At 39.4% G+C, this 125,268-nt stretch overlaps 1 protein-coding gene across 2 annotated transcripts; it reads right to left on the reverse strand.

Moving 5' to 3' along the window:
* Positions 1–8,962: 8,962 nt before the first annotated feature.
* Positions 8,963–121,343, reverse strand: LOC149318677 (myoferlin-like). Of its 2 annotated transcripts, XM_089510259.1 has the most exons (54): positions 121,217–121,343; positions 110,471–110,526; positions 103,243–103,334; positions 82,530–82,638; positions 80,692–80,782; positions 75,500–75,660; positions 74,083–74,211; positions 72,991–73,053; positions 72,850–72,900; positions 69,865–69,895; positions 69,078–69,193; positions 66,745–66,871; positions 66,237–66,340; positions 63,619–63,687; positions 63,480–63,523; positions 62,652–62,734; positions 60,118–60,156; positions 57,897–58,021; positions 55,907–56,023; positions 52,728–52,905; positions 50,428–50,552; positions 49,902–50,008; positions 49,429–49,621; positions 47,672–47,827; positions 46,476–46,607; positions 45,355–45,518; positions 41,563–41,677; positions 40,180–40,285; positions 39,156–39,295; positions 38,841–39,014; positions 37,996–38,104; positions 35,799–35,876; positions 31,261–31,442; positions 31,002–31,160; positions 30,801–30,899; positions 29,082–29,243; positions 27,652–27,817; positions 26,339–26,415; positions 23,191–23,202; positions 22,684–22,782; positions 21,978–22,103; positions 21,353–21,508; positions 20,699–20,790; positions 19,215–19,385; positions 18,103–18,251; positions 17,476–17,615; positions 16,174–16,262; positions 15,831–15,926; positions 14,336–14,477; positions 12,436–12,535; positions 12,107–12,300; positions 11,511–11,620; positions 10,769–10,916; positions 8,963–9,780 (listed from the first exon to the last, which is right to left on the reverse strand). In XM_089510259.1, exons 1-54 carry the CDS (start codon positions 121,302–121,304, stop codon positions 9,736–9,738), a joined length of 6,186 nt encoding a protein of 2,061 aa, XP_089366385.1. In that variant the 5' UTR covers positions 121,305–121,343; the 3' UTR covers positions 8,963–9,735. The 2 variants fall into 2 exon arrangements, with proteins under 2 accessions (XP_089366385.1, XP_089366386.1); XM_089510260.1 differs by lacking the exon at positions 60,118–60,156.
* Positions 121,344–125,268: the final 3,925 nt, after the last annotated feature.

The raw sequence follows: 125,268 nt of genomic DNA on the forward strand, positions 1-125,268 counted from the left end.
GTGTTTGCACATGTGTCTCACTGTGCCATCTGGTGCAACCAAATCACTCTCTCTGAGGTCAGAATGAGGTGTTCAGCACCTATCATATGGTTGTGCGCCTCATTCTGACCTGAGAGCAAATGACTCACTGCAGTGGTAGTGGCTCCTTCAGGCAGCACAGTGGGACACATTACAACAGAGGGCTCCAAATGTTCTGTGAAGATCTGGAGCACATAGTGAGTTGGAAGTAAGGTATCCACTGGGGTTTGGTACCAGGACCCCCTCTGAATGCCAAAATCCGTGGATGCTCAAGTCCCCTTAAATACATTATTATTATTTTTAAAGCTTATTTATATAGTGCCATAAATTTACACTGCATTTAAATGATAACCAAAACACAGATAACTACCTGCCTATGGTGTACAATCTAAAAGTAAAAAGCAGGAAATAATAACATTCTTGGCATAGTAAAAAGATGTCTCTTATAGAAAATGGCAAAAGTCAAGGTTTGCTTATTGGAATTCATATATTTAAAAATATATATTCTCAAGCCATGGATAGTAGAATCTGTGGATAAAAATTCCATGAATACAGAGGGTTGACTGTACATATAACTAGGGGCCCTTTCACACTATACAATTGTAGCACTATATTCCATTTTAACTACCACGAGTGTATTCCATGAAATCATTGGGTTTATGGTTTGATGAGGTACTAGAAATTTCTGGCTATGAATTCTAAACACTCCTCCTTAAACTACAAATGCCAGAATTCAATATGAAACCATGACAGTTAAAGTGGAATCATAGTGTTACAAGTGTGTAATGTGAAAAAGCTCTAACCAAGCAGTCATTTCATGTTATCGCTTGAATCTATTTCTCATGCCATATTTCCCTTGTAAAGGCCAGAATCTAAAGCTCTACAGAACATCCTTTCCTGGTCACATCAGAAGCATTAGATTAGTTTGTTTATTTGTTTGAATATCATCCCCACAGTGTGTGGCAAACTGCTTGGGAAGCTGAGGGGTGTTTCAAAAGCTATTTGCATTATGGTAAAGAATGTCAGCAATTCAAAAGGGGGGGGGGGAGGAGGAGAGCAAACTGTGCCATTGAGTTAATACTAACTCCTTGCAGGAACCAAAGAGCTTTTTCAATCCTGGCACAGGTTCATAGATCATGCAGAAGGAAAGAGGAGGCCTGCTTGGTATTCTTGTTAAATATTTATAAACCGATAACATGAGTCAGGAGGCTTACATTGCATAAAAATAAAATGAAATAGAATACATTATTGGGGGTAAGGGTCCAATAGGCACCCAATCCTGTCTGATCTTGGAAGCTACGCAGTGTCAGCCCTGGTTAATACTTGGATGGAAGACAGCCAATGAATACCAGGTGTAGGCTGTATTTCAGAGGAAGGAACTGGCAAAACCACCTCTAAGTATTCCTTGCCTAAGAAAAATCTATGACATTCATGGGGTTGCTATTTTCAACAGGCAACTTGAAGGCACACACACACACACACTTTATTGGGAAGGGCAGGGGACACATTTCAGAAATGATGTATATACTATGGAATTTCTTCTGGAAAGTTATGGATCTTGACACATTTCAGATTGTTTTTATGGTGTGTATGAGAACTAATTTTAAAACTAATCTATATTCTCTAGCTTTTAGCTCAATTTAAAAAATTGTATTCACAGCAGTTGGACATTTGGAAATTATATTGTCAATATAATGTTATTCATGCATGTTGAACTGGATCGTTTTGGAACAGTAAATTGCCTTGGGAAGGCAATAATCTTTGAGGGCAGAGAAGAAACTGATTAAACAAAACAGCAATAACAAGATATGTAAAGAGATCTCTACATACTGATTCTACAGACTAACATGGCTATATCTTTGAATTCTAGCAATAATAAGGTGTATACATACACCCAGCCACCACAATAATTCTTCAAGCATTCCAAATGTACAGTGAGCACTTGGTATCCATTGGGGATAGAAAATCTGTAGATGCTCAAGTCTGACTATATACAATGGCATTGTATAATGGCATCCCTTGTATAAAATGGTAAAATGAACGTTTGCTCTTTGGATTTTTTGGAGGGGGTATTTTTAAGCCATGGATGGCTGAACCTGTAGATGCCGAATCCATGGATGGACTTTAGTTCTGTGTCTCGTTTTCTGGGATGATGCATCCTGTCTCAGAGGAAATAGCCTTAGACTTGAAATTGCTACTAAAGAAGCCAGATGTAAGGTGGGACATCCACTCCCACATTGCCACTGAGTCTTGAGGCAGCAGATTAAAGAGGTGTTTGTATGCATAAATCACAGATGCTTCTTATGTAGGATATTTTGAAAATCAGAGATTTCACAAACCAGGGTATGGTGAAAAAATTGTGTGCATTATCCACATGAAGATCAAACCCATTACTGAGTGTCCATCCATTCAGATTGCACCATTAAACCCAGCTTCTCAATATATACTCTACAGAACAGATTCTGATATTATGGATACTATTTATTTCATGCACACCAATTTGCTCCAGGGTTTTTGTTAGAGAAATACCTTTTTTTTTGTTTCCAAGATGTTTTTGTTGCAGAAGAAAAAAGTGTAAAGGATGAATGAAGTTGGCTTCCAAGTAAAAGGTTCTAGAGGGGCATCCCCCCAGGTATGTTGTATTACTCATCCCATAATCCCCATCCAGCATAGCCAGTTTGTAGTTAGAGAAAGTTGATCAAAATTGAGAAGATCAGTGGAAGCTGATTGATCAAATATTCTCCTGTAGCTTGCAAATCAAGCCAGAGCCCCTTCTTTCATATTATCCAGGAGCCATTTTTTCAGCCTTGGAGAAGATAAAGACTCCCACCTGGAGACAGTTGTTACTGTTTATGCCTTTTTGCTTTAGGGGCTTTTCTGAGCAACCTTGAAACATTCAGAAATACCTTTTTTAATGTTTGACTGCTCCCATGAATCTGGTTTTTAGTATGTTGCAGCAGGCAGGGCTTTTAATGGGAGGGGCAATATTTTTATTTTAAAGTCAGCTCTCTGTATCCATGAATCCATGGTTTGAAAAATATTCTTAAAAAAATAAATTCCAAAAAGCAAACCTTGATGTTGCCATTTTATACAAGGGAGGTCATTTTACTAGCCCACTGTATGTAATGGGACTTAAGCATCCATAGATTTTTATGTCCTTGCCGGGTTCTGGAGCCAGACCCCAATGGATACCAAAGGCCACTGTATTATGTTTTGACTGATCTGTGTTCATGAAGACTGTATCCTCTGCAATTCTAGCTCTCTTAATATAACATTTGAAGCTACAGGTTGGGATTCCCTTATCTGAAATGCTTAGGACCAGAAGTGTTTTGGATTTTGGAATATTTGCTTATACATAATGAGATATCTTGAAGATGGGACTGAAGTCTAAACATGAAATTCATTTATGTTTCGTATGCACCTACTAAACATATTATGAAGATAATTTTATACACAATATTTTTAAATAACGTTGTGCATGAAACAAAGTGCGTCTACACTGAACTATCAGAAAGCAAAGGTGTCAGTATTTCAACTACCTATGTGGAGTATTTAGCATTTTGGAATTCCAGATAAGGGACACTCAACCTACACCACTATATTACATCACAGATATTATGTAGTTCTCTTATTTCTGTAGATGTAAATACACTGAAGTTACTTCAGTGGAAATAGGACACATACACTGACATCTTGTGACTCATAGAAGAAATGCAAGCTCATATCAGGGATGGAATGTGCAAACTTCATGCTTGTGGGATCTTTTTTTGTTTTTAAAAACAAAAACAAACTAGAATGCCAAGATCCAGCCCAAGCCAGACACTATAGGCAGATGCATGTTACTGGTGTGCAGAAGTGGCAGTAAACATACATTTATTAGAGTCAGTGTGGTGTAGTGGTTAGAGTGCTGGGCCAGGGTCAAGTCCCCACTGAACCATGAAACTCATTGGGTCACCAGTCACAGTCTTCCAGCCTGACCTACTTGAGAGGGTGTCTGTCAGGATAAAGTAGAGAAAAGCATGCTCTCTAATTAAAACAGAAATATTGTAATGCTCCAGATGGTCTACAGTTTCTCTTATGCAAAGAAAGCAGTTAGGAGAATCGTATGGTAGGCTGCAATTCTAGTTTGGGACTGGAGCTGCATCAGCACTGCAGAATTAATGTAAATCTCTTTAACTGCCATGGTTCAATGCTATGGAATTCTGGGATTTGTAGTTTTGTGAGATATTTAGCTTTCTCTATGTGGGAGTTCTTGTGGCACAGCAAACTACAAATCCCAGAATTCCACAGGATGGAGCAATGGCAGTTAAAGCAATGCCAAACTGCATTAATACTGCAACCTGTGAGCCACACTAACAGCCCTTTCAAATTACACAGTTATAGTACAATGATGATTCCACATTATCTGCAAGAGCTGCAGCCTATGGTTTCTACAGGACTTTGCCAGTTAAAGTAGAATCATAGTGCTATAACTGTGTAGTATGCAAGAGATCTAGATGTAATGTGGGTCATCCATTCCATTTTGTTCTGCATTATTCTGAAGTTAAAACCAGCCGCAGTAATGGTCACAGTTTTGAGGGAAGAGCCATATCAACACTTTTTCACATGAAATTGCATAGTAGTTCCTTGGAGGAGTGTCACTAGATTGGAAAAATGGGGCAAAGAGGATCTAACCTGTCTAACACTGTAGTTAGCATAAAAACCAACTGGACACAAGAGATTGTCTTAATGGAGGGATTGTTACTTGAGCTAAATTTCAGATACAATTGCTAAGAAGGGGCCTGCTGAAACAGAACTTCTTTGGCAATTAGTGTTTCCTGTGTTTAAGAGCCTGCTTGCTTCCAATTACCTCCCTTCACCCAATATATATTTTTAGTAAGACAAATATTACAAACCACAAATAAAAGCACAATATATCTCCAGTGCTCTTGGTCATGCAAAATAAATTTCATGGGAAGGTTCTGTGGGGCAGGAGAAAAGGAATGAGGATCATATATAAAGCTGTAGTCCTAGGAGTAAATCCCATGATATTGAGCAAGCCCTACCCAGTAGACCTTTACTGGGCTATACAGTAAATGTTCCTTTGCTTTCTACAACTCCCAGAGTACCTCTGTAGAAAAGCATTTATTTTCAGCACTAGCCTTTTCTCTTCCTCTTGCCATTTTTCCATTATCTCTTCCTTCTTTTCTTTCCTCCTCTTCTTCCCCTCACTTGGTCACATTCTGTGCCTTTGTTCTCTTCAGTCAGCTGTCATTTCATTGCTTGAGATACAAACATTACACTATCCATAAAACACAGATTATAGGGTAGTTCCATATCCTTATCTCCAGCTTTAGGTGGTTAACAAAGCTGAGGCTGATTCAGCTTTTCATGATTATAGGAACGAGAGCTGCACTAGCTACACTTCTTTCTCCATCAAGGTATATGATTGAGGACATATGAAATCTATTTTAAAGAAATATTTATATTTATGAGCACAGTGCTATTAAAGTGTTTGAGCAAATACTACAGGGATTTTTTTGTTTTTTGTTTTTCACTGTGGTATTAAGAATATGATTCAAATTAAGACCTCCCCTGCTCCTCTTTCCATGTTTTATATTTCTTTTACCAAGGTTTGCAAAGCACTTAATTTATCTGTGGACGCTATCAGACAAGGGAAATTGGAAGTATAATCCAATGGCAATCCGAACGCAATCATGGGCTTTAACATTATTGTGTGATAGACTACCACACACAATTTTGGGCAATGGGAAGTCAATCCGAACACAATCATGGGGTTTCACATTATTGTGTGAGAGGTGATCACACGCAATTTCGGGCAATGGGAAGCTATTTTTGGGCAATGGGAAGTCAGTTCAAATGCAATTCGACTTCACGTAAATCCGCTGAACTAGCGAATTCATGTGAATGTGTTCTGGCCCCACTTTCTTTTCATTCGAAATTAAGAGAAATTCCTCCTGTGTGATAAACTCCTATGAAAACCTTTGCTCAGTGGAAATTTTATATTTGCTTCTACAGGCAGCATAAAACTCAAAAGAGCACAAAATTTATCACTTATCACATTCTTGGGCATGGGCAAACCTCAGGCTTTCAGAATCTACTGCTTTTGAAAAAAAATCCCATAATCAACCAAACAGCCAGGGCCAGGAGAAAAAGTCATATACTAGAATGAAAGAATAGGTTATATTCTGTGCCAGAATTGAGCCGAAGTCAGCATGGCCACGTCAAGACATTTTGCTGTTTGGGGCAGCGTATGAGATGATGTCTTCTCTGCATTGCACTTATAAAAGTTGGCTAGACTGGCAGTTCAATCTTACCTCAACAATGATAATTGTTGTCCCCCAATACAGATGAAGAGGCATCAAAACATCAGTATACAAAGCCCAAGATGAACTATATGGCAGAGAACAGCTGGGAAATGTAAGTATAAGCCAAGAGACTGCTGTTCCTCAGCATTTGCTGTCTGCAGTGATTGCCTCATTCTGCATAATGTTAGGATTATGATAGGACTCTGGCTCTCATAGTCCTTCCAAACAAAAATCCACTCCTGATTATGCCAAGCTTTCTTCATTTCACCAACCTAACTTTTTCCATTGAGGTGAAAAAAGTCATTTTGTGGTTGCTGCCGTTAAACAATTGGGAATTCAAAAGCCTTGCTGATCGACACTCCTTGTTTTCCTATGAACTGTGTTCTCCAAATATCTCTCTAAGGGCAAATATTTGTCTAATAAGAACATTTAAAAGTGACACCACCTTTTAGTTCTTGAAGGAATCCACTAATCTTTTCACTCTTCTATTTGTGCCATTGAAACATCTTAATCAAGAGTGATGAAACTTTCATTGACACAACAACTGGTTACTGCGCCAAAATGTTATGGCTTCAGTTAAGTGAAGTGACAACCCATCTGGATTGTGATTCATTCCAGCTCTGAGTTGTCACTCTTAGGTCATGTTGAAGTCAGTTTTTACTGCTCCCAAATAAAGGGCTATTATATCTTGACAGGATAACCATTTCATGCCAGCCCATAATGGTGTGCCACATTATGGAAATGATTCTGTGGAATTACACTCACTAGTTCACTCAGCAAATTGAGGTCATTATCATTTTACCCTGTTAAGGTGAAAAATGAGAACGGTATGCATCGCTTGCACAGATGCAAGGACTGACCCCCTCATGATGTAAAGTAATGGCAGAGAGCTCTATTTGTTGCCCAGCTGTCATTTATTATTGGTAGTGAAAGGACTAGAAGGGTTCCAACAAGAGATACAGCCAAACTGTGCAATCCAAAATTCTTGCACATAGCCATTTCTCACATGTACGTACGTGTTCTATAGACATGGGTCTCCAACCAAAGCATTATTTTATTTCATTAACAGCGTCTGGGGATGAATGGATTATTTTAAAAAGAGGGGATTTGGGTCTTTCTATGAGCTGATTCACATATGCCCATAACACCTCCAGTTACTCAATATTTGATTGTTGTCAATGGAATATGTGAACTAGATATGCATGTATTTGACCTTGGGGAATATAAAGGTTCTCAGTTTGGGGGCTCAGAGAAGAGGCAGGACAGACCTGATGTTTTTAAAGGTTCACTCCTATTGTGAAAGATCTGGGAACCATGCTCTGGAAAGACCTTTGGAATGTCTAGAAACCACTCCAAGGCTTAAGGAGCTGCATATGCTCAGCCTGAGGAAGACAAGGTTAAGAGTTGACTTGAGAGTCATGTTTAAATATTTGAAGGGATGTCATATTGAGGGTGGAATGAGCTTGTCTTCTGTTGCTCCAGAGACTAGGACGTGGAGCAATGGATTCACACTACAGAAAAAGAGATTCCACCTAAACTTTTAGAAGAACTTCCTGTCAATAAGAGTTGTTCAACAGTCTAATACACTGCTTCAGTGTCGTGCAGTCTCCTTCTTTAGAGGCTTTTTAACAGACTAGATGGCCATCTGTCCAGAGTACTTTCATAGTATCTTCCTGTACAGCAGAGGTTGGCAGTTGATGGCCCTTGTGGTCTCTCCCAAGTCTATGATTCTATATCCAGTGTCATACTATTGGAAAAATTAGAAGAGGTGGCATTCTATTGCTAGTTTAAGTTTATCTAACCTTCATAGGACTGAGCTGTGATTTTAACTTGTCAGCTAGCAAAAGTATCCAGATTTAACCAGGTTAGAAAATCCATTGACTCCCCCCAACCCCCGTGCTTTCTTCACTGATATGCGTTCTCCCCTCACTTATTCCTGTTTTCTCTGTCCCATGAATCTAAATGCTCGTTCTCTTCCCTTCCCTACTAATCTTTCTCTTTCTTTTTCTCTTTCACTCTCCTCCATAGCCTATTGTTTCTCTTTTTAACTGGTCTTTCCCTTTATATTCTCTCTCTCCCACCACTACATTCATTGGAAAGTAGAATCCCACCCCCATTTCAACTTTTTGAAAATTTCAGAACTCTGTCAAGAGAAGCATCAGATGTACTCAATATGTTTTTCCCCTGGCCATTCTTCTGGCTCTTCTGAAGCTGCCTAGAGGCCCTCTGGAGAAATGGTCACGTCAAGCCTGATTATAGCTTTCTCTCTACAAGTTAGAAAAGTCTACCAAACAGTGAATGAGAATGTCACTGCAGACCATAGGCCTAAATTATCTAAAATGATTTCATTTAAAACACTAAATAACCCTGAGCTGCTCAAACCTAGGATTCTCTTAGTATGCATGCCAAGTTAATCTAGGTGTTTAGATATCATGTTCTTAGCCCTATAGTGGAGATACATACACTTCTATGTTAATGTATTCATAAAACACCTTCATCAAAGGATACCATGAAGGCTGCATTTTTTCTGTCCTGAAGAAAATAATCACAATGCTAAATTATAATAAAGGTTTGCTTTGCTTTATTTAATTGTTTTGCTCATCAAGTTGAGCCATAATGATGTAAAACTTAGCACTATCACTGTGACCTTTTAAAACACAATGTTCACACTAGGGAACAGGTTTTTTTATTGCACTATGTCGTCTTTTGTAAAAATACAGTATAAGAAGCAGTTTGAGTTGAAGAGGCAGAGTTTCAAAGTGCTCAAACAAGAATACTTTAAGGCTGCAATCCTATACACTCTTTTCTGAGAATAAATCCTAGTGAATTTAATGAGACTTATTTCTGAGTAGACACGCATAGGATTTCTGGAAAAACAGGGTGGCATCTAAATAGTAAGGGGAAAGTGAAATACACTTTCTGAAATAATATTTTGAGAAAAATGTCTTTCCTAATCAAAGGTGACAGCCAGTTTTCTCATGCTATTAAAGCTATCAAAGTCAAAATACAGAAAAAGAACATAGAATCTTACCGCTGTCATTATCTAATATATTTTAGATAACAGTTACAATCTTAATAGTGGGTTTGAAACACAAGGGCCAGGGTCCAACAATGCCATTCTGCTGACGAAAGCAGTTTTCTCAGCAGAGCCAAGAAGGGGCAGTTCCTGCTCCCCTTCCAGCACTCTGTTCCACCCAAAAATCTGCTCTGGAAGGTTTCTTGGTCTTCTGGAGCACATCTCAATGCAATTTAGAAGATACAGGGGTGAGAGAAGAAGTCACTGGATCCTTCCCAAGCCATGAACAGGAAGACAGGCATAAGTGAGTTGCTTGTTTTGGTCATTAGATTTATTTGGTCCAGAGGTGAAGGTTTCACATCCTCATTGCAATACAAAGGAAGTTTGTTGCCCTTAATGAGCTGAAAATGGATTCACAATCTTCATTGACAGGTAGTTCTACAAAGATGAAAACAAATAAAAGTAGATAAAAAGACATGCTAGACATGTACTCATCAGGGTACTTTTAGTAAATTGTTTTAGTAAAAGCCAGAAGAGACATCTTAGGCAAGCTACTTTGTGCTCTGAGACTCAGCTTCCCATCAGTATCCATTTGACAGATCTGTCATGAAGATAAGGTGGAAAGTACTTTGAACTACTGATGTTCTAATTTATTATCAGTTTTACAAAGGATATAGTGACTACACCCTCTGCACCACTCCATATTAAGCAATCTCATGTGGGGGACCCACCAGTTTCTCCCCACTATTTGCCAAGGCCATTATCACATTTGTATCCCTTAGTTACAATTATTTTTTCTTGTTTCTTTCTTTTCTGGAAACTTGCCAGGGACAACCAGACTATGGCTCAGAGATCAGCCTTTGATCCATGGACCACCATACTGAGTAGCACTGCTCTTCACAGTCTCCTTCTTAAACAGAGGATGGATGACCATCTGTTGGGAGTGCTTTGATTGTATATTCCTGCATGGCAGAGGGTTGGCAGGGATGGCCCCTGTGGTTGCTTCCAACTCTATCATTCTGTTATTCTAACTGATAGACTATTATCTCTTTTTAAAACTAATGACTCAATAATAAACTCTGAACATCATCTAGTGCTGCTTCTTTGTGAGGTAATACATAAGCAGCCCTTCCATGAATACAGCTGTCTCTGTGCTGGAAGCTTGCCAATGGTGTTTCTTATTACTGTTATTTTCATTCCATTGGGTCTACAGTGGGTCTACTCTAAATATGGCTGAATTTAGAAACATTTCAAAACCTAGTGGGTACTTAACAAATACAGGCATTAAAATAATGCATGTTTCAATGCTGCAGGAAGTTTTGTCTGGTCAGACAGAAATATCCTGATCACAACCCTAAACACGTTCAGATCAGGAAGATGAAAGTTACAAGCAAAGACATAACAGTATACAGTCTAACATACATACCGGCAATGAATATAGAAGAATTGCTACAAATAAAAGCACAATGAGGAGAATGAGGATTCCAATGAAGACCCACTTAAATCTGCGCCACACAATGAATTTCATTGTCTTGCATGGATTTGTAAACCAAAGAAAAGATGTTTCTGGCCGGCTATAGTTGAAAAAAACAAAACACACACCAGAATAAACCACAGTAATACTAAGAAACAAGTCTATTTATCCTTGCAGACTACATTGTCCATCTCTATTTTGCCCTCTTTATCCTAAGCCACCAGAGGTGTTTTGAATTGGTACAAAAGACTGACAATTTGAGGGAAAAGAATGATAGGACCTTTAACATACAGACAGAGTCAGATCAAGGACCCTATCGCATGGGGTTAAAACCTCGGCTTACCTTTCCCGAATTCAGCCCAATTCAGGAGGCAGCCAGGTTTAACTCAAAGAGATCGCTGCCAAATCACTGCTTGGGTCTGTCCCGGATGCAGCTAGGGTCCTGTAAACTGCTTTGGTGGCCATTTTTAGAAGTCAGAAGCTTCCAACTTCTAAAAATGGCCACCAAAGCAGCTTACAGTACCCAGGCTGCATCTGGGATGGTCCCGGGCAGCAATTCCTTTACGATAACACCTGGCTGCCTCCCGAATTCTTTTCCAAATTCCTCAGCCACTTACAAGATGAAGAAAAAATCTATCCAATTGATCAATGTATATGGTTTTAGCATTAATTATCAGTCAAGAAAGTATCTTACTTTGGCATGTCTAACTTGGGATTCATATTTGGTTCATCTCTTCCTTTGCCAGCTGGTCGTTCTTCAATGTCTTTTTCACCAAGGACTTCCAGAGTCATCTCAACTTTACCCTTCAAATAAATCAATACATTATCAATACTTCATTAAGAATATTACAATGTTTAACCATAAGGGGGACACACACACATATGTTATTTCAATATTCCCCACAATTTTACTTCTGTATAATTTCAGTAACTGTAAGAAAATATGAGAGTCATGCTTCAAATACAGGCAAGTCACAAATCCATAAATAATTAAGTGAATTTAGATAATGATGTCCAAATTAAAGCTAGGCTTATCTGAAGTGGACCAAATCTTTATACCCCTGATGATTCATTATCAGTTTGGATGCAAATGGACACACAGACAGATCACAAGTCTACCAAACTGAGGTGTTTCTCCCAAGCTTACTCTTACACAGTATAATAGGAATAGCTTATGATTTTTTACAGGGAAAGACATGGGTGAGGAGAAGAGGGAGCAATGGAAGGAAGAGAAGCAAAAGTAAATGCAAGTGGCTAATGAAATACATATGGATATTAATACAGTCATACAGCCAAAACACGGGAGCCATCTTTTTCCACGTAGCATGGCCACCATCCCTTCATGGATTTCTGTTCGAAGAGTGAAGCGATCTTGGGGGCCTTCAGGGAGTTGGTTGGCTTGTATTCTGGAATCATGTCTAAAGTGCATTTTTCTGGAACCTTTGCTGGCACAACTGTATTGTGTAAATCAAGTTCGACAAAACCTAAAAAAAGGAGAGGGTAGGGGATGGGGAAGATAATGATCTCATGTATTTGGTTGGTTTCTCAAAAACATCTTGGCACAAATCTGTCTCTTTGGCAGGGCTTCCTGCAAATACATATTATTTTGAAATACATACCCAGATAGTCATCCAAGGAAAACTTATCATTGTCCCATATCTGAATAATCAACTTGGGTGGAATTCTGAATTCAGTACTGTCAAGACTCCAGAAGTGTTCCTAAGAGGAACAACAGTAAAAATAAATTATAACAGTCTGGTGGGTTGATCAAGTAGCCTGCTGCAGCCTTTCCCAAGCAACTCTTGCATATACAACACATTCTATTGTTATGCCACCAACTCCATCTCTCTGTCAGCATCCCTCTGGAGTGAGCAGTTGTTACTGTAGCAAGCTTGTTGTGTGCCTTCAAGTCATTTCTGACTTGTGGTGACCCTAAGTCAAACTTATCATGGGGTTTTCTCAGGAAGATTTCTTCAGAGGATGGTGGCCCTTACTTTCCTCTGAAGCTGAGAGAATGTGTCTTGTCCAAGGTCACCCAGTTGGATTCCATAGCGGAGCAAAAATTCGAACCCTAGTCTCCCAGTATCCTAGTCCGATACTTAAATGCTATGCTATACATACTTGTCTAGTAATGCTTTGGGTACTTTAAAACATGACATGATTTGATATGTGGTCTTGGTATGTATGGAGCTTGTCTGCACTAGGGATAAAAATCAAATTGGACTTCTGCCTCTCCTGCCCCTGCCTCTTATTCACAATTCCTTGTGAAATTGGCTGTGCAGTAGTGGGCAGATGGGACAAGTGATGCAAGGGATGTGAAGCAATGCCCCCTCAGATGAAGAGAGGGAGGGAAGGGTGGTGGCAGTAGGGAGGTGGAGGCAAGTTGTCACTGCTGTGGGTGGATGGTGTTGGGACAAACAGCATTGCCTCTTACCTCTGATAACAATAAAACTTGTATTGGTCCTCCTAGATATTACATGTACTGTTGTGTGCCTTCACATCATTTCTGACTTATGACTACTTTAAGGTGAACCTATCAGGGGATTTTCTTGGCAGGATTTGTTCAGCGTAGTGTGCTTTTGTCTTCCTCTGAGGCTGAGGAAGTGTGACTTGCTCAAGGTCACCCAGGGGGTTTCAATGGCCAAGTAGGGATTCAAACCCTGGCCTCCAGAGTCATAGCCCAGTGCTCAAACCACTACATCACACTGGCTCCCATTACATAGCATGTGTTTTATTGTTAGTTTGCTGCAAGTCAATGGAAAATTAGCAAGGGGAGTAGCTGGGTAATTCTTTTCCCTTCAGCTATTTCCAATTAAAATATCTGTCCCCATGACACTGTTTCTTTGCTCTTCCATACATAGAGTCACCCACCCACCCACCCAATAGTACCTGTGTCTTAACAATATCTGCATCTTACTTATAGCAATCTTTTAATAACCTTTGCTTCTACAGGGAAAAAAGCTACGGGCTAGGGGCAACAAATTTTAGTTAAAAATCATAGGAAGGGAAAGATTTGTTATCGTTGTTAACTGCTTTCGGGCTGATCCTGACATTTTGACCCTATGGATGAGACATCTCAAAGAGTCTCTATCTTCAACTGTTCTGCTTAGGTCCTGTAAATTCATACCTGTGAGATCCTTAATTTAGTCTATCCATCTGGTGTGTGGCCTTCCTCTCTTTCTGCTGCCCTCTACTTTTCCTAGCATCATTGTCTTTTCTAATGAGTCAAGACTTCTCATGATGTGGCCAAAGTATGGCAGCTTGAACTTGATCATCTGGGCTTACAGGGAGATTTCAGACTTGATCTATTCCAGGAATCATTTGTTTGTCTTTTTGTGATGCATGAGAGAAACACTCTTTCTCTCATCCACCATACATAAATTCCCCTCAGCAAATCATATTCTCTACAGCTATACTCAACAACAACAACACAACAATAACTCTGAAAACAAACTACACACAACTCAGTATCATGTCATTTTCACAATGTTAGTTATAGCTAATATGATTAAAAGTCACCTTTTTTGAAACTGTACAGAGCTGTTCAGCTGGAAAATACTCAAAAGGAAAAATAAATCTCCAGTTGAAGTTCCCATCCCCATCCAGGGACCTGTAATGCACATCTGTTTTCTGCTTATTTTCTTCATAACCAGGCATCCACCTAAAAGTCAGAGACAGGCAAATTTGGCTATGCACAATGAATGCCAATAATGGCTGCTTGTCAAGCAAGAACACTTTACAATGTTTATAGGATTGAAGATTAGCACTGAGATTGCTGAAAAGTGGCATTTGATTCTGTTCCAATATTGCCAGCTAGTCTCAATACAAAGTGGCTGATACTGACAGTTAGATATAAAGCCAGTAATTGGTTCCTGTTAAACTTTCTGTGTCCAAGATTAAATTAAACTTCCTTAGGTACATTAGAAGATCAAACTTAGGCTTATCTACTCCAGCATTCTGTCCCCATTGGGACCATTAAGTAATAAGGGCCTTCCTGGATCACACAGCATCCTGTCCCCATTGAGACCAATGAGATGGCTACAGGAAATCCAAAAGCGAAATATGAGGGCAAAAGCACTATCCCATCAGGCTACCCAATAACTGATATATAGAAGCACAGTGCCTCTGACACTGGAGGGAAAGGGGGACATATACCCCTCATGATTTGTAGACACTGGTTAGAAAAAAAAAGTGCTGATGTAATATCTAAGCAAAGCCTGGATATTTTAGTGGCTAAAGGGAAAGAAATCAAATGGCTTCTCTTTCTATTAGTTAGCATATAACAACTATAATCAGGGCCAATGCCAGGGCATTTTGTGCCCTAGGCAAGGCTAACTACCCTGGCCCCCATTGCTAGCTTCAATATTTAAAAAGAGATATCTTGTAGAAAAACTGAAAAGCACAAAAATTGAAACTACTAAATTTATTTTAAATTGGATTAATAAATAATACAGCAATCTTTGATTATCTTTCTCAAATATAAATGAAATATTTTGGCACACAAATGTTTTTGAATGCTTCCAACTTCAGTTCAGGAAGTATTTCCAGGTAAACCTTTCAGGCTTGTATCATCAAAGATCTATATTAAATCATCATAGATACTACTCTAAACAATACATATTTCCAATTAAGAAGTATAAGAGATTTTTTTAAAAGTCAGAAATGTCACATTTTAAAAATAAATTCAAAAACACATTAAAAAGGATAAATAAAATCATACTATCGAACTTTAAAATTAATTATATTCCTAGTACTGTTGGGTTATTTATCTTAAAATGAAAAATACAATTTGTGAGTTGCATTTTTTTTAAAAAAAACAAGGATTAAAAAACCCTAACCTGTTTAAAATGGTGCCCCCCCCCCCTCCCCAAAATCAGTACAGCATCCTGCTGAGGCTGAATAGTAAGACTGATGATAGCATTGGCCCTGATCACAATAATCAGCTCTTTAATGAACCTTGTGCTTTTATCTCACAGATTCATTGTTTACACGCTATAGGATGTAGTATGCTTACCCTTTAACATAGATATCACTCATTTCTTCCCCTGTGATGCTTTTCTCATCCAGGATAACATCCTTGGTGTTCCAAACAACCACTCGCAATTCATACCTGCAACAAAAGTTGTGAAGCAAATTAAGAGACTGAGCTTTCTGAGTCTGGGTTTTTAGCCAGCAGGATACAAATGAGATTAATGCCAAGCTTTACACCATCAATAAAGCTTGGCAGGAGATTGTGGGGCTATGAAGTTGCAAGTGAAAACATTTTGCTGAATTTCACCACTGAACATAGACAGTCAACCCATTTGAGAGAGCAGAAAAAGTAATAATGTTGATCTTCCTCTTAGCTTCATACTCACTTCTTAGCCTTACGAGGAGTGACGTTGAAAGGGGGACCAGGTGGGCCCATGCTTTTGGGGAACACATCCACCCACATTTGCAGCTTTCCCTGCATCAGTAAGACAATCTTTGTCAGGCTTTGGAAAAAACAACAAATCTGATTTATCACAATCAGTATTCCAGTCTAATACCCAGTACTTCATTCTGCATGTCACTACTATACATGCCACTATAGCAAAACATAAATTCAAACAGAGCTTGTGAAATATTACATAATTTAGTCTATAATTCCCAAAATTCTCCAACCAGAATAGCCAATGCCCCTGTTGATTGTGGAATTCTGGGAGCTGTAGCATAAAGGAGTAACTTTTCCAAGTTTTGAAAAATAATGCAGAGTCTGGCCACTGACCATGCTGGCTGGGGGTTGCTGGGAATTGTGATCCATAAAAGAGAATTTGCCAAGCTCTGGTTGAAACCAAGGGGAGGCAACTTTCCAAAGCAACTTTTGATTTTGGCACTGGGTGCAGGAGCTCTGCTACTTTAAAGAGAAGAAATGAAAAATTCCACTTGAACTGCCCATGTTCTTGGCATGCCCGAACCAATTCTAGATCCTGGCCTATAAATATGCATAGAAATCACACAATGGGATTACTATGAAGTTACAGATTTTTGCCAGACATCTAGAACAGATTAGTGATGCCAGAATCAGCCTATGCACACTGCTTTATATAATAAAAGACACCTGTGAATTATTATGTGAATAATAGATAGTCTCTTCTATATCCAGTTATGTTAATGGGATAGTTTAGCATGTGTTCTCATTGAAACCATGGGGTCAGAATTCCTTATCTTTTGCTGGACTGTGTTGAGAGTACCTATCACTTTTTGCAATCACTTAGATCCCTGGAGCACAACCTCTGCTTTAGACAAAACTAGATGTGATTGGAAGGTCAAGGTGCTTGGGGGTGGCAGTGATAACATTAAATAGAAAAATGTCAGCCTAGGAGGTCCCTCAAGGCAGAATTCTCAATTTTTGGCTGAATATTTGGGGAGGAGGGCAAAGGGGCCCTCTAAACGGTCTTTGTGAGTTTCATGCAGCCCATGGGTACGCAATACTCCCACCCCTGTCACAGAGCAATCAGATGTAATTTTCTTCATGGAATGTGAAGCTGTGTATAGAGACTGCATTTAGATGTGTAAGTGGGAATCATACCATATTGCTCCTCTGTCTATATCCCCCAACTATAGCATAGGCATTCATATGAATGTGCCAAAAATTTGGATTTTTGATATAGAATGATTTAAAAAAAAAGAAATAGTACTTGTGAAATGTTTGGCTGGAAAGTACTGTACAGTGTTCTTGTCTCCACATGCTCAGGCACCAAGCCCTGGGTTCTCAGTATGTAAAGGGCAAGTCTTTCTTCAGTAGGCCCAAGGTGTTCATGCAATTTTTTGTTTGCCTCTGACATAGAAAAGAAACAAAGTCAATCAAGAGGAATTCACAGTCATGTAATACAGTTAGTAAGTGTCCAAATTTGCACATTTGTACTACATATTCCTTAATACATTTTATTTATTTTATATCTCAGGTTTTTAGAATATGGAAGCTAGCAATACAATAGGAATAGGAAACAATATAGTATGGAATACTAGCAATAAAACAGAAAGAACTCAGTTGTGCAGGGTGAGCTTCCGCTGTAGACCCATTGACTACAAAGGTAAATGCAATACAAAGCCTTACCTTCTTATAAATAGAAAAGTTCAGTGAATACTGAATAGGGACTGGAGCCTAAATCCAATTTACTGCCAGGTAAAGTCTATGCAATAAAGCAATGACACTTAAATAAGTTCTCATTGATCTAATGGGTTGGCTCTAGTTGCTGCTAACTTTGGCTTTAGCCCATTATAAACACTAATTAGTAAAATCAATGAACTGAGAGGGAACTCACCAAATTCTTCCAAAGTGTAGTCTCTTCCTCCATAACTAATCCTCTTTCCATTGTCAGAGAGAACTGGAGGACGACTACCTTTTATCCTGGCTAAATTTTGCAGCAGTTGAGTTGGCTTCAGTTGGTCTCTCCAGGTATTGATGCCTGAACTTTTTAAAGGAAATATAGTACAGAATAAAAAAATTGTTTCTTCACACATGATTTATTTATTGTGTTAATTTGTGTATTATATATAATTTATGTTTTCTTATAATAATTTGAAATTTTTGGACATAGGCAATATGCACAGATTTACAGAAAAGGAAAGAAGAAAGGAATGAAAGAATGACACAAGCAAGCATCTGAACATTGAAGTAGATTGTTCTGCAGAAAAATATACACATACACTAATAAAAAAATATCTGTTTGAGGCAAGAAAAATGTAGCGTCCCCAATAGATGCATCACATTAAAACAGATGGCTTTCATCACTGAAATATGCTTTCTTTTCTTCTCTTTCTCTCTCTCTCCTTTCTTTTAAGAAGCAGATTTCTTGCAGGTATTCAGCTTCTGAAATGTATATGAGCTGCTCACAAAAGTTTCCCCATTTATTTCAATGGAAGGGTTCCAAATATGTATTCTTTTCGTATATGAATCTGCCACATGGAAAGGCCAACATCTACAGGAGCACCATAGGCACATTGAGAAGGATTCTATTTTAATCTGGATAACGGTTTAAAAAGAAAATGATAGCACATCCTTTTAGTTAATACAGGGCTGGCCATTTTTCTGCTTCAGGTAGATTAGCAAATGATACCAAGTGTCCATCACTAAGTCAAACTGAGATACATAGTACTGAAAGATAGAAAGATTATCTTTGCACATGGGGCAAAAAATTCTTCAAACACCTCTCTCTATCTCTAGTAATAAAAGTAGATGGGTAAAAATAGATAAACAAGCTGCTTTTATGACACTCAAAGCCTGCAGCCTTGGGTGGCTTCCTCCTCCTGCCTAATGGCAGGGACAGCCCTGAATCAATGAAAATGTGGCTACCATGACAAAACAAGCATTATATTATTATTATTATATAGCGCTGTAAGTTCTATGATTTCTACAGGTAGAGCACAGACTTACACACAGTACTGCTGAGGTATTCCACAGTGAGATCCAAAGCGGGAGAGGAATCTGTTTTCCAGATCTATGATGGTTTCCCCAACTTTTTCATCTCGAGTCAGCAAGTCGTAATCATAGACAGAAATTTTCAAATCTTTCTCTTGAGGCAAGAAGCAACTCAGTTCATACATTCTAAATGCAGAAGTACATAGCATATTTGAATTCCAGCAAAACTGATTACAATCAACACCACTCACAAAAAGCATCACTGAAACTGCATATGGACTAGTATGTTGTTGCAATAGGAATTCCTATCTTAAAGGGACTTTCATCTCATCTATCACATTATGAAGACATGGCTTACCTGTAACTAGAACAGAGGTCTAACAAAAGCATAATGATTAAAATTTCCACCTTCTTCCAAAATCCCCTTTCCTTTTTGGAAACTTACAAATTATATGTCATTAATCTTTGTTTTTGTAGTTCAGAAGATATTTGAAACATTATGAAAAAGAGTATTTTCTCCTTTCATAAACTGGAACAATCATTTAATTTTTCCTCCTTCTACTGTTTATTTCTTATTTATTTATTTCATTTCTGTGCTACCAGAAAGGGACCCAAGGTGGCTCATAGATAAAATCATTTTAATTTTTTTAACATTTTTAAAAAATTAAAACCATCTGGCTAAAAACAGTATAAAATGATATTAAACATACAAAGGTTAAAACAAAATTCCAGCACATACACACCTCCTATGAAAGCCTCCCTGACATGATTACATATTAAAAGCCTGCTTGAATAAAAGTGTCATTGCCTGCCAGTGAAAGGAAACCTGGGAGGCGGCCAGCATAGCCTCCCATGGAAGAGTGTTCCAGAGAGTGGGAACAGCCACTGAGAAGGTTCTCTCTCATGTCCTCACCAAGTGAACCTGTGATGGTGATGGGACTGAAAGAAAGCCTTCTCCTGTATATTTTAGGACCCTTGAAGGTTCATATGGGGAGATATGGTTTATCATATTCTGAACCTAAGCCATGTAGGCCAAAGGCGTGTACTGTTTCCATGCAGTCAAGGATCCTCTCTTGAGAAAAATCATAAGAAATAATAGAAAGCAATAGAAAAGCATGGAGCATGCCTTATCCACTCTCATGTTCCTCTCCAAGCAAAAATAAGCTCAATTAATGATTTTTTTTCAAGATTTTAAGCTATGATGACATAATGTTGCACTATAATGGAAACGGGGGGTAGGTTCTAATCTTAAACATTAAGGAGTGAACATGGTGTAGTGGTTTGAGTTTTGGACCAGGACACCAGGAGACCAGGCTTCGAATCCTCACAGAAACCTAGGTGACCTTGGACAAGTCGTATTCAGACAAAGGCCATAGAAAGCCCCCTCTAGAGAAAATCCCATGATATGTTTGCCTTAGGGTTGCTATAAGTTGGAAATGACATGAAGGCATACAACAACAAATATTTAATATTAACAAATATTTAAAATAAAACGTTACCTGCCAAAAATTGGATTCACTGTGTTGGGAATATAATTATCTCTGTCTTCAACAACCTTTTTGCCCAAGGTGATTTTAATGTAAGGGTCACACTGTTTAGGTACAAGGATATCATTAATTAACATGCATTGTAAGACTGTTCAGTGATGCATAGCACCTTTTCTATACATGACCATCAGGAGATCAACATGTAATGTGATGAGCTCCTCCTACTTTTGGATAGCTATTAATTCAATGAAAGGGCCAGCTTCACCTCTGCCTCCTTTTTTTTTTTGGCTTGGAGCACAACATGGAGCTCTGTTTATGCTGCAGTTGGTGGCTACATCAATACATTATTAAGTTGAGTGTGTTACAGTCCTTGCTGCAGCTGTTCCTACTGCACCTCTATGAGGGGAATAATAATTACAGATCTTGATGAAAGTAGCTTACTTTGGAGCACATGGTGAATCCATGTGCCCTAAAATAACATGCTGTTATTGAACATTTAACAATGATTTCAAAAAACATTTTAGTATTCCTAGCTTCTATATATACCCTTTCCTTTAGAATATGTCTTTATTATTATTTTCCTCAGTGTTCACAAGAGAATCCTGGTCAAATGTTGTACTCTACTGTGCTCCAATCTTAGCTATCTTTTTTTACACATCAGCTCACCAAACCATTGTTGTCCTGAGGCTGGAGGTCTAAGGCTCGAGCAATATAAATCCGTATAAGACACTCCTGAGGTCCACTGTCTGGCAGCTCACGGAACTGCCGAGGAGGAACTGGTACAGTAGGATCATCTGGCAATGCATAGATTCTGAAGGAGCACTGGGTAGAAATAAAAGGAAAATCATTATATGATCCAAAACAAGTCCTTCTATTTGGTTATTATGCATTTTTTCTCCTTAGGAATGCCGTACTATGTAGAACACTACCAGTACCGAGTCTCAATTATGTTTTCACTTCTAAATAAGCACAGGGAGGCCCAATGTGGATCAGGAGTATCATGACCCATTAGGCAAGGTTTACACATTTTCCTAAAATTCACCCCTTAAAATTCGGAGAGGAGGAGGAGAAGAAAGGGGGAAACAACTTTTCTATTGATATCAATTGATAGTTTTTTGTGGGGGGTTTGGGTTATATTTTTATCCACAATTTCAAGCATCCACATCTTGAAAATATTCAAAAAAAGTATAAATGCCAAATAGCAAACCTTGATTTTCCATTTTATTTTCCTACCTAATAAGGTAATTTAATGTATGGGTATGTGTATGGTTGCATGTATTTGTGTTTTTACCTTAAGTTCTCCTGCAACTGTAGGGTCATCATTTTCTTCAGATTTGCCCCGATAAAGCTTGAATGTATCACAGAAATCTGTTAAACCCTTAAAGTCGGGTACATTCTCCAGTTCACAGTTGTATACCTTTAAACAAGATTGAAGTGAAATTGCAGTTTAAAATGTTAAGCACAAATCAGTTACACAATTTGTTAAATAAAACTTTGAAAAACATTCCTGTATACTTCATTGTACCTGTGAAAGTATTTTGACATTTGGTTAAAAAAAAATTAGATCATCTAGGATGATAAAGCAGTAAGCTGTAATATTATAGCTTGATATCTGGTTATTTCATCTTGTTATTTTCATGTATAGCACTCATGTAAAAAGTGCAAATTATCAAGTCAGACAAAATGGTCCATCAGAGTACGTTTGAAGTTTTCCAGATAGGATCTATTTCAAAGGTACTCTATATTAAACTAAATTATAGTGCCCCAGTTACAGCTCAATGGGTTTTTTTTAAACAATTGAGGAGATTGAATTGATAACAAAAATGGGGAAAGGGGGTTGAAAGAAAGAAGGAAGGAAGGAAGGAAGGAAGGAAAGAATATTCAGATTTATCCCACTGATACAAAAAGTCCAGCTATCTTTTTCAAGTTGGTGAGATTTCAAAAATATAATCAACCCAATATCAGACACGTCCCTATAATTCACTCAGCATAAATACCTTTATTGTATCATATCCCTTCTGAAGGTACTGACCACATTTTTCAGTATCCCCTATTGAAGCATAAAACTTGCTCCACCAATCCACAATTTCTTCTTCCTATAGGGGAAAAAAGTTTATGTAGAAGCAACAACAGTTCTTGGACATATATAACCTGCAGATAGCATGCATATCCCCAGGCCATTCTGCCCCCACTTCTGCAGAACTTGAAAAGAACACCCCTAAAATACTTGAATTTTGGTGGCTATGAGAAAAAGAAAAGAAAAGAAAAGATTTACTTGCTTTGAATGGCTTGTAATGGTTTCCTATTTAAACTTTGGTAGCACATATAAAAGAGCTATTTCAGGCAAGCCGGTTGTCTAAAATTCGCAAGTGTTTTGCACACCAAAATTGGGATGAGTAGAAAAGCCTTTGCATCAGAGGAGCCTAGTGACACACCACATGCTCTTATGCACACAAGAAATCACAAGATAAGTAAACAAAATTGCATACTGTGGATTAAATTACCTTTTCCGTGAGCTGCTCAGGAATACACATTCAAAGGGAGAGGAGGAGGTAAAAGTGAAGCAGAATGGTTAAAATCCAAATAAGTATTTTTAATTGAATACAAATTACAGATAGAAATATGGTGGCTTTTAATGAATATATTACATTTCATGTTATGATGTACTGATTTGATGCTCTTTAATAAAACAGATGAACAGAAAGGGGTAAAAAGAAAACAGCAATGCAAACTCATTGGCTGCTTGCTCATGTCCATATCATACCCTCACATTGTTATTAAATATATTATGTATTATCTTAAATTACTTCCTATAGAAAACTATAAATACGATAGTCATGGATGCAATTGATGACAGAACCCATAAACAATTATTGTGCACCAAAAACCACTCATTAATTTGTCATGTTGTGGGTAGTTTGAGATTCTGGAGAAAATGTTTTATGAAAAAGATCAGTTTCAAATTCCTTTAAATATCTATAATATCTATGTAAATTCCCATTTTTGTGTATATGCACTCTTGTTAGACATATGGCAAATAAAAAGATTTTATCTTTTCAGTTAGCATTCATATCCATATCCTACATGAATTAACAGTGCTTGAATGGAGCATCATGAATATGATTTCCCTGCTCTCAATTGAGATTTCATTCTGTAAATCCCTCCCTTTGTTTCAGTGAAAATTTCGATCCTACATCATCATTATATTTTATATTGATTTTTCTTTTTCTCCAAAATCTCCCAGGTATCCAAAAGGGAAGTAAAAGTTTAGTGACCCAAGTACCTAAGGTCCCAGGTGAATGGTGCTCATGCATTTCCCCCCATACATACATGCACTGTTGTTGGAGAAGCCATTTTGCTGAGTGCTGTTGACATACTGCTTAAGCACTAGAAATTGGAATGTAGTTTATGAAAGTTCTATATATATTACTCTAATCCAGTTACCTGTACATCATTATTTTATCATTTGTTTTACATATGTATTAATGTACCAATTTTAGATGCTATATCTATCTTGGAATGAAATAATATATGCAATTTGACAGAAGAACTTGGACATTCATTAAATTTAAAACTCTTTTAAAAACTAAATTCCAAAAGTTGATTACTGGCATTTAAAAGGCCTATTAGCTGTTCACTCATGAATTCACATTTAGTTCATGACTTATTACTAACTACAGTATTTCTCATTAAACGATAATAATAATTGATTATAGCTATCTGCAGTTATGGGTATGGCTGGACTTATATCAGGTGCTGATATGAAGTACCAAAATGTACATGCATTTATTATGCAACATAGTTGGTGCAGTCTTATACAACGTGTAACTTACAAAGCAGAATGTAGCAGTATATGATGGCCTTTGTTGATAAAACTACATTTTCCCTCTGTCTACTGCGATGGAAATAAAATACACATCCTGCCACATTTTAACATTCTCATCAAGAAAATGTCAAAGTGTATTCATAAAGTGCCCATTTTCCTTTAAAATATCTAAATTATTGAAAGAAATATTTTACTGAGAAAAAATAAATCTATTCTGGAGATAATGCTACTATCTCTACATAATAATCTGACATTACCCCATTTCTTTCAGCCACAATTTCTAGTAATGCAGCCCTTGAGTAAAATCTGATGTCAGGTACAATATTAGAAGCTATAAACATTATAAAAGAATAGTTCTTAATTCCCCCAATAGTTCTTGGTAATATCAGTAGAGAGTGATTACTAATTAGTTATTGACTGGAAGGTTGTATGAGAACAATGAGCATCTATTATTAGTTGCAAGGACATGAACCTCAGTACTTTTATTCCATGTATTTATAGTAACACAACATTTACTCATCTAATTGGCTCTTTCCATATGGTACAATTAAAAGGCAGCTGTACTACATCAAAGACTAAACATGATGGCAGTTAGACAAAGTGAGAAAGGGGTTCTCAAAGACAAATAGTTTTTAAACAACCAACAGTTGTTCAAAGCTGCAAAGAGATAACTCATCATTTTGAAATGTTCAAGGTTCCATATTACATGATGAACCTTAAATAATTTCAGCAAGTACTTTCCAAATACATTAGTATTTAGCCTCATATTTGCCTTTGATGAACAATCTTGCAAATTAATTGACTGGCAGGAGTCGTCATAGCAATGTCCAATTTGCTACAAAAACAGCCAGTGTACTGGCTGGACTACAATTCTGGAGACTAGGATTCAATTCCCCATTCGACCATGAAACCCACTGGGTGATCTTGGACAAGTCACATCCTCTGAGACTCAGGGGATGGCAATGACAAACTTCCTCTGAACAAATCTTGCCAAGAAAACTCTCATAATAGGTTCACCACAGGGTTGTCATAATTTGGAAATGACTTGAAGACAAACACCAACAGCCACAGTTTGTGGGAAATTACTCTTAATCTCCTAAATGCACATTTCCAGGTTAATTTTCCACTATGTACATCTTAGTCAAAGGATGCATTTCATCTTTTAACTGAAGATATACTATTGGCATTCTTTTCACAACAACGCCTGCATGGGGGCACAGTTTGCACTTTGTAAGTTTAATAGAACTGAATAAATATTATTGAACCTCAGGAACTGCCAGTGAACAAAATATAGCTCAAACATTATTCATTAATTTATTCAGTGAATAATTTTGAACAAAGCAAATATGTTATAAAGCAGCAAGCAGACAATTTGAGAAGACCATAAACATAGGCAAGAAAGAGGTGAACATTCACACACAGACACAAAACTGTAAGGTTTGAAGAATGATGATGACACTCCCCCCCCCCCCCCCCGCCACACATACCGGCTGCATAGGTGGAATATATTAAGGTCAAATGTATTGCTGAAAATCTTAATTGAACATTATGCTACTTGACAGTCAGTCTGATATGCCCATCCCACAACCCCACTTTGCTCCAGAGGGTTTTCCAACCCTTTGGGCAGGTTTTGTCCATATGGGGGCAGAGAGGATGCTATCAGAAGGTTAGATAATCCCCTCCCAAGTCTATGGCTAGAAGCATTTTCATCAGTGGAATCAGCCTGATCAGAGCTTCTAGCAAATTTATAGATTCTTTCTCTGGTTACGTTTGCTCAGTAAGAAACCAATTACCCATAAAAAATAGAAAAAGTAAAACCAAGATACCTGTGCTGTTAGTAAGGGCTGAGTGTCTTCCACTTCAATTATCACATCCCGCCGTGGTGCAGCTGATAGAAGACTAACTGGAAATCAAATATGCCAAGAAGGAGAAAAATGTCTGAGCAATCATAATTTTAGCTTTCACCCCCCCTTTTTTTTGTTCTTTAGACCATTCTTTAGACCATGAAAAAGACTAAAACCTGAACCTGGGACCAATTTCCCACCACCCATGCCCAAAGGCATTCCTAATGATTTTGTCTCTTTGTATGAATTTTGTCTGTACACTGCTTTGAGATGCAATGGCTAAATTCAATTGTAAGTCCCAATGAGAATAGAGCCACTGAATCAATGAGAACTTGATATAAATTCTATTGATGCAATAGGTTTACTCTAGTTAGGACTAAATAGCATTTATGCCAAAGATCAAATGTTTATTTTCTAACAGATTACCAAAGAATGTGTACCATATTTCTTATATCTGAATCTGAGTGCAGTTGCTTATGTAGCCAAGCTAGAACCACTCATGTACAACAGGGAAATATTAACAGGTTTGGAGAAACTATCAAAAGCAACATAGAGAAACTCTGGAACAGCCCAATCAGGCTGAGCTTATTCAGTTGCCAAGAAATGCTGACAGGGGTGGGATCATCAGCAAAAAATGAAAATATAGAGGGAAAGGGTGCAATGCTTAAAAGCAAAACACTACATGTACTGCTACATTTTGTTGCCACACCTGTTTTTAATGACACATATCAATGAAGTGGAATTAAAATGGCTGGACTAAGCCTAAATACCTTAAAGGCACCAGATCCTGTCTGATCATGGAAGCTAACCAGGGTCACCCCTGGTTAGTACTTGGATGGAGACTGCCAACCAATACCAGGTGCTGTAGAATACATTTCATTGGAAGGAACTGGCAAAACCATCTCTGAGTATCCCTTGCCTAAGAAAACCTTATGAAGTTGATGGGATCATCTTAAGGTGACAGGCAACTTGAAGGTGCATACATACAGACACCCCAGCACATGTAGTAATTCTTTTCACACATTGCAAAGTCTTATGTTTTTAATGTTTTTGCTGTGAGCTTTCTGTCTTTTCCCTAGGGATAAAATACTGGGTTTTTTTCCAAACTGGTGCTGCCAATCAGTAAAAGTTCACAGCTTCATAGGCTGAACACGTCTACATTTCACAAAATTATGGGTGTGCACAAAACTTCAGTTGTGTTCTTTTATTCCAAGGGGACTGATGATGGGAATGATTAAAGGTAGCAAGGTCTACGTCTGATAGGAAAGACAGCTTCACTTTTATGAGAGCTCTACCTTTCATCTGTGGGGCAACATCTTCTTTGGCAGTGTATGGATCACAGCGGAAACGTTCCAGTACATCAATGGTGCATTGCCCCACGACAGGTTTACGGCCAAATTGCCTATGGTCTATCACTTTAAGAACTAGTGATGGAGTATACAATTCCTCTTTGGGCAATAGCTAGTTTAAAAAACAGAAGAAGACAAGACAAAAACATAATTACTTAAATTCAAAACCATAGTTCCAAAGGATCCTTTACTTTCATTTGAACTGCAGAAATACTCTTATTTGTTTTGCAGTTTTTGAATGTAGGGGTCCTTTCATACTACACAGCACTGAGTCCACTTGAATGGAGATGATCCCATCCTACAAAATCCTAGAATTTACAGTTTAGGGATGGGGTTTTAGAATTCATAGCCAGAATGCTCTAGTGTTGCACCATACTATAAATTAGACTACAGGATGCAGCTGTGACAGTTAGTGGAATCATATGTAGCAGTCACAGACAGTGGAATTCTAAAAATCAATGGGGTACATTCACAATTTATTTTCAGGAATTTGTTCCAGTCTCCCTTTCTTTTTTAGCTAGTCCAGGAGTGGAAATCACATGCCTCTCCAGACCTACCCCTCTGTGCATATATTTGGTTGCTGCATTGATAAAAGCAAATATAGCACCCAATGTAGATGGGAGATCTACTGGGCTGTATATACAGCACTAAACACTTTGCACATCTATCTACATGCCAGTATTGTCTAAGTTATGTGTGTTTGGCATGTTAACACACATACCTTACCATCTCCATCCTGATGAGGATGCAAATGCATATCCACAACTGATATGTGAGCCTTTGTATATATGATTCTATAAGTAAATATTAGGTGTACACAATGCATTGAGACACAGAAATCTCTGGAAATCTCTAAAAATTAGCCCTGTGGGTAATTTCCAGGCTTAATTCATTTAGGCTGAATACTTCACCTAACATTAGCATATATATATTTATCCTGGCCTTTCCCTTACTACAATATCTAAAATATACTATGGCGGGTTACAGACTGCCACTAACGATGCACTCCGTGTGTGCTAGGGTTAGGAAGGGGCGTGTTAGGGTTAGGAAGAGTCGCCCCTTCCTAACCCGCCCCGGCCCCAACACGTGTGGAGCGCGTCGTAAATGGCGGCGCCTATCCACATGGGCGCCGCCATTTTGACGTCTTGGACACTGTGTGTCCAGACATGTCGCGGCAGAAGTGATGCCGCGAGGGTGCACTTCGCCCCTCGTGGCACCACTTCCGCGTTTCGAAAAGGAGTGCCATTTCGGCGCTCCTTTTTCGCTGCGCCGGGAAGCCTCACGGTCTGGCCGCTGGGGCTTCCCTCCACAGCGAATGGCGGCGGCGGGACGTCTGTAACCCGCCTATAAATCTTCATTATAAGAGCATTTCATACCACTTTCATGAAAAGAACAGATCCAGGAAAATTTGGTGTCTTTTTCAGGTTTTTGATCACTACAGATTCCACCATTTCACCTCCACACTCCACAATGAGACTTGGGGATGTAACAGAAGCCATTTGATAATTTTTCATGTTGCGCAAGCCCCAGGCAAGGATCTGTGAGGAAAAAGTAACAGTCCCCAACCATAGTTAACAATATTAAAGGAAAACACAAAATCAACTCCTGAAACTACAAATGAATATTTACCGTATATACTCGTCTATAAGTCTAAAATTTTATCCCCAAAAATTGACCCCAAAATCTCAGGTTGACTTATTTATGGGTCAGCAGCTCTTTCAGATTTCCCCATGCAGTTGGAATAGCAGTTTATTTCTCTCTTGAGCCAAGCAGAAAGTGTCCTGAGTGATTAATAGCTGTTAGACAAACAAATAGAGACCCTCTCCAACTGGTGCTGGCCATGAAGGCTGAAACCAAAGTTGAAACAAACGCTGAAGCAAAAAGCATCAGTTAGAGTTTCTCTTGCTGTATGCACACATACACACACTGAAGGAGCCTCCAAGTTTTACCCTCGCCTCGACTTATCCATGGATCATGGCAAAATCCCCAAACCTGTTTTCAACTTATACATGAGACTGACTTATAGTTGACTATATACATTATATCGCTGCAGGCGGAAAATATCAATAGACATCTTCTGAAAAATAAGTCAGCCACTGTATAACTAATTTTATCTAATTGGCCCAAAGATTCCAATTATTTTAGTTACTCCAGTGTAAAACAGTATAATGTCAATGAAACAAAAGTTCAAATTCAGAACAAATGGATTCTAAATTAATACATTAGTTTGGGAGATGCAGATCATATTAGTTCACTTCAAAATACAGACCAAACAAAATTCTTCAGTATCCCTATGGATGTATTTTAATATCAAGGAATTCTGAGTAAACAATTCATACACATTCAGAAATATACACTATACTACTACATTGTGTAATTGGTATATTTTAACTATATTATTCTAGACACTATTATAATACAGTAGATCCAGAATGAGTGGAAACTCCTTTTTTGACAACAACTCCCAGCATTCCCCAAACAACATGGCAAGCTATACTATAAAAAGGAAAAGAAAAACAACTTTTCAAAACCCTAAGTTGTCCCTCCCTTCTATCAATGCAGACAGAAACAGGAAACAGAAATGAGGTAAAGGATTTATAATGAATGGTTGAAATGGGAATGGTTTAGTGCAAGGAACCAGAGAAGCCTATAAAGGTAAGCCAATATTATCAATTCCAATATATTGAATACTACTTAAGATTTATACAATAGTTCTATAAGAGTTCAGAATTAGAAATGTAAAGAATACTAACAGATTTGTCACACTCAACAAAAAAGTGTGTCTTGACATATCAAGACATATAATCAAGAATATTATCAACTCCTGGGAGATTTTTCATTTGTGAGGTTTTGTTGGAAAAATAACCCTTGGCTTTTTATGCAACTTGCCCCTCCCCCCCACATTTTCCTCCCAAATAATATTCTTGGACTTGTGATCCAAAAAAACAAAAAAATACTCCAACATTTCCGAGTACTGAATAGCACTTGACTTTGTACACAGAGATGTGAACTGATGGGCATAAATCCTATTAAGAATTAATAAAATCTTTGGATTGCTTGCATTTTAAACATATACTATACAGTAGTCACAATACCTCAATAGCAGTCAGCTGAACCACAGGTCTGATCCCTTGTGGCACCATATAAAGATTTGGTGCTCTTTGTGAGGGAAGAATTGGAAGGTTGGTGCTGCCCTGTTTAGAGATACAGAGAATTCATATTAAGCCAAAAACATACACAGCTATCTTCCCATCAAGATACGCGTAAATCTGAAATATGTGCTTATTTGATGTTACCTTTTCAGTCAGTATCAGTTCAGCTGCTAAAAGGACATCTCCACAAGTCTTGCCCCCATTTATAACTGGATACCAGAGAAGCTTGGGACTGGTGTCATCATCTGGGTTGAGTTTCACCTTAGGAGAGCAAGAAGTTCTTCCAAGGAATTCATCTTTGCCCTGAACAAATGGATTAGTCCAAAATGATGTACAAAATGATAGCCAACCTGCTAACCTTAACCTAAATCAAGGGAGAATTGACATAAATGCTACCACCTACCACTTGATCACTGTCAAAGAGTTCAATAACCACATGAGGAGGGTTCATATATACTGTTTGGGGCTCTCCATAGATTTCAATCTCATCAAATATTACAGTTTGATCCCATGTTGGGTTCAGTGTTGAGTGAATGATCTCAGTTGTTTTGCTTCGATGGAGGAATGAAACATGAGCGTATGGATCTGAAAGAGCACAGAAGACGAATGTGACACACACTTATTTTACTGTTACTATTAAGCCTTCCAAAATATTTTTCTCAGTCTTCCTCTGTCTAGTATAATAAGCAGACTTACTTTTTGAGTGTTTTGTGGCTATGTTCTTTCTCACTTTTCAAGGCAGTGTTTTTGCTTTCCCCACCACCCTGAACTGTAGTATGAGAAAAATAATGTTGACTTATGTTGCAATAATTACTAGTACTTGTTCCAGAATTACTAAAGTGTATGTGGATTGTTTTGAGTGCTCAGAAGGAGCCCTTCATGAAGAGTAAAGATTTGTCAGATTCTACTAATAATAGGAGCCAGCATGGCATAGTGGTCTGACTGTTGGAACTGTGAAGACTAGGATTTGATTCCCTGCTTGGCCATGAAACCCACTGGGGGACCTTGGAAAAGTCACACGCTCTCAGACTCAGGGTCATCGTAAGTCAGAAACGACTTGAAGGCACACAACAACAACAAACTAATAATACTGATGGTGTTACTGACACCATGAACTGCTGTTCCTGTCAATAAGGATACAGAACAATACTAACACTAGTACAATGTCACAAGTTAAATCAATGAATATGGAAATGTAAAGGAATGTATGGGATGATGATAAAGAAGAAAAAGAAAATGCATAATTGTTAAATGGGAATGGTTGGGGATATAAATATAGCAGGATGGTCTTGTTCCACTATTCTCACACACTATAGAGACCTTCTACATTTTAATTTTGCTTACCTAAGTGGCCACACTGGATGGAGGGTTCTGGGTGCTGTAGTCTAAAAAAGGAACATTTCCAAGCTCTGAATGAGGTGGCGTGCAAGTGTTGACTTGCAAACTACAGAAGATGATACATGTCCCATAGAAAGTGACATGGCTTCTAAGTAAGGTTTCCTGAAATTAATTCAAGGTTCACTTGCCGAAGAGTAAGCAACCTTTTTTTCAAATGCCCCTTGCCTTCACATGCATTTTATTTAACATCCAGTTCTGCCTTCAGGCTACTAAATCACAGATATCACCTTTAGATCTGCAGTCTGGGTTGACAGTCTCTAAACTAATCTTTCCAAGCCATCAAGACTACCTTTCTTAACCTTTTTATGGTATGCAGTGTTCTGTTGTTGTTGTTGTTTTAAAAAAAAAACATGCCATGAAGTTGTCAGCAAAGAGACAAAGACAGTTTTGAGCATGCCAATGCACAGAGGCATTGAGCTTATTCTGTGCTGAGCAGGACAATGTCTGCAATGCAGTATTATGAATCTTATCTTATGGATGGGAACATTGAAACATAACATGCAGTTTTCAGTGTTTTGGAACAAGTACATTTAAAATTGCTTCTGTACATGGTAATAACCTATTCCTGAATATCTTGAATACCTGTGGAACAACACCTAGGAACTCATAAAGTGATTGTTTGAACTGCTTCAGTTTGCCTCTTAAATAGTCAGCCTCACAAAACCTAACACTTAAATTTGGCATGAGCTGAAATCGTATTTATGGCTCTCGCTTTCTTCTGAAGTAGAGGTGAATGATTAAAGAGTTCTAGGACTACTGTTAAAAAGACCTTTAAATCACAGGGGCCTCTGAAGAAGGTCTCTGATGATGGTTATTAGCGTTTCCTGTACAAATTGCCATTACCCAGTGATGCCCATGGGCTATTTGAAAGGTTATCTGGAGGTCATCTTCACCAGCACCCTAACCAGGGATGTAAAGGCGAGTGTAACATACTTTTATTCTCTCTCTCTCTCTCTGTGTAGGGGGACAAGCTAAAGGGCCTTGAAATTTACCAGCAGAAGTGCTGAAAGCTGTAGTCAAATAAGTAATTTGTCCAAGCACTGTTTGCACTGAATCATCTGGTATATGAACAACTATCCTAGGTTCACACTTACTTTGAAATGTAGTCCATGTCGCCAACTATGTATTATTTTGTCTTAATGATTTATTTCACTGTGTGGGAATTTGTGTGCAATCGTATGTAACAATTACTATGAATAACTGACACACACACACACACACACACAGAAAATAAAAATAAAAAAGAAGATGGAGTGAGCACAGATTTTAAAGACTGATGAAAATGCTCACAGCATTGTTCATCACAATTTAAGCAGCATACGTTCTACATTAACATTTTACATATCCTCCATTACAGCCACTACAATATCTTGTACATTAAATCAAAAACTTAGCATCTCCAAAAGCAATAGAAAATTGCAATCTCAGCATTAACTATCAAAATAATACTGCTGGCTACAACTTAATTCCCCATAATACTGTTGGTGTTGGTGGTGTGTGCCTTCAGGTCAAGTTATGGTAACCCTAAGATGAACCTATAACGGGTTTCTTGGCAAGATTTGTGCAGAGGGAGTTTGCTTTTGCCTTCCTTTGAGGCTGAGAGAGTATGACTTGCCCAGGGTTACCTAGTAGGTTTCCATGGCTGAGAAACAATTTGAACCCTAGTGTCCTGAGTCCAATGCCCAAACCACTATACCATGCTGGCTCTCCTAATTTTGTTATAATGTAGGTATTTAATGTGGCCCTTTCTGATGCCAGATGTAGCCCTAAATAAGCTCTTAACAAAGATTGCCTCTGTTGTCTATCAATTATAGGTTATAAGCTAAGCAATCAGGACGGCTTCTTGATGGCACTGGCTAAGTCAATACCAGGGAATCTCTGGGCTATTGAAACCCCACTCCATGCCATAGTCAGGATTGCCACATTGAAATGATGGTGCCTGAATGCTTTCCTAATTTCGAACATTTGGGTGAGCCTTACTGGTTTTGCAACAGGACAGAGCATACTGTAGGTCATAGGAAACTAAGGCAGGTTACAGACCGCCCATTTGGGGCGGGCTGCACCCGCCCCTTTCCCCAGAGTATCGGGGCTTCAGCAGCTACACCGGCAGCCGCTGAGGCCCCGATCCACCACTTTTCAAGCTGTGGGGAAGCGGCAAAAGGCCCCTTCCCCGCAGCCTGAAAAGGGGTGTCCTTGGGGCTTCAAGCCCCAAGGATACCCCGCGGCGGCGGGAAGGAGGAGAAAGGGGCCATTTGGCCCCTTTCTCCTTTGGTCCGCTGGGCGCAGCCGTCTGAAGGCTGCGCCCAGCGGACCAAACCAGGAAGGAGCTCTGTTTCGGAGCTCCTTCCTGCTCCGTGCTCAGGGCGCACTATGCGCCCTGGCGCGGAGCGAGGACATCACGTCCGTGCCGTCCCGTATAGAGGCGGAGCGGCCGTGACGTCCTCATGGCGACCCCCATGTAGATGGGGCACCGCCATTTTGTACGGACTCAGTCCGTACTAGGGTTAGGAGGGTGCGGAAGCACCTCACCTTCCTAACCCTAGTACAGACTGACTCCGTACTTTAGTGCCCGTCTGTAACAGGCCAATGAATAAATAGAAGCCAGGGGTCCAAGAAAAGCAGGATGGAAGACTGAATGATGAAAAAGAAATAGGTGAAGCAAATTAGGGATAGGGTAGAGCCTGAGAATGAAACTTAAGAAGCTTATCGCACACACATTTTCAGCCCAATCTGGATACGGGATGGGATCGGGCTGGAACGGGGGAAAACTGGGTTTTATCACACACAAAATTGTTGCTGTGCTGCCGCCTGATAATCACCTGTTGCCCAGATGCACTTCTGCCAGCGATTTTGGTAGAATAGAAGCTTTTCTATACTACCAAAATCGGCTGGCAGAGGGCAGCTCGGGGACGGGTGGTGGTCGGGTGGCAGTGCAGCAGCAATTTTGTTTGTGTTAAATCCTATTTCCCCCTGTTCTGTCCCGATCCCATCCCATGCCTGGATTGAGCTGAAAAGTTAATGCAATAAGCTCCTAAAAAAGAACAGAAAGAAGAAGGGCATTTGACAACATACTGCAGAATTGAATCATACTGATATTTTTATACAGTGGTGCCCCGGGTTACGAAATTAATTCGTTCCGCTGTCAATTTCGTAACCCGAAAGGCTTTCGCAAGCCGAATTCCCATAGGCGCTAATGGGGAAAAGCCGCGATTCCGTGTGAAATCGCGCCGAAAAGCACCAAAAGTTTTTTCGTAACCCGAAAAAACTTTCGTAACCCGGAACAATGTTTTCCAATGGGATTTTTTCGTATCCCGAAAATTTCGTAACCTGGGTATTTCGTATCCCGAGGTACCACTGTACTAATTTAAAATCATCAGCTAAATCATTGGCTTTAGGTCTCTTCACTATAAAAATAGCTGAAGAAAATCGCTTAACTACCACAGTCATTAAGGTATCAGTTGCTATAGTAAAAGAACAGACTTGCTTTTCATATGTGCATGGGTCTTCTGAATTTAGTGAATTGCCATCTCCTCCCACTGTTACCTGAAAAGCTGTCTTTGTCCAAAGCTAAAAGATTTCTTGCTTGATAGACGTAACATCGAAGGTGGTAAGTGTAGACTCCTAAGTAAATGAGACAGGCATAAATGAATTAGCAACTTCATATTGGCTACTCCTCCATGTCACTTACTTCTATTCTTTCTGTTCAGCGTGTGCCTAAATCCCCCACTGCTGTTTTGTCTTATCTCTTTGCGATAGATTCTCACCTGCTTTCTGTGTATGGATTTTACCATTGATAATTTCAGTACACTGTCTAGCATACACTTGGCATTACAGGGGGCCCTTGCTACCTGCTGGGGTTTGGTCCAAAATCCACAGATGGTCAAGTCCCATTAAATATAATGGCATAGTAAAATGGTGTCCCTTATATACAGTGGCAAAATCAAAGTTTGCTGTTTGGAATTTATACTTTTTTTGAATATTTTTAAGCCATGGATGGTTGAATCTGTAGGTATAGAGGGCCAACTGTATTTAATTATTATTGTTATTGTGTGCCTTCAAGTCAGTTCTGATTTATAGTGACTCTAAGGCAAACCTATCACAGGAATTTCTTCGCAGAATATGTTCAGAGGGGGTATGCTCTTGCCTTCCTCTGAGGCTGAGACAGTGTGACTTGCCCAAGAGCACCTAGTTGGTTTCCATGACCGAGCGGTATGCATCAATTTAGAAATCATACTTTTTTGTTTGTTTATTTGATTAGGCTGGGGTTCTGATTGGAAACCCAATGTAGGAGGATTATGACTGCTGCTTCTGCATCATTATCATCAGTTCTCAATCTATTCCAGTAACATTTAAATATGGTAGGTCACATGCTATCCTTCATATCATTGCTACCATCCTAAATACACCCAAACATGTTTGAGCTGAGAAGCTAAGCAAGGTCTTACTTGGTTAGTACTTGGATAGGAAACCATAAGAGAATACCAGCTAACTCTAGGAAGAGCTAGGAAACAATCCTGCCTAGGCAGCTTCTCCAGTCAGAGCTGTCAATACTGGACTAGATTGGATCAATGATCTGATTAAGGATTAGATGGTTTCCTATTTTCCTATGTTCCCTCACCCAAGGGCAGGAAATATTATTAAAGTAATCATATTTCTCACCTCTTCCACACAATCTTCTGTATTCTGCTTTTATCAAAGAATTGTAAATATGGTTTTGTTTGTTTTGTGGCAAATTGGCCATTAACTGAACCTTTTGAACAACATTCCTTAAACCAGTTGGAGATATCCATGTGATGGAACAACAACTTGGGCTATCATTTCCAGCTACCATGGCCAATGACTATGAAATACAGGTTTGTTTACTTTATGGAAAATTTCACCATTAACTGAACTTGGCCTCAAACTAAAGCAGCCTGCTGACCTCGTTTCTGTGGCCAATGGCCATGTTGGCTGACAATAATGAGTGCTGTGATGAAGAAATCTCTTGGTACTGCTGATCAGAAACATAATTTTGTTCCTGGAGCAATAGAAAGAGATTCCACCTAAACATTAGGAAGTACGTACTTCCTGATGGTAAGAGCTGTTTGACAGTGGAACACACTGCCTATGAGAGTGGTGCTGGAGTTGCCTTCTTTGGAGGTTTTTAAACAGAGGCTGGATGGCCATCTGTCTGATGTGCTTCTTGCATGGCAGGGGGTTGGACTGGATAGCTCTTGAGGTCTCTTCCAACTCTAGGATTCTATGATTGTAAGGAAAATGTAAAGGAAATTTAACTCCAAACCTTGTATGATATTTCAGACTTAGGATGGCAGAAGCAAATGAACACAGAAATGGAAAGTACAGTAATATCCAAAATCCACAAAACAGCAATATTTTTATTAGTCCAATCAAAATGCATAGAATACATGATGCGTGCTTTTGAAGCATGGCTGGCTTTGTGAATTTTAGTTATCCCAATAAAGGTATCACTGTTTTATGGAGTTTTGATGTTATTGTATTTTTCTGTATTGCAAGCATGGCTAGCCCTGGATAGGATTAGAGAAACAGAAGAACACATTTGTTAAACAGAATCAAAAAGACAATTTCTGATACTTTTTACTCTGATCGTATCTAAAACGAATGTTGGGTAACAAAACGAATAGGGGAATTTTTTTGCAAGCATAGTTAGGTAGCAAGAACAAAAAGTCCTGTGTAACTTTAAGAGGAATCTTGCCTAATAATGAATTTTGTATGAACTTACTGTCAAAGTAGCAAGAAACTATTGGAGTGTTTGCACCAAATACATGTGTTGCTGAATCTTTGCCCTTCTCAGAGGTCTTGTCTCCATCATCGATGCTTGTATCTGCTCCCTAAGATTATATGTGAATATAATTTATTGTTTATTAAACATCTAAAATTGCACATAGATTACACACAAAACAATCCCTATTGTTTTGCAATCAGGCTTACAGTCTAAAAATGACATATTACAGAAGAGGGAAAGGGGGGGGGGAGAAGAAAAGGGGTGCTATACCATGTGTTTAACGTCACATGTAGTTTGGCCCTTGGGTGGTTGTAAATTAGAGTTAAAAAACATTTGGCCAGCCAAATGTTCCCAGCATGGGCAGTTGTATGAAAAAACTGGAGTTTTAGGCCTTACTATATGGAAGGTCAGAATTTTGCACCCCTGTTGTAAATGTTTATGCTTTGATACTGAAATACAGAAAATTAAAATTCTAAAATCTAGAGACTCTGCCTTGCTTAAGAGTCTACATTCTCATGTGTTTGATGCTATGATATGAAAGCCTCAGTTGTTTTAACTGCCACCACACAAATAGAATAAACATAATCCCACACTTCACAGCCTCATTGACATACTAGCTTTCAATTATTTTGTAAGGATTGGTGGAAAACTTCAATCTGTATCACCAGCAGTTTTCATAACAGAAGTCAGGCCCATGTACATGTTTAACATTTTGTTGACACTTTCACACAACGTGCTAAGTGATCAATAAATTTCACTTCAAACCTTTTCAAGCACCACTTGTTTATTACAACTTAACTCTGAGATCATAATACAACCTAAGGCTAGCTGTTTGTACTTACAAGAGCCCCTTCAAGCTTAAAGATGGCTGCTGCACCATGTGTGTCAGCAGGAGCCATTTTTCTCCTCCAGCGCCTACGGCGGAAAGTATCAGAACTGCGTTGCTTCCAGTGAAACTTCCACCCAATTAAAGATGCAAATTCCCATCCTTCTTGATCTTCATAGGATGTGGCTCCCTAAGAAATAATCACAGAAACACAACCCACATCCGTCAAATTGAAGATATAATCAACTTATTTTTTTATTTTTCAGCTTTACATTATTTTCCACCCCCACTCCATTATTTTGAAACAAATGTTGAAGTTTGGTTGTCTTACCCTTGATGAAATTGTTTGGTTTGGATCTTTTCTCCGTTTTCGAATAAGTCTCCTTCTTCTATGTGTATGATACATTTTCTCTGCTGCACCCCATGACTTTGGCTTATTGTCTGGAGGAATGGTAATTCCGTATTCCCAGCCTAAAGCAACACAGGTGAAATATACATTACCTAACATAAGTGGACTCTGCCTCAATGACAAACATAGTGGCTGTTTATCCTACCTCTAACTATCATAATTTCAGAGACACAAATAGTTGAATCTTTGCACAGTGTATTTCCTCACTAGACCCATTCTTTAAATAGGTACTAACATTCCTCTCAGTCTTATATGTTTATGCTCTCGACATTTCCTAGGCAACTCAGAGAAATAGTTCCTAAAATACTTTAATTAGGAACCATGCCATAATCATCATTCCCTGTTTGTTTGGTCTATGATGTTTAGGCTTCCCCAAACGGTACATCTGTCATCATTTCAGACAACAAGGCCAGACCTATCTGAAGGTTAGGCAAATACGATTCATAATTTGTGGACACATTTGCCTTATGTTACGAGCTTGCACAGCATCATGTTAAATCTTAACATAGGGATGGGAAACTGTGGAAAGGACTGCATTAGCCCGTCAAGAGATCTTAGAGGGCTGCACCCTGCCCATGTTTTTTGCCTTCAAACACCTACTAGGGAACATTGGCAGCATTTTCACCATGTTATTAAGTCATCTTTTTTAAACGATAGAAAGTGAGAAGAAGTCACTTCTTGTTTCAAAAAGGCTCCTCTTGACCAGTATGGGGGGCAAAATGTGGTGAAAATGCCCTCAACATTTTACATCCACTGAAAGTCATCTTAGAGCAAAAACATTTTTTAATTGCCATTTTTTTATCCTGAGGGATCAGGTGGCCTCCAAATGGAGTAGAAATACCCTTCACACCCTCAGAGAGCATTTGGTCACATTTTCTTAAGGGAGATTTTAAAAAAGTTTTGACCCTGTGGATCACACTTTGACAACCCTCATCTTAATTCTTACCCTTTTCATCCACTGCTCGATTGATGTCATACACCCAAGCATCATCATCCCAAATCCAGCCAGGGGGACAGGTTATTTCACTTGGTGGTGCTGCTTTTTCTCCATTCTTTGAAACAGAAGATATATACACAAAGATTGCACTTCTTCAAAAAAAAATACAAGAGCTGTATACATTGTAAAGCCTAATTCTAATCATAATTAATTCAAAATAAGATCAAAAATCATTGTGGTACCTTTCACTTGGCACTAGTAGTGTTATACAACAGAAGCTAACCAAAACTACAAAAAAGATGACACTACCAAAATTTAGTGGTGACTTGTGCAAGTGAAAATACACTTCAACAGAACAAGGAAACTCCTGTCAAACTGTCCCAAATTGTCAAATAGTTCCTGCAGCAGAGCTTGGAAAGTAACTTTTAAATAATAGTTATAGTCATAGTACCAAGATTCCAAACTCAAATTAATATTTTTAAAGTGAATCTTTGCTTTCCCATTGTTCAAAAGTATCGAAAAACTTAATATAAGTGGGGTACAGACCGCCAGAAAGAGGCGCCAGAAAGAGGCGCCTCTCTTTGCTGCGCAGGAGCACTGCAGCATACAAATTGTGCGGCGCTGCTGTGCAGCAGAAAAGGAGCTCCAAAAAGTGGCTCCTTTTTGTGGCACCGCAAAGCGCTAGAGACAGCACGTTTATGTTGTAGCTGCGCAGCACCGTTTGGAGGTGGTGCAGCTGCGACGTCATTGTTACGTGCGCCATCTGTATGGCGCTGTGTAACGGCGGTGCGTGCATGACATGCTAGGGTTGTGGGGCATGTCCATGCACCACCCCAAGGCAACCCTAGCACGTTGTGGACACACCGCAAAGGGCCCATCTGTACAGGGCCTTAGTTACTAAAAACAACAACAGCAACAGTGCTACAAGCTGCTGGGCTGTGGTACAAAACACACTCTCTTTTTGTCGAACTCACCAACCACAAAAGAGCATAAAGAAGCCAAGAATGGAGGTGTCTCAATTTATCCAGAGGGTATTGGTCCCGTCTCCCTGGCCCAATTCAGACGGGACCTAAAGACCTTTCTGTTCCGGACCGCATTCCCTGAATAAGGTCCTATAGGCCTCCTCCGCCGCACTGGCAATGGGACTGGCTAATCCTGGGGCCTTTTGTTTTTATGTTTTTTGTAACTGTGGTATGCTTTTAATTGTTTATTATTGTATTTTAACTGTTGTAAACCGCCCTGATCTGATGGAAGGGCGGTATATAAATAAATTTATTATTATTATTATTATTATTATTATTATTATTATTATTTATTGTACTGTGTTGCAGACATATCTAACAAAAAGTTGCAATAGTTTTAAGATCATTGATCCAGAAAAACAATTCTCACCACATCTGTATAACTCTCTTCAGCTGCTTTCCATTCTCCTCCAGGATAGCGGCTTTCATTTTGATACACTTCATCAGTAAACTCAGTATGTCCAGCATCTGCTTCCGTCAACAAACTATGAAACCAGAAAGAGATTTTTAGTGCTCAGTATTGTGCACTGACATATCACCAATTTAGTACCATCCCTTATAGTTACTTCCTTATTCAACAGAAAGGCATGCATAAAAGTTGACATATTATACATCTGGGAAATCTGAGCCCGAAGAATTGATGTTTTGAAATGAAAAAGCAACCAGCACTTCCATGCATTATATACTTTCCTACTGTTATGAAACCAACTCTATCGCAGTCAGTAATAACAGATGTGTGTGTGTGTGTGTATATATATGTATATGCATGCATGCCTTTGGAGTAAACATGATGTAGTGGTTTGAGCACTGGACTACAATTCTGGAGACCAGGTTTGAATCCCTGTTCAGCCATGGAAACCCACCGGGTGACCTTGGACAAGTCATTCCCTCTCAGCCTCAAACCATGTGATAGGTCACCTTAGGGTTGTCATAAGTTGGAAACAACTTGAAGGCACACAACAACAACAACAACAACAACAACAACAACAACAACCAAGTATGCCCCTTCAAGTTGTCTGTCAGTCTATGACAACACCATGACTTTCACTGTGTTTTGTAACTTAGGCAAAGAATACTCAGAGGTCATTTTGCCAGTTCCTTCTTCTGAAACTGTGCCTACAGCACCTGTGCTATAGTTACAGTGTGCTTTATAAATTTGACATAAATACACAAATGCTAAGAACAAGAAAACTCCAAATATGTTTCCCCTTTTCATATATGATCTTTTAAACAAAAAACAAAACCCTGAAAATATGTATTATTTCTGTTGTGTGCCTTCACGTGGTTTCTGATTTATGTATAAAATGATACTGAAAATGCTAAATTAGCTGATAGCTGGTACTGCTAAGAACATCTTTCTGTTTTATACTGCCACCTACTGGGAAAATTCCATTTTGTACATAATCTTCTGTTCAATGCAAAGTGATACATATCACCTCAGCAGTTGTTCTGTGAGTTTATTTGCCTTTGAAAAATAAACTTGACAGCCTTTTTAAAGGCAAATGAGCATTCTGGTCTATATACATTTTGGGTCTGCAATGCAAACCTGCAGACTTTAAACTCTATATGTGGAAAATGTCTTATAACTTATATAAATACACACAGGATTCTAAACTGTTGTTGAATTTGATTTGAAGCCAAAGCAATTTAAGCAGTTTGACTGCAAGATTACAGTCAATTATTCCTGTGACATTACTTCCTTCCTCACTCATGTTTATTCCCTGCTGTGGAAATTAGGAGAGACATATACAAACAAAGCTAAAGGTATCATAGTTGTTTGTACATGTGTGATATTTATCTCTGAATAATGGAGTACTGTACAACTCCCATATCCACAAGGAGTCAATTCTTGAACTTATTGTGGAGACACAAAACATGGAGATTAGCGAAATCTATTGAAATGAATGACATCCAGTGGAAGTAGATCATAGAAAAGGCTAGGGAGGTATTATTTCTAGGTATCTCTAGATTCAGCAGTGCCACTCTATGGTCAACGTCTTCTGGACGCCATTCATTTTGACAGTATTCAGTAATCTCCATGGTTTCATATTTCCATGGTAAGCCTGGGAGCTTAATCTTAAGACCTTCTTCTTTTCCCAAGCTTTCCCCCCATGACTGTTGATCATATGGTTTTTGCCCTCCACCTGGCACGACTCTTGTAATGTTTTTGGATTCCCCCACTCAGCTGGCTGAGTATTGTTCTTTTTAATCCTGTGTATTGGCTTTATGGATTGTAATGTATTTTATTGATATTCTGTATGCCGCTTTGATCACATTGGAAAAGTGGGGTAAAAATAAACTACTACTACTACTATTTTTATTATTATATATGGGAGCCATACTGTACTCAGGTCCTCCCATATCCCAGATTGTTTTCAGCCATCAAGTCATCTCTTAACCTGGCTGTTATTGGCATCTTGATCCTGACCAGGTGTGGCTAGGAAGGTATTTGAATCAGGCTGGGCCTTTCTTCAAGCAATAGTCATTCTTTAGCCATTTTTCCCAGATCAGTGTTTTGAACTGCACTTCCCAGCTTTCCTTGACAGGATTTATGGAAGTTGTAGTCTAATGCAAAGGTACCATTTGGGGGAAAGCTGGTTTTGACTTGGCCTGTTAAACTACTAAAATTAGGCTCTATGAAAGAGTTTCTCCTTTGCTGTGCTGTCTGTACGTTGCCCAACTCCTTGTTACATTTTCCTTTTGGCTCATGCCTGGGGACTTATTCTGCCTACTTTCCACAGTCCTGTCTATCCAGAGATGCATAACTCTCAGTTCCTCACATGCTTCTTAAATGTGTTTCTTCCACTACTTTTCTGTTTATGAGTTAGCATAATGTAATGGTAAGAGTGTTGGATTTGCAGAGCCCCATATTCAAATTCCTGCTCAACCACAGACCTTAATAGATGAGCACATTCTTTTTCATTCAGCCTAGCCATCTTACAAGGTTGTGAGTATGAAAGTATGATGTGTGATTGCTGCTCTAAACTGCTTGAAGGAAAGATATAATTGCTGCCCTAAATTCCTTGAAGGAAGGATAGAGGAAAAATTATAATACAGAAGGAAGGATGTTGCTTCAAGAGGTCCTTTTCATCAGCCACTCCCAGGCTCTGGAATGACCTGCCGGACGAGATCTGCCATATTACCACCTTGGACGCCTTTAAGAAGGCTATTAAAATGGATCTCTTCTGGCAGGCCTTTCCAGACTAGTGACTTGCCTCCCCCTTACCCTAAACCTTACCTTTATTCTTACCCCCAAACCATTGTCTGCGACACCGGAACTGGCACTGACTTGATTGTTCTCATTCTATCCCCCACCCCAGAAGATGATTCATTTCTCATCCGAATCGGCCGGAAATTTTTTATTGTATTGGTGTTGGAATGTTTTAAAGTTTTTACCTGTTTAATTTCTTTTTAGGGGTTGTTCTGATTTAATGACTGGGGTGTGTGTTGTGGGTTTAAGGGTTTTTAATTGTATTTTTATACTGTTCTTATTTTATATTCATGTTGCTATAATCCGCTTTGATTCCCTGAAAAAAAGTGGAATATACATAAATACTGTTGTTGTTATTATTATTATTCAAGCATTAATTAAAATTTTACTGGGATAGTTTAGTTGGAAAGGCATATGCTCTGGATACATTTTGCCCCTTCTATTTTCATCCACTTTTATAAGCATCCTGTATTAAAATTACTTCCAGCCTGATAGTAAAGCAATGGTATCAGAAAAAAAGGATGTGGTTTATATGACTGGTATATGAAATGTCCAGTTTAAGTAAAGAAGGGTGGGACACATCCAGGAACTGGGCAGGGAGAGAGCCAGGAAAAAACCTGTACAAAAGCCTCTAAAGATTCAGTTTTTGGTAAGATGGAACAATAAATATAGTGAGAAACTAGAAACTACCAAATATGTTTTATGTATTAATAAAATCCAGTGTCAATATAGCCTTAGAATGTCTTTCCTCTGTGAGTATACTAATGTTGGTCATATAAATGGGTTAACAGGAGTTTTAAATGGACCTGTTGTACAATAAAATGCAATGTTTAATGGCTTTCTTCTCTTTCTGCAGAAATATTGAAATTTTCTCAATGAGAAATTATATCAGCCACCCATGCCCCCTCCCTTTGTTATATGACAGAAGGATCAAAACAAAACAGAACAAACCTTCTTTCAGGATCAACAAACCACTCGCCTTCCCACTCCCAGCCTTTGGGGGGCAAAAAATACTCTCTTTTCAATTTAATTTTTCCTGTGACATCAGAAAACTTATGACGGCCAACGAGTCCTGAAGTCCCCCATTTCCCAAACATCAGTGCCTGATTTTCATACTGTCAAAAAGAAGAATGAAGTAACTTTAAAGAGTAAACAAAAGTTTTATACTTTCAACATTTCACTGACATCTGACTAAAAACTTATGTGAATTTGCCTTACATTCAATTGGGCCAATAACCTTACACAGACTGAATCTCCCTTATCTGAAATGCTTGTGGCCAGAAGTGTTTTGTAGTTCACATTTTTCTTTGTATTTTGGATTATTTGCATATACTTAATAAGGTATCTTGGAGAGGGGTCTCAAGTCTAAACACAAAATTCATTTATGTTTCATATACACATACTGATAGCCTAAAGGTAATTTTATGCATATTTTAAATAAGTCTGTGCATTAAACAAAGTTTGTGTACACACTGAACCATCAGAAAGCAATTGTGTCACTACCTCAGCTCCTTGTATGGACAATGTTTTGGATTTGGGAATATTTCATATTTTGAAATTTCAGATAGTGGGAGACATAAACTGTACTCATTTATACTCATTTTAACTCATTGTTGTGTTTAATATGTTTTTAGCTTATTTAAAATATGTGTTTAGTTTTCAACCATTTAACCAGTTGTTTTAATGCTGTGTGTACTTGATCTTTTTGATACAGGGCAGGATAAATTTTTAAAAAATAATAATGGAGTAAACAAAAAAGGTGACATGTACTTGATCTAGTGGATACATGAGCCAAAGTGACTTAAATTCACCCATTTTCCCCTTTTCACATGCAGTTTCACCTATTTTCTGCACTTGTATACACAATTTATGAACCCAGAACTATATTATAAAATTCAAGGAAGCATTTAGTCCTGGTGACATCTGACTTCTGATCCATATGTTAGTTTAGGAGACAATTTGCTTAAAAATGTAAATGTGTGTGTGTGTGTGTGTGTGTGTGTGTGGAGGGAAATCTCCAGCATTCCCAATTGCAAAATTCAGGTTATAAAAATAATCATCAGGACACCTACCATTTCAGCAAAAACACTGAAAGTCCCTTCTGCAAAGCTGTTAAACTTCTTTTCTACTGCGCTTAAGCCGAGCCAAAAGTTAATTCGCAACTGTACAGGTATTTTGGTCCCATTGTTTTTGTCCTGTGGGTACTAAAGCACATAAAAAAGGAAAAGGAAAGAACAGCTGACCTCTAATGTGACAAATACCAATAAAACATGTACAATAGAAATGTGCATGACTTCAGCCTCAAGTGACAGTTTATTGACATGTATGGGCCTACCTAGCATTTTTGTGCACTGGAAGCTAATTCAAAATAGTAGCCAAAAGCATTTCAAATTAAGCAGTGACCTAAAACAACTTCTGAACAAATTCTAACTAGAACATTGCCCTGGATTTGCCAACATCCAGGAAACAAACACAAGTAGATTGTTAATTCTTTTCCTGTTTTTCTGTTCCTAGCCCTTGCTCAACAATGTGTTCAACCCTGTCCAATTTTTAGAACTTGGAGAACTCATTCTTAATGTTTCCTTGTAGTAAGACTTGGATATCCACAGTATCGCTCCTAATACTAATAACACTTGTGTCACCCACCCAGTCTAATAAAAATTGGAAGCACACTTCAATCTTACCCTGAGAAATTTACATTATAGAGTAGAAGGTGAGGAATATGTGCTCTACAAATGTAGTCAGATTTGATGTCCAAGGTTAATGGGAACTGGAATCTGACAACATCAGGAAAGCCACACATTTAACAGTTTTGAATGAAAAGAATAAGAATGAAACATATTCTTACAGGGGTGAATATATATCAATTTTAAAAAGTGGTTCTAAGGAGATCATTTTTCTGAGGATGTGTCTCAGAGATTCCCTTCCTTTGATTTAAATCACATGCCTTTTACATTGCAAGTAGACTCAAAAAATGTAGTGAAGTTCCAAATCTGAGGAGATATCCATATAGGTAGGTATGCGTGTTCATGTATGTATGTGCCTTCAAGCCGCCTGTTGACTTATGGTAAACCCATGAATTCAATAGGGCTTTCTTAGGGAACTTAAGAGGTACTTTTGCCAGTTCCTTCTTCTGAAATAAAGCCTAGAGTACCTAGTATTTGTTGATGGTTTCCCATCTAAGTATTAACCAGGGCTGACCCTGCTTAGCTTCCAAGATCAGACAGGATTTGGTGCCTTTACAGTATTTAGGGCTATATTAGGTTACCTTTAAAAAGATAGTCTGTGTTTTTCCACAGTATTTTCCAGAGCCTCCAGGACAGGTGGTGGAATAGAAAACCTCATGTGCAGGAACACGTGCATAGGCAAGCCTCTTCTCTCCCCGGATCATCCAGATGATCACATCAGGCATGCTATTTTGTGGCTTTTGTTTTCCATCAGGGAAAGAACAAAGATTTTAGAAAAACAGTAACATTTTCTGTTAATAATCAGTATTATTCTCTAGTACCACAGAAGGCTACCACCACCAAAGCTCTACCTATAATTTGTTTCTTCTGCCTTATTTTATATACCAGGAACAGACCCATGAAATATCTCCTGAAGAGGTATGTGAATTCTTGAAGGGTATCACACTTCGGAGTTTATCACACAGGAGGAATTTTTCTTAATTTCGAATGAAAAGAAAGTGGGGCCAGAACGTATTCACGTGAATTTGCTAGTTTAGCAAAGTTACATGTACTCGAATTGCGTTCAAACTGACTTCCCATTGCCAGAAAATAGCTTGCCATTGCGCAAAATTGTGTGTGGTAGTCTATCACGCAATAACATGAAACCCCATGATCACGTTCAGATTGCCATTGGATTATACTTCCAATTTCCCTTGTCTAATAAACTCCTTCCTAAAGAGTACCACAAATGTGTTCACATATGCACACACCCTTATCCACATGCTGCCTTTTTCTAGTCTGATTCCCTCCTTCATCCTCTTTAATGATCTGGGTTCTTGCTTTCATTCTTGTTCCCTTACCTCAGGCAAACAACCACTTTAGCACAAGAGGGAGGCTTCACACCCTACCTTTTAGCAGTGCTTTACTGAGCCAGTGAGAAATTGACCATGAGAAGGAGGAGGAAGATTGCAGTAGCAGCCACAGTCCCTCACAGTCCCAGCTGCCAGAATAACTCTGGGTGGATGTAGTAAGAACTACTGTCTTATCAGTCAAACTCACCTATGGCTGGAGATCATCCCAAATTCAGCGGCCAGGCATAGCAGTACAAATGGGAAATGGCTGAGGCAGGGTAGGGGAAGACAGGCAAGGACAGAAAATTGCTGGTAATGGCAGGGAATCACAGGGGGCTGCCCCTGTCAGTCTGCTCCTTGTCACTACCAATTCCCATTTGTGGAAAACAGTCATCCCTCTGTATACACAGATTCTTTATGTATGGATTCAACCATATGCATCTTGAAAATATTCCAAAACTCCCACCCTCCCCACAAATATTTGGAAAAATGCATTAAAAACTCTCATAATCTTCCCACCATGAAGAAAATATTTGAATTAATTTATTCTTCTTTGCAAGAATATGACTGAAATACATCAAGATTTACCTCCTTCATTTACATGAATGAGCATATGTAGATAGATCCAACACTATAAATAAACCTTATTCAGGCATTAATTACTAAGTTGAAACCAATTTGCAAAGGAGAAGGCCCCATCCTCTTCTTCTGTTACTTTCCTCACATGCAAAGTGATAGGTAGGAAAAGAAGTTCCTGGTCACACAGAGACTTTCCATGCAAGCAAGGTCCCTTATTTTCCATTACCTTTGCTCATGTGGAGACCCTTCATGTGAACAGAAACCTCCTCTTCAGACTTATCACTTTCCACATGAAGAAAGGGATAATGGAGGAAACCCAAGTCTACTCCTTTTTCAATTGCTGACTCCATTTCAGTAAATAATGACTGAATGGCACTATAGATTTACATCCAGATACACACAGAAAGCAAGAGAGACAGAGAACAAACCTCTTCAGATAGTTGTATTATTTTTTCCAACCAATCTTCAATTTCTGTCAGGGTGGCCTTCACATCTGTGGCTTCATTCCTCATCTTTGCTGCTGCCTCTTGAATCTGGCTGAGTGATTTGAGCCGCAGTTTGCGGATCTGTGTGTCAAGGACTGTGACATTGTGCTTGCCTTCCAGGTGAGGCAATTCCTTACTGAAAGAAAAGACAAATTTCAGTATTATTTAGGAACATCATCCAATTGTTTGTGACAATTGATATGGTACCAGGCCTCAGTTTCCTAACAACATCCCAGGCACTAGCTAAAAGGCACGACATTGCTCAAACCAGGGGACTCTGGAAGTGGAGGTCGGGAAACCTGCTCTCCTGGCAAATGTGACATTTCACAAGAAAAAGAAAAGGCTGGTTTAGTCTTTGTGAGTGACAGTACTGCACTTTTGGCAGTTGAAAAGAGATATACTCAGGGAAAACCTACCTCAGGTCCTCCATGAGTTCATCAATTAGCTTCAGCCATATCTCAATCAACTGGTTTTCTGCAATCTTTTCCTGTATTCCTGATTTTAAAGTGGCTATGTTTGTTTGCTGTGGATTCAAAAAAAATGGATCTGCCATAGTACCATGTTATTTGGATTCATTTTTCATTATTATTTGCTTATAGAAAAATTATTTATAAAGGATTACCATGCACACATATAAGAAGACATCATAATCTTTCCAATATAATGAACAATTCCCCATAGTCACATATATTATGGATCTGCAAGTGGGACTACAGTTCAGATGACAAACCATGCATTATTTCATAAATTTCTTCAGAGTTCCCCAGCTGGTAAAGGAATGAAAAGTGATCTCACTGAGCTTGTGCTTTATTAAGATTTGAAAACAAACATTAGTGGTTTTATTTTAATTCCTGTTATGATTGTTACTTTTAGTTCTTTGTTCATAAGTCTGGACATCTTTGGAAAATCAGAATTAAATAGTAAAAGTTATGTATGACTTACCAATTTTTCTACCATGGCAAGAATAAGGTTTAAAGGATCCAGTCTATGACTTATATCCTCCCAATATGAAGTCAGTGTCACCACTGGCTTTGTGTTTGCCCAAGGCAGGTAGTAATAGTAATTTCCTGACATGAAACACAAATGTGTTAAATGTTATTTTTTACAAAGGAACATGTATCATCTTGACATTCAAATGTCTTATTTAAACTCCTTTCTTGCAGATTTTGTTGGCAATGGAATTTGTTTCCTGAGGTAGAAAATGGAAAGAAATGCCCTGATAATAAATAAGCAAACAACCAAATAAATAACTTGTTGCCACTCAGTGGCATTGATAGATGTATCCACACTGCAAAAATAAAGCAGCTCAACATGACTTTAACTGTCATGACTCCATCCTATGGGATTTTTAGTTTGGTGAAGCACGAGAGCAATCTGACCAGGCTGAATAACTCACCAAACTGCAAATCTCAGAATTCTACAGGATGGAGCCATGACAGTTAAAATGACGTCAAACTGCTTTATTTCTGCAGTGGGGAAGGCCAGCATATCTATTTTACTCCATCTAATGGTAAATTCAGTCCAAATTTTATGCAGTATTTTGTGCAAGTGAACAGGTTTTAAATCATGGTGCACCTGCTAGTTTTGGGGACGAAATCATTATGGCCAAATATTGCTGTGTGAACATTAGGAGAAAATTTTTCCCCCAGCACAGCAAGCAGCCTTATTGCAGGGTGGTCAACATGTCTTCATTGCAGGGTGGTCAATATGTTGGCTACCAAATAGTTTTGGATGGCAATTCCCATAAACCTTAATATAGGCCAGGGTGAGGGATCAAGTGTGCTGTAGTTCAACACTTGAACAGCCAATGATTTACTACTTCTCTTTTACTTGATTACTTAACAAGATTTTAGAAAAATAAGTGTTACCGTTTGACCCTATGAATACAATTGTGACTCATCATTATTACTAATTTATTTATGGTGCATCTACACTGTAGAAATAATGCAGCTTGACACCACTGTAAGTGCCATGGTTCCATCCTATGGAATCGTGGGATTTGTAGTTTTGTGAGGCATCAGCAGGTTTTGGCAAACAAGGCTAAAGACCTCAAAGAACTACAAATCCAATGATTCCATAGGATGGAGCTACAGCACTTAAAGTGGTATCAAACTGTATGATTCCTCCAGTGTAGATGCACACCAGGTCTCCCAGCAAGGGAGATCTTGGATTTCAGTAGTCCTATTCATCCTCTGCGGATGGAGCTTTCCCAATTAAGAACTAAGCACTGTATTTCTCTTTAATGAATCCTTTGCAATTATTATGCCTATCCTGTTTTTTGTTTTGCTTTTTAATGTATTGAAAGGCACGAAGGGTTACTTTCTTGATTTAATTGAAAAGTTTCAAGTCAAGATCACCATAAACTGAAAATGCACATACATTTATTTTTAATCAGAATTCCATGCATATAAGCATTGGTAGATTTAAAAGCAGGGTTAGCCCTCCCATTAGGCAGAGTGAGAAAATCACTTTGGGAAATGGGTTGCAAAGGATGAGTGTATGCATACATGTGCACACAAATACCTCACTGACAGAGCCTCTACCACTGCCCTAGAGAGACTCTCCACTTGAGGTTCTCCACAGCTCTCCAATTATGGCAAAATCCTCAGCCAGGGAAAAGTCAGGCAGGCCCTCTAGCACAGGGAAATCATAGACTTTGGAGAGTTGTTTCAGCCACTTTCCTTCAGCAGCAATGCTGCAGCAAAGAAACATCCAGTGCACAAGCCTCAAGAGCCTGCTTTATTTGGGAGGAGGTTCAGTTTGGATGGGTTGGTTGCAGACATGGCCTGAGGCCACCTCATCTACACTGGCCACCCAGGTCCATGCCACCTGCAATGCTGCCACAGTACCACACTTTGAAGGAGGATCAACAGGAACTGGGAGGACAGATCTGTGCCAGAATTTAATATGAACTTTAAAGGAGCTGTCCAAAATTCTGAATCCAAAAATATGATGTGACTCTGAATAGTGCTTTAAAGTTTGAAGTAAAACCTAAAATGGACTTACTACCCAACAGACATGGAAGCCACTAGCTTCTGCTAGGAAAGACTCTTCAGAATAAAATTTTGGACAAAAATAAATGTCGGTGGCAAAAAACAGATGGTTAGAATAGCAGAAGGGAGCAGAGGTGGCACGGAGCAGCACATGTTCTTCAGGACGATGTGTACCATGCCGTTTTACAAGTAATGATTTCTCCCACTCCTAATGTCTTTATTTTTGTTTTCTGTAAATGAAATACACACCATCAAAGACAGCACGACTGTACTGAGTTGTTGATGCCAGTGGTTTACAGGTGGTATCAAATTTGTTGCCATAATTTCCAATGCTAACTTCAAACTGGATAGCCTCTCCAATATCTTGCAACATGGTGGCAGAATGAAACACAGCACAGAGACTGTATTGCCTTCTGCGCTGATATTTCTGTAAATTCAAGCAGATACAGCAACTAAATTAATCAAGGTACTTGTAAAGCGGTGCCTCACCTAAAAACGCACACACATTTGCCTCTATGAAGGAAATCAGACAGATGGTGAATCAAATGAATCAATACTTTTAAAATCTATAATGAAAGTTTCAGAAATAAATGCAAAATCAATTGTTAAACCTAGGAAGGTTATCATATTTTCTCTTCCCCAATTATATCAAGGAATGAATAGAAAGACACCCCCACCCAATCATTTCTTAAGCTTTGTTCTGTACCATTTGATATACAGTAAGGGCACAGAAATTCTCATGGCTCACAGTTTTCAAGGATAAAGTATAACTGCTGCAATATCTGATCATTACAGAAATCATCTAATATTGAATGGATTTTTGTCCCATTAAAACTGGGAGAGATCAATGGCTCTTTCATTCCACTCTGATGATCTAATGGCCCAAATGGAACCATACTTTTCTAGAAGTAACCACCAGTGACTGAGATAGTGAGTGTTTTTAGGATATCAAGGAATATAATATGATATGTTCTATGTCAGTCCTGTCCCAGAATTCAAAGGTATAGCTATGTTAGTCTGTGGAATAAGTATGTAGAGAAATCTTGTAGCACCTTTGAGACCAACTGAAAGAAAGAAGTTGGCAGCCCGAGCTTTCATAGACTTAAGTCTACTACCTCAGATGTTCATTCCACCAAATGCATCCGAGGAAACAGACTTAAGTCTACAAAAGCTCATGCTGCCGACTTCTTTCTTTCAGTTAGTCTCAAAGGTGCTACAAGAGCTCTCTACATACTGTCTCAGAACTGTCTCTTAAGTATATCTTTGAAAAAAAGGGGGAAATTCCATTACACTAAAACCACAAGAAATAATCAAGTTCAGTATTCAACAAAGAGTTAACATAATCAGTCCATCACAGTACAGCCTTCAGTAAACTGGTACCTTCCAGATATTTGAGATTACAACTCCCATAGTGTCTGACAACTGACTATGACAGCTAGAGCCAGGATGTTGCAACAGTAGGGAGTGGGGTGGTTATGGCTTTCTTTCTCTTAATAAGAATTCTGTATTTTCCAAATTAACTATTCCTTCAATTCCCCAAATTTCTAGCATTGCAGTAACTTAATATTTCACTTGAGCATTTAGAAATATAGTTTAGATGTCCATAGTATGAGGCAGGCAAAGTGATGAAGAGATCTTGTGGCACCTTTGAGACTAAATGAGGTTGCATTTGAACTGCAGAAATAATGCAGTTTGACACTGTATGGCTCAATGTTATGGAATTGTGGAATTTGTAGACTTGTAAGATATTTAGCCTGCTCTGTCAGAGAGCTCTGGTGCCACAACAAACTACAAATCCCAAGATTCCATAAGATGGAGTCATGGCAGTTAAAGCAGTGTCGTACTGCATTATTTCTGCAGAACAAATGCAGCCTGAAAGACGTTGGTACACAAACTTTTGTAAACATAGGTACAAAACACACTGCAGAAATAATCCACTTTGAGACCATTTTAAATGCCCTGACTCAGTGTTGGAAACCCTGGGAATTATAGTTTATTATAGCACCTGAGCTTTCTGACAGAGAAGGCTAAATGTCTCCCAAAACTACAGTTCCCAAAATTCTCTAGCATTGAGCCAAGGCAGTTAAAGCTGTCTCAGACTGGATTATTTTGGACTCTGTGGGCAGTTAGGGTTCAGCGTCTGCACGCTGGGTGCCCTAACCCTGCCCCCAGGGCACCATTTTGGTATGTGCCGGTCCACACGGCATGTGCCATCATCACAACCCTGCGGTGCTTTATCCACATGATGCAGCACTGATGGGGCATCATAAAGCTGCATTGTCACGGCTATGGCGCCCCTTGGAGAGCACAAAAAGGAGCTGCCTTTTGCAGTTCCTTCTTGCACTCTCCAGAAGCTGGATCAGGACCATGGTGTGAGGTTGCCACAGCCCTGATCCAGCCAGTAAAGGAGCGGCTGCAGACTGCCCCTCAATTAGTTTCAAAGGTGCTACAATATCCTTTAGCAGGGGTAGGCAACCTGCGGCCCGCGGGCCGGATGCGGCCCGGCAAGGCCTTGGGACCGGCCCCCGCCCGGTCCTGCCGCAGATTGCCGCCGGAGCCTTTGGCCTCTCGCGTGAGGGCGTGGGGCCTTTGGCCTATCAGGAGGAGGCGGGCAAGGGGGGCAAGTGGCAGGCAAGGCGGGGCAAGCGGTGGAATTGTCTATAGAAGCTTCCGAAACATGCATTTATATTAACATTCTTTTAAAAATCAGGAATTTTTTTTGCATGTCCATTTTGTAAAATAAAAGTGTCCTCCATTTGAAATTTTTGTCCTACATTTGTCCCGGTTTATTTATTTATTTAATATTTTTTTAAAAAAATATTTATTTATTTCATTTTTGGCTTCAGCCCCCCAGTTGTCTGAGGGACAGCAACCCAGCCCCCAGCTCAAAAAGGTTGCCTACCCCTGTCCTTTAGCATACTGATATTCCAGACTGGCAGCTTTGTTTTTGAATTCTATACAAGAGATCTAAGTGTGAAAATTTTTAGTGTCACCCTCTGCAAAGCTAGAAATTTAGAGACTGAAGGAAAACTTCATTTGGTAGGATGCAATTTTTGTTGAGGGGGACAATACCCTCACCCCTCACTCCTACCCCCTGTAGCTACAAACCTGCCTAAATATCCAAAATATCAGGTTGGAGAAGGCTGATGTGTATGTGTCTGTCATTTCAGGATAACACCTCATGTATCTGATGAAGTGGACCCTAGTTCACAAGAGATTTATTCTGTAACAAATTTGTTAGGTCTTCAAAGCGCTTTGTTTTTATTTCAATAGATAATTATGACTAGATGTTATTCTGATAATCAGTCACTTGGAAAAAGAGGGTGATGTTTACACCAGTTAATTGGGATATAAGCCTTCATGCCATCTTGTTTCTAATGGTAACAAGGTTAAATATTTTCTATTATATATTCACTATCAGCACTTACCTCAACAACTAGAATGTCATCACTGGGTATCATTTCTATTTTCTTAGTTAGGGGCTTGCTGTCAAGTAGTGTAGCTAGTTCAACTAGAATTCTGCCTCTGTAAGCTACTCCTTCTCCCTATAATATAAACAGAACACCGTACTTCAATATATACCTGGCTGATACTGCATCAGATTTCATACTGTGGATATTATCGGCACTCTTTCATCTCCATATCTGATCACATATGCAAAAAGATGGACATTCCCCCTTTTACTAACATTATGAATGAAGAAATATTTAAGGCACCTCATTCTTGTTTTACTACTAAAACTTATCAAACGTGTTTCAGTATGTATTTGAAGACAAAATCTAAGCCTTTTATCATATTGCTCCTAGATTCTCATCAAATTAACTGTTTGGCAGGGAAGAAGCAGCGGGAGGAATCAATTCAATTCATTGTCATGCCTCTGCGAACAGCTTATTGTTGCCGATTCCAGCTTCATTTACAGAGCTAGACACGCACAGGGTCCTGGCTGCTGAATTGGACTAGGGGCCAACTTTGTGTGAGTGTCTGTCAGCTAAGGATATGCAGGTGGAAGCCTGATTCTGCATACCTATGTTCCCTAGATGGATTAGACATTATGTGTTCTGTATATTGTAAATAGACACAAGTATTGTTGGTTCTAGAGAAAGAACAATATTTGATTTTTAACACTGGTGCAATTTGTGAAAGATCACAATGCCTTGTCTCAAGATCTGATTCTACTGTTACGTGAAAAACACATCTAGAATCAAAGCGCTTAGAAAGTTACATATTCTTTTGTAAAAGGGCAGCTGGCAAAAGAGCCAATATGCTATGTTGTGAATGCGTAACTCCCTGTCACCATTCCTTCTCGTGCCATTAGCATTTTGTTGTGCTGAAGCAAGACATCAGAGCCTCCATGGGAAAAAATGCAGGCATGCCATCAGAACTGGTTGCTTTTCTGTATATCCACTCTTATTAATTTGCATGTGAAAGAACCATTAATTTAAGGCTGAAATCTTTTTTAAATATAATTTGGCTTGGTGTAGAAGCAATAGTCAACAAATTATACCATACAATGAAGTCATGAATCCGTGAAACACAGCTATTTTCTCCAAACAAGTTGTAGACCGTATTCACACGGAACAACAAGCCAGAATTCTGCAGAAGTTTGGCTTGTCGGGAATGAGCCAGGGTGAGGTAGCGTGCCGGTACCTGCTGCCCCATCATTCTCAGCAGATACAGCTGAACAAACCATGGATCTTCTATCCATGGTTTATTTACCATGATGTCCCAGTATGACAATTTGGCAAATCTCTCCCCTGAATAGTCTAGAATAATAATCCCTAGAATAATAATCTACAGCTGTCCTATGCAACATGGAGCAAGCAGATCACACATACCACCCTTTGTTTTTGTGGGCCACAATACATCTCAATTACTACCACCAATTTGTTCCTGTATCACTGAATTCTGATGCTTCAGCAACAAAACTATCAGGATTTCCTCTGAAAATAAAGAACATAGGGAGCATGTGTCTCCTTTTGGTCTCAATTAATAAACAAATTGACATCCTAAGGGCTGTGTTTTCTTCATACCACCTACAATCCATTATCCTAAGGTAGTATATATTCACAGAATTTGAAGAAATTTATTATACTCTTATATATATTTTTTTCTTTTTTCTTTTCAAAATTTTTCTTTTTGAATTAAATTTGATGGAATGAATTTATTCCATATGATGCTTGGAACAGTTAAACAGAGAAATATAAGAAATAAAAGTCTGAAGCACTAATTTCAATATAGATGAATAAATTATTTTGGATTTAATTTAATTTATGTTAAAATAACATTATTTTAAAATTATTTTTATTTTAAAAAGGCAATATGGAATATACTACTAAATTTTAAAAAGATATCCTGTTTGAAACAGAACTGCAAAAAGCAGACGAGATACTTGAAATATATTTAAAAACAAGAACTAACCTTTCCAGAATTCAGTTCATCATAAGGATCTGGGAATCCAGTGTATTCTCTTGGACTTCCATAAAGGTTTAGGTAACAGGGCCCAAATGTTGGTAAGAAGCCCACTTCTGTCTCTCCAGTATTTACTAACAGGCAAACATCACGATTAGAAAATACTCTAGCTAATGGTATGCCAAGATTGTGAATATAAAATTTAGCTGCAGCAAACTAAAATGTTAAGTGTTAGTTGTTAATAAAATGAAAGAACATTTTCTTCTATGGGTATAAACAGAGTTGAAACTGTGCACAACTGACTACAATATATCCATCTAAATATTCCCTGTGATCAATCAACTCCTCCTGCATGGGCAACCTATAGCGGCAGTGAGACTGCTAAAGGTGGGGCACTGCTAAATGTAGCCCACTACAAAAGAACTGTAGGTAAACAGGGCCTAGACCTATGGGACAAAGCATCACTGATCAAGAATATACACAGAGTATTCATGTGCATCAGAGAGCTTGTCTATTTCATTTCAATAAAAGCAGCAGTGTGTACATTACAGTACGCGAAGAGATATGGATCAGAAAGGTCATGCAGAAGCTTCAGTTTTATGGAAAAATAACCCATAGAATAAATGGTCTTAGTACTACATTAATGCCAACAGTAAGAATTTCATTCATGTGAAAAGGAACAGGGCTGAAAAACATAATGCTGTGCATTAATATCTTTGTCCACGATCCAAAGAAAAGAACTGCATGTGCAACCAAAGCTTTTCTGGCTGTCATTGTAGAAGGTCTCCTGCTGCTAAACTGAAAAGCCTGTTTTTAAAATGTAAGAACAGTTCATCTACTAGAAAGGACTGTCATATATGGAGCTAGAAAAGCTCTGGCTATACTTATAGTCCTTTGATTGGATTGTGATCACAACTGTTAAGACAGACTATTTAAATGTTAATGAAATGGTGGAAGTCAATGACTTTCACATAGTAGCACATATTTTAGCTAAACTACTACGGGAACACCATAAGTAGACGAGTGACTTGAAGGCACATACACCCACAAACGCACACACTTTTATAGCTGAAGATACCACAAGTGAATGGTTAGTATTCAGCAGTAGCGCATTACTGTGATAATTAAAAGCCTTTTTTGCACCAGCTTTTATAGCAGAGCATAGTGTTGCCAGATTAAAAACAAAACAAAGTTCTTGTATCTTTCATAGTTGTGGTGCAGAAGGAGTTCAAGCTTGTTTGACAAATGACACATGCCCCAATTCCCTTTTCTGTCCAACCATTGAAAGTGCAGGAACTTTGTCCTTATTTGCACCTGATCAACCCAAGAACAAATTTATTGGCATCTGACCACTTGATTCAAATGCATAATTTGATGTCAAATAGTGGAGAAAAATATTCAGAGAAAATCATGGCTTCTTAAAAACAAAGCAGCAACTGCTCCTCAAAATACAGAGTGCAAGAAATCATATTTAAACATCTTTATTAGTGAATCATACACATTGGTGTCCCCATTTTCTTTGTAATATGGAACACCTTTCCCAAGAAAATGTTCTGAGAATCAAGACCAGCATAGTTTATTTTGTTTAGGTTTATCCATAGTTTCATAGTTGATTTTTAAGTGCAATTAAACATAGAAATAAGGGAATATTTTGGCTGTTATTAAATTTCTTCCATGCTACTTGGTGATCTGTGCCATGTTTTCAATACAGGCTGATAAACCAAAACAATTATAAGGATAAATTAGTACTTTTCAGAGGCAGTTCTTTTCTATTGCATTTGTTTCTATGAAACTGGTGTTAAAATACTTATTTGAAAACCTGGAACAGAACTTGATGGGAAGTCTTTTCAAAGATACATTGGGTCAGTTTTCAAAAATAAAATCTTTTTGTAAACCCTCATTAAACTAAAGGAGCTATTAAGATCTCCACACTCAACCAACCACAGCTCTATTACCACACTATGTCTTAGCCTTTATAATAAAATAGCAGGTTAGCCTATATAATAAAAAATTGCATTCTAAAAACTCTGAAATAAAACCATGCAGAAGCTAAATACAATTACTTATAATCATGTTCCACCACCCAAGCAATACAGAATTATTTTTGCAAATGTCAAAGGATGACTGCAGCTGTTCACATAAATATGGTTTAAATGGATGAATTGAAAGGAAATATTAGTTTGGTCAAAGAACAGAGAGTCATGCTATATTCCAAAATATGATTATGAACCTTCATATGGTGAAGCCCCAGCGCCCGAAGATGAAAGCTCTATATAGTGTAAAAAGACAAGAGATTATTTGACAGCTAAATGGTACATGTAAACAGAGAAAATATTCTGATTGAATGAGGATTAAATGTGATGAGAATTTGTGCTTTAAAAAATAAGATGTGACCTGGTCCCATGACTATCCATAAACACAGAAATGTTTAGGATAAGCTATGGCAATAGTTTTGCCAGAATGTTACCATACAATAAATAACACATTATTGCCACAATTGTAGGGATGTTATATGAGAGTGCCACCAAATGTTATGACAAAAGCAACTTTAAAAGTTCAAGAACGCTCACTTTATGCATTCTCTTAGAAGAAGTTACTCTTGTAGATGAAAGTGACTTCTGAAGAAGATACAGCACTCCAGATTGGTAATTTATCTTTTCAAGTAGGGAGTTCTGGGGGAAGTTCACAGGAAAATAAATGCAAGGGGGAATTTTTTTTTTCCTGGAGGTAAAGGAAAGGCAACAATACCATATTTTTCTACCATTGTACAGCATAGGTTACAGCCTCCTCCAAACTGTGTACCTCCATATGTGTTAGAATTATGACAATGGGAGTTGCAGTCCAAAGTATCTGGAAGGCACCACACGGGGGAAGTCTGCTATATTGAATCAGTCCATTAGGGCATGTTGAAGAAATATTACATATTCTTCCCAAGTGTGAAAGCTTCCCAGAAAATGGCAATATACTTTCATCACACCAACCACACTTTGGATCACAGGGGCCATACCATTTCTGAAATGTTTCCTGTTAATGTGCAGAATAAATGGATAATCTAGGCTAGTAATCCATGCAGACTCTGCAAATCACATGGCATGAAATGAGTGATTGATTAATATAAATTTCAAATGAAATGGAGGCATCACATAACCTTATTGTTAATTTCATACCAAATTTCCAAAAAAGTAGAATAAATAAAGACATACACTGATTGGGTTGTGGGCAATAAGAATCATTCAGTGAGACAAAATCAGATTTAAAACAAAACCCAAATGATTTTGTGATTGGGTACAATTATTTCCCCAAATATTTCTCCATAATTAATGTCTTAATATGGCTAAGAATGATGTAGAAATACCAAAAATAACAATATTGATAACAAAACAGTTATAAAAAACATAAACAGATAAACCAGGTACAGCACAGTGCCATTCTGAAAATCTAGCCCTTGAAGTGCCTTTGAATAATTCTAATGCTATGTCAGCATGCTTCTTTGAAGAAGAAGTACCCTAACACAAGTACAGAGAAAGCATTTAATGTTCTCACTTCTAACTTCCTGTGCAAAGCATTTCAAGACATTTGAAAGGGCTATTTGTCATTTGGAATTTGCACCTTTTGCTCATGTTGACTTCTTACAGAAGGGGTGACCAGATGCATGTTCCAGCCTATCTACCCATAGCCCCTCTATGGTTGCCATGGTGGCTCTCCTCACTACTGCAAATGTAGGTGTTTCATTATTATATCAAGGGCCTCAAAAAGTAGCACCGAATAACACTTCATGCTATGTTACGAAAGCGACTGACAGGATCAGGTTAGATCAGTGGTTCTCAACCTGTGTTGCTCAAGGTGTCTTAGACTTCAGTTCCCTGAGACCCCACCCAGACAGCCAATAATCAAGGATTCTGGGAGTTCAAATCAACAAACATCTGAAGGACAAAAGGTTGAGAGATACTTAGATTGTGCTTCTTTTTTGGAAACACGTTCCTTTGCATTCAGTGGACCTTTCTCCATATGAACGTTCTGGATTAAAATGCTTATTCCATTGACATATAAAATGTATTTCAGCTAAGAAATCTAAGAATTTCACATGAATTCAATTGTAGATTCATTATTTGAGGAGAAATCAAACCAGAAAACCATGGAAATGTAACATCCATTTGTGGATACAAGACGTGAACCTCAGCTGAAATCTTAACCTATTATCCCTTGTGTGTAGCCAGTAGGGCCCTGGTACAAATATGTATGCTAGTAGAAGCATGCCTTAGGTTAGATAACTTCTGGATTGGATCTAATGGAATTGCTGTGCAAAGGGATTTGTTGCTGATGATTCCTCCTTTTCCCACAGCCCTCAAAAAGAGATTTTCAGGCTGTACAGAAGGTTGCAGGAAAGAGAGAAGCTTACACTAGCAGACATCTCGGAGCGATGGTGGATTTAGACCTTTCAACATATTAAGACTAATTTAAGAGTGATTTATCTAACTGCTGTCATTCTGAGTTCCTGAAGCATACTTTTAGTGTGTCAGTAGTAGCACGTAGCTCATCTCTTGATACTAAGCGACCCATGAAATCTTCATGAAAACTTTTGCAGTGGATAAATATGATCACTGATGCAATTGCAACAGCACAATTTATCCCAGTATGTGCCCAGATGCTGTCTACTTCACTATTCGTGATACTCTATTCTTGTGCTGAGTGCTTTTGTTCACTTGATTCCATGGTGAAGTTGCTAGAACCCCCTTGAAGAATGAAGAACTAAGGAAAGTTTACCTTCAACTTCTCCACCAGAAGCAGCAATTTTCAAAAGGCTTAAGTATGTGGTACCCACAACATCATTTCTTGTAAGACGATCCCTGTGTAAAAGTATTGCAATTAAGTAGAACAGTGGCACAAATATATGATTTTAAACTATGCATTGTGTTTCTAATCATCACAGACACATTCTGTTTTCACTATGTACCATACTTGAATATTGTGAGTATTGAGTCTGTAAATGATATGCACATTATTAATATGATTATTACTCATTACTATTTCTATGATTTTTTACTGTATTTATTTTTTAAAACCATTATAAAGATTAGAAGAAAAGATGGGTTGTCCTGCCACTACATATTCAACTGGCTAATTTCAGTTCCTCTGCTGGCCATCAGATGGCACAATATGCATTTCTCAAAAGAATGTTAAAATAAAGTGCATATATTTTTTAGCATCTTAGAAATGATATCTTCCTGTATTCCCTTCTCCCTCTACTGCCTGACCAACCCTGCTGGAAGTAAGCCTAATGGACATAATCAACCACAAAACCATTCTAATGATCTGTATAATGATTCCAGCTGAGTAGCTAATGAGCGCAAAGAACTCATGGGAGTTTGTCATGCTCTGTAACAACGGCAATTAACAAAATCACCAAACTATTACTAATGATTATTACAAATAAACTGAACACCCCTCTGTAAATGGCATTTAATTAATTCTGTGGCTGCTTGTACAATGCTAGTAATGAACGTATGTTGGCACCTTGTGTCAAAACACTTTTTCTTGGCACTATAATTGTTGTTTTGTATGCAACTGTATACATAACAAGATGGAACTCACCAGTCATACACCGTCAGCCTTATTTTTTCACACATTGAAGGGAACTAGAAAAAAGAAGAAGACTGTACTAATTAATCAATGTCTTATTTCTAGGGAAAAAACATATTATAGTAGTGTTCTGGTGCCACAAGCAACAGACCTTGATCTGAAGATTAACAAGTTGATTCCACTCTGGATTAGCATTTTTTTCAATTATATTTGTGCAAACCTGCCAAAAAACAAAAACAAAAAAAACACATCACATGTAAAACAAAGTATTATTGAAGTCCAGTTATTTAAACACCCCTCCTCCACATCAGCACTATCTTAATTTATCTGGGCACAAGTAGGCCTAATTGAGATTTGCTAAATATATGTCCAAAACACACTGCAGAAATAATCCAGTTTGAGATCACTTTAATTGTCCTGGCTCAGTGCTAGAAAATCCTAGGAACTGTAGTTTATAGTTGCACTAGAGCTCTCTGACAGAGAAGGCTCAATGTCTCACAAAACTACAGTTCCCAGAATTCCCTAGCATTGAGCCAGGGCAGTTAAAGCAATCTCAAACTGGATTATTTCTGCAGTGTGTTTTGGACCTTGGAAACAATTGATCAGCATAAAAACCATATTCTCAGCATAGTAAACTGGCCTGATTTGCACTTAAAAACACAGTTCAGTAACATATGCACAGAATTATGGCTCATGTGTTTCCCCCTCTCTTTTGCATCTCCAGCAAGGCCATGAGGAGGTTCCTTGTTCAACTACCTATGGCTTGATGTTATGCTGAAACCAGGAATTGCAGTTAGTTTTAAAAACTGTATGGTGGAGAGGGCGGGGGGCAGAACTATTAAACATGGTTTGAAGTTTACTTGTTTCATTAATCCATAGCTAGCCCTAACCAGAGTTTGGACACAGAGTTAGCTTGTCCACATGTGCTCCAGTTTCTATCTCTGAAATGTTGAAGGCTATGCTAAAGTTTAGAGTCATAGCACTGAATCCAGGGGCCCTGCAAAGCTACAAACCTGATCTTCTGGATGGGGTTGCACCCATTCTTGAGGAAAGCAGATCTAGCCACAGTGGTGCATGGTTTAGCTATCTCCTGATTAGATTACTATAATGCACTCTAGGTGAGATTTCCTTTGGAAAGTGTTCCAAAGATGCAGCTAGTGCAAAATGCAGGAGCCAGACTAGTTTCAGGTGTGCATTTTAGAGTCCTGAAAAAACTGTACTGGCTTCCCATTTGTTTCTGAGCTCAATTCAAGGTGCTAGTGTTGACTTATAAAATCCTAAACCACTTGGGACCAAGATATCTGAAAGAGTGACTCCTCCCATATGAGCCTGCCAGAAATTTAAGATCTTTTGCATAGCCCAGCTTAGCAAGTTAGGCTGGTCCCGTCTCTTTTAAGCTTTTGGCAGGCAGCTGTTTCACATGGCATTCTAAGTTTGAGATTGCTGTTTTAACTAAGTCAAAACTGGATTCTATGAATGTTTTTAGATTACGTTTAGGATATTTTTCAACAGCCCTGCTCAGTTCCTGCAGACTTAGGGCCATGTGCTCTTTGATTGAGTCTATCTATCTTATGTACCATCTTCCTGCCTTCCTACTGCCCTCTATCTTTCTAAACATTGCTGTCATTTCTAGTGAGCTATATCGTGACAAAGTGGCTTTAACAGCTGACTATTTTGGGGGGTGAAGTGCAGTTTGATAGCTGGTTGCCAGACAATGCACAGCACAGGAAGAAACACAGCTTGTTTGATGGGAGAGGCCTCATGTAAGTGGGGGGTTTTAAAAAGCAGAATTTAGATATGACAGTTGATCTAGTCTGGTTGGTGGTTCTACTAACAGAGGGGAAAAGAGTTGAGATAGCTGAAGAGTTGGTACAGAGATGTGCATCTAGAAGAAGGTAGTAAACAGTGGCTAAAAACTGCCAAGAGTTTGATTTTAATGTAATCATATTAAGCTGGAAGTTAATTCACATAAGATACATTTGGCCCTACATATTTGGCAGGGATTCAGTTGTGGACCCCGCCACCCATATCAAAAAATGTAGGACCTCAATTCCTATTGCCGTCAACGGATGTGAATGTCCATGTGGCTGTGTCAGTGTGGCTGTGTGCATATGCTGCCACTGACAATAATGGGGCAGGACCATCCATAGATGCGCCAATCTGTGGATGGCTAACCCGCTGATATGAAGGCCTGACTGTATGTTTCTCAGTGAAAGTTATTGTTTGTTTTATAGTGGTTGACTCTGACAGAACTGATTATAATAAAGTAAGGGGGGGAGAAAACACACTACCTAAGATATTGAAGCTGGCTTATGGAGAAACTTGAAATCCTAGCCCTTATACACTTAAGGATAGTGTTAATGTTGGAATAGGAACAAGATCTGTAACATGAGTCATTATAGAGTTACCATACCATAACCTTTATTAGGCATCTCAATAAAAAAAAACATCATACAAAGTTAAAATTTTAAACTAAAATTATTAACATAAATACTATAAAATTCCGTCCGTATAACATGTAATTCTATGGATTACAGTTGTTCAATTTATACCAAATTTTTGTTGCCTCCATTATAATGAGTCATTATAGAGTTAATGACCATTATAAGGTTAATAGTGAACTAAGAAAGAGATGATCTTCAGTTATGTATATTGCCCTAATCATCTGTTGAGCCTTCATAACAGGAAAATGGATCTATGAGCTGTCCCTCTGTTCCAAAGACCTTTCTGAAGCCTTAATTATACATCTCTGCTATTAGCACAGAATACCTTTCTCCCAGCAAAACAAACTTCTACAAATGGGTCCACAAGGTTTTTCTTGTCTGCTTCTGCTCCAAATATTTCCTTGACTGTCTGGGCAAAAGCATCATCCACTGAACAGAAACCAAAGAGAAAAGAATAAAAGCAATTGTTTTTGACCACTAAAAAGTCTATACTGTACTTTATGAATATACAACGATGTTGCAGTTGATTGCTATACTTAAGGAACCTAATCAATGCACTAAAACTGGAGCCCTGTAACAAAATATTGTAGTGCAGACTGCTTCCACTCAAGATTTCACTGCATGCCCCCTCCCTGGTTTTCCTTTTATTTATTTACTTTTCTCCAGCAATCAGTCATCATTCAGTGCACTCCAGAGTTTGCTCAGTCTTCATTGGCCTGTGCTGGTTCCCCCACCTCCATTTTGTATACTTTTAAAAAGTTTGGGATTAGTGAGTTATAAGCATTGCCAATTTTAATAAACACAACTCAGAAATTTTAAAAAAATGTTTATACTCTGGGGAATATCTTCTGCTCTGTAGATCTTAAGAACGAAAGTGACCCATCGGAGCACTATCCCAGCTGGCAGCAAAAGATTAGTTTCTACATCATCATTTTCATTATCTCGTTCTCTGTTTTCCACCTGTTGAAGACATATTTGAATATATTATCATTTTACCAATAGCAAAGACAGAAAAACCTCTCTAACAACTCTTGTTATTTTGTTTCTGGGTATTATTATTATTTTAGAGGAGGAGGATTCAGCATATTAAACTATTGCTTGCAATCCTGCATTGCTCAGTATACTCAGTATACTGTAAGTGGACCTGCATTATGCAGAGTGATTTACCATCACTGTCTGGACCTACTGTAGAGATGCTGAATCTCCTCACCCACAGTTCTTTGCGCTTGGAAAAGAAGCATCTGTCCGTGGCCCTGTGGCCAAAAGCAACAAAATTACATCAACCACTGAAGTTCACTGGGTCTTACAGAGGTATCAGTGACTGATACAATCATTTGTGGCCTATATACCCTAAAAGTACTCGATCCCATCTGATCATGGCAGCTAAGCAGGGTCAGCTCTGGTTAGTGCTTGGGAGACCATGAACAAATACTAGGAGTTACAGACTATATTTCAGAGGAAGGAACTGGCAATACCACCTCTGAGTATTTTTTGCCTGAGAAAACCCTATGAAATAGTCATCCCTAAGTTGACAGGTGACTTGAAGGTACATAGACACTTCCAAATCCCCTTCACTATTCTCTTGCAGGCATGAAGGGCCATGCAGGGAGCTTCAGTGACTCTAAGGAACATCTCTATGTATGACATGTGCCTTCAAGTAACTTCCAGCTTATGGTGACCCTAGGGCAAACTTATCATGGGGTTTTCTTGGCAAGATTGGTTCAGAGCAGACTTGCAATCGCTTCTCGGCCTTTTGGCTAAGATCAAGTGTAGTACCACTGAGGCTGAGAGCATATGACTTGTCCAAGGTCACCCAGTGGGTTTCATAGTCAGTCGGGAATTGAACCGTGGTCTCCAGAGTCATAGTCCAATGCTCAAACCATTATACTGGCTCTATTATCTTCTATAGTGACCAAAAATAAGACATATGTAAGCGTAGTGTTAACTTGACACTTGACAATTATTCCAATGTGAGCAAAGCCAACCATTTCTCCCAGTAATTGTATACCAGTGAAGGGTGTCCCAAAATAGTAATAATAAAAACAACAATAACATTCTAATGTCTTCTGAGGCAGAGTTTCAAAAAGTGATTATTGTTTCTGAAACCTTTAGTTGTCAATGAATACATAACTTGGCAGCTCCATATTTGTTATATAGGTAAGGTGGTGCAGCTGTAGCTAAAGCGTCATTAACATTATATCTGCAACATGTCCATAATAATTAATCAGTAAAATACTTTAAATTTAAGGTTGGAATGTTCATGAATTCCAAGCTTCAACCTTTTAAGTCAGACTTTACATTACACTACAGTCAGATGTGTTTGGGCTTACTTGTTTGTTTTTATTGGTTAAAAATGGCTTTTTACCACAAAATGTCTTGTATTATAAAATTTGTTTTCATTATAAAATTTGTGAGTCTATTGACTTTAATTTTTACATTTGTAAACCACCTTAGGCTACTGTCAGTTAAGGAGTATATAAATTATATATATATATATATATATATATATATATATATATATATTACAAAACCCTGAAGGATAGTGAAATTACATATTTCTATGATGTCTCACATTTACCACGCATTACAACACACCCACACACAGACACACATAATTTTGTGCATTTTTCCCCAAAGGACATTTATGAGAACATACTGGGATAAAATACCAGTACTTTTTCACAAAATGTTCTGAGTCTTCTTTGTGACTTAATGAAACATCTGGGAACAGCAAGGAAAAGCAGCATTATGAGCAAGGAGCAGCTATACCCGAAAGATCAGAAACAGGGAAAAGTTAAGAGGAGCTGTACCTTGGAAAGGCAGCGATGTAGAAGGTCATGGAAGATAAGCACTGTGGCAATAGGGTGGAAAATAGTGGAGCAAGCAGAACTGGGGAAAAGAAACATACAGTAAGCAGCTTCAATCATTCTAGTTCTTTCTACTACTAAAAGAAATTCAAGCACTGTCATCTGTATGAACTAATTCCAGAGCAGAGCACCTGTGGTCTTCTAGGTATTCTTGGACTACATGTCCCATCAGTCATTGGGCCTAGTGTCTATGACTGATGGGTGCCAGAGTCCCACAACATCTGGAAGGCCAAAGGTTCCCCAACCCAGAACTAAGCAATGAGGCATATTACTAGAAGAAAAATATTTGTTAAACTTACTGGTGGTTCATCTCCTGTTCCAAGAACAAACATGCTGACTTTCAAGTACCCTTTAGGACTTGAATTTGTATCTTCAGGGTCATTTAGAAGTAGCCATTTTCTCATTACTGAGTGACCTGAAACAAATAAGAAACAATAACAAAGTTACAACACATCATATTCTAACCCTTATAAATAAAGTATGCTTTTAAAAAAAAGATGAAGTTGTGATGGTAGTGCTGAGGAGCAACTGCTACTGATCTCAGACCTATCTGTCTGGTGAGGAATTTTTAGTCTTCCAGAAGCTGCAGCCTACAACTCCCAATATAGGAAAAGATAAGTATGGAAGATGTAGTCTAAATGACCTCAAGGGTCAAATATTCCTCATTCCCAATCAAAAGGGCAGGGGAAATGTAATGGATACTTTTTTTCCCCCTAAGAGACTACAACTGTTTTTGTAAGGCTGCCTAGCAGAATAGACCTGTTCCAAAGATTGTTGTTGCAACTGCATTGGCACCAATTCATATATCTCCAGAATTGTGATGTTACTTGCAAATAACACCTATGGATACTTTTAATTAGCATACCACAGATCAGAATATTTTTATAAGTGACAATATGGTCCTACTCAAGAAGTTTCACTGAGTTCAGTGGGACTTATTCCTATATGAGTGGATATGCAGTTGCCTTAACCATCTTCCTGAAATTCACAATGTCAAGAGACATTCTTACCGCACAACCACCACCAATTATTTTATGTGTGTGGTAGGAACATACAAGAGACTGTGTCTGAAGAACATTCACTTACCAGGTTCATCATAGACATAGCCTATGTCGATCTGAAAGAAAAGTTTAGAATGTCATCTCTCCAGCAGCAACAAATTATAATTCAGTAAACAGGCCAGACAGCCACAGCAGTGTTGTGCAATGGTTTAAGTTTTAGATTACAATTCTGTGGGACCAAGCTTTGAAGTAGCACTAATCATAACAACAGCAAAAGCAAAAATAGGCCAAGATTCTATAGCTGCATCTACACTGCAGAGTTAATGCAGTTTGACAGTGCCATAGTTCAATGCTATAGACTTCTAGGATATGTAGGTTTGATTTAGTCTTCCCTGTCTGAGAGCTCTATTGTCACAACAAACCACATATTCCCAGGATTCCATAGGATGGAGTCATGACAGTTAAAGCAGTCTCAAACTGTATTAATTCTGCAGTGTGGCAGAAGTCTATACCATGCTGTCAAGAGTGTACATCTCTGACAGAGTATTTATGGGAGGTGGCAGAGATAGACGGGGCTGCTCCCACATCTGACTGCTTCCAAGGAGCATGACAGTAGCTGACAAGAAAGGGTAGCAGTTCCATCTATCTGGCCATTGACTGGTCATGGAATGTGCCTCAGCTTTTCAGCCTGCATAAAGAGGGGAATTCTCCATTCCCCATGTAAGACTGCTCCATTGATGTTCAAGAGCAACTGGAACAAATACCAGTTACTGTCCTTGAGATACTGGATCTGGCCTCGGTGGTACATGCCTTAGTTACATCCCATCTGGATTAATGTAATGCGCTCTACTTGGGGCTGCCTTTGAAGAGTGTTTGGAAACTTCAGCTGGTCCAAAGAGCTGTGGCCAGGCTGTTAACTAGGGCAGGTTACAAAGACCACACACTGCCCCCATTATAACAACTCCACTGGCTGACATTTTGTTTCCAAACACATTTCAAGGTGCTGGTTATGATCTATAAAGCCCTATATGGCTCAGATCCAGGCTATTTGGCAGACTGTATCTCCCTGTATGAATCAGCTTGGGCTCTGAGATCCTCAGGAGAGGCCCTTGTCTCAGTCCCACCACCATCGCAAGCATGCTTGGTGTGGATGGAAGAGAGGGCCTTCTTGGTTGCTGTCCCTAGACTCTGGAACTCCTTGTCCAGGAAGGCCAGAATGGCCCCCTTTTTGTTTTCCTTCCGCCGGTAGGCTAAGACCTTTTTGTTCAGAGAGGCTTTTTGAAAATAAAGTTTTAAAAGAATGTCCTGGGGATGTTGTACTGTTTTAAAGTGTATGGTTTTTAAGTGCTTTTGTCTTTGTTAATTGTATTCTATTTTGAAATACATGATTTGTTTTAATATTATAATAGTTTAATTCTGTTCTTATCGTCACTTTTGTAGATTTTTAGTTGTACTGTGCTTTTAAATTGCAGGCTGCGTTAAGTCCAAGTTTTGGGGGGAAAGCGTGATATAAATATAATAATAATAATAATAATAATAATAATAATATAGTTACCGCCCCCAAGAAAAAATGGTAGCCAGGGACAGAGATGCACTTGGCAACCCCAAACTGTTGCATGCCATAGCGGGTGCCTTGCAGAAGGAGGTACTGGTTTCCTTTTCCCATAAAGTACAAAAATATAATGCATTGCTGTCCCATGACATACATATTGTTTTTGTGATTTGCTTGCGTTCACACAATTTTATTGTCCCTACCTAACAAAATCTAAGCTTGAGTAACTGAAATAACACACATTTTTCCTTATTTTAAGTGGCTGTTAAAACCAATGATAATATGATAAGTCTTTAGTTTATTGTTCATTTCTGTTTATTTAATTATCCTGGGGTTTTTTTACTCTTGTGTTTTCATTTTGGTTGTTGCAGTTTTATATTTTTATTTACATGCTCTGAGTATGATTTATTGTAAAGTGATAGGGTATAAAAATAGAATCTTTCTCTATTTACAGCTGACTTCACTTTCCTACTTTTGCAGTATCCATCTTATTGCTTCCCTCCATTCTGCACCAAATATCCCAAAATAACACTCAAGACCTTTTAGAGGATAACAAAATAGTGTCAGGACTAGTAAAGTAGATATGGGTGATCATGAGCACCCTGATGAAAAGCTATTACCCTACAATGAAATCAGAAATTGCAATTTGTTATTGTTTTTGGTGGAAAGGAAGCTCAGAACTTGGAGAAGTTACTTTTTGGACTGCAACTGGTCATGCTACTTGGTGGCATGTTGGCTGGGAATTCTGGGAAACAGAGTTAAAAAATGTAATTCTAGTTTTATGTTTTTATTTTATCATTTATGATGTATTATTGTTTTTTGGTTGATGGGTCTCTCATACTAATTTTACCATGTTGTTTTATTTGCGGTTTTTATGCCTTGGTTTTTTTAATACTGTTTTTGTATTTACTGTTTGGATCTATTTTATATTGTGATGGCTTTTAGCTATTAACAATAAACTTCTATTCTATTCTATTCTAAATGTAATTTCCCCAAGCTATGTGAGAAAGGATAGGTACAGCTATCTAAAATGAATCACTTTGCACACCCTATTTTCCATGATGAGTGGGCACTGGGGCAACTATCTTTTGTGTGGAATTATAGTGCCTTGTTCTGTGGGAAACGGGTGTGACTACTCTGTTATAGCCCTAGGGCTGTTTCACATTGCACAATTATAACAATGTAATTACACTTTAACTGCATTGGGTACATCTTATGGAACTCTGGGGTTTGGAGAAGCACTAAAGCTCTCTGACTGAGAATTCTGAAATCCACTCCTTAATCTGCAAATACTAAAATTCCAGAGGAGGCATCCATCACAGTTAAAGTTTTAAGCCACCTTGAACCCCATTTGGGGAAAAAGCAGGATATAAATCCAATAAATAAATAAATAAATAAATAAATGTGAAATTATAGAACTACAATTTTGTAATGTGAAAGGGCCCCTGGTAACTGGGTAGCAAGAGCACTAAAATGCTCTAAAGCATTAATGTGTGATGGAATATCAAGTGCACTTACTTTAAATTCCCCCATTAGACTGTCAGCCCGTAAAGAATAAGAGTCATAAACCTATAATCAAATGAAAGAAAGAGAAAAATGTTTGACTTGTACTCAACAAAACTGAGGCAGGTTATAATGAATACCATTCGTTTTTCTCACCCGAATGCTTATTATTTCATCAAAGAGATCTGAAGGGGTCATGTGGACGTTGTAGAAAAATATCTGTTAAGATAAGGGGAAAGAATAGCTTAGATATGTTAAATCCAATCTTATTTCTTTGTCTTATATAGATTCCCCTATTTTCCCAGAAGCTCATGGGCTTTGTCTATCTACCCACCCACCCCTCTGTTCATCAACAGTTTTCCCAATCAACTCAGAAAATTGTTCACAACCAAGCATTATTTATGATAATAAAATATTCATATCACACACAAAGAGCCAAATTACAAGTTGCTCATTTGTAATTTTAATGCACAGAATTGTTTAATCCTTTTTTAAGGGGGTGGGTGGGAATTGTATATAATGTATTTTTATTAAAAGTTGTACACTGCTTTGATTGTGGTAACAAAAAGCGAAATATAAATTAAAGTTTTATATTATTATTATATTATTATGTGTGTTCCTATTGTTTTAACTCTAAAGTAAGCACGGGAATTATGAACTAAATTAGGAACCTAGCAAAAGGAGGGGGCTTCAAACCTCTGCCCTCCTGCTGTGAGCGTGATCCGGATTGCAGGGCCCATAGCTGCAATTCAGACTACTCTATGTACTGCATTAAAATTGTAATGTGAAGCTGAATCTCCTTTTCTTTTTTTTAAACTCCAAACAAGCACATAGGGACATAATTTGGACTGGGACTATTGAACACAAATAAGGGTCTTTCCCCCGCTATATCTGCCAATAGTGGGTTCTCCCTACTATTATGGTTAGATGAGATCTAAACCTCCTCTATACCTCCACAGTGGTAGTTCCAGTCTAGTCATCATGCCTTGCGTGCTTCCTTAGAAGCAAAAACAAAATTTGAAATATTTAATGAGTGTGTTGTTTATCCCTTGGATTTTCCCATATCTTCATATAGAAGACTTTTTAGTAATTTTAGTTAGATAATTTAGCCACCTCAGTGTCTTTTTAAAAAGGCAGAAATGGACTTTTATAATTAAAATACCTTTACATTTCTATTTAAGGGTGTTGTGTTTTTAAAAAAAATATGCCTGTCAGCTAGAAGACTTGCAAAATGTGCACCAAACTTACCTCATCAAAAAAGGGATTGTTCCCTCTTTTGATTCTTGTTCTGTGTGTCTGGCCACAAACATGTACTTTCACAACAGGCTTTATATTATTCCCACTCAACTGACGGCCTTCAATGACCCTAACACGAATCTGGCAGAGACAGGAAAGACATAGAGGGAGTGAGAAACAGAGAATTACAGATGTTAGACCAGTTATGTTTTCTTTTGTTTCCCACTGAATGGATGGTTTTTCTCATATAATCCAGTCATAGGAATCATAGAGCCCTCTAGATGCTCTTGAACTCCAGTTCCCAGCAGCCCTAGATGCCATAGCCACATAGTGAAGTATGCTGGATTTGCAGTTCAATAACATCTGGAAAGCTGCAATTCCCATTCATTTACAAAATGTTTTCCTGATAGAATTAACTAGCCATCCACACAGGGACCAGTGTATGGAGTTCAGTAAATTCACAAGAACCTCTAGTTCTAACAGGCAGAATCCTAAATTCCACTAGTTCCCAAAAACAAATGGAGCTGCTCACATTGTCCTTTCATTGCTTATTATCAAAAAAGTACATGCATTAGTAGGAACTTCATTTCAGAACATAAGGAACACCTTCTTAAACACGGTGGAGAAACCCTGCAGGTAAGTGCAACGTTCCTTCATACACACAAGTCACTACATCAGGAGTGGAAAATGTTTGCCACTCCCAAAGCTGTTCTGCTACAATTCCCATCAGTCCTATCTAGTATGATAAATGGTGGGAGATTATGGGAGTTGCATTTTGGCAACATCTGGAAGACTACATAGTCCTTACCCCTGCACTAAATGACAGTGCACATATTTAAAGCAAAGGTAACCACCATCTTGTGGCTCTCCAGTTGTTGTTGGTTTGCCCTAGCCAGCCACCTTGAGTTCCAATCCTGGACAAACTGCGGGGTATAAATAAATATGAGAATGAGGATAGTATCTACAATCCAACAACATCTGGAGGATCACAAGTTGCTCATCCCAGTTTAGAGAACACTGCATGTACACTTTAGCATTGTAGCTTATCCAATATTGTCTAGGTATTTAGCAGAAGCAAGCCTTTCCAGCCTTTGCACTGAAGGCCTGACACTTATTCCTACCACTCCTTTGTTAGTATGGGCTCAAGCCAAAGATATTACATCAGGGAAAAGAAACTTCCAAGATTTGAATAAGAGCTTCTGAAAGATCTGGAGATTTCTGAACTGAAAGATAAATATGTTTACTTTTCATCCGTTTTTCTCACTGACATTTACAGCACAAGTGGTATTCAGAAGTAAGTATGATTGTATTCATAGGTAAGCTATACATGGGATTGCAGGATTAGTTTATCCTCAAAAATGGCACAGAATTAAACTTATCATGCATTCAAAGGTATCACATAGTATGTGGTCTCCAAGAACTGTCCAACCTGAAAGTCTTGAGGTTTATTAGAAAGCACCCTCCGGTTTTTCTTTCCTTTGGAAATACGCCGAGTAAGCTGAGTTTCACGTGTGCCACTTGGACCGCCTGTGGGGAGACTGCCGGATCCACCATCAGGCATATTCTCATCACCTTCATCATCTTCTCCATCTGCCAAAGATATGGACAAGTCTAGTGTTCTGAGTGCTTAAAAAAAATCTCACCACAACTTGTGGGCAGTTGACAACAACAACATATGTCCCTTAAACTAGGGAAATACATAGGAACTGAATACAACACAGTTATGAATATGTAACTCCAGGTTATAAATATGTAACTCCCCAACAGGATTTTGACCAATATCTCTCTGTGTGTCTCTATGTGCCTCTTCAAAGCAAGGATGCTTGAGGAATTCAGTCTTCACAGATTTGCATACAAATAGATCAGATCTACTTGGAACTTAGGGGCTTGACAGAATGGCACTTATGACCAGCCTGGGAGCGGAGTCGGGGCATGGCGTCCACATGACGCATGCCCCATCTCCAACCCCAGACCAGCGTGACACCACGCGCCGCTCCACATGGTGCATGGCATCATGTGCTCCTCTGGCGTTGCATCTCCATGATGCAGTACCAAACAAGCACAGAAAAGCCATGCACCAGCAGCTATGGTGCCCTTTGCAGTGCACAAAAAAGTGCCGCTTTTTGCGGCTCCTTATCGTGCTGTGGAAATGAGAGATCCAGGCCATAGCATATAGTTGCTGCAGCCCCTATCCAGCATGAAAAGGGGTGGCCTGTCAAGCCCCTGAGTCAATGAGAATTTTTACTTGTAATACAGTTCTCAGCTGTTTACATTATAACAAAGTATATTAAGTTAAAAATATTATCTAAGTACTTATTTGAATGTGTTTATTGGCATAGATTTTTAAGGACTGCCACAGATCAATGCAGAAATGAAAGAAGAGATTTATGAAGGAATATATGTGAAAAGGATAGATTGATTTGTCCTCCTTTGCCTGAAGCTATTTAGCATGGCAGTTATCTAGGCACAATGGAATCTGCTGCTTGAAGATTTGTAAAGTACTGTGAAGTGGAATTTGGCAGGTACCTCACTTCTTCACTTTTCTACATGAGGATATTTCAGTGAGGTTCACAGTTGTATAAAACATACCAAAGGCAATTCTAACAGAAGACTAAAATTGTAGCAATAAAGCTACAACCACAAAACATAGGAGCTGTGTATTAAGGCCAGCCTGGGGGCGGAGTCGGGGCATGGCGTCCATACGACGCATACGCTGACCCCCCATGGTGGCGTGATGCTGTGTGCCACTCCACACAGCGTGCAGTGTCTCAGTGCTCCTCTGCCGCTGCGTTTACGTAACACAGAGCCAAAGGAGCACCTTAAAACTAGGGCACCACGGCTATTGTGCCCTTTTCCAGCTCCTTTTTGTGACCTGCAAAGGTGAGATCAGGGCCGTGGCATGCGTTTGACGTGACCCCAATCCAGCACAGCTGGAGGTGGCTGCAGGCACAGCCTGACGTTTGGCATTACAGTAAAGGTAACGTCACCCATTCTTAAAAAGCAACAACCAGAGTAACATTTCTTAACATATCAGACTAAAAATGTATGATTAGTACAAATAAGATCTATTTATATCAAAGAGGAATGTTTGGTCTACTCTCAGATTGCCTGCCATAATAATAAATGGAATATGGAATATATGAAAACTAGCCTTTCCCCCCAATATATATGTAATATGCAAAAAAGAGGCTAGTTTCTATACCTGGAGGCCTGGAAATAAGGCATACTATCACTTTCTTTGTTTTCGCCCATCCACCCACAGCCAAAATCAAATGTGGATGTCTGACCAATTCTGATTTTACTTCTTCTTCTTCTTTAAATTGGGGCTGGTATGACAGCCAGTAAGGTATAATGATTTGAGCACTGAATGATGACCAGGGTTCAAATCTGCACTTAACCAAGGAAACTGACTGGATTCTGGGGTGAAAATTGGTCGTGGAAAATTGCTCACTCCTGATCTATGTGCTCCATATATTTATATGACAAAAAGTTATGTCCATTGCTGGTGCTAGTTAAAGCTTTAAAAGCTGGTGCTTCAGATGTGCTGAATTGCAGTTCCCATCAATTCCTGCCACTGGTTACGTTGGCTAGTGCTGATGGAAGTTACTATCAAATTGCATCTGGAAGGCCAAATGCTCCCCTTTCCTGCTTTGAACATCAAAACAGCACTGTATAGAAACAACCAGTTTACCATCACAGAAGATGAAACAACACCAGTCTTACTGCTTTATCACATTAGGGGGCAAACAGGATTTAAACAAGAGTTAAACGAGAGTTAAACAGGAAATGCCTGATGTTTATCACATAACATTTCCTGTTTAATTCTCATTTAACTCTTCTTTAAATCCTGTTTGCCCCCTACTGTGGTAAAGCAGTAATTCACTATGGTTACCAATCTGACCACTGCATCTTGAACCAACAAACTGTCATCAGACTCAAAAGTAGCCCCGCAAAGGGCATCTTGCAGTAGTCCAACCTGAATGTGTATGCATGGTATTAATGACTGTTGCCTAGTGTGCATATAAGAGCACTGTAATATCCAATTAAACATTTAACAGCAAATGTCTATTCAGAAGTAAGTGTCATTCATTTCCATGTACTCCGAGATTGCATCCACACTGCAGAAATAATCCATTTGGATACCACCTGAATTGCCATGGTTCAATACTATAGAATTCTAGGAAATGAAATTTTGTGAGACATTTAACCTTCTCTGTTAGACAACACTGGTGTCACAACAAATTACAAATCCAGAATTCCTATGCATTGAACATTGCCAGTTACAGAGGTGTCAAATGGGATTATTTCTGCAGTCCCGATGTAGCCTTAGTTACATCATTGCAGTCTTAATGAGAGTGGTCTGCACTTCATTACAGAACAGTATATTTTAAATGAGGCTCCCCTCCCAAATAACTTTGAATTTGTGCCTTATAGGAACTGAAATTGTGAAATTTGATTTTGTGCAACATCATTTGGCTGCTCCTCAGAAATATAAATTGCAAAACCTCACCACAAATAGTGATATCACAAAGAGATCTCCATTCTAGTGTCATTAATTGCACTTCCTAAATAGAGGGATTCTGAATGTATTAAGATTGCCCAGATGGTGTAGAACAAAATTGAGAAACATTATTAGGAACTCAAATTCTATGACTGTAGAAGAGGTTTCACAGAACAACAACAACAACAACAACATATATATATATTTTCTCTTTCAGATTCTCCACGGATAGATAAAAAACCCAAAATCATTTTATGAAACTGAGCATCATCTTAAAAGTATATAAGCAGCTACTTTAATTTTTTTAGTCCATACAAATAGACAAATGAACTATAAAATAAAAGTGGCAGGTCACATCACTTCAAAATACAAGTAGAGGGGAATTGTGTATTGCATTACAAAAGAGGAATCACTGTTTATGAGCATACATCCGAATTAATTCCCTCCTTCCATATAGCAAGACAAAATCTGCACAACTTTTATTCTGACTTTTGGGAAATTAATCAAATGTTTCCATTGTTTAAGCTCCACTCCCAGCTGGCAGCAAGTTGTATGCTTGGCCAAAACCATAAGAGCCTAGCTGATTCACCTTTTGCAATACAATTTATGGCTTAAAGGTGATGTTCCTTGATGAAAACTGGCAGAACAAGTTTTTGTAGCCTGGGGGAAAGGTTACACCCTGGCCTCCAAATATATTTCTTTACTAACAAGATCCTTCTTTCTCACCTAGGACTTAAGAGCAAGGCAATATAATCACTGACTATACAACCAAGTTTCTGTAAAGAAACAAATCGGTTTTCATGACATAAAAAGCTAACATTTGGAAGAGGCTCTAAATCATAACAGCAACTGTCTCGGGCAATAATCTTCAGGCAAGAACTTGATTTATAGAGCCACACTGTGAAAGTGACTGCCTCTATTTCAGGCCCTTAGGCAGCAGTTCTAGAGGCAAAATGTCATAAATGACAGATCTGTTTGTTTCAGCCCCAGTCATATATAAAGGGAAGAGCCGCAAGGTGCATGTATCCAGTTATAATAGCAAAATAGCCTCTCACCTTTAAGCACAGTCCCTTCCCTTAAGCAATTTTCTCCATGGTCAAACTCAGCTCAGGCCTATTCAGAAAATGTGTCTAAGGAAGGGGTTGAGAAACTATAGAGTGGACAATGATGCACCTTCCTTCACCCGTATACTATTTTTGCAGTGAATATTGTACCTCTACTTCCTTATTGATTACATCAACTCCTGGTTTAAACAAACACATCTGCATCTATTTTTTGTCCTGTAGAGAGATCTTGTAGCACCTTTGAGATTAAGGGACAAAACAGACCGTCTGTAAGCACCAGGCTGGGAGCAGCATCTGAGTGCAGCGTTTAGATGCCACATGCTCTGATGCTGCCCCATCTTGCTGAGAAGCTGCACAGCTTCATGCTGTTTTGGCGGCATGGCATCTACATGCGCTGTGCTGCCAAAATGCTGAAAAGTCACGGCAGTGGCAGCAAGGGCCCTCTTTTTCCACCCCAAAAGGTAGAGGTATTTTGCTGCTTCTTTTTGGGCTGGAAAAAAGCTGGATTGGAGCTGCGGCATGCACCCCCGATTCGGTGCTCAAAGGGGCGGCATTACACCACCCCTTTAGGACTGTCTGTTTCAGCCCTAAGTGAAAGAAAGAAGTTGGCCTCATGAGCTTTCGTAGACTGAAGTATACTTCCTCAGATCCAACTGAGGAAGTAGACTTAAGTCTATGAAAACTCATGCGGTCAACTTCTTTCTTTCACTTGGTCTCAAAGGTGCTACAAGATCTCTCTACATACTGATTCTACAGACTAATATGGATATTCTTTTAGACAAATGTATAGAGGTACAGCGACACTGTAGAAATAATGCAATTTGATACTACTTTAATGCCATGGCTCGATTCTACAGAATCCTGGGATTTGTAGTTCTGTGAGGCACCAGCACGCTTTCGCAGAGAAGGCTAAAGACCCTGTAAAACTACAAACCCCATAGGATTCCATAGGATGGAGCTACAGCACTTAAAGTGGTATGAAATTGAATTATTTCTACAGTGTAGATGCATCCTAGGTTGTGAGGGAGGGGAAATTTCTGAGAAATGATAACATACCTTCAGTGCCTTGTAGGTTTGTACCCCCTGGGTCATTCGGATTTGGAGGCCCAGCAGGAGGTTCATATCCTACCACCAAATCAATTGTTGCCTAAATTGAAAATAAAAGAACAATTATAAGCACTGTCCACATTCTAAAGAGCTACTTTGGTCATTGCAGGAAGTTTGCACCAGCTTACTGCAATAGGAAATGCGCACGCACACACACATACAATGGTAGCTATTCATAACATACCACAAAGAAACTCCTCCAGGTCATAAAACAGTCCAGCATCTGGCACTGAGATGTCATTGTAGGAGCTGCCATATACTGCGGCTGGTATATGCAAGCATGCTAGCTCATAACTGTTACTCAGTTGCTCCATCTTAACTCCCCTGAACATTAGGGGCAGTTATACAAACCAGGAAGCCTGTATCCAGAAATACGTTTGGATAAGGAAAACTGCTTGTTGCCATCATGAACAGCATGATGCATTGCCAATAACATAATATACAGAAGCTTCTCCAAGAAAAGTGAAAAACTGTAACTAGTTAATAACTACTGTAGTTAATAATGTATCAAAAATGAAAAAGGTAAACAAAGCAAGGGCAGGGAGGGGGGGACATATATAACCAAAAGTAATGACCATTTGGTGCAGTGTTTTGCATATGTTTCGTGTCATTCCTGTCAATTACTGCTCCCCACTTCAGTGGTGTCACTAGGGTTCATGCTACCTGAGTGTTGTAACTCATGCTGTCATCTCTCAAGTTGCCATGGTGAGGGGGCATGGTGTTGCCGCTGACCAGCCTACCATTCTGGATCTGGCATGGCTGCTCACCCAACAATTGTGCTAGCCCCAGAAAGCACTGCATCCCCACCATCAGCCATTGATGGGGGTTTGGTGCTGCTGCAGCCCAACAGCCTATTCCAGGTCTGGCACAGCTGCTCATCCAGCAGCCATGCCAGACCCAGAAAGTGGCCCTTTCCCACCAGTGGCAGCCCATTCTGCATCTTGTGCGGCTGCTGGGTGAACAAGAAAAGAAGGCAATGCCCTTTCTCATTTCCCCAGTAACTGCACCAAACCCAGAAGAGGCTGCTGTATGGCAGCAACATCCCACCCCCACCAGCAGCCACAACCAATGGGCAAAAGCAATACCTTGGCTGGTGGAGGAGGCAGCCAGGGGATCATAGGGCAGATGGAAGCAACCACATCACTAGATGTTCATCCTGCTCTGAAGTGTCACCTAGTGCCTTCTGCACACATCTGGCACCCCTTAGTGACAATTCTGTCCTACACCCCTGAAAAGCTCCTATGAAAGTCAAATGCCTTCAGAAAGATGCACAAGAACCAGTTGCAGACCCCCAAATTTGGGATGGAAGGATGCAGAGGGAACAAAAATGTGGTTCTTTATAGTCACTCAGGGCCCAGTGAAGCTTCCCAAACCCCTGACAGTTTCCCACCCTGATCTAATAGTTCCCTGGTTGTCTTTCTCTAGTTGTACACCTGCAGTGAATGTACAACTTCAAAAGAAAGTATGTGAGATGTGCAACATGCAGAATAAATAAGAGTGCATAATTAATATAAAAATAAAATAAAATATAAAAATATACAAAATAAAAAGCTATGTAAACTGTTCAAGATGCATACTAAACAAGAGTGCACAATTAATATAAAGTAAAAGGGCATTTGATTGCCCAGAACACTGTCCGAAAAGGAACTCCCCTCACTTCTCTAGCTTCCTGCCCTGCATATACTCTTGTATTTTTATTCTTCACTGCAACTTTGGCATATAAATATGTTGCCCACATCTGTATGGAACATACCCAATAAAATGATTAAAGTAATGAAGTCACTCACTCCAGTTTCCAGTCCTCTTTCATTTAGCAGGGGAACCAGCTTGTATGGAAGCGATCTACTCTGTGTGCCTACCAGTTCTTTGAGTGCTACTGATGCTGTGCCAATTAACCTGAAAGGCAAGAAGGAAGCATGTTACCCCAGTGCATTCTCAAAGCATTCAAGAAAGAACAGTACTTTCTTTGATCAGTTGCCAGTTTATGCCTGATATCCCTTGGGGGAAAAATCAAGTTAGTTCTTAAGTCAGTGTTCAAAATGCATATAGCTCAATTTAATGTATCATACATTGAGGGTTTTTAAAAATATATCATGGTGTAGTGGCTTGAGCATTGGGCTATGACTGGAGACCAGTTTTTGAATCCCCACTTGGCCATGAAAGCCTACTGGGTGACCTTGGACAATTCAGACTTTCTCAGCTTTGGAGGAGAATAATGGTAAATCCCCCTAAAAACAAATCTTTCCAAGAAAACCTCATGATAGGATCATCTTAGGGTCGACATAAATTAGAAAAGGCCTTGAAAACAGAACAACAACAACAGCTTGTTTTTGCACTGAAAATCATATGAGGTATTAATTGAAGACTGGTAGATCTTGGCCACACAACTGAGAAAGTCTCTCCATAAATGGGTGTACTTGGGATATTGAAGATCTTCCACACTGAATATTCTGTGTCACCTTTAACAGCATTGCTCAGCTATTGGGGAGGAAGGAAAGGGAATAGTATGCCTGATATTAATTCTCCATTTTCCTAGATAGCAAGCAAGTCTGTCAAAACATAAGACATCATATGACAAAGGATGTGACATTGTGGGCCTTCTGTTCAGCAGTACAATCATAATCCAAGAGGTCTTCACCACATGCAGATATTATCTGCCCAGGTACATATTTATTTAAAATATTTCTACACTGCCTTTGAGATCAAAATTCCTCATGTTGAAATAATAAAAACAAAATGCAGTTAATTTATATAAAGCCTATGAATTCATCTCAAGAACAGCAGACCTATGAAAGTATAAGTTGAATGGTGAGTCAACTCATAGGTAAATCCAGTGGGCCTACTCTAGTTGGGATTACTAATAAGATTCAAGTCAAAATATTTTAAACAATTCTATAAGAAAATTAAAATGAACCTGCATTCAGGTTTTTTTTTTAAACCCATCTAAAATGTTTCATACAATCCATTTTAAATCAGTCAGGGACAGAGCTATGCACACATCTTGGGATAAGGGTGTTTCGAAAGCAAGGGACCACCACAGAAAAGCTCCTATCTCTCAAGCCCATCAACGTGGGAAATCTTAATAGCTGATACATGACTCTGGTCTCTGTGGCTAATCTGAGAGGCACATTTTTATGGGAACATGTCACAGCAATAGTTTTCCAACACTGTGGGTGACATGGCCTGAAACCTTAGATTGTAGAAATCTTATATAATGAAAAACTACCTGATATTACTCCTTGTTTATGGTAACATTCAAACAAATAAGAGTTTTCAAATAATGAACAGGATGGTGTAACATCTGCAGGTTAATAATAACTACGGATGTTAGTTCAAGATTTTCTAGGGCCCTGAGGTTTCTGGGCCAGAATCTGAGACCTAGATATGCCATTGAGCATTACGCATTAACTACACGCCACAGTAGCTCACATCAAACACATACACTCCGATCAAGGCAGAGGACATGTTTTCCCGTTTGGACAAAAATCTTAATTAAGGGGGCTATTTCCAGATCAAGGTAAAATGAGAAGGTTATTCACTTTCACGTAGTTAGGGAGACAGTATAAGAAAATTTCACTTAGGCCTTATCTCTAGCCAGAAGGTGCCTGCAGAAAAGAAAAGAGTCCTGGCAGCATAATAATAATAATAATAATAATAATAATAATAATAATAATAATAGGTTTTATTTATATACCGCCCAATCACTGGGAATCCGAGCGGTTTACAATAGAGGGGATAACAGACAGTTCCCTGCCCACAGGCTTACAATCTAAAAGACACGACACAAAAGGAGAAGGGAATGGTGAGGGGGGGAGGGAATCAGGTCCAGCATTCTTCTCTCCCTCTGAGGCCTGGACCAAGGCAGATGCACCGAAGGGAGGGCTCTTCTTCTTCAGGCTAGCCCCTGGTGGAACTGGGCCAGCCTACTCTCTCCCTCAGAGGCCGAAAGATGACAGTTAGGGAGGGAGGAGCCTCTTTCTTCAGGCTAGCCCCTGATGGAACTGGGCCAGCCTTCTCTCTCCCTCAGAGGCCGGACGATGACAGTTAGGGAGGGAGGAGCCTCTTTCTTCAGGCTAGCCCCTGATGGAACTGGGCCAGCCTTCTCTCTCCCTCAGAGGCCGAAAGATGACAGTTAGGGAGGGAGGGCTCTTCTTCTTCAGGCTAGCCCCTGATGGAACTGGGCCAGCCTACTCTCTCCCTCAGAGGCCGAAAGATGACAGTTAGGGAGGGAGGAGCCCCTTTCTTCAGGCTAGCCCCTGATGGAACTGGGCCAGCCTTCTCTCTCCCTCAGAGGCCGAAAGATGACAGTTAGGGAGGGAGGGCTCTTCTTCTTCAGGCTAGCCCCTGATGGAACTGGGCCAGCCTACTCTCTCCCTCAGAGGCCGAAAAATGACAGTTAGGGAGGGAGGAGCCTCTTTCTTCAGGCTAGCCCCTGATGGAACTGGGCCAGCCTTCTCTCTCCCTCAGAGGCCGAAAGATGACAGTTAGGGAGGGAGGAGCCTCTTTCTTCAGGCTAGCCCCTGATGGAACTGGGCCAGCCTACTCTCTTCCTCAGAGGCCGAAAGATGACAGTTAGGGAGGGAGGAGCCTCTTTCTTCAGGCTAGCCCCTGATGGAACTGGGCCAGCCTTCTCTCTCCCTCAGAGGCCGAAAGATGACAGTTAGGGAGGGAGGAGCCTCTTTCTTCAGGCTAGCCCCTGATGGAACTGGGCCAGCCTACTCTCTCCCTCAGAGGCCGAAAGATGACAGTTAGGGAGGGAGGAGCCTCTTTCTTCAGGCTAGCCCCTGATGGAACTGGGCCAGCCTTCTCTCTCCCTCAGAGGCCGAAAGATGACAGTTAGGGAGGGAGGAGCCTCTTTCTTCAGGCTAGCCCGATGGTACTGGGCCAGCCTTCTCTCTCCCTCAGAGGCCGAAAGATGACAGTTAGGAAGGGAGGAGCCTCTTTCTTCAGGCTAGCCCCTGATGGAACTGGGCCAGCCTTCTCTCTCCGTCAGAGGCCGAAAGATGACAGTTAGGGAGGGAGGAGCCTCTTTCTTGAGGCTAGCCCCTGAATAATGAATGGGAGGCAAGGCAGAAGCTAATGAAGGCCTTGTCTGCACTGGCCGGGATACTCTGGGGGGCAGCTGGGGTATCCTGGCCACAGATCCTCCCATTACCTAGCCCTCTGTTCCCACGCTGAGGTGGCTGTCTGCACAGGTATCCAACTGAGCTATGTAGTGCATCCATTGCTGCTGTGGGTCACTTGCTTCTGAGATCAGAAGAATGTGCCTTGTTCTAACCTCAGAAACAAGTGACCAGTAGTGGCATCACATGGTTGGGTCCCTAAAGACAGTTTTCAAACTGCTATCAGCTGCCACTTGAATTACACGCTGCAAAAACCCATTTTAAAATGTTTTTCCATGTGAAAAATATGCAGAAAACTATGGGGAGAAATACCCACCTTTCCCTGATGTGCTAGTTTTCTACAACAGAAGAGTTTGCTTTACATAAGGCAGCATGTATTTTAAAATATGATTGTCCTCCACACAGAAAATGCTATGGGAACAAGGTGGGAAAAGATTGCCTTACAGAGAATACATAGGGAACATCCACATGCAAATTGTGTCTGCAACAGAATCCCTGTGATTGATCATAGATCATTTAAAATGCAACATGAGGAAATAGAATCACAAGTTGGAAAGTTTCAAAATTATCCTGATCAGTTCTTACGTAGCTGTCATAAGGTACAAGGGTGCCACTGTTGAAAGTGTCAACCAGATGAACCAACTTCATTGTTATTACCTTTGTTTGGAACTCTGTCCTTCAGAAGCATTCTCAGACACAAAACTGGTATTATGGTTTTTAACTTTCAGGAACAAGATCCCTCAAAGATGCTTCAAATTAAGTCATTTGTTTGTTTGTTTGTTTAATTTCTATGCCACCTTTCCCCTAGAAGAGACCCAAGGTGGCTCACAAACAAACAAGTTAGCATTTTGATTCATTATGTAAGAAGAAAACAACCCCTCCATCAATGATTCACCATATTTGCTTGAGCTACATGACCAAAAAATAGGGCAAGCAAAGCTCCCCCTGCAGCCAGATTACTAACTGGAGACAGTTACAGTGAGCACACAACTTGCTTGTTGCTCCACTGAATGCCAATATGCTTCCAATCAAAATTCACAATGCCAGTTATGACCTACAAATCCATATATGCCTCACGTCTCAGTTATCTGAAGGGTCATAACTCCTAGTATGAGCCTGCCTGTATCCTGAGATCTTCTCAGGAAGCCTTTATTCCTATCCCATTGCTGTTACATATACATCTTGTAGGAGCATAGGAGAGGGCCTTCTTGGTGGATGCTCCCAGGCTCTAGAACTCCCTTCTTAGGCTGGTTAGACTAGTGTCCTCCTTGCTATCATTCCATATCCATGCATACTGAGGCACACTGAGGATGGAGAAAGCTTGTTTTCTGCTACTACAGAGGCTAGGGATTTGTCTAGTTGATTAAAATACTACTAATTCTATTTTAATAGAATGCAATCCCTTCACACATGATTTGGAGGAAGTCAGTCTTTTGCAGGGGACTGGACTCCTCAAACTGTAGAAAAAGGAAAAATGGTTTTTAAAAGACTGTCTACAAGTATCAGCATTATCAAACGTTTGGCTGTCCGTCTGCTCCCATGTATTCGCATGGCTGCATATTTTTGGCAGAGGGAGGAAGAAGAGATATAAATTTGTGCACAAAAGTAAAGACAATTAAGTGTCAATGAGAATGTGTGAAAATCCACAGCAATTCACATAATATACCTACATGTAGACTGGCCCTAGGACACAGAGCAATGGATTCAAGCTACAGAAAAAGAGAATCCACCTGAACATTAGGGAGAACTTCCTGATGGTCAGAGCTGTTTGATAGTGGAACATACTTCCTCGGAGAGTAGTGAAGTCTCCTCCTTTGGAGGTCTTTAAACAGAGGCTGGATGGCAATCTGTTGAGAGAGCTTTGATTGTGTATTCCTGCATGGCAGGGGGTTGGATTGGATGGCTTGTGGTCTCTTTTAACTCTATAATTCTATGAAAAATCTTTTTGCTTCAGCAGTCTTTTGAGGACTGATTGCTCTGGTAAAAGGGCCTTTCATGTACTGTGCGGTTTATATTTTTTGTTCTTTTAAAAATGTATTGTTTTAATTGCTGTTAGTTTTATTGATTATTTAATTATATTTTGAATTTTTGTGCAATATATCTGATTTTCCCAGATTGGGAAAAAGGTGTGATGTACGGTAAACAAAAGAAAAGGAAGGAAGAGAGGGAAGAACAACAGCCACAGCAGTGCTGGAATTATTCTAGACTACCTAACACAACTTTGTAACATCTTTATGCCTGTGACCCTGAGTTTAAAGAGATTTGCGTCCAGCATAAATTGCCTCTGCTTTTAGCCCACCCCCTTCTCTCCCTCCTTTTGAGGCTTTTCTAGTGACAAGACTGTAGGTAGCTCAGTAGTTCCAAAGGCAGATTGCTGGATAATATAAAGTCGAAGGCTTTCATGGCCGGCATCCATAGATTTTTGTGGGTTTTTCGGGCTATTTGGCCATGTTCTAGCAGAGTTTCTTTCTGACGTTTCGCCAGCATGTGGCTGGCATCTTCAGAGAATTACACTGTTTGTACCATAATATATGTGAATGGAACATTGCCTAATGTACACCAGACCAACAGAAATGTGTAGAAATGTCATCCTAATTCCACCCAAAGGTTGCATTGAAAAATCAGTGATTTGATAATGATAGGAGCCCTTTGATTAAGAATCCAGAGTCAGCCTCTCCAGCCTCTGTAGGCCCAGTTCAAAAGGCAAGGTATCCCACCCTCTCATGGTGTCTGGGTGCAGGGAGAAATGATTTCATGAGAATTTGCAAGGGGAAAAAAAAGATCTGGCCTTTGAACCTCTAGTAGTGCCTGCTGACCGTTAGAAATAATTGGGCATTGTGACTTTCTCATGTGCTGTCAGCTTGGCTTTGGAAACCGTACACGGGGCTGGTTCCCCCATCATTAAGGATGATGAGGAATTCTTTATTCTTGATTGGCACAGTAACAGGGACATGAGCAAGTGAGGTAGAATCACGCACGGTGTGGAGAAAGTAGAGGGAAGGTTTTCTCCTCTTATATTAAAAGAACCCAAGTGATCTGATGAAGTTAAAGGGTGGGAGATTCAGGATAAACATAAGGAAGCACTTCCTCCCACAAGACATAGCATCACAAGACATGGTGGTGCAGTGATAAGCACCAATCTAAATAGCTTCAAAAGAAAATTGGATAAATTCATAAATGGTAAGTGTTTGTTATTCATATCAGCTCTACTTCAGAATCAGAGGCACTATATTTCTGAATACCAGTTTCCCAAAGACTGCTGTGGGTGACATGATTCCGTAAACATAGGCTGTTGGTCAAATCCAGCAGGGTTCTTGTTTTGCCTTCCTTGTGCTTCCCATAGTGCACTCCACTGCTATTGAATAGATTGATGTGGCTGCTTAATATTTTTTTGGCTGGTTAGTGTTTAGTGAATTGTTTAATTTGGGAAATATGGCACTCTATTAATTTTTTAATTTCAGTATTTAATAGACATGGAATTAACATCACAGTATATGGTGACAGAAAGAGAATAAATGGGGTGGCAGTGTTCTTCTCTTTGCAAAAAGATGAATGGAGCATATTCATATATTTTAATCCCATACTGCCTTGAACAGATCAATCTTATCTTCTTTTGGAAATTAACCAGGAAAAGGCCTGGTTATTGAATTGGTAGACCACCTGGGAATACCCGGAGTCTTCAAATAGAATGAAGAAAGAACCCTGTCTTAAATTGCAGAGAACTGCTGTCAGTCAGATTTAAATGCCCCAATAGTCTGGCCTAGTATAAGGCAGTTTCCTATGGTCTTGTGGTTAGAAGGTATCCTTGAGTCCCTTGCTTCAAAAATGTGGGATGTAATTAATTAATTAAAAACCAAAGGTAAGAATTGATTAAACAAGCTTCTGGCAAATCAAACAGGACCTTGGGTCATATATGGCCTGTCAGGGAAGGGGTGCCCGGTGACAAATATGCTAAGGTCTACTGAGCAAAACAGCATGTTCAAAGGACGTTACCAGAATAGTTGCTTGGTGGACAGGCCCAAATGAGAACAAAATGGGTTCTCTTCTTCACTGGACGTCAGATCAAAGAACTGTTCCTGTTTATGTTTAGCACACTGAAGAGATTTGTGTATCTCATTTCTTTTGTTCAAGGCAGGAACTGTGGTTTCCAGTTTTTGACTGTTTGAACATGCAAATGCTTGTCAGTTCTTATCACACAAGGAGCTGGGGAAGGGTAGCAAGAAGAATATTTTGGGCACACACTGGATTAATTCATTTGAAATTATGCATTTGTGTGGATTGGCTTCCAGTTACAGAACAGAAATCCAAATACCGGTTCCAATTTTTTGTACAATTAAATCTAATTACAGTGTGTTTTTTAAGAAAAGTCTTTATATATCTAGTTCAAACAAAAATCAAAGCAAGCAAAGCACAAAAAAAAGGTCTCATTAGGAATGGAGAATAAATTTATTTGGTTCACGTTTTAGTGCAAAATTACCTGATTTATACTTCCCTAACAAATGAATGAATTATTTTTCAATATTTTCATTTTTACATTGCAAATTTTACATTGAAATTTTCTGCTAAAAAGTCACACAGAAATGCTTATATTGGAGAAAGGATGAACATATTTATTTATTTTATTTATTTTAACTGAGCATTAGCAGTTAAAGTAACTACATCATTTCTGCAGTGCAGATGCAGCTACAGAATCTGAACATTATTCACACATAGAACTCTTAAATTTGTCATATTCAATTTCAACTTTGCAATTTTCCCCATTTCTTTGACTGCCTAAGCTGTACTTGTAATTGTTGAACTGAAATATTAAGGAATGGCAAAGCTAGAAATTTGGATAATATATGCAGCAATGCACTCAGGACTTAGAGGCAGAAGGCCTGGTCTCAAGAACAGATAATGCTGCTTTTGCTGTGTAGCTGTTAATTTCTTTCATAGTTATGGGCAGAGGTGAAATGATGGGGGCAAACGAAGGGAATTTTTCCTTAAATAAAAATTCTGCTCCCCACCCCAATGAAATTTCCTGCTGTCCCTAAATTCCCAGCATCACAGTTGAGCATTTAGAAATATAGTTTAGGAGTTTAAAAATTAGATATGGTAAAATCATGCAAAAAAGCAAGCATGTACAAGGAAGCCTGTCTTATGCATGTACAGTATGGTGCTTTTACAACTGTATGTAAAAATTCCTTCTCAGCTTTAACACATGGGCAGACATCACACAAGTAAGTGTTCAATTCTTCATCAGAGAAAAGCAAATTGAATAAGCTTTTTAAAGTAACATTTTTGAAAGAATTTATAGTGGACAGTTTCCCTACTGGGTTGCAGTGGAATTGTAGTGTTTAAACAGTTCAGGTCATTATAGTAGGATGACTTTTAAGATACACATTTTCTTTCTAGTCACTGTTATTTACTTTACACAACTATTTTGTATGTGGAAAATATGGATTTTAAATTGATGTGTTTTTTGGGATGCTATGCAACATACCTTCTAATTAAAATGCATTAATTGGGTGGTATTTTTATCATTACATACAAAATCTTTTCCTCACAAAAATCTCTTTTACAATGACTGATGCCGAAACCCTTTAGCCTCAATATTTGTCTATCACCCTCCAGTAAAAACTGTCTTGGTAGATTCCTGATAATAAGGTGTTTCCTTCCTAAAGGATGTAGAAGGATGATCACATGCCTCAAGTGTTGGTTCTTGCTGTGCCTTCTCCTTCTTTTATTGGGGTGTGTAGGTGGATGGTGAGGTAACAACAAGGTGGAGAATAAGAAGAAGTATCACGTACCATGAATTCGTAGCTTACAGCATTCATGCATGTTTTTTTTTTAAGTACAGTATTTATGTACTTGAAAGGAAGAAGAAAGTAAATAGGGAACTTTTAAAATAGAATGATAATGGTAACCAGCTATTTGGGTGGGGCTGGGAATTATAACCACAATCAGTTGCTTTTTAAGCTCTGTAACTTTTCAAACTCTGATCTCTTCTGTTTGCTGTAAAAAAGACTGAATTAACTGTACAACTTGAGCAAAAATAGCAGGTCAATATGAGTAGATGGGTGTAGGTAAATAACATGCAGCTCACTGTCCCATGCAGGTCTCAAAGGCCTCCTTTCTCAAACTGTACAACAGTCAAAAGGGCAGACATGGGGAAGGAGGCCAAAATGAGGACATTGTCCCAAAATAAGAATTCTGTCCCACAATTAAATTTCCCATCAGCCCCAAAATTTTAGCATTGCAGAGACTAAGGACCTTATCACACAGGAAAGAAGCGACCAAATCCCATGCATAAATGGGATTTAAATCTGGGGAAATCCCACAAAAGTGAGATTGTTTTATGATTTTCCCGAAAGTAAAAAGCGGCTGATTTTGCTCACTTTCTGCACAGGTTAATATTAGTTTAATGCTCAATTAGCCTGACATGTCTAAAAACAATCCCACATTTTCCAGGATCTAAACCCTGTTTATCCACAGGATTTGGGCACTTTGCCTCTCATGCGATAAGGTTCTAAGACACTGAAAATTGTTCACACCTGGAATTCTGTGTTTACATTCCCTTGGTAACATTCTCTATCCCCTTGGAATCCTAAACTGTATTTCTGATTTCAGAGACATAGCCATGTTAGTCTGGAATATTATTATGCAAAGGGATCTTGTAGCATCTTTGAGACTAACTGTGCAAAAGAAGTTGTAGTATAAGCTTTTGTAGACTTAAGTCTACTTTCTCAGATGTATGGAGTGAACATGCACTTCACCTCCAGGGAGGACCTTTATCATCAGACTGTATGAATAGCCATAGAAACGCAAAATAGGTGGCTATGGTGATGTGGTAACAAGATCAATTTTAAGTATGGTCACTGAGGACCAAAAACAGGAGGCAAGATGTTGCTTAGGCACAGGTGGATGAATGACCATATGAATGGTGGAGGGAGTTTTTGGAGTGTGGTGTGTGCAGGCTGGGAACCAGAAAAGAGATGTGATAACCTAGCCCAGAGCGTCCTCATGAGGCTGAGGTGTTAACCAGTAATATGTGTAAGGTGCCAGAAAACCATTGTCTCTGTTCAACCCATGACTGATGGATTGGAGTTTGTGGACACGCTCCAATTCAGCTGTTTCTTTTTCCAAACTTCCTTTGTAGTTTTTTTTAAATTGTTGTTATTGTTTTCGTTGTTCAAGGACCACTGACTGCTGTACTTCTAAATGCTCAACTGAAGTTTTAAGTCTCTGCAGTTTGGGGATTTAAGGAAATTTTAATGGAAGGTAAGGACAGAATTCTTATTTGATGAGGCAATGTCTTCACTTTGACACACATACACCTCTAGCTACACCCCTGGCCAAAGCTGCTACAACAAAAATGTGTGGTGTGGCCCCTATACCTACTAAAGTTAGCCACCTCACAGAAAAACGAGAAGGTCGCTGTTCATTAGAATGGGTTTTGGGAGGATATATCAATTTGAAGTGGCGAGTTGAAGGAGGCAGAAGTAAAAGAGGGTTGTCTGACAACATTAAGTAAGTAGAGTAGGCACATGCTGGTACAAGTAATGTCTGTATAAATTCAGTTTGTCTGAATTGGAGGAAATCCTGTGAGGATGGAAACCTCATAAAATAGGCATTACAAATGTCACTTGGAGCCACAGCTTTATGCTACAGTGGGGACTTTTTTCCAACTTGTTCTGGCATGATTGTTCTATTAATCCTCCCTGGTTTACAACAAAGCAAAATACATGCTCGGTAATTTTTTTTAGCCCAGCTATCCAGTCTTTCCTCTGCATTGTGAAATTGTTCCACACATAATCTTGCTCATGCAGCCACAAGGCAGAGAGAGATGACTGACAGGAAGGGAAATAGGTTAGAAGTTACTGGCATAGCAATTGTTTAAGCCCCATTAGCATCAAGCAGAATAAGTGGCAGGGAAAGAACAAATGTGAGGCCCAAAGCATGGCAAGCAAAGTGAAGTAAGACAACAGAAAACAGGGACAATGTAGAGTAGACCCAAGGAAGGGTTTATTGTTTTCTGTGTTGTGTGTACTGTAGGTTGTACTGTAAATGTTAGATGTAAGAGCCTTAAAGCAATTGAGACTCCTTCCTCTCTTTCTATAATTATAAAAACAAGTTTCCTGGAGAAATTTGCTGAATCACATCTCTAGAACTCAGAAACAACTGGCAAGTGTGGCTGAAAGGAATTTCCTGAACTCAGCTACTGCTCTTGGAGCCTGAAGCATGTAACCCAGCTAGAAATGTGGGAACTGAATGAAAATGTAATGGAGGGAGGGATAATTTTTATTGGAGATACAGTTCCTCCCTCCAAAGTCTGCCACCTCAACAAACTAAGTGCTGCATGCATGCACACATATATATATACTAGTGTTCTTGTTCCATATATATATGGAACAAGAACACTAGTGCACATTTCAGAATCAGCCCTGCAAAAGAATGGAACAAGAAGATACTGAAGAGACAACAACCAACAAACCCAAGGAACTCTATCACAAGAATCTTTTTTGAACCAATCTGGAAAAGCCCTATCACTTCAGCACTCTATTTGTAAAGAATTTTTAAACATATAAGACAAAACTAAAGAAGCACTGTAGAGACTTGATCAGGATTACGACAATCTGAAGAAACATCTGGGGATCTCTGGGGGCTGAATCCACTTGCATCTAATGTCACAAGCAAGCAGCCAACCAATGGACTGCCTTTTCATTGAAGGAGCTTTTTAAAAAGAACTCAGTAAGGCATTTAGATGGGAAAGTCATGGGAGGCACTGGGAAGCAACAATAAATGTTGTAATATAATTTGACACAAATCACGGGTCTGGGTGAGCTGACAGTTGGAATCACAAATACATAGGCTCAGGGTTGCACAAAAGCTGCAGAAGTTCTCATATTTGTTACTCATTGCAGAATAATGACTATTTTTTAAAAAAGAAAAGAAAAAGACCAGACTTCCAGTTTTCTCCTTTGTTGCTAGGTTACCAAGCTATTAAACATTTGGAAAATATGTGTGCAACTCTGAGTCTCTCTTCCCACACACATAATATAATCAGTTTACACAAACTTTGGAGTAGCCTGCTTCCACTTACATAAAAATATATTCTGAAATATGAAGTAGAGGAATATATGCTCCCACAACTATTGTTCAATAGTAGTTTTTAAGCAACTTTAGAAAAATGTTTTAGCAAAATTAAAAGTTAAAATTAAAAAAGATGCCAAGAAGCAAACATGCATAACAGAAGACAGATGTCTTCCTTATAAGGGAAAGCCCAGCCATGCAATGACTCACATGGCACATGTCTTCTGCTCCTAGAATGTGAACATTAGACAGCTAGGGCTTTTACAAATTCCCCAGTAACTTGAAGCCTTTGCTGCATTAACTCCACATTAAACTTGGACTGATCTTAAAGCAGGATAAGATTTCTGCAAGTCAAAGCAAGTTGCAGTTCTTTGAGAAGTGGAAAAATATGCCATGTTTGTGTCCTCTTTAGAAACCAGGAGACACATGCCAGAGCAATGAGTAGTTTGTTGGCAATACACAGCGGCAAGGAAACATCTTGCAAAGTTTATTCTCCTAAAATCAAACTCGAGGAGTAAGGAAAAGTGGCAGGAATAGGAATGGAATTCCCTGTGCTTGTTGTTTGGATAAAATGCCAATGTCTTTTGACTTTTATAAAGTTATCCTGTGGGAGCCCCTCCATTAAAAATGATGATGGAAGAAAATGGGGACAGGAGGGCAAGCTTCCAGTGAGGCAGCCACCAGGAGTTCATGAAAAGCAGAAAACTGTTATTTCTCTAATTGACTGTATTTTATAGTGTCTGTGTGCCTCCAAGTCATTTTTGACTTATGGCAACCCTAAGGTGAACCTATCATAGGGATCTGTTCAGAGGAGGATTGCCATTGCCTTTCCCTGTGGCTGAGAGCATGTGACTTGCTCAAGGTCATTCAGTAGGTTTCATGGCTGAGCTGGGAATCGAAACCTGGTCTCCGGAGTTATACCCCAACATTCAAACCACTATGCCATCTTACCCCCCACCTGGACCAACAATCACCCTAAAATAAAGCTCAAACAAAATTGGAAGTGGCTGCATCATACAGAACCCTTGGGCTTGTAGTTTTGGTGAGGCATTGGAACTCTTTGGCTTAGGATAGCAGGCCAGGTTATGCCTCCCCCTTCTGCCCATCTCAGCTTAGTTAACAAGCCTAGTTATAACTGTGTGTGTATGTGCCTTCATGGGCTTGCCTACATGATTAAAACACTCCTCATTATATTAAAATAGACTGCAATGCAGCCACACAGAATTTTTGTGGCAGGGGGGACTCCATAAATTCTGCAGGAAAAGCAGTCACATTTTTTACTGGCATATCAGCAAGTATTTGCGAGAATGTGCATTATTGAATGTGTGGCTGTCTATCTACTTCACATAGATTTACATGAGTGTGCATTTTCAGCAGATGGAGGGCAAACAGATGCAAATTTGTACAGGAGAATGAAGATTATGAAGTCTTGATGCAAATGTGTGAAAAGCCAGAACAATTCTCATAATGCATTTACGTGTAGACTAGCCCTAAGATGCCTACTGACTTATGGCAATTCCATGAAATTCATAGAGTTTTCTTGGAAGGAAAGGAATACTCAGAAGTGGTTTTGCTAATTCCTTCCTCTAAAATATAGCCTACAGCACCTATAGGCTACTGCCAATAAATATATAAATAAGTTTTGTGGAGGAGGTCCAAATGGGAGTGGCAAAAACTATTCCCAGGAGGTTTTGTTTATTCACTCATTATTTATACTTTGCATGGATAGCTGGCAGCCAACTCCCCACTCATAAATAAGAACCAATATTTGCAATGATCAGAACTGGGTCATCATGTGAAATGCAAATAACACAGCTGGGATCTCCAAACACAGAAATGACCTGTTCTACAGATCTGGTTTTAGGCAAAAACAAGTACCACTTGAAATCTTTTCACAGATGCTAAACTGAGCCTATCTGAGAACTCAGATAAGGATCTACTTGCTTTTCATGATCTCATGAACATGTGTCTGAATTTCTCTTACTGGACTGCACATGCCTGAAAAGGCCTGCACCTGAGATCTGAAGCACAGTCATACACTCTGAATGCAGGTGATCATAGCCAATTAGAAGTTTTAGAGGAATAGCTCTTAAATGTTTGGGTGGGATTGCAGGCACCGTTGAGAAACTGATTCAACCTAGGGACTCCTTTTCCCATTCACTTAAATAAAGATTTCAATGTAATAGGAAGAAAATCAACTTTTTTAAAAATTGTGTCCTGTCCATGGATTCTCTGCCCTCCCCGAAAAAACATAGCTAAAGTTTAAGAACCCCTGCCGTAGAGGTCTATTGCTCTGGCTGGCTGAATTTTCATCTGTATCACAAGTAGCCTATATAAGAACTGAAGAGGAGAGTTGACTTCAGAATAAGTTTAGTTAAGGTACCTCAAAGTCACCCTAAGTCATTGCTTGGGACTCAGTCAACTGAGTGTTTATCATCCAAATCCAGTGCAGTTATTTTGAGACATGTGACAGAAAATCCCCCAAGAAACTTTCCACTATATCTGGTAGTAAAAATATAGGAGGGAAAAATAGTGTATATACTTGTGCATAAATTGACCTCATGTGTAACTTGAGGGCAGGTTTGGGGCCACAATTATGAATTTTGATATGTTCCATAGATAAGTAAAACTTAGGGGAATGTAACAATGTAAATACTGTAAATTAATTCTTATATAAAAAAGGAACCATCTTTTCTCTAGGTAGAGTGGCAGAAGGTGAGAGCTTAGCCCATCCCTGGAGTGCCTAAAAGAAGCACTGTCCTCCTCTTCACTGCTCTTTTCCCATCTAGGCATTCAAAAGAATCACAGAAATTGCACCACACTGGAGAAAGCAGAGAGGGTAGTACTTACCTTCACCTGTAGATAAGTTGACCTAAGTTATTGGGGTCAATGTTTTGACTAAAACATTTAGACTTATACATGGGTATATACAGTAACTAATACTTTCCTCTACTTTCATGATATTTAAAATTGTCTGCTTGAGTTAACTGCCTTATTCTGCCTAAGGGTAGGACTGGCCTTATGTACACAGCTCTGAAGCGTGTCTGGAAAATTTGGGGTTCTTCTAAACAATTAGGATGGGACAGAAGCTGTGGTTAGAGTGCAAACTTTCCTTCTATAGGCTTCCTTAAGTGATCCAAGACATTACAAGTTCTATCTTATTCTACTTTTTAGACAAGAGATGGGCAAAGTGCAGCCCTCCAGATGTTGTTGGGCTACAAATCCTAGCCGCCTTAGCCAACATAGCCAATGATGATAAATTCTGAGATTTGCAGTCCAGGCTCTGCGAGGCCACACATTTCCCACTTATTGCTTGGCAATTTAAATTGGCTCCAGCCTCCTGAGCTGTAGCCAGGACGCAGGATGGAAGCAGGGATTATCGCATATTAAATCTCTGTCGAATTGCCGGCTGCCATCAGCCTAGGTCCAAGCCACACTCCACCAGCACTTTCCAACTTCTAAAAAATGCTGGCGGAGCACTGCTTGGACCTGGGCTGATGGCAGCTGGAGATTCAGCAATGATTTAGTGTGCGATAATCCCTGCCTCCATCGTACATCCCGGCTGCAGCCTAGGGTGCTGGAGCCTATTTAAAACGCCAAGCAATAAGCTTCTAATACACACCTATCTAGGATTCTGCTGTCAGACTATGTAACAAATATCTTACAGTAAATGTATTCAGCATATCAAAACAATAGATACAATTAATCCATGTCTATCCTTAAGGGTTAAAAGCCTAGAAATGCATTAAAATGTTTTCTTCCAGAAAGTATACATTCTGGCATTTACTTGCTTTAAGCAAAAAATGTATTCAATTTCTTTATCATGAGTAAAAAAAAAAAAAGAGTGACAGTGAGAGAAATGGAAAACTGCTTGCAGGAAATGCCTGGTTTTTCAGTTCTGGGATCACATTTTTAAACATATGAATCACTAAGTAAACAACCGTCTTTGCTCTTTCATTTTTTGATTTCCTTAAAAGAAAGGGTGGGCCCATGGCATTAAATCCAACTATGGGCCCAAACAGACAGGCCAAAATAAAGCTGCTTCAGGCCACTTTGGAAGTGTGTTCTTTAAATGATGCATGCGTCCTAAGAGGCCAGAAGCCGTGCCAAAGCCATGCTCCAGTCCTAAGGACTGGAGTGCAGCTTTGGCACAGCTTCTGGCCTCTTAAGATGTGTGTGTCATTTAAACAGCATACTTTCAAAGTGACCCAAAGCAGCTTTATTTTGACCTGTTTGTTCGGGCCCAAAATTGTATATCTGTGCTAACACTACGTAGCACTGTGGCAGTCTGGCCCAAAAAGCTACCATATGTGCACAAAGCCATGTGTCTCACAGGGGTACTACATGTGGCAGAGTTTTCTTGGTTGTGGCACTGTGGCTATTGAACTCCCTTCCATTAAAGATCCAGCTCTCCCCCACACTCCTGCTTTTCAGGCACCAATTAAAAACAGATATACCTGTGCAAGCTTTGGTACATAATTCAAATATATAATCTGTTTTTGACTGCTGTGGTTGTAGCTTTTATGGCATTTTGGGAAATATTTGTGATTTGTTATTTTAGATATTTGCAATTGTAGGCATGCACCTGTATTTCTGTCATTTTTAGATCTGAGATTTTGAGCAACTCAGCTAGTTTTTGATTTTAATAATACTGTATGTACTCATGTATAAATCTCTAAATTTTAGTCATAAACTGACTTCAAAAACCTGAGTTGACTTATCCATAGGTCAATGTACATACTGTACTGTACTTTAATTCTTACTTTTTTAAAAAAAGGAATCACCCGTAGTGAAAGGCAAGATATCATCTGTTCTGGAAGAACTCACACCCCCTTTATATTCTCTCATCCATGACGCGTTTAGTATGAGCACAAACAGTTATGCCTGCTGGGATTTTGTAGGTTTTCTGGCAATGTTTTTCTTTGCTTCATCCTTTGCATCACCCTATGTTACATACCCCTAAGTTTTACTCCTGACTTATCCAAAAGTCGTATCTAAATCCATAATTTTGGCCCCAAAACCTGCCCTCAATTTATATATGAGGTCGATTTATAGTCAAGTATATATAGTAGGTGTTTATCTAAGATTGTTACATAAGAACCCTGAATTTCTATGAGGGAGGTCAGGGTACAATTCAAATGAATGACTGTCTCACCACAACCACCCCAGATATATAGATGCCTATGATGCCTCTAGCACTGTCTCTACAAAAGAGTTTTTCTTTTTTTAAAAAAAATGAAGAAATACACAAACAATGGAGGCTGTGTTTGTCTGTAGTCCTTTACACGGTTAGGATGCTTGAACCTGACAGACATTTCTTCACCAGATGTCTATATCCCCAGCATATTTTCATATAATTCACTCATAAGCATAATATGCTATCCAGAAGGCTTTATATCCCAATTTTCTCCCAAAATGGGATTCAAATACACTTTTTCCAATGCCAAAACAAAATATGCTGAAGAAAAGTTCCCATATTATAATATCCTCTCTTCCAGCTCTTTTTGATAAATGTAATCAAATGTGATTTTTTGGGTTAGGCTCCTTATCTTCTATATGCCTTAACAGCCTTGCCATCTCTCCTATAACTTATTTCCCTCAAATTCACTTATGCAGGATCTCTAATAGTAGCTTAATTTTCTCTGAATGTCACAGTTAAAAATTAAAAATCTTCTGACCTATTTTTGCTACACTTTTACAGGAACTTCTGCCAGAGGTTGAAAAATAATATATAATAAAATAAAAAATAACATATATTAATAAAAAATAACATGTTTCTTGGTGGACTTGAATTCCCATAATTCCTGAGCTGAAATGTTGGCCAAATTGGCTGGGGCCTCTGGCATCTGAAGTCTAAAACAAATGGAAGCTCAAAGGTTGGGAACCACCTCATTAGAAGAAGCAACCTGGTTGAAATGGGAAGTTGAACTGTTTAAAACAAGAATGGAAATTGTGTGGCTCTCCGTGTGTTGTTGGACTATAACTCCCAAAAGCCCCAGGCAGCACAGCCAATGGTGATGAGTTGGAGTTCAACAAAACATGGACAGCTCCACAGTCCTCACCTCTGGTTTAAAAATTAAAAGATAAGGAGGAAACTCCTTGGACCACACCTCATCCTTAAGATATGACACAACACCTCAGGTTCTCAATGTGTGTTCTTAGCAAGTAAGGGAACACAATACATCCCAGCCCAGTCCCAGTTAATACACAATGATGGGTAGGGCAAGACAGTATATTCAGGCTAGTGTGCTAGCTTTCCATGTAAAGTCTCACGGAAGCACAGTCACCTTGCTCTATTACACATGTTCTCTGGAGTGCACTGTGTCAATACTATGTTGGGCACTACAAATATTGGGTTGTGTTTTTTTTTTAAGCAGGAGTAGAAACACATCATATTCATAGAGTTCTTATTTTTCTATGGGGATGCTCATTCAGGATGCTGACAGTTTTTCTTCATGCCATTATTCTTCCTTGTTCACAGAGGTTTACTGGGAGACAGCTCTCTTCATGTTGGTGTCCCTCAGGGAGCGATTTTGTCCCCTATGCTATTCAACATTTACATGAAGCCGCTGGGAGAGATCATCCGGAGACATGGGGCGCGGTGTTATCAGTACGCTGATGACACCCAGATAATTTTCTCTATGTCTCCGACTGATGCAGTAACTAAGGATGGCATCTCTCCTCTAGATGCCTGCTTGGCGTCAGTAATGGGCTGGATGAGGGAGAACAAACTCAGTGTGAATCCAGGGAAAACGGAAGTACTGGTGATAGGCTCCCCGGTTCCTGGTGGTGAGATCTGTCACCCGGCCCTGAATGGGGTCACGCTCCCCCTGAAGGACTCTGTGCGCAGCTTGGGAGTACTCCTTGATTCGTCGCTCCAGCTGACTTCTCAGGTGGATGCGACGGTCAGGAGTGCCTGTTATCAGCTTCGGCTGATACGCCAGCTGCGTCCCTACCTGGACCGAAAGGACCTAGAATCTGTTGTACATGCTTTGGTAACCTCTCGATTGGATTTCTGCAATGCGCTCTACATGGGGCAACCCTTGTACCAAACTCGGAAGCTGCAATTAGTGCAGAATATGGCAGCCAGATTGGTCGCTGGTAGCTCCAGGTCGGACCACATAACACCTATCTTAAAAGATCTTCACTGGCTGCCTATTCGCTTCCGAGCTCAATACAAGGTGTTGGTTTTGACCTATAAAGCCCTAAATGGCTTGGGCCCAGGGTACTTGGAGGACCGCCTCTCCCCACATAATCCACCCCGCACACTCAGAACATCTGGGACTAAATTGTTGGAGGTCCCTAGGTCTAATTTTACTCGGACCTCACAGAGGGCCTTTACCACTGCTGCCCCTTTACTTTGGAATAAGCTCCCTGCAGAGCTTCGCTCCGCCGCCTCATTAGATGTTTTTAAAAAACAGCTGAAAACATATCTATTCCGGCTGGCCTTCCCACCTTAAATTGTTTGTCTGTCTTTCCTGCCCCCTTTTTTCTTTCTGACCCTGGATTGATGAACGTTTTGTATTTTTCTTCTGCCCCTGATATATGTATTTTTTATTTTATCGTTTCCTGGTCCTGTCTTTGTAATAATGGTTTTAATTGCTTATTGAATTTTTAACCTGTTTGTAATGTTTTTATAACTTTGTAAGCCGCCCTGATCATTTCTTGGAAGGGCGGGGTATAAATAAAATTTATTATTATTATTATTATTATTATTATTATTATTATTATTATTATTATGTTGCTGTCCTCTACTTGAATTGAAAATTTACAAATTTGGGGAAATTCTGATTTAAAAAACTGACAATATCTCCTTCAAATTTAATGTTAGTTTTGCTTTGTCCACATTTTAATTCCCTGCAAAAAGCGGGTTCTTTTTCCACCATGCCAGTTACATCCGAGTGTGCCAATGATGCACTTGTGACACAACTGGCGCGGCGTGACATGTGGATGCTATGTGTCCGTTATGTCATAATGGTGGTGCCCATGTACACGGGGCGCCACCATTATAGCGCCACCACGACGTGCTAGAGTTAGGGACCGTGCAGTTGCTGCGCAGTCCCTAACTCTAGCTATGCTGCTGCCACACTACAAACGGCCTGTCTGTCCTGTGCCTAAGTCTGAGAAGAGATTTGAATCCTAGTTTCCAGAGCTGTAGGCCAGTGCTCAAGCCACTATGCCACGCTGGCTAAAAATTAACTGGATTCAAAATTAAAATTTTCCTTTTTGTTCAAAGCAAATTGCACTGAAAAATAAAAGCATCAAAGAGTTTTGGGGTTGTTTTTTTTTTTAAAATTCAACATACTTGTTTTGTCCAATTGTTTCAAAATCTTTCACAATAATCTGCAGGGATGATGAAATATCCAGTGGTATTCCTTTCAAATCAAACTCAAGAATCTGCAAAAGGAATTAATAGAACAGTTACAACTGAATTAGCTACTGATCACAACACAGATATTATTATTATTATTATTATTATTATTATTATTATTATTATTAGCTTTATTTATAAAGTGCTGTAAATGTACACGGCACAGTACAAAACCAAGTAAAATCAAGAATATATAAAAAGCCTGCCTATGGCGTACAATCTAGAAGTTAAAACAACAAATTAAAAACATCATAAGAAAACAAGTTAAAACAGCAAAATCCAACATTGAGTCAAGCATCAAAACAATCAGGTCGCAATCACAGACTTCCTGGGAACACTTCCCTAAACAATATGGTCTTCAACTTGCCTCTAAAGCTAGTTAGAGCTTTAGATCTATAAACAATGAAAACCAATTCAGGAATGCATATCTGAAACATTTTTTAAAATCAGTTACACAGGGCCGGTACAGACCAGCCTGGGCCCTTACTAGGGTTGCACAGAGGTGGAGCGACTGCATGCCCCACAACCCTAGTTCGTGGTGGCGGCATAGTCATGGCGGCCTCCCATCCACATGGGGGCCACCATGATGACATCACCCACGCGCCGTGTCCAAACAATGCAATGTGCTTTTATCATCTCTGCACCGCTGGAGGGTGCTTATCGTGCCTTTCCAATGGTGCGGAAAGGAACTCTGTGCAGCCCTGCATGCATCATTGGCGTGGCAACTAAATGGCTGCGCCAACGATGCGTGGAGAAAGGGAACGGGCCACCTCTTTTTCCTCCTGGCTCTGGCTCCAGGGTGTCCAGGGGCATGAAGCTCCAAGGACACCCCTTTCCTGGGCCGCTTCTCCGTGGTCTGGAAAAACTTCGGACTGGGGCCACAGGACTGCCAGTGAGGCTGCCCAGCTCCCAATCTGGTGCAGAAAGGGGCGGGTGCAGGCTGCCTCTGCAGGGGCAGTCTGTACCGCACCATAATTACAATCATGCAAATTGTAGTTGAATCCTATTGAGCAGTTACAAATAAATGATCTACGGCGCGGTCCAGACCGGCACTTTGCACTGCCCTGGCCACAGGAGCAGAGCGTCCACATGCCCCGCAACCCTAGTACGTGGTGGCAGTGTGACCGTCATGATGACATCACGTATACGCTGCATCCAAATGACACGGTGTATGTGTGATGCCTCCGTGCTGCCCCAGGAACATGCTGCATCGTTCCCACAGCAACCAAACAGCTGTGGGAATGATGCCCGGGAGAAAGGGTCCGGGCAGCCCCTTTCTCTCATGGCTCTGGCTCCCGGGGTGTCTAGGGGCATGAAGGACACTCCTTTCCTGCGCCACAGAGAAGTGGCATGGTCTGGAAAAACCCCGGATTGGGGCCATAGGGCTGCCGGTGAGGCTGCCCTGCCCCCAACCTGCAGATAAAAGGGGCACTTACAGGCCACCCCTTTGGGGCGGTGTGTACTGCACTTACAGGGCCCAAACAGACAGGCTAAAATAAAGCTGCTTCGAGTCACTTTGGAGGTATGCTCTTTAAATGATGCACGCTTCCTAAGAAGCATGCCAAAGCCATGCTCCAGCCCTAACGACTGTAGCGCAGCTTTGGTGCAGCTTCTGGCCTCTTAAGATGCGAGTGCCATTTAAACAGCATACCTCCAAACTGACCCGAAGCAGCTTCATTTTGGCCTGTCTGTCCGGGCCCTACAGTTACACATTTAGAACTACAGTACTACATATTTACTACAGTTATGGTGCTACATAGTACGTAAATGGTCATGTAGGAATCTGATGACTATTTCGGTGTAGGTATCTAACTTGAAATTGCTTTATCAATGCAATCCTATGCATGTATGCTCAGATACTAGCCTCAGGGGCCATTCAGACTACCTTTTACCCCGGATCAGAAACCGGATTAACCACGGGAAGTTCATATTGGACCCGATCCTTTCAAAAGCGAAAATGAGGCTTTCACACGCGGGGTGTGTGCAGAATTGTCAATTTCCTCAGGGCCAGTTCAGAGAGTAGCTGCTACTACACTGCAAAATTAATGCAGTTTGACACTGCTTTAACTGTCATGGCTCCATCCTATGGAATCCTGGGATTTGTAGTTTATTATGGCTGTCATACTTTGGCCACATCGTGAGAAGACATGACTCATGGAAAAAGCAATAATGCTAGGAGAGGTAGTAGAAGTAGAAAGAGAGGAAGACAACATGCTATACTCTATTAAAGAGATTAATGGCATGAATTTACAGGATCTGACCAAAAAATAGAAGACAGAAAATCTTGGAGATATCCACAGGGTCGGCATGAATTGAGATCAACGTGAAAGTAGTTAACATTAACAACAAATGACACCAGAGTTCTCTGACAGAGAAAGCTAAATATCTCACAAAACTCTCCTTCTTTGGAGTTTTGTAAACAGATACTGGATGGCTATGTCAGTGGTGTTTTGTGTATTCCTGCATAGCAGAGGACTGGACTCGATGGCCACTGAGGTCTCTTCCAGCTCTAGGATTCTAACTACAAATCACAGAATTCTGTAATAATGAGCCATGGCAGCTGAAGTGGTTCAAACTGCATTAATTCTGTAGTGTAGATGCTGTATAACTGGTTGTATAAAGATGCACTTCTATGGACATACAACGAATAATCTACTAAAACGTAGACATGACTAGGGTCCAAAACACAATGCAGTTTTGTGAGACATTTAGCCTTCTCTGTCACAGAGCTCTGGTGCTACAAGAAACTACAGTTCTCAGAATTCTCTAGCAGTGAACCAGGGCAGTTAAAGTGGTCTCAAACTGGATTATTTCTGCAGTGTGTTTTGGATCTGTGTCTCACCAAAAACAATGTATGGGCCCATTCACACTACAGAAATAACGCAATGTGAAACTGTATTATTTCCGCAACATTCACCCTGTCCCGAATGCACCAACACAGTTTGCCGGGGGGGCGGGGCGGGGGCGGGCGGTGAAAAACCCAGTGCATTGAAAAAAGGATTGCATTGAAAAAAGACCTAACCACATCTTTTTTTAGGGCCGAAGTGATCTGGATCTTTGGCAGTGCGAATGCGTTACCAAATCAATCTGGATCACTGGGATCTTTCCCAGTCATGGGACACAACCATGCTGATGTGAAATGGCCCCAATGTGAATGCTGGACCGGGTTAAAATGCCTTGAAGAGATTTGATCGCCATAAACATAGATATGCATCACTTCAGTACAAAAAAAAGTGTGAATACCCCCTATATGTTCCAAGGAATAAGCCCCACTGGACATGCATATTGCTCATGGGTACTGGTTCTAAATAAATATGCACAGGCCTGTTCTGCACATTATGACTTTTGAATCAGACCCCCACTGATTTCTATAGAACTCAGTTGTGAATCACTCTTTCTTATTAGGTGTTCCAATGTATTGGACTGTTGTGACATTTCTTTACACTTTCTGGGGAACTGGTGTACAGTCATTGTGGCCAGCTGAAAAAGAGAACATTGGTGCTGCAATTCTCATAACTGAAGAGAAGACTTTCAACAGGTAGAGTTTATCATGCAAAACTCTGCACGGTTTTTCATCTGGCCATCTGACAATCGATTAAACATTACATCAGGAGTGGCAACTTCTGAGAACTGTATCTCATTCAAAAACACTTAATTGCTGCCAAATTTGCTGCTATTGCCATGGTGACAAAATTGCTCCTTTTAAACATCCAAACAAGGTGCATGCATGTTCCTCGAGAACTGAGTTTCTGGAAGCTTCTGTGAAGTGGAATGCCACTTTAAAATAAGATGTCCAACACCCATGTGGATTGTTTATGTACAGAACTCCTTTTCCTTTTGAAGGTCCAGGTTTAATCACAGGACTAAAGTAGCAGTTAAAATAATTGTTTGCACAGAAACTGCAGTCTCTATAGCTAAACGTACCTAAGAATATATGCAGACACTAGTATCATGTAGATTACTGTTTACTGCAAGCAGAGGCAAAATGACTCAAAATGCAGCAAATCAAGCAGAAAGAATTAAAGCTGCATTCGCATTACAGAAATAATCCAACCTGGTACCAGTTTAACTGCCATGGCTCAATGCTATAGAATTCTGGAAACTATAATTTGTTGTGGCACCAGAGCTCTCTGACAGAGAAGGCTAAAAGTGTCAAAAAACTACATTTTCCAGGATTCCATAGATTGAGCAATGATAGTTAAACTGGAGTCAAACTGAATGCGGGTTGAATGGAGTACTGCCAAAACTGCAACTGCTTAACTTCACCAGTGTTGGACTACCTGGGGCCATTCACACGAAATAATCATTGCATTATTATATTTGTTTGTTTGTTTGTTTGTTTGTTTGTTTATTATCCTGCCTTGCTCTCAGCACAAGATCCAAGGTGGTGACTTTAATTCCCATGGTTTCATCCTGTGGAATTTTGAGGCTTCTAGTTTGCAGAGGCACTAGATCTCTCTGTTTGATAAGTCTAAATATGCTGCCCTAAACTGCAAATCCCAGGATTCCATAGGACAACACCATGGCTGTTAATGAAATAGTGCTAGGTAGTATTTTGAACTTAAAACCACATGTTACAAATCAGAAGTCTTCTAATGACACAACTGAACTTTAAGGCAGTGTGGGGAACGTTGATGTTCGAGATGCTTTGGACGACTACAGCCATTTAACCTAGGCTAGTGATTCCCAAATTCTGGTCCTCCAGGTATTGTAGACTTCAGCTCCCAGAATCTCAGACTGTTGGCCAAGATCTCTGCAGCCATTTTGGGATTCTGGGAGCTGAGGTCTAAAACACTGGAAGGCCAGAGTTTGGGAATCACTGGCCTTGGCCATACTGTGTTTTCTGGGGCTTTAGGCCAGAACATCTGAAGAACCTAAGGTTTTCCACCTTGAGGACCAGCTCATTATTCTCTAGCTTCCACTTTGGTCCAAAACACACTGCAAAAATAATCCAGTTTGAGACCATTTTAACTGTCCTGGCTCAATGTTAGGGAATTCCAGGAATTCTAGTTTTGTGGGCCATTTAGCCTTCTCTGTCAGAAAGCTCTGGTACCACAATAAACTACAACTCCCAGGATTTCCTAGCACTGAGCCAGGACAGTTAAAGCAGTCTCAAACTGGATTATTTATGCAGTGTGTTTTGAAGCATTGTCAATAAGAATTCTCATGGAGTTAGTATTTTTGATCTAACTCAAATCATATAGAGACACTATTTGGATTAAGGAGAGGCTTCTTATTTTTACTGAGTTATATGGGAGCTGATGAGTCCATTCCAGACCCCCTCCCCCTGCGTAAGGCAAAACATGCATATGCTCAAGCCCCATTGAAAACCATGGGGCTCGTGCATTAGGTGCGGTGAGGCGCACACAAACCATTCTCTGAAAGTCACATATGGTGCGGGCACACTGTATTAACATGTTTTAAAATACATAGTAATAGCAAATCTGAAAGCCTCATATAACACACATAAATATGACATATACCAGTATATTTAATATATATATAAATACATATTAAGTACATTTTACACACTTTGCTGTGAAGAGAATACAGTGGTTATAAACTATCACAACAACAATAATACAGATATATTGTCAATGAAGACATGTGCGAGGTGATAATTTTCACTCCTCCTTGATAAATTAAAAATTATTTTTTCTCCACACCTTTGAAATCTGTTGTTTTTGGGACCAGAGGTAAAGATGAAATATAAACTGAGGACAGTTCTACACAATGCAAACAATAAAAATAAATGAGAAGCCCCCACCCCTTTCCCTTTGATTTCAGTGAGCAATGAACATGCCTCAGGTGAAGCATGTTTGCTAAGGTATTCATACTCAACTCAGTCTCATTTCATATTTATTTACACAGCTGCTGGCCATATTTAGCATTTTCTTAAGTACAGGAAATTTCACTAAAACAAATTGTGACATGATGGAACAGAGAGAAAAGATCAATATATCACTTGAAACAGAACTTCTGCATCTTTCATTGAGGTGAAATATGAATGTTGTTCCCTATCTTGTGTATTTAATCTCAGTAACAGATTTTCTGTTTTTCAGTACAAAGACACAGACAGAACAGGCTGTAGGCAGCACTTGTGGGTTTTGTTTCAACATTTGGCTACCTGAGGAAGTCAAGATGCTTATACATATTGAATATCCTTTATCCAAAATGCTTAGGACCAGATGTATTTCAGTGTTGGAATATTTTTATTTTTATTTTTTGGATTTTAGAATGCAAGTAGCATAGCATGTACCTATATTGTATTTGTGAGGCTGCAGAGAGACACAAGGATGGAGAGAGTTGTGAGGATCTATGAAATGGCAGGAATCAAAGCATAGTGCTTGGAATGAATCCATGCCTCCCACCATTTCACAGATCCTCATGTCTCTCTTCAGCTGTGTCATTTCCACTCTCACATCTCTGGTGTCTCTCTCTAGCCTTGCAAACACAGTATGTAATATGCTACTTGTATTCCAAAATATCCCAAAATCAAAGCCTCAAAGCATCATAATGGTGCTCAAAAATTTCAGACTTCAGAGCATTTCAGATTTTTGGGAAAGGGATACTGAGCATGCAGTACCCAAATATTATTTTAGTACAAAGCGGAAAAGCTCACACATACTTTCCCTATCTCTGTCAGTAACAGGCTGTACAGACTGGCCATTAAGGCCGGCCTGGGTGCAGAGTTGGGGTGTGGTGTGCTCACACGATTCATGCCCCAACTCCACCCCCAGGGCGGCGTGATGCTGTGCACTGCACCACATGTCAAGTGGCATCATGGCACTCCTCTGGCACTGTATCTAGATGATGCAGCACCAAAGGAGCACCATACAGCCATAGCACCATAGCACTCCTCTGGCTCTGTGTCTAGATAATACAGCGCTGGCTCCTTTTTGCTCCATGGAAAGGCCAGATTTGGGCCATGGCGTGCAGTTGCCGCGACCCTGATCTGGCAAAGATAGGGGCGGTCTGTACAACTTCTAAGTGACCTATTAAATAGCTAACAATTTTCTGACTGTCTATATGAACACTCAAAATTAGGTACTTGAGGCCACCACATCACTTTGACTAATGGAAGGGCTGACCCTGTTTATTGTCCCCTTGATGCTCATTTTCATAGTAATGGATAACAAAAACAAAAATAAAAGCAAGTCACCTCATTCCAGACAGGGTTGAGTTCACTGTCAATTTTCTTAGTTTTCTTTTTTTCATCTAGAAATGATAATAATAAAAATATCAGTTGTCTGAATAATATAAGAAAATATCATTAATAAGATGCTAAAATATTATTTTTACGCAACCAAGAAAAAAGTGTTATTTTTAAATTTTTATTTATTTATTTATTACACATTTTATATCCTGTCCTATATCCAAGGATCTCTGTACAGTGTGAAATAAAATTCGTTGAAGGAATGTAAAAGTTCAAATTGTAAAATAAAAAATACAGTTCAAATCACGTTAAAACTATTTACAGTCTAGAAACAAACTGGATAAAAGTATTTGATTCCCAAAAGCTTTAATTCAAAATCATATTTTAAATTGACATCAAAGAAGACATTCCACAGAGAAGGCTTCAAGGACAGATTAAAATGGTTAGGATCCAAACTGGACCCACTTCGTACACATGTGTGTACCCCCTTTCAGGCCTGAGTGAAGGAACAGTTCTGGGTATTCCACTATCTGGGTCTAATTTGGTGACCAGAGTCTGGGAAGCAGTGACCCCAACATGTCCCCAACTCTTCGTTCAGTCCTTAGCTGGAAAATTTGACTTCAGTGGGTTGCAAATGCTCTCATTACTTATAGCGCCACCCTTCTAGGGGGTTCTTTGCAGAGATAATCGCAATACAAGAAACATGTGTATTCATTCTCTGTTTGTGTGTCCAGATTTGGCAAGGACTATCCTGATTAATCTTCAATTGTCTTCCTTTTCCAGGTGCTTTAAAAAATTCCCAGTTCCTCCATCCTTCTCCCACTTCCCCACTTTGTCCTCAGATTACTTCAGTTGCTGCAAACTGAGTTCCAAGTGCAAAATTAACTTGGGGGGAGGGGGAGAGGAGGAGGCAGGAAAAAGCAAACAGCTGCAATCTCTCCTAGATTGTTTCTTCTTCCTCATTAATAACTTTGGCTGTCAGTCATGACAACACTCTCATATTGTTTGGCCACATGTCCTGGTTTTAATCTGTGAAATGTTGGAGGGTATTGGGGAGGACCATTGAGGGCCCTGCACCATTTGTTCCAATTGCACCACTGATGATCCACCTTTGGAAGGCCCTCTCCCATATCTGCACTCACCATACTGTTTTCACTGCTGGGAAGGGCTCCTTCAGCAGATCTCAGACCTTACGGTTGATAGAACTACTAGCCAAGATATATGCATAGCATTTTAAAATATAACAACTATAAAAAAAGGTCTCCCTATATGTTTTTGAAAGCCAGTGTGGTGTCATGGTTTGCATGCTGGACTATGACTCTGTAGAACAGAGGTTAAATCCCTACTCAGCCATGGAAACCCACTGGGTGACCTTGTTCAAGTCACACTCTCTCAACCTCAGAGAAAGGAAAAGGCAACCCCCTCTGAACAAATCTAGCCAAGAAAACCCCATGATGGATTCGTCTTTGGGCTGCCACAAGTTGCAAACAACCTGAAGGCACACAACAACAAACAGATATTGTGAGTTTCAGTATGTTGACAACTGCATTTGACAACTTTTGTCTAAGTCTGGAAAGAGACCCACATTGTACTCTAGATTCTGCTAGACTGTGATTCCCATCATTCCTCACCAGTGGCTATGCTTGCTGGGGCTGGAGGGCTGCATGGTTCTCACTCCTGATCTAAGCTGACATGTTTTGGAAGTCTATATCTTGGTATCTCTGCATTGTTGCTGCTCTTTGAGTGTTCTGCTGGAGACACACCTTGATTTAAGCTCAGCCACCACAAACAATCTTATGTGGTACTGTATGTTGTATAACTCAAGAGATAGCGCACCTGTTTTGCATGTAATCACAGGTCCAATACCTTGCATTTCCAGGATGGGATGATAATGACTAATCTCAAATCCTGGAGAGCAGCAGTGTAAATAATACTGAGCAAGCAGGACCAATAGTCTCACTCAATGCATAGTAGCTTCTACGAACCTATGTCCTTTGCCACACTCATGCCTAAACCCAGACTAAGGGGAAAAAAACTTAATTTCAGAGTCAGAGGGCTGAAACAGACAGGCAAAATAAAGCAGCTTCCAACTGCTTTGAAGGCACGGCGTTTATATGACAAACTTTTCCAAAGTGGGTGGAAACCAAAATGAAGCTGTGCTTAGGGGCTCAAAACTGGAGCAAAAAGAAGCTGGTATACTCTAGCTTAGCTCAGAAAATGTGCATCTTTGTCCCTGAATATAAACAACCTAGCTCCAATGCGGAGCTGCAGCAAAGCAAACAAAATGAAAGTGTGACAAGTCCAATGGATGTAATTACAACATATACAAACCAGACAGTCCAACAAGGGGCACGGGGTGAAACAGGGAGAAGGGGGCATGAAGCCTCTATTATTGTGCTTTGCCAAATGTATCACTCGCACACTGATGCACCCATGACCTGTATGGGCAGAGCATTGCATGTGCAACTGTGTGGCTGATCAAATGGGTGGCTATCCAATGGAATGCATCTAGGTGGATGTGGCAGGTACTTGGAGGTTGCAGGCAGTGTGTTTGTGCGACAGTGTGCATGCGTGATGGGGGTGTAAATAATTACCCAGCGGCGTGGCTTGACGCTGAGCCGTGCAGTCTGCTTGTGGGTATTTGGCTTCCCTTGGGAGCGGGCTTTGCAGACAGTGGGGATTTGACCCACTTTTGGAAAAACCAAGGTCGAGCTGCTTTTTCCTGTCCTTCTGCTCCACGCCAAAATAAAACTGCAGGTCATGCCTATAAGAGTCATGTGAATTTGCTCTCAATTTTTCCATTTGACTTTAGTGACAATAATTTGGGGCTACATCAAGAGTTCTTCATCACACCATCTACAGGACATTAATTGCGGCAATTGCCCTCACTGTTCATTGTTTCTGCTGTTAAAAATATGATAGATTTGAAAAGTTGACATTTACTTTCGAATAATTTGTTATTGATTTGACAAGTGCCTTTTTCATGTGGAAAATTCACGGAAAATAGAGGTTCCAGCAGAAATATGCAAAACCAAAATGATAGTATTCAAATGTCCCCAAGCTTCTTGTTAGTCTTAATACAACCTTGGCTTTTATGCATTGCATTGAACTGAGTCTTTCAAAACCATTTGTCATAGTTCAAATGAGATATAATAGATAATTGACATAAAACAAAATATTCTTTTGTTCCTTTTTCATTCTGACCTAGGATAAATCTGTCTTCACTGCTCTGGACAGTTCTTTCTACTGGATGCAGAGGGAAGCACTAACCATTAGCTTTGTTCAGGGAGTGAGGATCTGACTCACATTCTTGTGGTAATGGCAACAGGAATTAACCTTTTTTTTCTAAAATAAAAATCTGTTCAGGATACTGACTCAGACTAGACCACAAAAGACTGCACCCAGCTGTAACTCACACAGGAAAATATCCACTATAATTCTGTCAGTTTAAACTAAATCATATTTTAATACTCTGTGCCTTAACCGAATACAGTCACATATTTTTACAAACTGATCCTATCTATTTTTTTCAGTGCACACTTAGCAATCCAGTTGCATCCTATCATAATAAACTGCAGCAATTGTTGTCTCTTTTCCAAAAGACTTTGGAGCGATTGAGTTACCTCCTCTAAATATTGGGTGCAATCCTATAAACACATTTAGGATAGAGGAAGACCCACTGGGATTTACTTCTGAGTAGACATCTATAGGTGCATTGTTCTTGTTTTATCTGTTTGTTTTTAATTTCATCCACCATGGATATTTTATTGTTATTAGTTTTACTTGTGCATTTTAAATCCTGCAGGCCTTTGCTGAGTATCTTTAATAATAATAAAATAGTAACCTTACATCATGAGTTCTTATCAAACATTGAAAACACCATTAGGTCTCTATAACTGTCAATCTTTTTATTCTTTTCAGATAAATATGTTAAAATAATACTTTTGCATATTAGCTAGTGAAGAATAAATACCACTATTTTGTTGAACTTGCATTCCAATTATATTAAAGACAGGTACACTTTACTGGAAAGATTTTCCAAGATATCTAGGGGTACTGTAATGTCAGCTAGGTTTCAGGTAAGAATAGACTAAAGGAAGTCAGTGCCTTAATTTTAACAAGCTCTATGTTATGTGTGTCAACAATGTTTAAATTATTTTATGTGTTTTAATCTACGTTATACCTTCCTTCAAGCCTTGGGGAGAGGTGGGAAAGAAATAATAATGATAACGATGACGATGATGATGATTCCTTCATAACTGACTCGCCTGTGGCCTTTTTGCTGCCTGAGGTAGAATAGCAAAGGATATCTACCAACACAAGACAAAATGCATGCAATACCTGATGTTTGTTAAATTATTTTGGCCCATGAAAAATAAAATACCACAAGTGTCTCTTTCCTTCTGTGTAAAGAAGTAAAAATCTGATAACCAACAATTTGTGGACTTTTCCTGCCATTTATAATCTTCTGCCTGAGGCAGCCACTTCAGTCTGCCTATTGGTAAGGCTGGACTGCTTTGTTCCTGTTTTGAAGGAACTGGTTGTTCCATATTCACACTTCTGTTGCCCTTGGTGTAAACTTCACAATTGTTTCTAACCTACAGTCCCTGCTGGTAAATGTTTGAACCTTCACAAAGAGTAGTAGTAAGGCATTCCTTCTCTGCTGAAGTGAATGAGAGAGATCAACTGGGAATTACATCTGATTAATAGCAGTGATGTATCCATCAGTGGCTTAGCTCCTATTTGCAACCAATGCTGCTTCTGCACTGCAGAATTAATGTAGTCGAACACAGATTTAACTGCTAGGGCTCCATCCCATGGAATCCTGGGATTTGTAGTTTGTTGTGGCACCAGAGCTCTCTGACAAAGAAGGCTAAATACCTCATGACACTACAAAGCCCAGAATTCCATTGGATAGAGCCATGAGAGGTGTCAAACTGCATTAATGCTGCACCTATAATGAATATTAAATTTGAATATATAATGCATCAATGCTGCAACATTGATGCAGTTCCTCATGTGGTAATATGAAGTATAACTAGTGGGAGTGGGAGTTCTACAAAATTGTCTCAACCAGCTAATATACTAAAATGCACGTATTCAAGTATCTTAATAAAATAAAATAGAACAAATATTCTTTGTTCTATTTACATACAAATATAATTTACAATAGTACTAAGATTATTTGCAGTTTTGCAAACTTCATGGTCGCCCCAAGCCTGCGGATCCATCTCTCATGTATGGGTGCTGCCACTCTTATAACATATACTGTACAATGTCACTCACAGGCACAGCTTACACATCAAACATAGAGAACAATGATGATAGTGGTTGTGATACTGCTTTAAAACACCACTACCATACTGGTAGATCAATCCTATGTATTTGTTGCTTGGAGAATGTTCTTCCTGGTTTCCAAACTTCTGTCCAAAGTCACTCACGCTTACTTTGGGCACTGATCCTGTAAAAGCCACCCACGTCCTAATCCATAGTGCACAAGGTTTACTACATTCTTGGATGACCTTTCCTCATCACTGCCTGGAAAATCTATGCTATTAAAACTGCTCAATTATTGTTCTTTATGAGGGAAAATAGGCATTTTTGAGAGATGACTCATATGATGATAAACATTTGACCTTTCTTTCAAACGTCTGCTCCAATAACCTAAAGCAAACTCATACCAGGAAAATTAGTTGTCTGACTGGTCCAGGAAAGCCTCTAATTCTGTGGCTTTTCACAAGTATCAGGAATGGTTTAACTTGGGGTTAGGGGGTGGTCTTGGAATGAAAGAACCTGAAAACCTTATAAACACAGCCATTCCTTTATTCTACTTGTTTTTAAATTATCCATCCTATTTTCATCTGGATAATCATGAAGGAGAATCTAAAATCCACCTATAATGAATATTAAATTTCAACATATAATGAAAAATTAACACATTCGCTATTCCATTACAAATATCCTGTAACGCATAGTTCCCATGTATGCTGGTTCCCTAGCATTTAATTTATTACTGCCTACCAAAGGTGCTTCCAGATGTATGGCATGTAAGCCTCTCAAAAGTCATTCAGTTATTATTTCTTTGCCCTTCTTAACTGGTTGCACAACAGTGGTGAGAAAAAACAGACAAAAGTCTGCTGATGCAGAGCAGCCAATTGCTCCAGTGCTGTAATTCTTTCATGACTACCTTGTCTGTGGCCTTCTTCCTTCCCCCACCTACAGTAGGGCACTGTTAACCAGTTAAGCTGGTTTAATGAAGTGCTACTCAGAGTAGTGGTCCATGGATATGCGCTGGTCCATAAACTATTGGCTGCCAGACCATGTCGATTTCCAAGAAAGAAAAAAATAGTTAAAGCCAATGGGCACAAATATAGTGCCAGTCCCTGGCACATGGGAAGGGAAAGCTTGCCAGTCCCCCCAACATCAAATAACTTGAGAAGCACTGGGCACCAAAACAAGTCCATACAGGAGGTTTAAAAATTGTCATCTTCTCTGTGTAAGCCTATGTTTTCCCCAACATTTCAGCTGTGCTTGATGAGATTTATCAGTTGGCCACTGTGGAGTTATTAACAGCCTTATCACACCATGGCATTATAGGATCATAGCAATGCATTCATCTCATTTTGGCCTTATTGCACAACACTATCGCACTTCTGCTGTTGTCCCATGGAAGATTGTCTGGAAACCATTTCTTTTTGTTAATAAAAATCCATTAAATACCTCCTTCCCTGCTTCTATTGTGCTATGATTTTCACTTGTGCTTTTATGCCAATTTTGGGTGATCAGTGGGTGCAATTTAGGTGCCATTTGCTTACCAGGGAACTACACCATGTCAAGGGTAGTTCAGAAAAAGGAAAGAAATACACTACTTATTTTTTTAATTCTATACCTATCTTCTCAGAATACAGAGTATAGGTATAGAGTACAATTCTTTACCTATCTACTCAAGTTAGAGACTGATTTTAATGGGATTTAACTCAAGTAAGCATGTGACTTTGGGCCCATTCACAGTACAAAATTACAGTGCTGCTATTCCACTTGACCTGCCATGGCTCTGTGCTTTGGCATCCTTGCTTTGGCAGTTTAGGGAGACCTCGCAAAACCCCAGGATCCCACATTTCAGCCTTCTGTCCAGGAGGAATTCCAAAATGTCCTCCATTTTGAGCATGACTAAGAAGCATGTATTTATATTTACAGTGAGCCTGCGCCATACGCGAGCTCGTTATAGGCAGCTTACAGCTTACGTGGAAGCTGCTGGGAGAGTGGTGTGTGCGCCTGTGGTGCACGTGCACGGCCATACAGCATGCACAAGCCCCATTATATCTAATGGGGCTTGAGCATATGCGTTTTTGCCTTACGCAGGGGGGGACTGGAATGGATCCCCCGCGTAAGGCAAGGGCAGACTGTACTATATAAACTCTACTATAAATCGACCTCATGTATAAGTCGAGGGCAGGTTTCGGGGCTAAAATTATAGATTTTGATATGACCTATGTATAAGTTGAGGGTAAAATTTAAGGGTATGTGACAAAGGATCTTTCAGGACAGGTTCTCATCAGCTGCTCCCAGGCTCTGGAATGACCTGCCGGATGAGATCTGCCATTTAAAAAGGCTATTAAGACAAATCTCTTTGGCAGGCCTTTCCAGACCAGGTTAGATCCATTAGATCCATTAGAGTTGCCTCCCCCACTATTAATACCTCTATTGATACCGATATCAAAACTGATTGATACCGTTGCCCCCGTCCCCCCCTTCTCTAGAGGAAGACTCATTTCTTGCGCTAATCTGCCCGAAATTTCAGTGTATTCCTATTGGACAGTTTTAAATTTTTTGATGTTTAATCTCTTTTTATGGGCTGATCACTGTTTTTATGATTGGGGGGAGGGTTGGGGTTTTTAAATTGTAATTTTTAATTGTTTGATGTTTTATTTATACTGTTGGAATCCACTTTGATTCCTTTGTGAAAAAGTGGAATACAAATTATTATTATTATTATTATTATTATTATTATTACATTTTTGCCTTTCACCAAGGGACGGTTTCCTTTTTACAGTGGGCCCTTGTTATACACTGGGGTTTGGTTCCAAGATCCCCCATGGATAACAAAATCCATGTATGCTCAAGTCCCATTAAATATAATGACATAGCAAAATGGTGTTCCTTATAAAAAAAATTAAAATCAAGGTTTGATATTTGAAATTTATACTTTTTTGAACATTTTCAAACGGTGGATGCTTGAATCTGTATATAAGAAATCAGTGTATAAGAAGGGCCAACTGTATAAGAGTTAAAGTACAGTACTTCCAGAGACCCATGGATAGGTCGACTCAGGTTTTTGGTGTCAATTTTTTGACTAAAATTTATAGACTTATACATGAGTATATACAGTATATGAGTGTTTTTAGCTTTTATTTTGTAATATCCTACATTTTTCTTGAATGTCCTATGTTTTACAGTGTCTGGTCCTCCTTTGTGGTTATGACATTTAGTCACCCTGCATAGCACAGAACCATGGCAGTTAAAGTTGAATAATAGCTCTGTGATTATGTAGTATGCATGGGCTGCTAAATCTGCAATGTAAAGTTTGTACCTTTATGGAATTCCTCTTACATTGGCTTGTAAACTATAAAACTCTTGGGTGTTGCAGATCATTCTGAAGTGTGTTCATTCAACAAAGGTAGTTGACAATCCTTATTGGGCCTGTGGACAGACCACATACCCTTGGTCTGTACGTTTCAGAGGCCCACTGGCAATAAAGAAAAACAAAGTGTCTTCTGCTAAGGAAGTGCTTCGGTGAAACCACCCTTAGCCTTCCAAAGAATTCCAGAAAACTATTTTAGAACCAAAGCTACTTTAGACAGGGGCCCATTTAAGGGGAAAACTGGATATTGGGCAAGAAATTCATTACTGGGTTTCCAAATGTATTTATTTTCCCATCAAAGCAGGCAGAATGGGACAGGGAGAAAGAACCGAATGTTGACAGAATCCTTGGGAGAAAGGATGTTTAACTCTTCCTCCCCCTGCAGTATTTTTTTTTAAAATCATCTAATTCCCCACTCTTTCATAACTGGATTTGTAATTCTACTGGAAGTTAAAAAATACAGATAATATACTGTAACTATATATCATACAGTGTGATACCCTGCAAAGCCACCTGAAAACAGAATTCCAGCCAGTTTAGGCTTTTTGAAAAAGCTGATTACTTAAATCATGTGTGAATCCCGATTAAAAAATGAATCAGAAGCATATCAAGCTTCAGACTAAAGCCTCATATTTTGAAAAGCAAGAAGTCTATGAAAGTGATTTAAGTTCTAACTTGCATAAAATAAGGAAAAAATGTTTCACCTAGCAGTATGCACACCCACAAGTGTCTATTTCACAAGGCACCACCTGATAAGACATTTACGCAAGGGTGGAGTAGATGGAAGGACTACACTGAATGTTTTTTTTTTTTAAAAGAGAGCAAGTAGAGAGATTTTTTAAAAAATAATTTAAGAATGAAGAACAGAGGAATATCAGTGTTTTGTCTGCTAAATGTCATCATGTAATTCATCCCTCAAATACCAAGTTATATGCACCAAGAGCTAAAGACAACATTGCTCCAACTTAGTGCAGACCATGGACAACATAGAGATACTTGCAGGAAGGATAAGTCATTTTTAGCCCTTAACCTGACTTTGATCCAAATAAAGCAAAGTTGGGGGAAACACTGGGGTTTCCAGGAAGCCCTGGAGCATGGTCATGTGGGTAGTTGGATTTAGCTGATCCAGTTGTCCATATGCCAAGAGCTGCACCATCCCCCTTACCTTGCACTGGGAATGAAACAGCACTTAGGTCCAACTGTCTCATTACATTTTAGTAATTATTATAAACTCTGATCCTTGCAGCTATTTAATTTTGATGATGTATTTGACATTCCAGCACATTAAATGAAAAAATTAAATCAAGAATAATGTGTAAAGTTATATTTGTCATTGTGTACTAATATAAAATATATCAAAAAATAAAGACAAACAATATATCTAAATTTCAGGCCACATTCCAGTCTGATGGACTAAATGAGCTACCTGATGCTTTAATATTTGCTCTCGAAAATGGAACAGAACTGTAACCAGCTGTGAGGAAAGGGACTAACGCAAGATGAAAACCTCTGCAAAACTGACACAAAAGTGAAACAAGACTCATAAAATAAATAAGGCTCATAATAACTGTTGATAAGAGCAAATGTATTGCTTCTGTTCTCTCCCTCAAGTTATGGTTATTAATTATTTTAAAAAGTCTTATGTCTGAAAACGAAAGATGACAGAAAAAAGGAGCTTGTAATAATGCAGATAGCCAGTGTTTGAAAAGTTTCAGAACAGTTTATTTGAGGGAAAAGGTTGACAGGAATCCCTGTTTGTAAAGAGGACTTTTAAAAAAAATCAAATGCTGTTGAAAATGTCAACTATTGTAGCAAAATAATTTAAAAACCAAATGTACATCTCACATGTACATACATCAAAAATTAAAGCTGAGAAATTTACATGTAGATACAAGTCAAACAAATATACCTAAGAGTTTTGAAAGAGTAGCTTGTGAAAATACTATTACATTTGGGGGGGAGCTGTAGTGTACAAAGGTTAGTTTCAAGTCTTTTGTAAATACAGTCATATCACCACTTATACTTCTTTTCCCCTCTTGTGCCACCCTGGTAGATAGAAAAATACCATCCCATACCCTATTTACCCTATTTGACAAGTTAGTTTTCCTTACCTTTAAAAATAATCGACACAATAGGGTCTGGTTTGCCAAACTTGTTTTTAGGGATATTTGCAGCTGATTCCACAATGACCCGAAGCATTGTTATCACAACTTTTTAAACTGCAGCAGTTTTCTAAGAAGCCTAATAACATATGTACAGACACTGTGCAGCCTCCAGGCAGAAATGCCAGGAGGAGGAGGAGGCAGAGGCAGAGGCAGAGGCAGCAGGGAATGACTTTATTACAGTGAAATCCAACTGATGGGTGGATCTACATGAGTTAGTTATTAAAGGCTAAAAAAAGAAAGGAAAAGAAGGAGTTTGTGTAAACTGACACCCACAGTGCCTGGGGTATTAGACAAAACTGGTACAAACTTGTGAGTTCAGGAACAGTAGACTAAAGAATTGGCAATGCTCCTTGGTTTAAAAGGGGGAAATCTTTGCTTGTGGATTACACTGAAAAAAACACCCAGCAAGCACACAGTATGGTCTACAATTATGTTCATGCACATAACATTGTTTTCCTCCTTATGATTAAAGAAATGGGAAACAATATGTAAAACTGTACTGATATGCTTCCTTACTATCTTCTGCTCTTTCCACGTGTCATTGGTTTTCATTTTTCTCTCATCTTTTCATTTTTGGTCAAGGACTTAGTCTTAGATCGCCCCCTTCTGCCGGAATAAAAAACACCTCCTAAATAAATTTCAAACACAGTGTTTATATTATGAAGTGGTGGACATTGCCATTATAGTCTGATGGTTATAAATAGAAGATCAGTAAGAAGAGGCTTTCCTGCCTCTCTCTGACTGTCCTTTAGCAACCATTCCATCAGAGTGAGAAATCTCATTAAATCAGCATTACATTAACAGGAAATTCCATTAATAAAAAATACCAGCCAATGTTGCTTTAATGACAGGTTAGTGATGGGTTAATGGCAGGATCAGTGTGACTTCATGTGAAAGTCTTTGGCACCATTGCTGTCATCTGCGCTTCCCAGCCGGGATAAACATGAATGACATGTGAAAGTCCTTCCTGCAATCGAGCAGGAAGGACGGGACAATGACAAGAGAGGGATGGGACGTCCTTCATGTGATCATGTAATTACAGTCTGCCATTTCTTTACGTGGGGATCCATTCTGGACTCCCCCGAGTAAAGCGAATTCCGCCTATGCTTGAGCCCCATTTAAATGAATGGGGCTTGTGCACGTGGCAGTGGTTTGGCGGTTTGTGCACACCATGGATGCACGCCCCATTATTTCCTATGGGGCACGCCGCCTCTCCTCCCAGTACAGCTTTCAGCATATGCTGAAAGCCAAGTAAAGTGCACCTGCATATGATGCGGGCACACTGTAACAACCATAACAAAAACACAATGAGAGCCAGTGGGGTGTATTGGTTTGAGCATTGGACTATGACTCTGGAAACCTTGCTCAGCCATGGAAACACATTGGGTGACCTTAGGTGGGTCATACTCTCCCAGCTCCAGAAAACCCTGTGATAGGGTCATCATAAATCAGAAATTACTTGGTGGCACACAATAAGAGCAAACAGCCTCCAACATAACACAGGCGAAAGTGTGCCCTAATCTAGGCTTAGTTCCAGCTTCACCCAAAACCCTGGAGCTGGATGGCTACCACCAGCAGAGGTAGCTCTAAGACTTGGTCTTCCCTATTGTCAAGAAGGGATAAATGGAATACAAGCAGACCTCCACTTTTGCAGATTTGATTATTTCCAAATTTGATTAAAACAGTAAGCTCTTGGTATCTGCTAAGGTTTGATTCTAGCATTCCCAGTGGGAACCAAAAATCCATGGATACTCAAGTCCCATTATACAGAATAGCATAGTAAAATGGAGTCCCTTATATAAAATAGCAAATCAAGCCGTGGATGCTTGAATCTGTGGATAAAAAAAATCTGTGGATATGGAGGGCTGATTGTATGTTCTCTCTAGGCATCTCCAGGTCATCCACTGCAATTGCTGGAAGCTGGCCATAGAGTTGCACTAAAGGGACTAGAGATTCCTAGAAGAAAACACCTCTCTAGTTATTTGTAGGTCCTGCAGCATGATCCTATGGCTGAATTCTGGCAGATGTTGACCATAGAGCAGTGCTTCTCAATTATTTTCTGTCATGCCCCCCCTAGGAAGAAGAAAACATTTCGTGCCCCCCACGCGACTGTAAATAGTATTTGCTGAGGTCAAACGAGCCCCCATTTACAGAGCCTTGTGCCCCCCCGGGGGGGCGCGCCCCACTATTGGAGTAGTACTGCCATAGAGGTTTGCCGGAGGACCTAGAGATTCTGAAAAAGGTGTTCTCTCAGGTAAAAAAAAGTGTTTTTTTGTGAAGCCAAAGGCTTTCATGGCTAAAAATATTATTCAAAAACACTTAAATTCTGGACGATGCCAACTATCAGGTCAGAATGCACAGGGAAGCCAATGAAATCCACAAACACCTGGACAACTTCAAGAGGAAAGAAGAAACACTTAAAGTAAACAAAGTTTGGCTACCAGTCCTGAAAAACACCAAAATCAAGACCCAGCAAATGCAAATGAAAACCACCCAGGGTCAGGGTTTTTCCCCAGCAGACAATGGATCATTAATTAAATAGACACCCTGAGGCCTTGCCATTCAACAATACACAGATTAACATGTAAATCACTTCCCCTCCACCAAGCGTATAGAAACCCCACTCTCTTCCATGCCAGCATTCTCTGAAAATGCCAGCCATAGATGCTGGTGAAACGTCAGGAATAAACTCTTCCAGAACCTGAAAAACCCACCAAAAAAAGTTGGTTTTATTTGTGTTATTTCCACTTTTGCGGGGTCCTATCCCCCTAACCCCAGCGAATGTGGTGGGATCACTGTATACGCAACAAGAGCTTTCATGGAACTGGATATACAGTCGGCCCTTCTTATACACGGATTTTTTATACACAGATTCAAGCATCCACGGTTTGAAAATGTTCAAGAGAAGTATAAATTTCAAATATCAAGCCTTGATTTTCCAGTTTTTATAAGGGACACCATTTTGCTATGTCTTTATATTTAATGGGACTTGAGCATCCATGGATTTTCTTATCCACAGGGGATCTCAGAACCAAACCCCAACGTATAACAAGGGTTCACTGTATACAATATACACAGACAATCCCAACTTTGGCACTCAGTTTAATATCTTTGCACCTTAAGATCTTGTCTAGTTCTTTCATAGTTTCCTTTATCAACCATGGTGTGAAGCTTTGAAGACCCGCATCATGTTCTTTGTACATTTGTGTTGGCCCAATAAAGGTATCAGTTTTGTGGATTTGGGGTGTTATTGTACTTTGCTACATAGCTGACACAGCTACCCTTGGATATGTTTCATGGTGCGCATACTTACTCACCTCAAGATGTGAGGAAAGGCGGTAAGAAATAAAATTATTATTATTATTATTATTATTATTATTAGAGGTAAACCGGAAGACAATTTCAGCTTTAACTGACTCTGTTGTGCTATATACATTTATTTAGGCATTGTTGGCATTACAACATCCACTCATTGACAAGATTGGAAATTTTAACTCCCACCCAGGGTTTGGTGTAGTGGTTTGAACCTTGGACTATTATTATTATTATTATTATTATTATTATTATTATTATTATATCTATTTATAGATATAATAGACTGGGACTCAGGGCAGCTTACAACTTTAAAAAACAGTACAATTAAAAACATACAAAAATAGTACGTTAAAATAGAATTAAATCACTACACTAACAACTAAACAAATTACATATTTAAATACCAAATACTATAAATGTTTAAAACATATTAAAACAATATAGCAGCCCAGTCCAGTCTTTCAAAGCTTTGTGTTTTGAAAGCCTGTCTGAAGAAGATTCTGGAGGCTTGGGTTCGAATCCTGGCTCAGCCATAGAAGCCCACTGGGCTGAGTCAGAATTCGAACCCAAGTCTCTAGAGCATTGGTCCCCAAACTGTTGCCCTTTAAGAGGTTTTGGACTTCAGCTCCCAGAACCCCACACTATTGGCCAACATGGCTGAGGCTTCTGGGAGTCGAAGTCCA

The sequence above is a fragment of the Sceloporus occidentalis genome, unplaced genomic scaffold (assembly GCF_023333645.1).
Source record: "Sceloporus occidentalis isolate IW3139 unplaced genomic scaffold, rSceOcc1.0.p SCAF_2, whole genome shotgun sequence".
In the NCBI taxonomy this organism is placed as follows: Eukaryota; Metazoa; Chordata; class Lepidosauria; order Squamata; family Phrynosomatidae; genus Sceloporus; species Sceloporus occidentalis.

Coding starts and splice junctions, on each gene's coding strand:
- LOC149318677 (XM_089510259.1), bottom strand. CDS start 121,304: ATGCTTCGGGTCATTGTGGAATCAGCTGCAAATATCCCTAAAAACAAG. Junction 69,896..72,849: donor GTCTAATGGGGGAATTTAAA/GTAAGTGCACTT, acceptor CTTTTCTTTCAG/ATCGACATAGGCTATGTCTA. Junction 20,791..21,352: donor CTCAGGACAACAATGGTTTG/GTGAGCTGATGT, acceptor GTACCTAAACAG/TGTGACCCTTACATTAAAAT.